General features: G+C 43.1%; 4 protein-coding genes across 20 annotated transcripts in view; 2 read left to right on the plus strand and 2 right to left on the minus strand.

Annotated features, from left to right (window-relative positions):
- Positions 1–490: 490 nt before the first annotated feature.
- Positions 491–56,073, plus strand: gulp1a (GULP PTB domain containing engulfment adaptor 1a). 13 transcript variants are annotated; one of them, XM_040201900.2, is made up of 14 exons: positions 715–935; positions 23,299–23,384; positions 30,205–30,310; positions 33,829–33,909; positions 42,758–42,819; positions 48,552–48,623; positions 51,289–51,387; positions 51,465–51,602; positions 51,771–51,887; positions 52,265–52,351; positions 52,924–53,154; positions 53,349–53,487; positions 53,591–53,685; positions 55,284–56,073. In XM_040201900.2, the coding sequence occupies exons 4-14, from the start codon at positions 33,882–33,884 to the stop codon at positions 55,353–55,355; spliced, it is 1,140 nt and encodes a 379-aa protein (XP_040057834.1). In that variant the 5' UTR covers positions 715–935; positions 23,299–23,384; positions 30,205–30,310; positions 33,829–33,881; the 3' UTR covers positions 55,356–56,073. The 13 variants fall into 13 exon arrangements, with proteins under 13 accessions (XP_077946210.1, XP_040057834.1, XP_077946211.1 ...); XM_078090085.1 differs by lacking the exon at positions 52,924–53,154; XM_040201899.2 differs by lacking the exon at positions 30,205–30,310.
- A 1,337-nt stretch (positions 56,074–57,410) lies between these two features.
- On the minus strand, positions 57,411–89,422 carry col5a2a (collagen, type V, alpha 2a). Its single transcript, XM_040201833.2, has 54 exons — positions 89,152–89,422; positions 75,263–75,487; positions 74,734–74,753; positions 74,601–74,633; positions 74,460–74,492; positions 74,151–74,204; positions 72,815–72,907; positions 72,229–72,300; positions 71,445–71,489; positions 71,301–71,354; positions 71,041–71,094; positions 70,822–70,875; positions 70,638–70,691; positions 70,485–70,538; positions 70,311–70,355; positions 69,992–70,045; positions 69,741–69,785; positions 69,469–69,522; positions 69,125–69,223; positions 68,999–69,043; positions 68,803–68,901; positions 68,628–68,681; positions 68,368–68,475; positions 68,106–68,159; positions 67,850–67,948; positions 67,698–67,751; positions 67,476–67,574; positions 67,328–67,381; positions 66,947–67,000; positions 66,810–66,863; positions 66,652–66,705; positions 66,430–66,474; positions 66,249–66,347; positions 66,001–66,108; positions 65,672–65,725; positions 65,466–65,519; positions 65,163–65,216; positions 64,990–65,043; positions 64,746–64,853; positions 64,482–64,535; positions 64,181–64,234; positions 63,659–63,820; positions 63,464–63,571; positions 63,177–63,284; positions 63,030–63,083; positions 62,842–62,949; positions 62,546–62,599; positions 62,258–62,365; positions 61,209–61,262; positions 60,982–61,089; positions 60,439–60,745; positions 60,068–60,249; positions 59,661–59,903; positions 57,411–58,635 (listed from the first exon to the last, which is right to left on the minus strand). The coding sequence occupies exons 1-54, from the start codon at positions 89,240–89,242 to the stop codon at positions 58,489–58,491; spliced, it is 4,488 nt and encodes a 1,495-aa protein (XP_040057767.1). The 5' UTR covers positions 89,243–89,422; the 3' UTR covers positions 57,411–58,488.
- Positions 89,423–104,311: 14,889 nt separating this feature from the next.
- slc4a3 (solute carrier family 4 member 3) lies at positions 104,312–143,371 on the plus strand. 5 transcript variants are annotated; one of them, XM_040201836.2, is made up of 24 exons: positions 104,312–104,687; positions 109,449–109,765; positions 115,280–115,439; positions 116,403–116,653; positions 116,802–116,983; positions 118,024–118,250; positions 123,790–123,932; positions 124,604–124,784; positions 124,962–125,097; positions 126,960–127,019; positions 128,416–128,599; positions 129,279–129,384; positions 129,787–129,971; positions 130,681–130,900; positions 131,383–131,598; positions 131,686–131,834; positions 131,927–132,121; positions 132,241–132,429; positions 132,722–132,811; positions 132,907–133,073; positions 133,187–133,440; positions 134,912–135,081; positions 136,968–137,141; positions 138,025–143,371. In XM_040201836.2, the coding sequence occupies exons 2-24, from the start codon at positions 109,712–109,714 to the stop codon at positions 138,100–138,102; spliced, it is 3,771 nt and encodes a 1,256-aa protein (XP_040057770.2). In that variant the 5' UTR covers positions 104,312–104,687; positions 109,449–109,711; the 3' UTR covers positions 138,103–143,371. The 5 variants fall into 5 exon arrangements, with proteins under 5 accessions (XP_040057770.2, XP_040057772.2, XP_040057771.2 ...); XM_040201837.2 differs by lacking the exon at positions 104,312–104,687 and adding an exon at positions 108,150–108,270; XM_040201838.2 differs by lacking the exon at positions 126,960–127,019.
- The window catches only part of LOC120834122 (receptor activity-modifying protein 1), a 3,623-nt gene continuing 2,354 nt past the window's right edge, over positions 142,911–144,179 (minus strand). Inside the window, exon 4 of the mRNA XM_040201937.2 lies at positions 142,911–144,179. This exon is cut by the window's right edge and continues 81 nt beyond it. Coding sequence (XP_040057871.1) covers positions 144,008–144,179 — 172 coding nt within the window. The 3' untranslated portion in view covers positions 142,911–144,007.

Below are 144,179 nucleotides of genomic sequence, written 5' to 3' on the forward strand. Positions count from 1 at the left end.
GCACAACTGCAAGGTCAGCAAAACTGTATAATAATCATGATGATGCCTGCATCTATTTGGAGGGGCTCCCCTAGTCAATTTGGTGCTACCTCCCCAAAACCAAACGATTGGACCAGAGCATTTGAAATGTACACTATGCTCGTAACACATTTAGTAAGTTGAACACAATAATTATTCACAACAGCCTCACAGCTCTTTTGGTATTCCGCATCGTTGGGCTGCAATCTGTACCCAGCGGTAAAGACGGTCCTAGCTGGTCCTTCTTCTCAGCTCCTACATCCCTACTTAGGAACCCTGGAAACTTGTGACATGTTTTTCTTAACTTACTACCTGCCTCTTAAATGGTCTATTAATACATTTTGAAGAAGCAAAATCGGTATCAGCAGTCGATAAGCTTAAGGGTTAACGAGAAAACGCTCTCAATTACTGTGCAACAGACTAGCTCCAACTAACACATTCAGCTAATTGGTGTTTGTTGTGCTAAACTGCCACTGTGTTTTCTTTTAGTGAGTTGAGGTGTCTCTCTACATGTATCCATATTTTAATTTTCTAGTTAATGTGTAGCGAGACTCCTCATGTTTTATTCGGACATCATGTCCACTTTATTCACCTTCTCTGAGCTGAGGAACATATTTTTCCACCTCTGTTAATGAGTCCTGTCGTGAAAGGGCAAGCCTTTATTCTAACGTGGGGGCCTCCCCTCCTCCTCCCCCCATGCATTATTCAAGTTGCGACCGTAGAGCTCCGCCGGTTGAGACCGAGCGCTTGTTGACGTCACCAAACTTGCCCGGCGGCGGCTGTGGAGGAGCCGAGGAGGAGATGAGGGAATGAGACCGCTGGATGTGGAGCTCAGACCGCGCAGCGCCGAGCACCGTGGGCTTTTTTTTATTATTATTTTCTACTACGGGACTTTGGACCTGTCTTCTCGTCTCGCTGTAAGTAACGACGGTGTCGTGTTGTTTTTTTGTTTGTTTTTTTAACCCTCCGCGAGGAAGCGGGGCGCCCGCGCGGCGCTCTCGGGAGTTGGCGGTGCAGTTTGCTCGCTGCTCGCTTGTCCTCCGCCGTCGTGAAAGTGGAAGTTGACATCGCGGACTACTGAGCACGCGTCTACCGACTCGTCAAGGAATGCGCCACTCTGTGCGTGTCCGCGTGAAACACACAAAAAACAACACACACACACACACACACACACACACACACACACACACACACACACACACACACACACACACACACACACACACACACACACACACACACACTCCAGACCTAACGGGGAAACTTTGTTGCGCAAGTCGACGTGCAAGGTGGACTCCGAGTTGTGCGCCTCTCTTTCGTGCTCTCTGCACACTTGTCAACCTTTTGTTGTTGTTTTTGTTTCTATAACTATTGGTGACTTGCAGCGCGGGGTCGCGCTCCTCTGACGGCGGGCGGCGCGCAGGGAGCCGCGTGGCGGACATTCGGGCCGACGGCGTCTGCTGGAGGCGTCCTTGTTGGTGGCGATGCAGCCTCCGCGAGGGGGAATGTCGACTTCTCAGGCTGTCTAAAAGAAGAAAAAAAAGAAAAGCTTGCGAGCACATCTGTTTTTAGGGTTTTATTTAATGTAAGACCTTTGCTTTGATTTGTTGTGCTTGTGTGGACTCCGGGCTGTTTAGAGCACTGCTGGATCCGTGGAAATACTAATGATAATAATGGAAATAATGGAGTGACACTTAGCTTCCATCTTCCCGTGGCGTTCATCATTGGCGTTCATCGTTGTTCTCCACAGGGACACGGTGAGGTCTTCTACCAGACAATGGCTTTGTAGACTGAGCCGTTGCTATTAATAACGTCAGTAATGGATATAAGCAACCGTTTGCTTTGGTGATGGATAAGCACCTGACCGTGTAGCACTTCTGTTTTTTTATTTTTAATTTTTTTCCATTCCACGGTTCTCATTTCACGGCTGAGGAGTCACCGGTCTTCGGCTCTCTGTTGTGAAAGAGGTCTTTTGGGAGACTTGTTGAAGGCAATAACCATTGTAACACAAATTCACAATCTGCCCATGTGCCATCACAGGTTGATGGTGCAGCGCCGAAAGAAGCTCTGGATGTTGCGCAGCCGCTGGCAGCAGTAATTGAATTGCTGCTCTCCAAGTGGCTCATGATTTATGCCGTGACCATCAGCGTGAATTAGCCTCCAGCCTACGGCAAATTATAATTCAGGGCAGTGTTTCTTTTTTTCCCTTATTCGGCTTGTTCTTCGTCTTCGTGGTAGCAGAGGAAGGTGATCGTGTCTGCAAGCAGATTTGAAAAAAGGGGATGTGAATGTAATGGAAAAAACACACTCGGATGAGCTGTTGGTCACCAGCACGTCACGAGTGGGGTTGAACTACATCAGCATTCGGGTTTCATTTTCATTCGTGCTGTTGTTTTGTGTTCAGATGCCACCAATCCAGGGGCAGCTAAGGTATAATGCCCCTCCTGATGCGTTTGAGATATATTGTGTACAAAATAGTGATAAAAGTTGGGATTGCTGAAGAAGCTGTAAAATTTCTCGTGGAAAAAATGCTTGCAGTTCACAGTTTTTTGGAGAATATAATGACTGCAAACTGTAGTTTAAGGTTTTAAAGGGTGGATTCGGGATATAATGCCAGGGGTGCATGGAGGTGGATGTATTAGTGGATGACAAACACAAGAGGACAGGATTTAACACAATCACTCACCTGCTGAGCCGAATCACACGTACAGTGACACGTCCGGCCTCGCTCGCTTATCACGTGGCCTTTGCTTTGTGTTCTTTGCTCTGACAGCCTCTGATGTACTGCAGAAACTAGTAGGTTGATTAATCCATCGACATAAATAAGAAATGTAGAGAAGGGGAGAGGAAGCCTATGTTCAATTTTACATAATCGGGACGCTCAGGGAAATGTGCTGATTTGCGTTTAAGTTAAAATCTTTAAAGTTACACATTTTATCTATATTTGTGGACATTTTTTAGAAAAGATATGTAACATGGTTACAAAAGGAATGGGCAGAATTATTGACACTTCTATTATTTATTATGATTTCCCCATTAGTTTACCAGTATGTCTTATGCTGACTCCGGCCTTTACGTCTACATGTGGTCCGCTTGTCTGTAGTCATACCGTTATAACAGTAAAGAACCAGAAACACCTACACGCTATATTGTATATATTGCTAACTGGTTTTAAACACTGTCATTGTCATTTTAACACCATTTTATGCTACTTGTATAATGATCATCACAGTATCCCTTTTTAATAGACTCTCTCTTCATTCTTAAGATATTACCATACTGGAATTTAGTTATGGAAAAAAAATAAGTCTAACTTGAGTATAAACAAAATAACGACAACCAAAACAATAAAAAAAAGTGGTCTCTCAGCCCACACTGTTCCCACAGCGAGGCGGTGGAGTGCGGCTCACGCTTCTAATCATCCCAGCTCTTCAGAAGCCGGCGAGAACACCTTTGTCTGTGTCTGTCTGTGTGTGTGTGTCTGTCTGTGTCTGTGTGCGACATATTAGCCCGATTCGCGCAGAGCAGAAGAGGGTACAGAAGCTATTTTTCTACTTTTGTCTTCCTTCTGCTTAAAAATTCATGTTGTGGGGAAAAAACACTGAACTCTTGGGCCCCGTGCGAGTCTTCTAATGGCACCACGTTGGCTGGAGACGCTCCGACGTAAACCAGCGCAGCGGCCCGCGCCGAGGTCAGGTCACGTGACGGGCCCACGGGGCTTTTTGACTTAGTGTATCTTTTCTTTAAAGCTCTTTCAAATCGATCGCGATCGCAGCAATGGCGCTCACATACCGACCGTCGCGTCCACGGAACGAGCTCATCTCAGCACGCCACTCTACCGTTGACATCACTCAGATGTGTGGCGCTCGCCGCCCGCCGCCACAGTCATTCATTCATTTTAGGGGTAACATCATTTTACCGCACTTTGCGCGTGACTCCTCCCACCTGGTTCTCCCCCGGGTGGCCGGCCGACTGTTAAGTTGAGGAAGCGCCCTGATTAGTTGCGCAGCAGAGCATTTTAAACGTCAATATGGCTGACGATCACGCTCATTTAATTGCGGCAGTCAAAATGGTGAATAAAATCAGATAAACTGTGCAGCTCGACCTCGTCCTCAGTCGGAAGCACATCGGACGGACACCGGTGATTTCAGTCAAGACGATTGATATTGGAGTCTTTCGGGGGGGGGGTGTTGACTCCCTGAAATGTCAAAGGCTTTGTTCCTGATTGAATTAGTCCACTCGGCAACTCCATTAATCATGAGCTCATTCAAATCAGACAGCCGAGGTAAATCTGGGTCTGTGCATACAACCTGCATGTTTTCCATAACTGTGCTTTTTGTTGTTGTTGTCGTCCCTCCCGTCCCTGAATGAGACTGGTCCATGTATCGTCCTTTATGAAGCGCTGTCCCTGCACTGCTCACCGCCCTTTTGAAACACATCGCTTCCACATGCAAAGATTCACTGCCGGTCAACCTGCCCGTTGAGGGCTTTGAGTGTTCGCAGTGTCTTGCTCAAGGACACTCAGGCGCACTCTCTTCGGAGGCCGGGATCAAACCACCGACGCTTACATTCACCGAAGGGCTGCCCCAACTCCTGAGCCGCGCTGCCCCCGTGCTGTTGGGTTGAAAAAGCTTCTTTTGTTGTGCTAATAGATTTTTCCATTTATTTATTTATCTTTTTTTCATGTGATATGTCGTTGTGGAAGAATATTAAGCCGCACAAGAAGGAAAAATTAATGAATACAGCCGAAGTCCTCGGCATTTGAAAAGGTATCAGATGTGTGAGATGGAAACAACACTTCTTCCTTCCTCATAATTAGTTTAAATTTCATTAAACTGTTATTATACGTGGACAGTAGTTTGTTGTTTTATTGGAAGTACTGTTTCAATAAAACACGATACAATGTGCAGTTATAGCTGAATACATTTGCATACTTCTGTTACTTCTATACTTCTTTATTGATCCTTATTTGCCTCGTGGGTCATTAACATTAAAGAACAGCCATACTATACTATGACTTCTTGTTAAAAACAAACATTTCACAAGATTACATTTGAGCACATCAGGAGGTTGTTGGCTGATTCCCGGTGCAACCCCGTGTGCTAATTGCTCACTTGAGCAATAGAAAATTAATTGCCGAATGTAATTGCCTATGATTCTCAGTTAAAAAGGTTTTCCAAGTTATTTAATATATCTTATCTTATATTAGGGCTGCACAAAAATGCAAATGATAAATTCACAAAATCAAGCTTCTAAATGTTAAGTAGTTTCTGCCCTTCTTCGTTCATACAGCAACAAACTGATTATATATGTTCTTTTTTACCATTCGTTGTACAAAACAAGCAATACGATGACATTATCGTGGGCTGTGGCATATTGCATATTTATTTATTTAATAGGCCAAATGAAGTGAAATGTTCTGAGCTCAGTACAGTTCTCTTTATCCGTTCAGAGGAACAAACGGGTGCTGATCTGTAATCACACCGCTGCTCTTAACTCAATAACGGGTTCATGGATTTGTGATAGAATTATGTCCTCTAACATAATGAGACTTTATAAAATATACATCAAACAACATCGAAAAAACCCGAGCCGAGTTCTCTCCTGTGGACACATATTTCATTTATAGCAGTAGAACCCCTCCACCCTTTAAAAAGAAGCCAAAATGAGTCGCAGGTAAATAAATCTGCCAAGTAAGTGAATGAAACAAGGTTTCAGCCCTAATGAAAACTTTCAGGGTGATAAATGAACCTTCATATTGGCCCTGCTCCTTGGATGCCACATGGAAATGGCTTCTCTGTGACAGTAAAATAAATACACATCCCTTACAGTTAGTGCTGCCTTCAGGGCTTGTGCAGGTTCAGCACTCACCGCCTCGCTGCCGTGCAGTTTGACAAGTTGTCGGGACATGATATTTAGGGTCGTGATCTTATACGTCCGCCACACAAACAAGCTGGGATGAGTTTGGGTAAAGCAACGCAAAGCTTCGGTTAGGCAAAACATGCTGAGGAGCGCACTGGATCGCCGTGAGAAGTGCTGACGGCGGAGCAGGTCAGTCAGCGCGCGCCGCTTTCTTACCCCGGTAGCATTAATAATGTGGGCCGCTTATTCGTGCCCATGGCTCTTTGCGATGATTCGACCCGCCGCGTGCGACCTCACAGTCTGTCTATCGTGAGTACAATGTGCTTCCACAAAAGGACGAGGCTAAGCCCGTGGGTCTGTGAGGCGTGTGTGTCTGTGGCCCCGTCGCCCGACCTGCGGGCCTCTACTGTATATTTGAACTGTGCCGAGTGCTTTCTGTCGCTGGAAGGTAAACGGCCTCATTCTAAAGCCTTTCACAGCGAGTTCTACAGACGTCGCAGTCTTGGGTTCACTTGTGTCGCCCTTAACGGTAAACACTCAACAGGACACACAAGGTGAATCATGGATGTCAAATAGGAATTAACTGCATTGAGGTACAACAGCACTTCTATTGCCTGCAGTTTTAATTTGTTTTGCTCTCCTGCGCGCAGCAATATTTTCTCTCTGAGCATATCTGGTAATATTGTTAAGAGCTTGGCCAATAAATCAGCCAGCTCGTATTAACTCATTGCCAGGTGTATGCAGCGATGAGACGCTGGCCTAAAACAATGAGGTGTTCAGCCCCCTTTCTCTCAACACCTCATGTATTTCTAATGCCCATGATATTTCAGATGCAGGGGAGCTCCTGTGAGGTTTATATCGACCGTGGTTTTAAAAGCAACGGGAATATCTCCATGACTACTGAGAAAACTGCTGCCATGCCTAAGTTGTCGGACGGGTTGGGTTGTTGGGAATCCCAAAACCGGAATTCGGACCAATTAAAAGATTTCACTTGTAGCCGGAGCCCTTTGAAGACGTCAGGACGCGGTAGATGACCGTTGGCGAGAGGCGCTTCCGACATTCACAACAATCCGCTGCCCGTCGACATTCGGGAAGAGCAACGCGCCCGGTCAGACGGATTCCTTAAATGGAGGAGGCCGAGGAGAAAGCTCCCGTCAGCCTCATTACATTAATGCTTTCAAACTGCGACTCTGGGCCTCCCCGTGATTAGAGGCGAATCGCGGCGGGCTGATTTGATTTAGTGCGATCTGCATCTCTCGGCTGTGCTGCGTGCTTCCTGCCTCTTCCTGCCCTATCCTGTCCATCTATCCTGCTTATTTATTAGGATTGTTTTATCTTTTCTTATCGCCAAAAAAAACCCACGGCGTGATGCGCGCGTTCTTGCCGTTCATGTGCTTCTCTTCCGGGGTTTAGTTCCACTGTGTATCCTGGAGCATGACTGCTGGTGTCACATTTTAATTGAACAAGAGGAAGTTGTGACTTGTGCATGTTTTTGTGTCATTGACTCGGCTTGCCGCAGAATGTCAATGAGGATTACTTGGCATGGTTTATTGGTGGATACGGTCATACGTGATTAATGAAAGTCTCTCTGCAATCTAATTTTCTGATGAATGTCGCCTCGGCCTTTTTTGTAAGGGGCGAGCTAATGGGATGGGGAGACACGGCTTTGAACAATTAGCGCTTGTAGCTATCAAGGTTTGATCGTGGCGGTAAGACGTGGAGCCACCGCTCGGCTGGTTTTTCATGTTGTTGTTGTTTCGTTTTATCATTCATATCGTCACTTGGCAGCGAGCTCCCTAGACTTCAGAAGACCGTGACCTTTTTAATGTGAGGTGGACACCCGAGAGACCCTGTTTTCTTGTGTACGCTAATGGCCAAAAAGGTCCAAATCCACGAGGCAACTCACGTTGTTCACTCTGGAGCACGCTTGTATTCCTGCAGCTGGGTTCATGCTCCACACCGTGTGGCAGCTTATTTGAGTCATGCGTCCGCCCCACAAACCCCCACACACGCTGTAGTGCAGCATGAGCTTTTCACTCGTAACAAGAAACCCCAAACCGTCCACTTTGATCGAACATTCAATGGAAATTCTGAAATAAAAGCACATCAGACAACAAAGACAACGTCTAGCTGGTCCTTTTGTGCAGACCACCCGGATACCAGGGGTATGCACTTTAGTATGAGAACCGCTACATTTTATTACTTCACAAAGAATTTACAGTACAAGTGCTACAATTTGTTAGTCTTTAGTGGAGGTAGAGTCTGAAGAGGTGTGTCTTTAGTTTGCGGCTGAAGATGTGAAGGCTCTCTGCGGTCCTGGTGTCTTCAGAGAGCTCGTTCCACCATTTCGGAGCAGGACAGCAAAGAGTCGTGATCTAGTCGAGTGTTTTCTCTCAGTGAGGGAGGAGATGCAGATGCAGAGCGGAGTGCGCGGGTTTGACCACGTCCTGGATGTAGACTGGACTTTCTGATGAAAACTTAATGCCTGGCCATTGCTCCGGCGCAGCGGTGCCCAATCGGTTAATTTCAACGCACCGGCCGATCGCGAAGGCCGTGCCAGTAGATTGCCTGCCATTGATAGCGGAGACTAATGCTAACGCTAATTAGCGACCCTTACTTATTGACGGACAGTGAGGTGCCATGCCAAGGTGATGACCAAGAACGTGTGGAATGGTTGTGACGTTTTTTTTTTTATATTGGTTTTGGCCCGATTAACTCTCTTCTCCTCTCGGTTTTCACCCAAGGGAGAAGAAACCTGATGAGACATTTCAACAAAACTGTTAAGTACAACATTTAGATATTGTGTTTTCACATTCACAAATCTGCACGTCTCATTAGTCATAAATGATTGTGAAACTGGGCGTATGACTCTCAGTTCCTGATTTCTCGCCCTGTTGTGTGTTGGAAATGGAGTGTGCGTGTTTTTGTGCGCAGACATCGTTCTTGCCCCTGATCGTAGAAGCATGATGAGCGTCCACACGTGTCTACTTGATACAGCGGCATAAGAAAACAACTTTTTTAAACAAAAGAAAGAAAAAAATCATGGGCATCCGCCCGTGTGAGGCGTAGCCCCGGTTAATTTCAAGAAGTCCTCGTGATGTGAGTGAAAAAAACCGGCTCTTTTTATGGATCTTTTATTTCCTGATGAGTATCATTAATTTCCAGGGGCCGTCTTTTGTCTTTCTTTTTATCCGGTTGAGCAGCCCGACTGCATTAGCCTCCTCCCACTAATAATTGGCAGCAGTTATGTGTGTTTTATTGCTATTGTTTTAGCATTTTAGTGGGGAGGCTGATTTCCCAGTTTGTTCTGAGTACACAGCGTATCTCCTGCTCGCAGGCCTCTGTGGCTATTTATGTGCTGGAGATGTTTTGCCAAGGCTGCAGTCTGTGGAGTAAATACTTATCCTTCTCAAGCGATTATTTATTCACAATCAGCTTGGAGGCGTCCTCCATAAAGATCATTCACATTACAGATAATTCGATTTATCTGGGCTGGATGTGACGGGGGTTCATTGTTGCAGCTTTTAGTGCTACGGGTTGACGACATAAAGCTCTTTAGGACTTAGGCGAACACTCCACTGAGTCGCTTTTCTGACAATACTGCGGTTTGGTTCACAGACCGTTTTGAGGAAGAGGGAGCGGAGCAGCGGCTTCATCGGGTCTCACCGCGGTTTCAAACTGGAATGTTTTGAGCATCCCTCCGGGTGCTATTCTGAACGGTAGTGAGACATTTATTGACCGGACTCCCTGCGTGCTCTTCGTTGACCTTCTCCAGAACCAGAGGGCCATTCATTGACATATCTCTTCTTCGTTGGTGCCTGCTGCAGTGAATCATTCTTTCAATTCTGGTCCTATAATTCATATTTTATCATGAACATAAAGTTTTCTCAGCCGGCTATTCTAAGTGTTCATTTTGGACTTTCAGCTCAATGACATCTCGTGGTTAAGGTGATTCAAAATGTTGAGTTAGTGACTGCTGACATCTCACTCCTCTAACGACAGGATTCACTTAATTTGAGGAGTTTAAAAAAAACGAAGTTTAAAATGACCAATTAAGAATTTAGCAAAGCCTGAGCGCTCAAATATAAACTGACCAACTTTCAACTAAAATGAAATGAATCCCTAACAATCTGGACATGCCCGGACATGCCAAATTAAGAGGAGTAATAATCCTCTATTGCCAAATGAATGTAGGTAAACCGTAAGGTAAAAAGGGACTTCCTGTTTAGCTTGAGAACATTTTACCGTTGTGAGATGCATGTAGTGGTAAAAACATTCTGTAAACCATTGGTCCTTTTTTCTGACTTTTTGTCAGAAACATGATTTAAACCAGTTTCCAAGTGAATCCTTGTTGGTGCAGCAGCGTCTTAACATCCGGGTTGGTTCAGAATTTTGTTTGAATGAATACAAAGCTTCTCAGTTCTGTTTTCTGCGTGAATGCTAAAAATAAAACAGCACAGACCAGACGTTTCTAATAATATAAATAGTGCTTTTTTTTTAATCAGTGGGCCTCAGGTTCAGTCTCCATTGAAACACTCCACGTGCGGCGATGTTCACTTCTCTCGAAAAGAAATGTAGCTTCCCCCTGAATGCCCGCGGCATGTCCGTTGGAGAAGTGTCAAGAAACCGACTGCGGTAGATCGGACCGCGACGGAACAAGGCTGCTCATGAGAATGAAAGAATCTCCCTCGCTGAGGTACTGGAAGCTGAGTTCTAGAATTCTGCATCACCGCCGCTTCTCCACGTAATGTCAAACCCTGCGGGCGGATACAAGGAAGACTGGTGAGGGACCGCAGAGGGAGGGGGGACAATGGCCAATGACCAGCTGAAGCTCATGAGTGGATTTCTCTAATGAGGGGAAGAAAAGTGAAAGGAAACCGCTGCTTGTTAACATTATATAGAATATGAAATATATATAGAACCGAGTATAGATTTATATATATAATTAATAATAATAGTAGTACTTGAAACTGCAAGCAACGAATCATTTTGATTTTGACGTTTCTTTAATTGAAGAGGAGCACACAGCGACCAACTGCTGACGATTCTAGTCCCCTCTTCTTTTAGCTCTGTTGGTCCTTTCAAGGAAATATTGAGCTTCTTAGATGCCAAAGTGCTCCCACACGTCCTCCAGGTCCGTCTGCCCCTGGGAGGTGACCGTCTTTGGAGGCCTTTTTGACTAAAACAAAGAGCTTAAGGAGACCTCAAAGCTCCGCAGGCTGCACGGCGGGTGGATAACTGTCAGCGTGCTCTTCACTACAAACGGCACCGGTTTCACACCGCACTTGAAGAAGTTCTGCAGTGGTTCTGTTTTTCGATGTTGTGCCGTCACATCAAACCGCAGCAGCTTTCAATCTCGCGTCAGCCGTTCCTTTGCTCCTCCGGGCTTGCCAGCTCTGTTGGTGGTTACTTGGAACGCTCGCCGGGGAGCACGGCCAGAAATGAGGCCAGGCAGGAAATCCAGTGTGTAATTGCAGAACTCACAGAAGACCGTGTCAGCTCTCCCTGCTGAAGCCGAGATACAGACCCGGAGGGGGGGCCCGTTCACCCAAGCCTGCCCGGATAGTCCGGTCCGTGTCATTTCAGTGTTACTTCTGAAACGTTCCCCACAGCGCCTTGTAATCGGTGCAATCTGCAGTTTACCAAATGAACATTACGCTGTGTTGAAGAAGGCTTGATAGTGGGGGATTTACTGACAAATCAAGTTAGGAGTTGGTTCATTTTCTGTCTCGCTCCTGTACAATGGGACTTCTTTTTGCTACCATAGGAGGCGCCCCCTGATGGTCATTAAGTGCAATGCAAGTATAACTACCACTACCATATTAGCGTTATAACGGTTTTGACTGCGGTTAGTGCACTTTAAAACTCACAACATTTTTATTATTGAGGGTACCAAAATAAAAGGGGCTGCTCATGTTTTTTTATCAAAAACCTGGCACATTTTTCTCATCGCAGACAATCAAATGTTGAAATAAAATACTCGCAAATACTAACAATACCGTGTTAAAGTACCAGCACAGTATCACCGTCAGAAAATATTTTTACAGGCTGGGCCAGTATTACGGTTCTCTCAACACAAGGGCAATGTAAAGGCCCCTGCATCACGTTGGCCTCATTGGAAGGGCGTTCCTGAGGGGCCAAGGGCCCCGCCCTGGTGCTTTCATTGGCCTTCGCTTCTACCAAGAGGGCACATCAGATTTTTCTTTTTCCAACATGGGGCCACCAAACTACATGAAAATTCAGTTTTGTGGCCCATAAATGAATCAATTTGGCAGATGAAAAAAATTAATGAATCAATTTCTTTTTTCGTCCGATTTGCACTTAAAACTATACATTTCACACCATCATGATTAATGCGTGGTTATTATACTGTTGACGTTCATCCTGGCGGGTGATTTTCGACCCAAGTGTGTAATTAAAAAAAAAAAAGTGTTCCTATGGTTATGGAAAGACATGAATATCTTTGACGATATAGAAGAATGAAACAAATCAATTAGCCCACAGATGACTACTGCAGATTGGACACATTATGAAACATGATGGAGAAAAGACATTTAGAGGGGAAAGGGATGACCAAAAACTGTCTCACATCGGAGACGACTACGAGACGTGCTGAAACTAAACTGACATCCAATGCAGTGCTGTAGTGGTAAAATTAGAGGTGGGTAAACTCTGAATTTTGTGATCATACAGACCTTGACGCGATGCGAAGCAACGCAACACAAAGCGTCGCGACTCTGTAAGGCTGTCCTGCCTATATTGCATTATGTTATCAGTAAAAGTCATATACAATCAATGACAATGAATAAATGTGTTAGTAGTTTGTAGTTTATTAAATTTAAGAAAACAGTAAAGAAAAGTATGTCAACACAACACAACAAGACAATTGCAGATTAAGAACTATCTACATATGGAGTCTCCTTTTTACAGTAGTGCCCAGAGGGCCTCCTTGTCCTCCACGTCAGGTCCTGCCTTGCACAGAGGAGCCATGAACCCCAGAACACGTGTTCTGGGGTTCATGGGGTTCATGGGGTTCATGGCTCCTCCACAATGTGTATGTGTTTACATACCTCCTGGATCCTGATTGGTGTCGCTGCTGCAGCCGCAAGGCACTGATTGGATGGTCACAGACCGTAATACAGCGCAGATGAAAATGATTCAGACTACGGCGTTTATATGTTCAACAATAGGAAACGTAGTCTTAGCTGTTTTAAAATTACACCAAGTTTATTTCGGATTATTCCAACGGAAGAATACAAGGCGCAGGGAACTTTGAGGTGCGTAAACGCCACTTAGAGGTGCGTAAACGCTATTTAGAGGTGCGTAAACGCTATTTCTAAAATTCCAGAGGTGCGTAAACGGCGTCTACGTGCGTTTACCCTCAACTATAGCCCTGATCCAATGTGAGAGTCAATTATGGTGGTGAAAATAGTACTGCGGTCTTTTTTGTACACGTGTGGCACTCTACTAAAAACTAACGAGCTCAGGTATGTAGGTCGTGGATTCTCGACTGTTGTCAGGTGTCGGATCCCGGAAGGGCAAAGTGTTTGACCAAATGAGACGTTTTATGTCAATTCAAAATAAATGGACTCTGGGATCGTACCAGTGGACTCCATCCTGTGTATCATGTGCAACTTAGTCAAACAACAACTGCAGGCAGAGAAGGCTCATGATTGGCGCGTAACTCAGGTTATACCGGAGGGAGATACACCTCAGGAGCTCAAAAGTAATGGACTGAGCTCCTTTAACATCCAATATAGCCAAAAGAATAGCTGCCAAATTATGATTTGATTATTTTTGATTACACACCGGGTAGAGTAATCGGCGCCAGAGGGTAACTAAAGTGCCAACTGTAACAAATGATGCTCCTGCAGCGTTGTGTTTATTTTAATACGAGTCTGTCATCAAAGCCAAAACAGTGCGAGAAAAAATTCCTTTGCCGTGAAAATTAGAAGTAAAGAAATTCGTTTGGTCACACCAGTGTGACCAAAAGACCTCCCTTTGTTGGGAAAACAAAAATATGAGGCAATGGTCACGCTCTGCAGCCTTGCATCAAGTGCAAAGACCCTCTCGTCTGCATCAGCATATTCTTCAATAACTCCGTCACTTTAAGTGGCATTGGAGGCTGATTTAAGACGCCGCGCTGATGTTTGTCCTCGGCTACAGTTTCCAGACATACGTTTGAAATTCTCCTCAATCTTTCCTGCACACGCAAACAACCACCACTCAGACCGCTTGTTGCCTTCGCAAAAGACATTTTTTCGTTTCTTTTTTTCCCTGTCCTTAGCTTGACCTTTTTAAAAACCGATGTCCCTACTTTGTCATTTGTTCTCATCCTGCCCCCCTCCTGGGCTTCGCCCCCTCATTGTGCCTCCTTCATTTGTCACGGGCCTCTCGCTGTCTGAGAGGAACAGACAGTGATGGATGTCATCTCTTTGCCCCGTGTGCCCGTCCACACCTGCCGCCTGGTCAACAACCTCAGAATAGGTGGCCGCTTGGTAACGAACCGGCAGCTCCTTATTGTCCAGCTCAGGCCGTACTAACTGGATGTCCCATAAAGGATGCGCGCATTGTGTATTGTGGCAAAGCAGGGAGGAGGGGCGAGCAGGCCGAGCCCAGGAGGCTGGTCCCCAGGCTCAGATAAGAGGAGGTGATGGAGGGAGTATATCACCCGCTGCAGATTCTGCACCGCTAGACGCGTGACATTGGACACACCTGCAGCCCGTCACATAGTCAGAGGGAGGAGGATATATGCACTGAGCTGAGCAGCAGGGAGGGAACAAGGACAGACGCAGATGGACGGAGCCGAAAACTCAGGGCGGGACGCTGACGCCAGTTAAGAGAGAACTCTGTAATAGAAAGTGAACTTTCTCTTCTCTCCAATCTCCTCTTGTATTCATATTGTGTTCATGAAGTGCAGGAAACTAGAATCTTTAAAGTTGAATATCCAATAAGACCTTTTTTTTTGTTCCTCCGTAATTTATTTTCTTTGTTAAAAGACGAGGTGCATTCTGGGAGAGGTCTCTCTGTGAAGCTACCTGGAAATAACCACTTTGATCTTGGCAGGCCTTTGTCTTCTTGTTTGCACAGTTGCCTTTGTTGTGTTTTAAATCTCTCCGTTTGCTGCTCGCGATAATCATTTGAAACATTTCTGGGCAGCTGATTAACATGTGTGCGGCACAACATTGTTAGGATTCAATGCACCATTTCATAAAACCCTTTTTGTAGCATTACTTTGGATTATTTGGCGTAAGTACATAAATTCCCCTCTGGCATGCAGCGTTGTAGACTTATTTCTGCCATGTTAAATTTAACAAAGCTCGGTGGGATGCTGATTTTTCACCTTTGGCAAAGTCACGAAGTGAGAGCGTACACACTAAACATGTGTGTGTGTGTGTGTGTGTGTGTGTGTGTGTGTGTGTGTGTGTGTGTGTGAAGGAGATCAACCCCCTCCGAACTAAAGGCCTCCAGCAACTTGGTGGACAAAATCACTGAAATCAATGTTCACTTGGCTCGATGGGCAATGCATGCGTACCTTGACCCCGGTTACCCTTTGCACTCAATGTAAAACACTTAACATACAAATAAACAAGAAAATATAAAAACAGGTTTTGGTGGAAGTGTGAACAACCGACCACCAGCTTTTTGAGAAGTACATTTTCCTGAACAATCTTCCCGCAGACGATGGATTGTGGGACATTGAGGAATGTGAATGCTGTTACTGTCCCACATGTCCCACACATGGGAGCAGTTCCTTGTGACTTTTGTGTGGAATAATGTTCAGTTCTGACATATTTAGCGTAGAAATGAGGAGGCTCACCGAGTCCGAAGGTAACCGGGGTTACGTACGAGGCACCTGAGACGTACTCCTGCCTTGATTCAACGGGCACCACATTGCGGAGAAGTGTCTCTGCCGTTTGTCGTTTTCCGTCTCCGAGTGACGAGCATGAATATGAATTAAAGCAGCACTGTAACATGTGAGTTTGACATGTGACCCTGGCGCTTGTATTTTTCTTACAGATGGTTACCTACATGACACAAAGAATGTGAATATTTGTTTGCCGTGAGAAAAAGGCGTAGCTTCGTGGAAGGCTGCGTGCCATTAGAAGCACTAATAGGAGGCCGACCGCCCACTGACGCAACGCTGCCACCATTTATTGACGGTTTGAGAAAATACGACAAAAAGTTATTTTCATATTACTAACCAACGGCAGCTTTGAAGTCAATTTATGTCAGTCCAACACATTCATTCTTCTTTATCTGCCACCCATAGTTTTTATTTTTTTATTTTGGTGTCAGGCGTTCTGCTATGACTGTGATTGACGAGCACACTTAAGCCTCAGCTCACCCAAACGGTCCAGCAGGGAGGTGAGATATGTGCAACGCACACACTATATTTTATTTCTCAGCTTTGAGACCGAAGCCACTGTATACCGTTCTTTACCCACTGTGGCAAGGTTACCTGGAGCGTGATAAATACTGTGTTCGGCAGTGAATTATGTATTCGGACCACCTGCAGCGTGCCAAAGCCTCGCAGCCAAGATATGCACTGTATATGCAAGCAACGACGATACGTTTCCACGCCAGAGATGACTCGTTGAACACCGGAGCAATAATCAGGACTCCTGTTTAAATGCTCCTGTTCGGCCCCCGTTAGAACCGAGGAATCCTGATGAGCTAGAAGACGTCTGGAGATGTGTTGGGTTGGCTCAGTTTCTCTCGAGGCCTTTTGCCCGTCACAGTCACTCTGAAGGCTGACTTTGAAGGATGGCCCCTCGGCAGATTGGTTTGGCCACCGGCCCACTCACGAATTGAACCTTTTTAAGTTGGCTCCAGCTTTGGCTTTTTCTCTGTGTGATTGGAATCCCCCTCCAAGGGGGAATCCGGGGGGCCTTAATGTGTGTGGGGGGGTGGACTTACGCTACTCCCAACGGAGACGTTTAACACACGTCGGTGAGATCTGTGAATCCTCTTTGACAGACCGACTAAGTCCTCTTTTTTTTATATAATGCTGCTGAACGTACAGCAAGTACAAGTCACAGCTGATCCAAAGCGCTACCTGCTATCGGCGGCGGTCAAAGTGGGCTCGTTATTCTGTGTGTGGGGGGGGATTCACGGGGGAAGTTTGACTCGGCTCCACGTTGCAGCACCATGGGCAGATTAGGGAGAAGGAAGCCGCCGCTGGCCACACTCACACACACACAGAATACCCCAAATCAGAACCCATCAAAAGTCCATCTCACAAATTGTGTCCAATGAGATAATGGAAGACATCAAACATTCAATTCAATACACACTGTATCTCATCTATCTAATTTTTATTTTCAGGGACTGTGAAACACTTCAATTTTAGCACACAAATCCCTCACTACTCAATGTGTGAATTCGGTAAGTAAAGTGTATCTATACTGTATATGTTTCACTTGTCACAGACAATGCTTCCAAGGCTCAACGCAGGGTGAAAGGTCACTTTTTACAATAGATGTAGAAGGGTCGGATGAAAACGGCCAACTGGTGTCAATCTAACAAATCCATTGGTAGCAATAAAAATGGAATAGCCAAATTCCCAAATCCGTGGTATTTTAATAGCAAGAGTTCGATTGCCACCCGAATGTCTCCCATTTACAGCCCTCTTTATATTCTAATCCTTCAAAGTTTGGGACAAAAAGCGTGCAGCTTTTTGGCGTGCAGTGCACATTGGTAATGCTGCTTCTTGTGAAAATGCTTTCTGCATGCCGGGGTCCCTAAACAGTCTTGGACAGCTGGGGACACCAAATGTGTGATGACCTTAGTCCCCGTGCTGCAGTGAGACCACGTTTTGAAACATAACATCACCGTGTAAAATAACCTTTCGTGACCTCTGGGACCTTCACAGCGTCCAGGGATAACGTGTCTCTGGCCTCCAGATGGAATATGGCTTTCTTTGGTACAGTGACATTCTGGGGATTTCTGAGGAACGTGCTTTCCATTTCATTGCTGGATTTCTTACTGGAAAATCCTCAACTGCCAAAAGTTGTTGATACCAAATCCAAAGTATGACTTTTTCAGGGGTGTTCTTCCAAGTCTTGGTGTCTTGATTTTTGTGGTGTTTTGGAGAGATCCTCGGGCCATTCTTTCCATTTTCAAGTGCTATCGACATAAATGGTGTCCTCCACTTGCGGAAAGTACTTCTGATACATGTTAGAGCTCCGGTACGACCATCACATTGTTGCATTATGAAAATGTCAACATTTAATCAAACGCCTTCTACAAAACTAAATATTTATCACTGTGCCGTGCTGCTTCTCAGAGGCATCTTGAGATCTCAGCCCTCACATGTTCCATTTTGGCATATGCTGATGACCTGCTATTTTCCCTCCAGGAATCCTGTCCCGTCTTAACAAAAGACAAATGAGGGCCTTGATGAAAAGGCTGCTTATCCTCTGTGTCACGGTGTCCTCGGTGATCCCACTCACTAAAGTGTTTCCTCTCTACTTTCTTGACATACGTATGGAACTGAATTTAGTCATAATAACTCACTCTTGGTTTCTTGGAAGAGATAATAAAGAACGGCTTTCACTCACCTCCAGGTTTAAGCTGTTTTCAAAAAATGTCGGCATTTTCCTCTGAGTGTTTCCACGAAGAACCCATTTTTTCCATGGCCTTGATCAAATCTTTCTTTATTGTGCATAGTACAATACAGCCATCAGCTCTTTAAGGATCGACTCTCTCGGTTTCTCTGGGCCATGCATGGCATTTTTAGGTAAAGCTACTAATCCAGCAAACGTTCCCATCATGCTGAAAGCTTGTTGCAGAAGGGCTCTACACGTGGACGCTTCAAAGTCGAGAGTATTTTCAGGACTCTAGCTGCACCGCCGGGAAGCTGGCATTGATTCGGGCCGGGCCCCTGTGGTGCCGGATCGGCAACCGGGCCCCAGGAGGCCTGGTTAAACACAGCGATTCTGACTAAAACAGCAGTTGAAGGGCTTTCAGTCCAACCGGTCGAAAGCTTTTTTTTTTTTTTTTCAGACACTTGTTCTGGTTCTGTGCTGTGACTGTTTAACCCATAAATGTCCTGGTCTCGAGGACCACATTTTGTGGTGATGACTCTCATTTACCTGGGGACCACGAGTTGGACGTCCCCCCCAAGTGTAACTTATCTTCTCTCAATATCATGGGCCGTAGCATTCTGAATGAAGTCATCCTTTTTGAGAGAGACATCAGTTATGAAATATACTGAAAATAAATTGCATGCTCAGGTGTGTATCTGCTAACTTGGGCAGGACATAACCTGAAGACATATTCCAGACCCCATTGCCTCAGCTGGTGTCTCAAAAGGACAGCCCGAGCCTTTAGTGGTTAGCGCCCACATGGAACACCACATCCTGCGATCCGACCAGAGGAGCAGTCAGGGCTTCTTGTTTAAACCGGCCGGTCCGACTGTCTCAGGTAGAAGGAAGGGGGAGGAAGCGTCGACACCAAGAAGGATGGAGAAAAATAAAAACGCTCTCCTCAGCTATCAAGCATCATACCCAACGGGGGGCAGTGGGGGATACTAGAATTCACTTTTGCACCTTCAAGTGATGTGCACGGGGAGCCGGGCGCAGCACAGCCTGGTAATGTTTTTATCGATAATACGAGTCCCCGGCTTTATTCAGTCCAACGCAGCCCGACTGACGTCCGCGTGGAGCATCGCTCAGTGTTTATGAACTGGGTCAGGTTGTGGCAGTGTGTGTTTCTGAGATATAGTATGTGGACATGATCGCAAACACAGTTACTACCTCTCTCATATTTCTTTCTTTTCCTTTTCTTCTTTTATTCATTAGATGTCCGACTCAATTTTTGTCACCGTATGAGTTGACGTCCAATCCAGGGGGATGGAAATTTAGTTTTCCTCCTGGCGGATTTCATCTTTTTTGGCAGTCGTTCCGGGAGCACTCAACTACTCAACAATTCTTCTGCTGGAATCTGGGAATACAGACGAACAACAAAAGTCATAATATTCAAACCATTCAGTGATTTAAAAAAGCAAAACAAACATGCCTCCGTGTCAGTTTTTCTTTTACAACTATGGAAGTAGCTGTTTGTACATTTTTAATCACGCAACATGATTTTCCGCTCTGTTGCTGAGGTTCCAGAAGAAGTCTTGGAAAGAGCAGGTTGAGAGATCAGTATTACTACAAGGTCCCTTCTGTCTCCTCACATGAACTGCAAATGAGCAAATTTCCATTTCTTGTTGAAGAAAATTCCCAATTTTTGTTTTCTAAGCAATATGATCGACATCACATCTGTTTTGCTCTTTATTCGAATGGTGTCCACATTTTTACTGAACGGACCTTGTGGTTGTTGTTGGAGCATTTGAATGAGAGATGGCCTATCGTACTCTTACATCGCAAATACACAAAATGCATTGAAAGTGGAGACTTTACATCCTACTGCCAAATGGTGAATACTAATTACAACAAGAACAAATGTTTGGCTTGATTTTTTTCATTTTCCAAGTGAGCTGAAGAATTGAGATGAATAAAAATGTAGTTATTTAAACCAAGCATAAGTTTAATGACAAATATTACGTTAACACTATTCTTTCCCCTTCTTTGTTGTTGTTTTTCTTCACAAAATGTTGAACCCCTGCGGTAAATAAATTCAGGAGAAAAAATGTTGTGATGACACAACAAATACATATACAAATACGTTGATATTAGGTCTAAATGACCAACATGATACACACTGTAATAAAGAACATGTTCGTCGTCGTTTCAATGCTGCGAGCGAGCTAATGTACTGTGAAGGATGAGCCTTTAGTCACAAAGCCTCTGCTTTTGATGTTTATTGTGTAATTATTTTTGAGCAGCTCTCTGGTCTCTCGGAGGCCATCTGTGTGCTGATGCGTGTGGAGCTCGTACCCTCTGCAGACAGAACCCTCAGGAAGTGAGACGGGTCGGAGCCGGGCCGCGGCTATCTGTCTCCGCGTGGCTCTTATCTCCCACTTCCAGCGAGGAGCGGATCTGAGCGGCTGCTGCTGCTGCACACATCACGCCGCTCGCTTATCAGGAAACGTCTCCTTTTCACTGACCCACAAGGGAAGGAAAGTGCTCAAGATCTTTTTTCTTTTTATATACAGCGGAGGATTACCGTGGTGGGACGTGGTGCACTGCCGGGACCTCCTCCTCTAAAACACATTCTTCAGTAATAAGTGACTCTCTCCACTCCACCGGGAGCAATGGGAGGAACAGATTTCTGAGTTACATAATCGCTCCCTCTCCTGGACATCTTTCTTAGATTTACTCTATTGGATGCACTAAATGACTATTAACACCTGCTATAATCCTCTGGTTGGATAGTAATCCCACTTTCGGCCACGACTGTCTTTTTGTGGAAGAAGACAGTGTGGTTGAGTCTTGTTGTTCGACGGTGTTCACACTTCCTGAAGGCAGATGAATATACGTTATTTCTGTATCTATTATTACACTCTGTTGCTGGTAGCTTACTGCGAGATGTCACATGACCACATCCAACCCAGGAAGAACTGCTCGATTATCCCTCAGCTCGAGACAGACATTTCATTAGGCCGGCTTTTGTTTTTGTTCAGCTGGAAATGATATAATATGGAAGGAAAGGACTTGACATTCATCCTCAAAAAAATACATAAAGCACAGGCGCTTTCTTTCAGGTTGGATTAACTCTGAAAGAGATTAACTCAACAAAAATACTGGCATCGTACAACTACAGGAGACGCTGAATGTTTTTGAACCCAAAAATATGTTTCACCGATAAGCGTGGCTTGATTTGAAAATGTTATCCTGGCCAGAGTAGTTCTGATAATAAAACACACATCACTGAACGCAGTGCACGCATCTTTTTCCTGAGAACATCTGTTCTCGTTGCCTATCTTAATGAATACACAATGCAGCATTTTCCTGAAAACATTCATAGACTCGTACAAAGCTACAACTTGGCCGACATATCTAAGCAGAGCAGAGAGGCCACGTCGAGTCGAGCGGACAGGATGGAGCATTCGCTTCACCTGCATTAATTCAAAATGTGACACCTCTGCCGGTTTGTTCCCCGGTTCGCCGTTAAAACTATCGGAAAAATTCAACATGTCTTCATTCACTCTCTCGCCGGCTTGACCACAGCTCGCTCCCTCTGTCTCTGCGGGCTGGTGGAGGAAAAACAGCAGTTCTAAATCAATGCCTTTTATAAATCAATCTCTTATTTCCACTTCCCTTCTGTGGGAGACACCTCGATAGTCTTTTTCTAAGTCACTCTTGACAATATTTAATTCATCACAATCAGATGTTTGTTTTACCGATTAGTTTGTTTTATCGATCAGCAATATAACCCTACCTCGTCCCATCATGATGCATGAACACGCTTCATAGAAGCTCTGCATCACTCCTCCAATAATGCGTAAAAAAGGACTTTCTAGCAACGTAACTTATATAAAATGCAACAACGTAACCGCTTTGCATGTGTTTTTATTTGTGCTTCTCCAAGGCCGCATGGCCAACTAGAAAACTCAATGTGCATGTGCAAGAATGGTCTGCAGCGGTCTCTATTAACACAGTGTGTGTACAGCTCTCATTCAGCCCTTAATAACACAGGACCTTCCGCATTCATGCAACGTCGGCCCTCTAACAGCTCTGAATGTCATTTCCTCAGGCTAGATAGCTTCTCAATACCACGAGTCAACACAACGTTGGCCTTCATTTATCAACGGCCACTTCAATCTGGAAAGCAGTGTTTGCTTTTGATGGCTAAATTAACTTTTTCTCAATTCTAAAATGTTGAACCAAGACTGCAGCTCCAATAATGAACATGGAGATGAAGCATTCTCGTGAATCTGGCTGTCTTATGGCTTTGATTTCAGATTTGCCAGAGAAGCATTTCATTGATTTTTATTTTTCTTTTTTTCTGCATTGCGTTTTTGAGAGTGATTGATCAATGTGCGTTTGCTTTCTTCAAACTATTAATAATCACTGACAGCTCACAACTCTCCACAGCTGACACCATGCGCCGAATTCAATAGCTGACTTAAGTTGAAAATGCTTTATAGTATTGGAGAGAGGGCACAGCTCGTGGTGCTTGTGCACCCAGTGGGGAGAGCTGAGTCAGCACCTCCGTCATCAAGCACACGCCAGAGTAATAAGTGTGGTTGAATATATTCTCTGGTACTATTTATTTAGTTCTCTAAAACTTTCATGCAAACCAAATGTGTTTCCTCAGCGTTCTTGTACTTTGTGTTTTCTGATGTGTGTTTTACTCTTTAAACGGTTTAATAGTAGAAAACTGCAAACGAAAGCGGTGAAAAAAAGCTTTACAATGTACCAAAGATATAGAGATTATTCTAAAATGTAATGTGTTCACCGAGGTTGTCTTGTACTACTGTTCCTATGAAAAATTCTCACTTGTCTTTTTTTCCCCCGTCGCCCACAGAGGATGCGCCACTGATGAGCTCCCATCGGCCTGTAGATGAGTAAAGCACAGCGGAGACGACCCAACGTCAACAGGCCGCAGTAACAGTAAGGACACACATCTGCTGCTGCAGAGCCGTCAGAGTTTTCATCATATTACAGTCCTAAAACATATATATATCTATATAATTATAGCGTCATAAAAGCACTGTCACATGAAGCCACGAGTCCTTTTCAGACTTTAATATCTCGCCATGTGTTTGAGCTGTGGCGTATATTGACATGTACTTGCATCGCTTGTTCTGTCAGTCACTATTCATGAATACGGTGCACATAGAAAACCTGTATGACGGGAGGTGCAACGCGTTACTATGACAACAGGCCGACAAAATGAGCTGAAAATGCAATATATAAAGGGAATTAAGGGGATGTTGTTGTTGTTTCCCAGCAAAATCATCATACAAATCACCTTGTCTAGGATTCAGGCGTTGTCTTTACTGAAGCTCACTCACTAGATGAGTAAATGAGTTTCACATGAGTGGGGGCCCTCTGGGTCGGCACCTTGCTCATCATCTAAGAGAGGCCAGTTTGCACGGTAGCAGGGTGTCTTTTTTCATCATGTCGGAGCTTCTGTGGACCCGGTGGCAGTGTCGAGTGCCCCGGCTGCTCCGTATGCGCTCACGGTTTCTCTGTCAGGGAGAGTGAACATGACCTGGAAAGGATTTTTAAAATATGGTGTGGTATTATGACTGCTAATACCAAAGCTGAAGAATGCCCTGTCATGCGGAAGCAGAATTGTAGATTAAAAGTAAATTACAAGCTCAATTCTGGCCCATAAATGGTCCATTGAAATCATTCTCTAAGATTCATGAGTGTTCCATTAGCAAAAGGAGCTTGTTTTTTTATCCTACCCAGAGGCAAACACAAGCGTAGTCATGCACTACACTACTCTATTGCTTCATGTCTTGGTTTGGTTTATTGGTTCAAGATGAATTTTATTTTTTGGGTGTTGAAATTGCCTTGATCTCACCTAGAAGTCCAAAAGTCATAGAGAGTTTTAAAGCTCAATTTCCTGATTAAATGTCAAGATTCTAGATAAGAGGATGAAAAACATTTTAAAAACACTAATTTGGGTTTTTAATTAAAAGTAACAAACCGGGATTATTGGCAGAGTGGCCTGTGTCACACAGAAAAGTAGATCTCTGATGTCTGGAGTCACAGGGTCGAGGCAATCACCGGCATGGACTTTTCCCTAGAATCCTTCTTGTTGGTGTCTTGGAGGCAGTGCAACCCATTTATCATGGCTCTGGATGAAGGTCCATGACTCATCCGTGCGATGGTTATCCAGGCGCTCGGGGGAAGCTGCCATGACCCTGCAGATACGCCAAGCTCGGCCCGACGTTTCGGAGCCAGACCTGTCCATCAGCAAGAGTTTAATGAAGAGGGGGAAAAGAGCCTCGTACCAAGTCAGTGATGCATTACTTTAATAGAATGACACTGTTGACTGCCGACATGAATGTTAAAAACATGGGCCTCCATCTTCATTTTAACTGTCTCTCGGAGTAAAACCCGACCACCTACTAAAAAATAAGTTCTGCATCAAACCATTGAGATGTTATCCCTGGACTCCCTGCTCAGTAGTGATAGAGATATTGGTTTGAGGCCCAATTCTACATCGTTTGTGAGTGAAATAAGACGGTATACATCAACTTGTATCTGCTCGTTAGACACTGAGCTGGAGGCATGATGCGGTTAGCTTAGCTTAGCATAACGACTGGCAGAAAGGGGAAAAGGTTACAACTTGAAAAAACAGTATCTAGTAAGTTAACGAGTTCATGAACAACTTTGTTGTGTGTGCCTCGTGCAGCTGTTGCACAGATGTGGACCATGGTTCTGGTAACTGCACAAACCGGTCAGAGTCAATGTGATAAAGAGACCTGGGAAGCACAGTCAGTGTTTGCCAAAAAAACCCGTCCTCTACGTTTTTCAATTTGATGTCTCACTAACATAATGACGCTAACCAAACTCCTATTTCATGCTGTGAGAGGGTTCAACTAAAGCCATGTTATAGAATTAGAGCTGCTGTAGCATTTACTCGCTGGTGGAAAATGTCAGGAAATAATTAGAGTTTGACATTCCAGTTAAGACACAGGGAATTCTCTGAAAGTGGACACCAAGCGCTATGGCAGTAATTGTACGGCAAGTTCTCTTTGTGGACCCTTCTTCTGGGTTTACTTCCTCTTTTCCTCAACATCATTCTCGATGTCGTTGCTTATTTTAATAGGACTTTGGTGGCAGGTACTTGGGAATTCTTTAGGGACATTTCTTTTCCGAAGCCCGATGAACACCCTTAGATACTGATTGTGATTCAGAGCAAGACGAGCTTCACTCTTAACATACAAGCAGGTATTTTTATCCACTATGTGGAAGAACAGAAATATGTCACGAGTTCAGACTGACATACTTATGAGTCATTTCATATATCAACTGAAGCTATTTTCAGGCTGCGTGCACAACGTTAAACACACACACTCAGGCTTATTCTGATGAACACAGTATGTGAAATGAAGAATGCACTGTTACCATAAAATTGAGTCAAATGAGAGTTTATAAAAGGTTAAACACACATGCTGAGGTTCCTGCTACTGGGGATGTTTCTTTGGCTAATGGACGCAGGGCTGCGCCACTTTTGCTCGCTACGTTAACTACCACGAAGCTTTTGAGGACCTGCGAGAGCGTCAGTTCACACGCACACATCCCAAAGGGGTAAACATCAGAACGGGTTTCACACACAGCATTCAAAAGATATTCCTACACCTACTGATCCTTCCCGTCTAAAGGAAGCAGCAAGGTGCTGCTATATATGGTCATATTCGAGTTGCATATTGCAATTTAAAGAAGAAGAAGAAGGAGGAGGAGACATCCAAACTGTCTTTATTTATCTCTCTCTGCATTTTCACACGTCATGGTTCACGTCAATGCTATTTTAGCACTGGAGATGGTCCTCCAATACAGCATGATGTGCATTTAGTCAACGATTGATTCAATCACAGTTGAATAGATCACTGAGCAGGGTACGCATCACGCACTTACTGGTGATTGACAGGACGCTGCCACGGCGTTGTTAAGGATTGGTCCATGATTTTTGTCTTCCAACTGTCACTCATGGCTGCTGCAAAACGGAGAGGATGACGGCCAAAAGGACAAAATTGAGGCTTTAAAAAATGTACTTAACTGTTAACGTTTTGAGTCCCTCCACCAAATGGTCAAGAAAATAGAAAGTAAATGAAAGGAAAAGACAAGTTTATTTATAGTGGACATTCATCGTTAGTCACTGGCCAGCGGAGATATGTGACAGGATTCACATCTCGTGGCTAATGAATAGTGCCCATACATCATAATGCAGGTCTCTTTTGTGCCTGATTTCACAAAGGAGAGGAATTACCTTTCTCCATATACCTGCAGGACCAACGGTGTAATACACAGAATAAAATGATAAATACCCAAATATAGTCATAACAGTGTAGCATTAGAGCAGACATAACTTGACCTTTTTGCGCTTTCTATAGCTCACTCAGCCTGTGGACACCTTTCTGCTGCCACCATGCACCATGCGTTTTTTGCCAGGCTGGTCTTCTTTTAATTAGCCTCCCGGTGTAGATTCAGCAAAAAAGGCCAGTTCATGACCTATTGAGTACCCCTGTTGGACAGTCTGAAGGAAAATAGATTTGAGTGTGAACTTGAAGGCACTTTGCCTTCCAACACGTAGCTGCTGAACACACATGTATTACAACGAGAACCCAAACGGAGATGTGAACACGTTGCAGGGAAGCTTCAGAGTTTACTTGTAAACAGGAGCAGGCGTGTCGGGTATGAAGAAGCCAGCTTAGTCCATATATAACAAAAGCCCACAGCATCCATGGACGTCCAACTGATGTCAGCCTCCTTTGCATTACAGACTGTGTGGAACATGCAAAGTGCTCCTGAAGTCTCGTTACAAAACTTGATATTGGCGGCAAAATTAAAATGTTAAAATGTATTTTGTTTTTCAAGCGTACCCGGATCTCATCCTTGCCTTAAAAAATTTCAAATCCAGGCCAGAATGCATGTCAGCCAGTGAGATTGTCCGATGTCAGCAGCAGACGGAAGGGATCGCTCTGGTACTGCGCGGTGCTACTTTGTTCTACTAGTTTCATGGAAAACAAATCAAGTGGAGGCTGATAGCTCAATGGGAATCCGCCGAGATGCTTCTCATTGAGATGCACATTCCTGCTCCTCCACCCACTCTGCGCTCCCACACGATCCAAGCGAGGGCTGAAATAATTGGACCCTGAATTTGTGCAAATGTGCAAACCGTAACAGCGGTAAACATTGGTGCTGAAGTAGATGAAAGTGCTTTAAATCGCCTGTGTAATTATTTTGCATAATGTCCAACTGGATCTTTCTCTTTGTACATTTTTGCGGCTGAACATGAAATGTGACAAACAAAGTAAGAATCCGTAGCCTAGTTGCTGAACAAAGTCTGAAAGGATGACTCATTTGGCATTGTTTTCAGCTAGTGACCTAGATGCGTTTGTGTGGTGGTTGTCTGTTGTGCTTCCTTGCTGCTGTTTTGAGCATACACTGTGATATCGGTAACCACATATATATATATATATATATATATATATATATATATATATACACACACAAAGCTGCATTGTCTTCCGTTTTCTTTCCTTTTTCCTCATTCCTTTGTGGTTTTACTAGTTGGTGAGTAGCACTAAGGGCCCCACTTTCCTGTAAAGTGTCAGGGCCAGCCTCTACCCTTACCCCACACCAGCTGTTAACACAAGACGCAAACATGAAATGATACAGGGCGGCGGCGAAAAAGGGAGGCCCAAGAAAAATAAAGTGAACAGAACAGAACAGCCCAAATTCTTTTGACCCTCCCAGTTTTAAACTCTCTCTCGGGCAGGAACCAAAGGTCTGCCGTCCAGCGAAAACACACCACCACCCAAGGTCCCGACGAAGCTGACTGTTTAAACCACAAACCATCTGGAGAACAGGACTGATTTCAGTGACCTTTTGTAAATTGGCTGACAGGTTCTAGTAAACTTGTTCTGCGAGGTGCAACGAGCCACATACACAGAATTCCACAGCGGCTCTTTGACGCGTGCGAAGCCGCATCGATGCTAATGCTGTCATGGATTCATCTGGGTCCGGGGTACGATCCTTATGTCTGGATGAATGTCTCCATTGTTATGAAACTAGCTAAAGGTCAGTATTCAAAATTCCTCTAGCTCCAGCTGTGCATTTCCAACATTTTTATGACGTGTGTCATCTTGATATTGTTTACCTGTTAACCTCCTTTTGGTTATTCTGTGGTGTCTATATTTTGTTTTTTTTTAATCTTCTAAAAGTGCTCCGTGTCCCTTCCTGAAGTGGTTTTCTGCTGAAGCCATTGAGGAAGGACTCTAATGATGACCTGCAACGGTTGGTTCCTGTTTGCTAAAAGCAGTCTGAGTGTGTAGAGGGCTGCAGGAATAAGTTGCTCCTGTTCCCAGTCCCTGTGTTTTTTGGTTAGATGCCTGAAATAAGCTTGTTTTAAACACAGACCTTAACAGATTTTGAAGTTTTGTTTAATGATAGAATTTGTTAATAAAATACCGAGTTCATTTTGAAGCTTTGACGCGTACTACTTTTACTCACAAGTAGTCTGGCAGTTCTTGAGTGTTTTTATAACAGAACTTTGACCGTTTTCACATTGTGTTTTTCATTAAAGTTAATTGTAACCTTTCTGGTTGCCTTAAAACTGCACTAGTCAGCATTGAGTTGTACTTGCTCCAAACTCTTGTGTCACTTCTGGCTCCAAAAGAAGAAGAACAATGTTAAAAACCAAGATGGGGGAGGCAGAAATGCTAAAAAGACGGCTTCAAACCCATTCTCCATAAACCAGTTGATAACGTCACAGTGACGAGGTCCACTTCTTATACACGAGCAAAATTAACAGCACCCGACAGATGATTTGTTATACAGAACATATTGGAAGCCAGGCATGCCATCAAAAAGTGGCAGGTGATAGGATGAACCATCTGTCAATCAAACCAATCGGTAGAAGAGCAGAGACGTATTCTCCATTGAGGAAAGCCTTCGGTGCCGCGCAGCGACCAGCTACAGCAGCATCTATTGTTGTGGCCCCGTCTGTCAGCGGCTTCTCACAGGGTGCTGATTGGTCCGTGCTCCGACTGAGCGGCCATCAACGCGCCATTTGAAGGCCGGCAGAGATTGTTGCGCGATCTGACATCCCGAGAATCCAGCTGTCGGGGAAGGTAACAAGCAAAGGACTGTTATTCGTAGATGTGGCGAAAAACTGCACAGCTCTTTTCATTCTCAATAAGCAGAGTTATTAGTTATTGAGAATCCCTTTCGGCAGTTCAGACCCCCCCGTCCCCCCACTCCTGGCCTCACTTTGAAGGTCTGCCCAGACTCTCTTATTTGATAAAAAAAAGGGACCATCTGTGTGTCAGATTTGAAAGCAGTTTAACCCTGTTTGAGCTTCCCGGACCAACACTCTGGAATTGTGGTGGAAAAAGGAAAGGGTATCGTTCCTGTTACCTAATACCTCGGGGGGCTTTTAAGATTGTCTCTTGCGACTCTTTGCTCCACGATGGCGCGATGATGAATCACATACTCTGGCTGGACCTGCGACCTCCTGCCGGTTGGCTTTCATAGGTCGCCTATACTCTGTATCCCGGCCCATCTAGGTGGAACAGTTCCTTTTGGACGGGGTCTTTCTCTCTCTTTCTCTCCCCTTTTTTTTTTTTGCACATGTAAAACTCCAAACGATTCCTTGCGGACAAACTGGGCGGAGGAAGTCTGGTTTGAATGTCAAGTATCATGTGTCTGGGCAAAAAACGCCTTTCGTTGAGTTTGCAATCCCCATCAGCTCTCCTCGCTGCAGTCCTTCGTGTACCACCATCTGGCCCACAGCTGAAAACCATTAAGACCCGCTGGAACTTCCTCCGCACCATTCCTGCCCAGTTTGAAGACGAGTAAGTAGCTCCAATCTCGGCTCTGTTGTTGTTTGCATGTTTCTCTGCACAGACCTGTGTTCTTTCCTCACCGGCGGTTTGATGAAGAATGTCAGGGCGCCTCATTTGATCTGAAGGGAGTTTAAGCACCAGGCTTTTGGGAGAGCGAGTCTGGCGTTGAGATTAGACACCAAGACACCGCGGGGGATTCAACCAAGGAATTCTGTGTTCCTGAGCTCATGAACAGATCGGAGCTGGGATGTCTAATGTGCCGCGCTTAGCCAAGCAAGATTCCAGAGCCGGCGCTAAGGGCAAAGCGAGGCAAACAAAGGATCTTTGTAGATTGGTGTTTCTTGGGGCATTATGCGGGGACCACGGCGCGCGCGCTCTGCTTCTGGTTCTTCTGACTTTAAAGCACACATGGCTCCGATTAGCGAGCGGCTGAGAGGCATTTTCTGAAAGGCCGGTTTCTTTCTGATTTTCTTTAATAAACCTTCTCAAACGTTCACGTTTGTCAGACTCCTCTGTATTTGGAGCTCCTTTTCACTTGTGAGGGACGACTCCACGGGGTCAAAGTGCGTCTCACCCCTTTCCCAGAAAGAGTCTCCCCGCAGCGGAATTCCAAATGTTTGAGTCACCGGAGGTGGATGTTTGGGCTCTGCACTGGGCTTTTGTTTTTGCTCTTTGGAGGAGGATGTGCCAAGTATGTGAAGTGTTTGCTCATGCTTTCTGACCCTCGTTGCAACCAGTTGAGAAACACATTTTGCACGTCAACATGTTAACGTTTTATATTACAAAGCTAATTTGCGTGATTTGGGTGATTCTCGTGATATTCAGGCTGCGTTGTGTCTTGTTAGGTCTGCTCTTTATTACCACTTTATTGTGGTTTGTGGGCTCATTTCATTCTGTTAATGTTGGAACAAACTGAATAATGGACTCTGTTGGAATACTGTGAACACACTCTTGATTGACCAGACCTAACCTGGTGCTTCCTCTGCAGCTGGCAAACATCGAAGGGAGACGGAGGAAGTTTGCAGCTCCGTGTTAAGTACGTGTGTGCGTGCGTGCGTGATTTGTGTCCGTCTCGGGGGTCGATAGTTCTCTCAAAGGGGGTGCTGTTGATTCACCAGACAGGAAGCTATTAAAGCGGGCAGAACATTGCCGGCTGCCAATCAGAATGAGTGACATCACGGTCAGGTGTCAGAGGCGCTGCATCACACCACAGTGTGTCCCAAACAGACGGGGAGGCAGCGAGCCGTGCTCCGCCGCCAGGCGTTCCTGCAGCGGTGGCCAAAATGAGACCTGGCCAAAAGCTCCCAGACGAACCTCACCTCTGCTTAAAACATGTTTTTCTTCTCACATTGGATGTGAAGAGTCGGTAAGAATCCCTCCAACACTTCTCTCTCTCGCAGGAATTTAACAAAAAATATTCATAATGCCTGTGTAATAAATAAATGACCGCAGCAAGTCAGACTTGTGAATAAGAAACACACGTTTGGGGAGAAGAGGAGATTCTGTTTTGCTACACTGAGGAATGTCCCCGTCTCCACCCTGAAGCTTGTTCCGTTTAACTTTTCTCCTTCGTTGGGGCCTCCGTTGCAGTAAAATATGCCCTTTCTGTGAGAAACCCACATGCATCGTATTCGTTTGCTCAAACTACACTACCCTCAATTATACGCCATATAACATACTGTGCTCTTTTTTTTGTTACACTCTGCAGCCGAGGGGTTTTCTGATCAGCGGTTTGTGGGTTAGCCTCCGGCTCTCTCCAGCAGCAGAACTTACGAGACGAGATATGACTTGGTAACATGACGCCAATCATTTTGCAATGGTCCCTCGCTGCTATTTATTCAGCGCTAATGATCCATTAACCCTCCGTGTTACAGTGATCGATTAGTTCTCACGATTCTCACTTTCTATTTCATCTCAGTCCCAAGGACCATCGTTTGGTAAATGGTTTTTATATAACCGCTTATTTTCTGAATGGCATCATTTGTCGTGCACTTAATTGGTGTTGGGCATCATAAACGCGGCACAGACTCCCTCAGAGATGCATCAAGCAGAGATGCTGGTGCTCTCCTTTTTTACATTCTAATTTACCGACTTATAAAAGTCTCAAACCTTTTTGAGACCTCAAACGTGACCGAGTCGGCTTGTGTCAAAAGTATATTTAGTCCTAACTAGTTAGGGACGCCCCCTTCGTCTTGGTTTATGTGCGCATTCATTTATGTAATACTTCAATCAGATACAAAATAAGACCATTGATTTTAGGCGATTGTTGATCATCTTTTGGTAAACTGGATGAGGTTGTTCTGTTTGTTTTTCTGACAGGTGTAGCAAACTGTGGGGGCCGCAGTCAATGTGAGGGGCGCTAACCACGTGAAGTGACGTATATGTAGAGTTGTAGGTGGGGAGGAGGTCTGCATACGGGGGCCAAAACAAACTTTCATAGAGTAGACCCCTGTTTGTGTCCCACGCTGACACCTGAACTCCAAATTCACTGTGTGACTGTGGGCCGTGGGCAGGGTTTGTTTTCCACTTTTCCACTAAATTAATCTTTCCCCTGATTAATGGAAAAGACCAAATATGGAAAAATTCAATTAATTTTCTAAGGTGCCCAGGCATATCTTAATGTGTGTCCTTGCAGTCCCTTTGGACCACCGGACTCCCGCGGGGGGATCAATGAAGAGGCCTGGAAGCGCTCGACGCGTTGCGTCACATATCTGAAGTAGGGCGCTTTGCATTTGTGAGAGAAGCGATTCCCTCCTTTCTCTCAATGCACTGTGCCAAGTTCTCTGTTGGAGCACATCTGGGCTCTGCATTATTAATTGAATATTAATCAGCAATCACAACTTGGGCTCAAGCGAACAGGCTGTGATGGTGTCGTCTGCACATCAAATCAAGCACTGCCTAAAGTAGCAGCCGACCAGCTGTATGTATTATTTAATATAATGTTCTTTTTTTATATATTGCAGTACATATCCAGCAGACCTGACAGCTTTGTTTGTTACAATGTCCCATAAAGTCACTGTCAAAATAGTGAAATGATTTCAACCTAAATATTGATCAGAATTGACTTTTTTTTTTGACCTGTTGTGATGACTTTACTTCATGGAATTAGATCCAGTCTCTGTGCCTCGTTGCCGTGTGTGTGTGTGTGTGTGTGGGTGCGTGTGCGTAGCCGGATGTGCGTTGGTGATTTCGGTGACCTTGCAGCTTTTTGACAGGATGATAAGCTCCGGTTCTGTTGTAACAGATTAGAAAGTAATGCGCCAGCGGACGGCAGTAAACAATGTTACATTTTACTGAGCCAGACTATTGCATCAAGACGACAGCCACAGATGATGACTGTGATGTGGCCCGGCGGTAAACAACTGTAATGCTGATGGTCCCGAGGTTTAATGGGAACACGTTCTGACAGCTCAACATTACTTCACTCGCAGAGGGTGGGGATTGTTTTGCAGGGGGGAAAAAAAAAAACATTTTCAAGAAGAGAGTCAATGCCATTTTTAACTCCGTTCTCCCTGCTGCTTTTCCAGGTGGAATAAAGGCAGACGCTCCGGAGGAACCTCGGAGACGCACATTTTCCACTATGAACCGCGCCTTCAACAGGAAAAAAGGTGAGCAGGAATAACTCGTGCTTATGTCGCTTATGGAGTTTCTTGACGCCTGATTTAGCTGCAACATGGCCACAGGCTGCACCGACTGATCCAGACGACTGAGGGAGGGGGGACACTGTGGAGTCGGACCAGCACAGACTCCTCTTTGTCGCGGGAAACTTTTTGTTAATTGCAACGACACAATAGGCGTCCTACTTGGCTGTTCAAATGTTGCCGCCATTGTACACGGAATTCTGACCTGTTGCGAGACAGAAATGTAAGTCAGCGGCATTTCTTCCACATAGGCATGTTTCTAATGGGGGTTTCATGTCAGTTAGTACTCACCATTGATTGTAATTCACCAGCAAGAGCCGTCAATAGATCAGGTTGAGTTCAATGTTTCCCAATACAGAAAGTATCTGTCGGAGGCGTTTCCGTTATCCATTTAGTCAAAAAACATCATCAAATGTTTTTTCTTTCTTGAGACCATATCTAATCCGATGTTCTAAGTGTCAAATATTACACTGAATAGAAACATAATTATTTATACGAAGATCACTTGGGCTGCATACCTTCTGTTGGGTTGACTTATAGTGGCCATTCCACACTGTATTTTAATAAATACAGTTTAGATTACTCCTCAGGAGGAGTAAAACCCGCCAGGACAGTTGTGTAATTTCCTCTGTGGCTCTGGAGGAGCATTCCTAAGTGAGGAAACCTGATGATGTCATCTTAAAGTTTAAGCTTTTAACAAAGTCTGCATTACAAATTGGGAGCGTGGGGTTTAAAAGATGCAAACATCAAGGGGGCATTGGGGTCCGATTAAAGATTTCTTCCAGTTGCATCATGGTGAAATTAGGATCTAGTGTTTTTGAAGTTTCACCCATACTTTACACCTACAGTGCGTTTTAGTTTTGACCGTTCTAATATAGCCCATGTGAAAGCTTCTCTTCGCCCCGGTGTAAACTGCCCCGTCCATCAACAATCAGGCAGGACCATGAACCTTTTAGTCTTCAAAGCACCAAAATGAAAAACTAACTCTGCAATGTTTGTAATTCCTGCTGATGCAAACAATTTTATTGGCTGGATCAAAATCACCCACTACTGTACAACTTCAAAAGACTGCTTAAACGACTGTTTGCAATAAAAACAGCCCAAACAGAAGCCCAAACTGCTCATTTCCATAAAACCAATCCAACATGTCCGCCCTGCTGCGCACCCCAGTGAAGAGTCTCCAGGTGAGTCTGCCCGAATGCAGAGGGAGTGACATTTGGCACAACAGATCGATGTGTCCACCACCATCTGCTCCACTCCCTCCGGTGTGAATGGAGCGGCCTGCAGAAGCCTTTGGGGGGTGTTTTGGGTGGGGGGCGCAGGTGGTGCATCAGGCTTTTAATAATGTCGGGGTGTTTTAAATTAATCTCCTATTTAGCTCTCCGTTTCACCAGCGAAGGAGATCGTCCCCTCTCACCTCACATTACGTTTCTCTTTGATGGCGAATGGCTCCTTTCCTCTCAAATGAGCCAGGATCTAATCTCTGGCAATTTCAGCTAATGCAGCGGGCAGAAAGTGTAAAAAGCTAAATTATAAAAATAAAACTAGGCCCAACCGTGCCGGCAGCTCTGGTAGCAGACTGATAACGACGGTCCCAAACAAGGAAAGTACGAAGGACAGTTGGACAGACGGGAAACGGCTCCCTGAATAAATTCTCCCAGAAAGGCCAGCACACATCGTCCAACTCTTTCCAACCGTGACGCGCTGCACACGTCCACGCGTCTGCCAACACAAGCGTGTTGAAGCCTTTTTCGCCAACAGCATGGCAGTCGGTTCCCGACCGCCGCCAGTCGCCGTTATTTCAAAACAGACAGCAACAGAGGCCTGACCCTCGGGCTTCTCCAGCCTGTTTGTTACAGTCAGTTCAGAGCACATGGTGCCAAAAGGTCCGCGACAGATTTTTCCCTCCGTGACAGACAGATAGAAAAGGCTTTTTATTTCAAAGTGAGACCCATGGTGGACCAACACATCCGGAGGCATTCAGGTGTGCGTTTTAGCCGCCGGCGTGAGCGTGCGCGCTCAATGCAACTCAGTATTCCCGGTTCCATGTTGTTAAATGTCACTGAACAAAGGACTACATGATGGGAGTTTTGAATGTTTTTTCTGAATGAGCCGGCCTGTTGCGCCATTTGCGATAAGAAAGAAAAAAAGCAGTTGATGTTGCAATAATTGCTCCTCTGGGTGAATGATAATTTGACTTTGAATCACTTCAGAGTTGATTTTAGATTTGGACCAGCCAGGCAGATTGTTCTTTGCGTCCCTTTGGAGGGACGTGACATTTCCTCTTTCCACTTTCTTCCACCGAGTTTGACTTTAGCTGTGGGCGACACGTTCCCATCAACCGGAAATCTAACGGTCGGGTGGTGCAGCTGACGACCTCACACGTGGACTAAAGTCTCATTCATTCCGTCTCAGCTAACAGTTCTCGCTGATTGCCTTGTGTCGTTGATGCTGATTGCTCTCTGTCATGGTCCTGGCTCTCCTCATTGGTGTCGTTCCCTCCTTCATTTGTAACGTGTGTGTCCACCACGTGTCTGTCTTTGCGAAGGTGTCCAGACTTCCTCTCCTGGTCACGTTGAGCGGGTGATGCCAAAGGGGGGTCCTGATCATGTTTATTGCCCCCTGCTCTGGGACGTGACGTGTCAGGAAAACAGACCTCCCCTAACATTTACCAGCCTCGTTCTAGTTAATGTGCCTTTATGAAGCAGATGTTCTCTACTTATTTATCACATAAGAGTATTGTGGAGGTTTATGCCAATTTATTTTGCACGAGTGGGTGTGCAAAAGACATTGAGGCACAATATTAAGTAGAGGAAGAAAGGAGAGGAGGGGAAATTTGCTTTTATTATACCTGAACACTGCTTATCATCTTATTTGACCCACATTACCTGTAATTGTACATCCGTTCCTTAATGGTTTAAAGCCATGATAATTCTTAAATGCAGGGTAACTGTCAGATTATTCCTTAATTTTTTACACCGTATCCGTCTGGCTCATTGAATCATCTATGATTTAGAAATGACCAAACATCACAGTTAAGTAAAAATAAAACAGCTTTTTCTTTTTTTTAAGAAGGGGTTCAGTTTAACAATATGTACAATGACAATAAAACGTGTATTAGTCGAGAATCCCCTTCAGCAGTTCTGTTTTGGATTCTTTTTTTTTTATTGATCAAACTCATGATTTATTTCTGATTACATAACTTGTGTTGATCCACATCTCAAATCAAAAAACCCTCCCTGTTTTACAGCATCAACTTTACACAGCAGCTGCAGAGCTTTGACTGTAACATTGTGCAGGTATGAAGTCGGTCCGCTGAGCTCCTGAAAGCACGGACTGAATCCAGTGCGGTTCCATCGGAGCTGCACGCGACCGGGTCCATTTCACTGGGGGTCACTGTAATGTGCCGCCTCATATCGGAGCTGATCGACTGCAGTAATACATATTTTGCAAATCTGGCACAGACAGATGGCAGCTGAAGAAGAGCCGTGCTGTGGTTATTACATTAGGAGAGGTTGGCACAGATTCTCTTCCAGCAGGAGAAAACCGGAGCCACGGAGGTGTTTTGGTGGCACATATTTTCTCCAGTTCACTTCTGATTACACACAGTCATGGTGAATCTAACTAATCTGCCGTGTGGCGTTCAACTGCAGCAGCCAAATGAGGGACAGATTCTCCATGTTTATTTTCTCATATTTGCAGTTCTTATTTTCAATCACCTCTTGCTGCTTAAACCCCGGCTGATAAGGGATTTATTTCGGTCCGCTTAGCAAGACAACGTATTATCGCACAAGCAGGAAAAGGCCATGTAATAAATGTAACGGTGCAACCAGATGGCGACTGCCCTTCACGAGAAACCTTTTAAAGGGACTGAGTTCATCATTCAACCAGTAAAGCTTTTTAGCATGCAGATTTGCTAAAGTGCTATTTTGGTTCGATATATGTTCTAGTTCTAATACAAAGGGATCGCATTAAACATTGTAAAGCTCTGCGCCGCAAAGGGATGTGGTGAAGCTCAGGAATAGTGTGGACACAAAACTCTCACAGAACTATAAAGGAGGTCACGTCTTAATCGGGATATTCACATAATTTTCACGCTGGCTTCACAGATGTAATGTATGTCTGATTGGAAGGACACATTTGGGTAACAAGATTGTGGAGCTTTACAGTCATTTTCTGAATGTTTGTTCTGCCCATGCTGGTTTATGACGACACATACAGTAAACCACGATGATTATTTCTAACCTTTGTTTGCAGTTGGAAAGTCTGGAGTTTAATCCTTCTTCTTTCTACAAAATCCACATTTTGAATCATTCTACTCCATGCATTGAATTAGCCGGAGGTCCTTCATCATGCAGTGAGTCAAAAGAAGCAGACTCATCTTCATACGACCTATTTCACAGTACAGATTCATTGGTAATGGTGGACAACGATAAAGCTCTGCTTTGATAACATATTTTTAGGGAATAAAGTGCTCATAAGGGGCGGATTAGTGGAAGTTATTTGTTCTGTATATTTATACTTCCCTTTGTCAGCCACTATTTCTGCATTACAGCGTTGCTGGATTGAATTGCATTGGAAACCCCCAGTGCCGTTCTCTCTAAGGACAGACTCCCCGTGGCAACGTCGTGCATTTCAACCCGTAGTGTCAGACAGCGGTTGACGTATGGAAACCGGGTGGATTTTTAATGTGTTGATGCTTCATCTCAAAGTGACGCCATCCCGCTGAGACTCTGCTGAGATGTGCTGCAGCTTCTTTTGCGAAGTTGTCTTCTGCACGGCAGCCCATTCGCTGTGTGACATTGATTGAGCGATGCGGGGAATCAGGCCGTCGCCTGCCCACTTTGTTGGGGAAAAAAAAGAAGGGCACTTAAAGCGCAGCGCTCGCGCTCTGAGAGCAGCGCTCAGAGGGTGTTGAAGAAGGGGGACCTCAACACTTAACAGTATGAGTTAGAAAGTCCAGCGTAGGCTTTTACTGTTGTTTTCATCAGGGGGAGTAATATGGTGATGGCCTATTAAGGTGCATTTGCATTGTACTTGTTTTTCCCCAATAGTGTTACAGATTGCAAAGTGGGATCACAAGTAACTGGGACAGACGTAACACAATACACAAAAACATTTGGCCTTTCGTTAACCCTTTGGTTAATTTGGAGGATGCCATTCCTTTAGGCAATATCTGCTCTCTGAAAGCTTGCTGTCAGCAGATCTTCAGCACATATTTTATTCTTTCTCCTTATTTTATGGTGAAATATTATCTTTGAAGTTCTTCAAAGATAAAAGATAAGGTAATATACACTACTTTTTCAGAACTGATGTTCCTGGGATGTCTATCTCAACGTCTGTGAAGAGCTTTTGTCTCGGGAACGCCTGGATCCACAGAAGAAGAATACGAGATAAAGGGACATCCAGCTGTTTGTGCTAAAGCTGTACCAGATCAAACCATCATGAAATCTGCCCATTACTAGAGTGATTGCACCATGGTACATATATGCTTTGCACTCACACAATAAATTGTTCACTTAAAAAGAAATAGCACTGAAGGCCACATTTCCAAAGTCATATAAACACAAGCAGCTTTTTGTGTTTATCTGCAGCTGAGGCAGATAAGAGCAGTCTTCACACCAGAGCCTTTTTTTTCATTCACATCGCTAACAAATAATACATTATTGTTAACTAAAGGTACACATTGTGTCTTCTCATTCCAGCTTTTCCCATAGCGATTAACTAATAACCATTTACTGGGTATCTACGGGAAGCATTGCAGGCTCCTGTCCACAGACTTGACAATAGATCAGAGAGCGAGAGATTTTGCAGGGTGGAATTATGTGAGTCTGATGTGTTTGAAACCATGTCATCCATGAAAATAAATCACAAACCACACCGAGGCTATAAAGACAACGAAGCTGTTAAATACACTTCAGGAAGTTACTGTGAACTGTATTATAGTAAAAAGTTATTTACACAATTGGCCTTTGTCGTGTCAAAGTAGTTTCACTCTTTTGCAGACAAATGCGATGCAATTCTACCAAATAACAAAGAACTAAATGCAGGGCTGAGTAGCCAGTCAATACGATCATTTATCGTCTCTCCTTGAGATGAAATCATGATATATAACCAGATCAGAAGCCCAAACAACAAACCGAGGTGAACATTTGATGGCTCAGGGTGGAGGCCTCCTCCCTTCCGCCACACCATCTCCAGCACTGGGAGTCCAGACGTACGCAGCAAACCGACCCTCATTTCACACCCGCCGCATCGAAAATGCTGACTCGCACGTTTTACTACAAGATAAAGGCAGTTTGAACCAGTAAGAGTGTGTGTGTGTGTGTGTGTGTCACACGCGTGAAGGTCCTCTTAACTGGCACCGAGAGGCGACAAAGTCTCGTGGGGAACGCCAGAGCGCCGCGGATAGTTGTCACTTTTTTCACCTGTCATCCAATCCCCCCCCCCCCTTGTGTTTACCCAACACCTGACACCCCCCCCCCCCCACACACGGAGTGACCTTCAGATGCCATCGCGCGCCTCACCTCCCCTACGTGTAACCTTTTGCCGCTCTCGGCGGTGTCTCGCTCGCGCAGTTGCCATTTTGAGCCGGGAAGTGAGAGAATGAAATAACGAGAGCCTCCCTCCCCCTTCCACCCTCCCCCCTCCCTTCATCAGAACAGTGTGTGCTTACGCCTTGGAAAAAAAGAAGTCAGCCTACCTGCCGTGCCGCTTTGTCAGCCCTCCGCGATCTCCTCCGTCTTGGAATTTACCGCTAATAAGCCTCCTGAGCTGCACAAGAAAGGAGGAGACACATCATCCTTCTATCAACTCATGCAGGAGTCCCACGAGGGAATTGATTGCACTTTGGCGGACAGGGTTGCAAGGTGCAGGCGGGGGTAATCTCGTCTCACAGCTGTTACGTAAACTTTAAAGGATTACAGCAGGAGTAGAGGAAAAGGCTCCTTGTGCACAATGCGGTGTCTGAAAAAGTATTATTTGGGGTTTTTTGAGGACTTCCTTGGTTTCCTTGTGAATAATACAGGGAATTAGCTCACATAAGAAATAACAATTAGGAGCTCCAAATGAACACTAATTAGAATTAACTTTGAATTCACCCGGCTTGTTACAGACAGAGTCGTGAGCGTACTCGTTGGGAAGTTGGCTCACAGCGTTTTGCAGCTTGCAAAATCCTGATTAACGCAATCAACCTACAGGAGGTGAGAGCCCTCAAGGTCACAGCGATGCATCTTCTGTCACAGCCGTCAGCACCGGAGCGGCAAGCCGATTACCAAGAGGAAATGAAGGCGCAATCAGCTGATGATTGAGAAATGCTGAAAACCTTTGATGACCTCTGACCCACTGCTCATATTTCGTGTCGGTGTGATCTTTAACGACTTTCCTGCACTAGTACCTCTACTTGTGTGTGTGTGTGTGTGTGTGTGTGTGTGTGTGTGTGTTTGTCACAACTCAGACAAATCCATCACAAAACTTGAGCTATTCCAATCGTATTCTTTTCTTTTTCTTTTTCAGTATTGGATACAAGTACGAATCTCTCGGTTATCTTTACATTCAGGGTCTCTAATAATCCTCAGGCCATTTCGAAAAGCTGTGTGGAAACAACAAAATAAAGTTCTAAGTTCACTACAGGCCGTTTTTTGCTCTGTCGATCAGAAGTTGTTGCGCTCCAGAGATTATAGATCAAGTCACCTTCCTCACCAGCTGTTTACACTGTCTGCGTCTTCCTAGATTGTCCCATAAATGTGCAAATGCTTCTCTTAATATTCAGACAGATATATACCCAAGTAATAGTTCTTGGGAAGAAACAATGTTCCGGTTGAAATACATGGCCAAGCCAACCTTTTTTGGGGAAACACAACCTCTTCTTCTACCGTTTACCGACAAACTGCAGACATGCAGGCATGAATAGCACCACACCACAACTTCTGACCACACATTCACAACACATTCTTCAGCTGAGTCTATTTGCTGTAACTACTTGATGGAAACGCAACATTTGTAAAGTTTGCTTGAAATCACTGGACAGACAAATACACTTTTTTTGGAATATATAATCTTTTTTCCCCCCAAACCTTTGTTAAGTCGCTGCATTGCAACGACCCTACAGAGGTATTATTCCCACTGCCTGTTGATGTGTAGAACAGCGTGACGAGTGCGGCGAGAAAGTGTGTGATGAGGTCATTGCTCCGTAGGGATAAGACACAAACTCCACAGGGTGCCATTTGAATGGCATTGCACTGGTGTGCTCCACAGGGTGCCTTTTAAAGGGCGCCCTGTGGAGCACACCAGTGCAATGCACTCCACCACACCTGCTGGACGAATGAGGGGAGGGGAGAGGAAGCAGCAATCCCCTTTTCCCACTCTCTCCTCTCAATGTGTCCTTGACTATGCCCCCCCTCCTCCTGACATACAGCTGCTGAATCGCCAACACATCAAATTGCACCAGGGCACTAGGGAAGTCTAAATGTACGTGTGGGACTGAAGCGGTTCGTGGAAAAGAAAGCATTGCCCTTATTGAAACTAACGTGGTTGAATAAAGACAGAAAGGATGAAATGCACATGAGTTAAGAGCAGAGGACGCTTTGATCAGGCCCAGTCTTGATCTTTCTCTTTGCCTCATGGGAGCTCCTAATACATATATCTTCTCAAGTTCAGCTCTCATTTGTCTATGATTATAAAGTCGTCTGTGTGGGTGCTTTGTGTATTATAATCTTTGCTCACCCATCTGCCTGCAGAGGGATTGAACCACTTATTTGGATGATGACGTTCTTATTGGACGCCGTAGTTAAGCTATCTGTTTGTGTCATTTCAGATAAGTCATGGATGCACACCCCGGAAGCCCTGGCCAAGCACTACATACCCTACAACGTCAAGGTACGTTCCACCCATCAGACGTTGCAGCGCTCCGTGATCGTTAGCCCAGCAGAGGGTTTTGTGTAGCTGTAAAGCGGCACTGAGAGAGGCTGATGAGTTCAAGAGAACTCACAGTCCTTTTCCATTGGCTCGCCCTCTGTCAGGTCTGTCACACCCACGCCTCTCAGCGCAGGCGTCCCATGGTACATTTCTCCTTAGACAACCAGGTCTTTCCCTGCAGCGAGGACAGCAGCTCACCGTCCGCGTGACAGTCCAGATAATTAGCATGGCACCTGATCGAGGCAACACCCTCTACCCTTTTACATCAGCGTCTGTGAGCATCGGATGTTTTAAAAGTCTATATTTAAAGTATCCTGCAAGACACAGCTTGAAGGAGGGCTCTCTAACCTGGGGAGCCATCTCCTGTCAAACAGAGTTTTCTGCCTCATTTTGCCTTTTGAGTCAGCCGAGATCCCCAGCTTCAGAAATGTCCTGATGGATTGGAGGTGGAGCTCCAAAACCACTGCATCCTCCAAAGAGCCGTAGCTCCTTTACTTCAAAGAAGCAACGGACTTTTCTATGATATCAAAGCGTATTGTCAGTTCCCGTGCTGTCTGCATATCGTCTGTCTTTGCGGATGAGTTGCCTGTCTCGCTGAATTTGCTGAGATCAGGGCACACCACTCATCGCTCACGGGACTGGGAGGGATGATTCAGAGACTAATCTCCCCGCGTTGCAGCATTCAGAATGGTTGAAAATGAGCTCTGTTCGGTAATTAACTGCACAGTATTTCAGCCAATTATATCAGAGAAGGATCTCACAACAAAAGTATATTATTTGACCCATTAAGTCAATAAGGTCATAAAACGGCCGTGCGTTAATTATTTTGATGTGATGGCAGTATTGAATTATCTGCAATGTTGTCTGCTTCTCTTGGACCTGAAGGTTTTCCTCCAGAAAGGAGAAAAATTTGATTTGTGACATGAATCATAGTAGAAAGCCTGGAGCTTCTATTGAGAACACTGAGGTCAGGTCCTCCCTAACCGATGATCTGCAGAGAAGCACATACAGGGCGGCTAGTTATTATAAGTTATTCATGGTATCTGTTTGTTTGACTTTGACTAGGTCCAGGCCCTTAGGAAAATGACAGATATAAAGGATTTAGTATTTGGAAACCACAACTTTGGTTGTAAAAACAAGATCAAGATCCTAATTCTGAGAAATAACAGCATTTCACTACTGATAGTTTTCTCATTTATTCAACAAATATCTTAATCCCAAAAATGATTCAGTTTTGACAACCAACAATCCGGAGATATTTTACAAAAGAAAGAAAACTGATAACGGCATCTGGGCTAAAAAAAACTTAGACAACCAAAGTTCTTCTAGGAAGATTAATTGACAAGTAGTTTCAGCAAAAGATTATACGCTTAATTATACAGGTCCGTAATTAAAAATAATCTAGGAGGTTTCATGTGAAGAATGAGTGTTTTTTGGGGGGGAAATTAAAGCTGAAGTTCTGAAACTCCTTTTTTTAGTGATTAATGGCTGTTATTGATTTCCAAATAAAGACTGAAGGAACAGCTCGATTTTAAATGAAACATTTTGATTAAACTGTTAACTGATGTGGAATGAATTGGATCAGGATTTGGGCAACTTGGACACATTTCTGCAACGTTTATGTGATACATTTATGCCGGAGTTGCAACAATTTGTGAATTGATTCGTCAATTGATGGACGGAAAATCCATTTGCAACTATTTTGAAAACTGACCACTGAGTTTGAGTCAATTCTTTAAATATACAATCATTCCCAGGTCGAATGGGAAGGTTTGGACTAGCTGATGGTTTAATAAAAATGTTGCTGACTTCCTGCTGACCTTTGTGATCAACAAGTGTTATTGGCCGCACCACTGCGGGAGGGGAGAAAACAACGAGGTCTCCAAAGCCTGTGAGACGAGTGAGTCTTAACGTCAAACATACCGCACTGGGGGTGCAGTTTATATCGCACATGACACAGATCCTGCCTGTTCCAGAATTGTGTCAAAGGAATGATGGAACCTTTCGGTCAGGAGGAGCGAGCTGTGCAGACTAAGCGGTGGAACTCTCTGGGGAGCGTTTTCACTCATCACTGTGTCATCTCAATTTGGGTTTTTTTCCAGACCTGCCAGGAGAAGGACGTATTGGAGTTTGCATTTATTATTAGCTTTGCTTTTGCATTTGAGGGTGCACAGTCCCCGTTAAGCGTAACGCGTGAATAGTCGCTGCGGGGAATGAGGGTCGGGGTTCGGTCGTCCTGCAGCCGTCTGCACCAGTTGATGGATGAGCCTCCGAGCTCGGTTTACCTTCCCGGTCACGAGCCCAGAATTCGCTGGTGGGGAACAAGTGATTCCCCCTTCTGTTCCATCTGTCAGTGGCGCTTCCAGACACGGCCTTAAGTATGCGGCGTGCATTAGTCAAACCGGTCTGTATCTATTCTCTTTGTAAATTGACGGTTTGATATTGAAACGTTTTTGTTTTTTTAAAGAAGACATTATCATACATACCTGTCCCGAAATAAAAAGGAAACTATGATGCAGTTGCTGAATCCCTGCTCTGGAACTGGTGAACTCATCAAACTGTCAAGCCAGAAAGTGATGATCAAATACGAATCAATATTCTGTTCATGCATTCAAGTAAAAAATGTGGTTTGCTTCGGCAAAACATAAACCTAAGATTTGTTTAAGAAGCGATTTGGGATGAGACATTGCCAAAGCTGTAACCAGATCTGGATTCACGTTGGATCTTGTCTGACAGTTTGATCGTGAGTTCACGTGATTGTGATTGACGGCAGTGATTTGTTGCTTTGCTTCGGGGTCGGTGGAATCACACACAACCCTTAGGAGCACAAACAGGAGGCAGAAGAACTCTGCCTCCTGTTTGAATGAATGTTTTCCCACATTATTAAGGACAACATCACAAAATATGCTTAATGGTTATTTTTGGATTAAAGTAACTAATTGAACCTGAATATGCACATAAAAATACATACCTGGGTATTACATAAGTAAATACATAATCATTTATACGCAAACTATTATTAAAACATTTTTTTTTCTTATTTCTTTAACGTTAGCCATAACACACACCTTTGCAAAAATCCCGGAAATAATTTCCAATTTCAATAAATGGCCTAAACTGTCAATTGCTTATAGGAATGAGCATCAACCCACGTATAATAATAATAATTTGCCTGCAGGATTAAATGAACATTAGCAAAGCCTAAAACATACACAACCTCCCTTGGACTCTGTTGTCCAAACTACCCGTGGACGCCGGGTTCCAGAGGGAGACATTGTTGTCTTGTCCCTCCCAAGCTTTAAGGGGCCGACACCAGTTCATGAAGTCTGATATTGGAACAAGTACACATTAGGCTCAGGAGGCACTGAAGCGATGTGTGTGACTGGAACAATTACTGCTGCTGCCGGACAGAAAACACCACGTCCGGGCTCCAAGGAGAAGGGCTCCATCTGTTGGAGAACAGCTGACTCACCGCTCCACCCGATCCGTTCATCTTTTTCCATTTGAGTGCATGCATTTCAGCACCATAGCAAGTCATATTTGTGTAACGTGGTCATTTATGTCTGGAGCATGCAAGCACCTGGTATGTACAGGAGGTATTCATACAAATGTCAGTCAAATGATTGGAATGCTCAGGCAGAGGTCCTTATTCCTTATTCCTTAGAGGTCCTTATTCAGGCTTGTAAGATCTGCTATTGTACATCTTATGCCTGAAGGAATTCTACTGGCCTTATAAATCATTAATCAGCAATTATCACAAGGAACACAAAGACAGAGGGGATTACAGGGGATATTAGTGGGAAAAGAAAATAGGAAACACAAATATATGATCATTTGTGTTCAAATGTTTAGAGACTGCTGGTAGGTCCTCCTCCACCTATTTTGGAGGATTTTTTTTGCAGTTGACATTGCATTTCTCAGTATCTACTGTCTTATCTCTCTGTTTCTCGCTGTACTGGTCCAAAGTCTGGGTCTGTGTGTGTGTGTGTGTGTGTGTGTGTGTGTGTGTGTGTGTGTGTGTGTGTGTCAGAATGAAGCACAATGCTGCTCCTCGTACGAAGAGAGAAAAAGAGGCGGTTTGAGGTCTCACTCCGGAAGTTCTAAAGTACCGATAGCAGAACCCTTCACTGATCCTCTGGGTATTTACTTCTGTCTTATCAGTTGCTGAGTGAACACAATCAAAGTCTTTGACATTCAAGGAGAGTCTGGCAGCGTGAACACAAATCCCTGAGGAACAAGTTCACAAAAGAACTGGCTGAGAAAAGGCAGAGCTGGGAGTTCAGATGGAAGTCTTGGCAATCAAACCTCCAAGATCTGGACGGAAAGTTCAGGGTGGAGCTGGCCAAGAATGAAGAGTGGCAAACAAAAGCCAAAATAGTTGGAGGAGGAGAAGGCCGATCCGGGGGACCTTCGTTCTTAAAATGAAGAAGAAAAGGAGAGGCTTCTTGTTTCCCAAGATGATGGCAACAGAAACCCGGGGAGAGGGGGAGGGACTGCTGGCTGTTCATCACAGGTTGCACAACAGTCGGTCCCCCTTCCTCCCCCTTCCCTTCTCCGCTCTCCTTCCGCCAGACCACTCACCCCCCTCAAACAACCAAGTTTTTAGGGTTTAACTGTACCAATGACAGATTTTTTTATTTTTTTTATATAAAGATGCAAAGCCCAAGTACACCACCAATGACATTCAATCACATCTGCATTCCTGTTGCAAAGTCTTATCGAAGGTCCGGAGCAGCGAGCCTCATTTCCAGTTTTTAGACCCTCGCTGGATGGTAAAGTTTAGAATCGGGAAACCCTCAGGGCTCCCAGGGAAACGGAGCGGTGTACATGATGTTTCATGATCTTTGTTAAACATGAACACCCCGATAGTCCACTCCGCATTCAGCCAAATGCTTTTGTCATTGTTGAATACTCAAAATGCACTCTAAACATACACAAATGAAAGAACATGTTGATCTATTTTATTTCCGTTTAAATAATCCTATTGGGGTTTTTGTGACTGTATAAATGAGGTCGCTCTTAGGAAAAAAACTCTTACTCACCATATTATTTGGAATCATCTTTTTACACAACCTGGTTTATTGGGAATGGGTGATGATTGCTAATTCTAAGAAGTGTTCATGTTTACTATTAAAAGCACTTTTTATCAGGGTCAGGACATTTCCAGACATTGTCCTTCATCCCAGTGACCAAGCAGAAAACGTCCTGAAACCGAATGCTCATTTTCAAATACATGGTGTTCCTCTGCAAAGAACAAGCTGTTAGTGCCTTGACTTAATGCTGGAGAACAGAGGAAGATAGGACGGCCTGTAGACGCTGCTCTAGATAATGTCTCAGTAACCTCCCTTCTGATCTCATTAACGTCCCTGTGCTGTGAGTCCAACGTGCAACAATCTAGAAATCAGTGTATGTTTTAAAAGCATTCTACAAATTCTTTTGTATATTATTCTGTGTATATACGGTACTTGCATACATGCACTGTTTTTTGTACTCATGTTAAATACTAAACTGCATATAATTGTCTCAGTACCTTTTTAGTAAAAGAATATTTGTAAATAACCTAATTTCTATTCTTTCTTGGATCCCTTTTATATCCTCTATAATGCACTAAACTCCTACTTCTATGAAGCCTACTGTGTGTACTTGTTGTGTTGCTGTCGTATCACAGTGTGCCTCTTTGGTTCTCTTTGCAGTTCCTCGGAAACACAGAAGTTGAAACCCCAAAAGGCACAGAAGTTGTGAAGGATGCAGTCAGAAAGCTGAAGGTAAAGCCGGTCCTCTGAGTGAGCTGTAGCCTGCAGCACAACGGAGAGCTGTTGACTGACCGGATTGGTCAGGAGAGTCTGAGCCGGAGGGGATGGGAGGGGGGGGGAGAGTGACAGCCACTTCCCTCCCTCATCAGTCACCGAGCAAGGTGCCCTTGTAGTTTTTCAGCTCCCGAGTGTGCATGCCTATAACTGCTGCATGCGCACAGCAGTTTGCTCGTCGCGACCTTCCCGCCGGGCGGATGCAGGGTTCAATAGAAGGGATATTTACCTGGCGGGACAGCTGTCGGTTCCTCAACTTAAGTCCTTCAGCCGGGATATTTTCTATCGATGAATTCCAACACAGTGTTTCCGCTAAGCACTTATTCTCAAGTGTGGGTGTTTTAATGAAGCGCCACGGCCTTTATTTTTGCATAGCTATAACCAATCTGCATATTAATGGGGATAAATTAATAAGTTTCACTCATTTACATACAGGTTTGCTGTAATATTGTTTCCTAATTAATCCATTGATCAAAGCAAGTCATATATTAGTAATTTTTTTATTACTTTATGTAAAGTGAAAGGTGTCACTAACTCACAAAGAATGTTAATTTAAATAGGCAGCTATTTGCTGAAACAGCTCCAGTGGGCATATGATTTAAGTTATTGCATTTAAAACATTTCCAACCTGTATTCATCCAGCCTGATCTCCAAAACCTGTTTGTAAAAATGTACAAGAAAATCTCGAACATACAAATTCGTAGTGATACATACTAAATAAATACGGACTGCAACCGATGACGTCACCCTATTCAAAGTGAATGGGGACCTGCACCCCGTAAACACACTTTGTGAAGTCTAAATAAACGTGTTATGGTTGCATTTTTAACGAGAAATCAATGTTAAATTGTAAGAATACAATACTAACCCTAACCCCCTTCAAAAAATCCAACATGGCGGAGAGACGTTCACTCAAGAATCCAACATGAAAAGAAAAAAAACTCTCTTTTTACTGAATGTCCCAGCGTCTTTGGCTGTCCGTGTGCCATTTGGTGTTTGGCAGGTCGGGTCCATTACTCATCAACAGTAGCCTCGGGTACATCTTTATCTCCACACCTGCTGTCGTCAAAACCTTCCAATATTGCACTGAATGTTGAAGTAAGCTACCATACTTGGGTCACATAAACTCTTGATAGTGATAAAGACCGATACGACAATAACCAGTGAGGTTCACATAAACATAATAGTCCATTTGGATATTGCAAATGAGGCCGTATTCCAAATGTAGCATGTTCACTTTAAGAAAAAGGATTTGTTGGTGTTATTTGGGGTTTTGGATTATCCTTTGGACACGTATACATCGTGTTTGGAATGAGTTTCTATTGTGGTTTTCCCCGCAGTTTTCGACACACAGCCCATTGCCTGTTTGGAGCTAACCCAGCTCTGCACTACTCGCACCAACTAACCAGCAGGTTCATTTCTGGCTGTTTCAGCAGCAGAACACATTTCACCTCACGGAAAGCACCTAGCCAATATACTAATTTTAAGTGTGAAAGGAAAAGCATAGCGCACACTTTTGGTAGCCGGCCCTTTCTTGTTGGTCGCTATAACACGATTTGCATTGCATGCACTCAATCATATGTCATTAGGTATCTAGTAACCCTATGAACTTTAAGGAAATTGTTAAGAAAAGCATTGGTTTTTTTGTTTGTTGCTGCTATTGGTTTTCCTTTCTTTACTATTTCTAATAGAGCTGTCACCACCCACCTAAGACTGGACTCCTTTCCCACAGCTTCTTGGTAATGTGGCTGTGCTCTCTGCCTCTCACTGCCAGGAGTTAAACTTGTGAGGACACTTGTAGGGGAGCACTGTTTTCCCAAACCCCTACCACTGTTGTTAAATTACATTTGATCTTAAAAGCCTGTTTGGAGACCCAGGCTCCATGGTTACTCCCCCAGATACACTGGCAATTAGAACAGGCTTAGTAATCGTTTCCAAAGATCATTCAAGGAGAACGGAGACAGCCCTGCAAGGCATGTCTCAGAGGTTTAGGGTCAAATGCTGTAGTCTCCTCATCAGTTAAGATACGTTCATGTGGGATTTTACTAAAGCAAAACAAATCTGCTCGAAAAACACACCGGCTTTTCTTTTCCCAGTTGCCCAACTTGCAGCCAAAAAATGCTAAAAGCCTAACTCAAGGTCTTACAAAGAGTGCATCCTTTTACTTTAAGCCTTAAAGTGCCATCGTGTTGAGAGACGCTAGCGCTTTTACTAAACAAGGGACCTTGTTGACTTAATTTAGAAAATCAACCTCACCTCCTCTACTAAGCCTTTAATGCAATCTGTAACCAAAAACACCACGTTTCATGGTGGAGGAGTGGTAATCCCACTGTACCCCAGCTGCTCACAAACGGCGTCTAATGAATGCAAATGTCGCTCTGTCGCCTGGAGAATGTGTGCTTAGGTTATTGATTGCAAGCACATGACGTGCATAACTTTCTGAGGTGAGAATGTTGTCTTTTCAGCTTGTTCCGCTTAACCGCATCGGCCAGAGAACACGCCGGTACTGACGTGTACAACAGGCTCCCATAGTTCTATTGCTGTGTATCATTCTTTCTTCCTTGTAAAAATGGATGCATTAGTAATGTGCACTGACCCAATCTTTCCCTTTTGTCGTTGGAAGTTTCAGAGACACATCAAGAAGTCAGAGGGACTGAAGACCCCTAAAGTGGAATTACAGATCTCCATTTATGGCGTGAAGATATTAGATCTCAAGACAAAAGTGAGTCAGCGAGACAGAAGAGATCCGTATACAACGTGACGCCCATAAATAGTGAATGCACCGTCTTTGTTTTCCAGGATGTGCAGCATAACTGTCAGTTGCACCGGATATCCTTCTGTGCGGATGACAAAACTGATAAAAGGATATTTACTTTCATCTGCAAAGACTCGGAGTCCAACAAACACCTCTGCTTTGTGTTTGACAGTGAAAAGTGTGTAAGTGCCTTCAGCTTCCTTGTGTTTACGGTGAAAGAAGAACGCAGAATCACTGAGAATGTTTGACGCTTTGGTAATGTGTTGTGGTTAAAGCACCCGTGATCAATTCCACTGTAAGAGGCACTGAGCTATTCACTGTGAGCGAGTCTTGTTGCTGCCCTCCTGCAGGCAGAGGAGATAACTCTCACAATCGGTCAGGCTTTCGACTTGGCCTACAAGAAGTTCCTGGAGTCTGGAGGCAAAGACGTGGAAACCAGGAAACAGATCGGAACCCTGCAGAAAAGGGTACGACTCGCGCCCACTGGGGTCCTTTAATTCACTTAAAACACTTGATTTTCATATTCATTAATGCAAATCGTATTTCTATTGATTGGTTGGAGTCATGTGGTGTGGACAATTAAGCTGCATTGTGTAAATGTATGTCATTATATGCAAGTGAACGAGCTCTGCTGTAACAGACATGAACTCTAACTCGCCCGGTGGTTTTGTTTGAATGGCTCTAAAAACGACCAACGGAACAACTATTTTAAGACTTGCAAATAGGGCAAGTCTTAATAAATATGATGGACACTATTTTACGAGAGACCACGAGCAGTGAACTAGCAGTAGACCACAGAAACGCTGTCAATCTTGACAGAATTCATGCTTTGCCTTTCATGCAGATTCAAGAGCTGGAAACAGAAAACTCTGAGCTTAAGCAACAGCTTCAAGACCTTGAAGAGCAGCTGATGATATCTCATGTTTCACCAGTGAGGACAAACACACACACACACACCCCGCTTCAGTTTACAGATTGGACAAAATCTACATTCTGCACGTTAAAGGTCTATGTAACTTTTGTTTGAATAAAGTGAAAGTTGCATGAACTAGCATTGAAGCTATTCACAAGGTGAACTGAATTATGTTTCATTGTCTACGAATATAATATTTTATTTATTACTATCACTGTTCCTCCTTAGAAGATTGGGGTGATTCCGATATTAGAAGTTCCTTGAGGTGCATTGTCTGCAGAGAGAATGCAACTTCTCCCTGAAGTCATTTGAGATCCAAATGTTCAGCCACATGTACACAATCACAGCCATCTTTTGATGACGAAAGTTAAGCGATTTTATGCTTCATCTGAAGATGTACTACTTGGTGAAGACTCGGCCTATGCCGCGTCTGGCGCGAAGCAATTACACACCTGATTGGTCTGATTAGCTACGTGACACATTGTGCATGTTATTGAGGGCTTCCTACGAGAGCCCCTCCCTCTCTAGAAGCCTCCATCGATGTCGCCGCTCCTCTCTGGTCACTTTCTCACTGCGATCCCTCTTTTCAGCCGCTGCACATAAACGCGGCGAACGAGGCGTACATGCTGCAGAGGCCCTCGTCTCTCTTCTGGTGCCACAGCATCGCGTCGCTTTCCTGTCTGGAGATCTCCTCTCTCACGCTCACGCCCATGAGCTCGCCGGAGTCCAACTTGTCGAGCGGGCTACTAACTCCTCCGCCTGCCAAACCTGCTCTGCTTCCCCCTAAGCCTCCCGAGGGATGCAGCATCCCGCGGCCTCGCGTACGCTCCTTCCTACTTTCTGCTCTGTGCTTCGTCGCTGTCCCTGCTGCTCTTTCACCTTCTTTCGTTTTTCTTTTTTTTTCCTAATCCTTCCTCTCTTTTTGCTTTTGTACGAAAGACCTAATAATGATCTGTGTGTGAGGGTACAGCAGTGTGACCTTGACTTAACCATATACCCGCGGCTTTACATACAGGCAGGGAGCAACTCCATGAAACCAAAGTCTACGGACGTTTTCGACATGGTTCCCTTCTCCCCTGTGACAGCGCTGGTTCCCACAATGGCCAGTAACGGCTGCCCACCACCACCACCGACCACTTTACCCCCAGACATGAGTGAGTGCCAAGCTTCCAATCGTGAGATTTTAACATCCGTCGCATGATACAAAAGAGGCTTGAATTCCCCGTCCAGTGGTCAATCTGCTGTCTGTGTTTGCAGGTAAAGACCTGTTTGGTGCAGAGCCGTTTGATCCGTTCACCTGCGGCTCTGCTGACTTCCCTCCGGATATTCAGTCCAAGCTGGACGAGATGCAAGTGAGTGAACACCGAGCTTTTTCCAGAACTGCAGGGAGGCGGGTTCAACAGTGCTGTCCCGTCCGTCTTTATTAACTGCATCCGCCCCTTTTTGAAGTTTCAAATTTCCCCATGTTCATGTGGGCAAACATGAATAGTGTTCAAAGAGATGAAGTTTGACATACAGAAAAAACACATTTGGGGGATCACGTCCTATAACTGAGCACGTAAAGGTTCCAAATGAAATCCTCAGCTGATTCCGTAATTAATACCAAATATCATTTGAGGTATCAGGGACATGGAACCAGTTAAACATTCATTTAGAAATGCATTAGCAAAAAGTCATAATGTGTATTACTTCATTCTGTCTCTATGTTCCCTATTCCCATTTCAAGGGAGTGGACAAATTGCAATGGTCTCAGCATTCGGTGACAACGTTTTCATGTTACAATTGATTATTTTACAATACGTCTGGTCTGAGTAATAGATTAGTTTTCTTCGCTTTTGACGCTTAACTGGACATCGTTGTGTGGAACAATGAAAAAGTCACACACCAGCTTTTCATCAGATTCCTTTGTGCTTCTTTTATGTTCTACTGCTCCCAATATTGTCAGAATCAAATCTGTTTGATGAGCAGAAGTCTGAAAACCACTGCGTGAGTTGGTGTCAATAGGTCAAATACAAAAACATTACAAATACAGTCAATGGCGTTCGCACAGCAATCACATTCTTTGTGAGTCCACGTAAAGGTTTGGGATCGCTGTATGATGAGAAAACCTCCGTGACTCAGTGTAATGAACTTATTGCCAGTAGGAGGCAGCGCCGCACTGGCACGTCTGCGGGTTTTTATTTAGTGCACTTAACATTTCCTTCAATGTCTTCCTCTTCTTCACTATTAACAAGTGAATGCATCTCTTGTCCTTTCCACTTGTAGCGTCAGAGATGGTTTGTACTCTTTGCTCTGCTTCGACGTCTGTGTGGTTGTGTCTTTGTCTCGCATGCCTGTGGAGGACGTTGAATGCTCCCACACTCTGCGTGGTGTAATTTATCTCTTCCATTGTCCCCAGAATGTTTCTCTTTGTCCCAGTAGAGATTTAGTACAGGGCCTCAAGCCTCATTGCCTTTAATTAGTAGCTTGTTTTTTTCCTTCGTTAATGAGCTGCTTAAGCCAGACTGAGGCTTATGAGTTCATATGAGTAAAAAAACGTATGTTGATTTTCAGCGAATGATCGCTCCGAAGTTTTCTATAGCTTTTGGAATAGATATCAAACTCTATAAAGTGTTGGTGCTATATTACCATAATTACAAGTACATTTTGAAGAGATAAAAAAATAGCTTAGTTCCGCCGATGCTTCGCTCATTAGCTGCATGCCTCATTGTTTCTGCTGAGATTATGATGCTGCACACATAGCATGTCTAAACGCACGGGGCGACAACAGTCGCCTAATCTCCGTTTCGTGCCGTATTTCATTCCCTTTCACCCTCGGTGGTTTAGAGACATCCCATCGCATGCAATGTGAACATGAATCCGACTTCCTGTTGACGTGTACCCCCACAGAGACCAGTGTCGCTGTGCGTGGGCACTGGATGTCACAGCTGTTCTCTGGCTTGTCTTCCAGGAGGGGTTCAAAATGGGACTGACCTTAGAGGGCACCGTCTTCACTCTGGACCCGCTAGACAGTCGCTGCTGATGCCATGAAGATGCTCTTTGTTGCGTACTTTTAACTCGTTTGTATGAAGAAGTGCCAAAATCCACTCCACTGTTGAGTCAAGATGTCGCGGTTTTCATCTTGAGGTTTATATGCATTTGCATTTAGATTGTTTTTATTTGGAATATTTCAAAGTAGACTCGGACCCATTACAGAAAATAACTATTTTTGTAAAAAAAAAAAGAAGCGAGAGGAGTACTTTGCTTGCACAGGCAATGGGTGATGTAAATAGTTGAATATGTCCAATGTACACTCTGTGACAGAATTTTCATATGAAACGATGTGTGTGTATGCACTATATTGTTGTATTGTTAACACATTCCTGTTTGTATGAGTACAAGCTGGTGGAGAAAATTAATGGCATCTGTATCATTAAACAGCTTTCCCATAACAACTCATTATTTTACTCAACATTAAATAGTTAATCAATCCAGTTTATGTTTTAAGGCTTCGCGATCTTTCAACCATTTTTTTGACATTGAGTTATATTTTTTTGTCCTGTATTTTACAGGTTTGAGTTGCCATTTCAGTATTTACTTTATTTTTTAATTGTTTTTATTTTAGTCTCCTCTTCCCTTGCACCAGAAGTCACTTTTTTTGGACAGCCTCTGTCTATACACAGTGCTTTTCCATTATTTTTGCTTTTGGTTGCATTGACTTTGCTGTTGCTACAGATATTAAAGAAAATCTTACAAGCGCACCTCGTTGATTTCATCTGTGTCACAGTTTTTAATGTTTTAAATTGTTCTCTTTATTCAAGGATTTCCTTAATACTCATTCTGTCAGCATAGTTCTATGGATGCCATTCTCGGTCCATCAGCCCAACACGTTGGTACAGATTAAGAACTCAATGGTCATAACAACGTTCTTCAGGCAGTCATGGTTCCCATTGGATAAAGTGATCCCACCACAACCAGCAGGTCTAATATTCCCTTGTTTAGTCAAGTAGCAATGTTGGCTGGATTGATTGGCACAATATATTGTTCACATATTCTTGTTTCCCAGAGGATGAATGCCATATTTGACCCAATATGAGACCCAATAAGTCCAAAAGTAATAGTATACTCATCAAATGCAGCTTTGCGTTGAGGGATAATCAAGAAGTTCACTGTGCATCTTAAGACAATATTATAATGATGGTGACAAACGTTGCAAACATCACATAACTAATTACTCCCATCAGCCTCGGCTCCACTCTGTGTGCAGTGCTAATAAGCAAATAATGATGCTAATGGTAACCATTAGTGTACACCATCCAATCCTTTGTGATCAGTTCTCATTGGCTAATATTAGCTTGCTAGCACTAAACCAAGATGGCCGACACGGCAAAAAGTATCTGCCATATGAAGATATCAGCACTGTCATTGGAACCATGTAACCATGCTGATGTGTTATAGTTGCCTGCTACTATGGTTCTTAAACTTGTTATAGACACCTTTGTGGTATTTAATGTTGAGTAAATTTCAGTAAGTTAAGTTACTGGAAGTCAACTCTGTAGTTGTCCTACAGTACCAGTCAATGGTTTGGACACACGTTCTCATTCGATTCAATGATCTGGTCTGACATCCTCATCTTTCTTTCCTTCATCCGGATTCTGCCAGTGGGACGTTTGTTTGACACCCCTGCCCTGGGGGCTCATATGATTGTATTATGGGACAAAGGACCAAATGAATTCATCTCAAACAAAGACAGGCCGAAAGAAGTATTTTCAATATTTATTTTCAAGGTTGAAAGGCATCCGCTTGCGGTGTGGAAAGCCTCCTCCTCCTCTTCTTCTTCCTCCTCATCTGTAACTCGAGAGCAAGCAGGCAGTCCAGCCTTGCAAATGTTACAAATCTATAATAAATATACTAAAATATGGTCGCAATAGAATAACTTTATCAATCAACAAGACAGCTTACATAAGAAACAACTGTGGACATTACATTAAACACATACATGCTTTTTTTAAACTACAATTAACTTTAACAAATGAATCTGTGTGCGAAATGACAAGCTTGAAGGACCCAAATATACCTAAATCAATATGACAAGAGCTTTGGGGGGATCAACAAGCAGTTTGTTTAATTTGTTGCATAGCAGGAAATACAAAGCAAACAGGCACTCACACCCACCTTATCCTGGAATACTGATTATAAAAAGGATTTCAAGAGCATACAAGTCCAGGATAGTGAAAATGGGGAACTAGCATGCATAAAATAGAATATTCTCTCTCTACCTACTACCGTGAGATACTGAAACCGAAGAGAAAAAAATCAAAATGAAAGTGTTTACAAATCACCACACACCACTCACGCGACACCTCATTCACATCTCCATCGTTGACGGAAAGATCTTTATTGGAATCCCCACACCTTGCCCCGCACCGTGCAGCCGGGAGGCGTGCACAAGGATCACACTACTTACAAAACAGCACCTGTGAAAGAAGATTTACATGTAGTGTCCCAGTTTTCGGTGACGAGGTAGCTAACACTGAGGAATCGACAGTCTGAATGGGTCTTTAATGTTCCACGTGGTCGGCACAGAGTTGGGAATAACTGGATACAGACATTGGTTCATCGAAACTGTGTAATTCCTACGGTGGGTGAATGCATCGTCGGCTGAATTTGTTTCCTCAATAGCACCACAATGTTGTTGTTTATGCAAAAAATATGTAAACAAAAATGAGCAGACAAGTCTGTAAAAAATACTAGTGGAGGGACAGTTACCAAAACTTCAGTGGGATTTCTCTGGGCCCATAGACAGCAGTTATAATTACAATTTTAGAGCTTTAATATTCATAAATCTTTGGAAATAATGTTTCGGAAAATTAAAAAGAAATAATAATTTGGACCAAACTTCACCGTAGTGAGCCTCGAAATGCGTCACGCTTGGTGTCAAACATACACAAGAAAACAGGAATGATTCTGATTATTACCAATTGTTTTAAGTAAATTCCAAACATTCGTTCTAACTGACAAATCTTTCATGTCTAGAAGTGGGTGGAAAGGCACAATAAATATCTTGCCACAGTGCCAGAATAGTCCTCAGTACTCGTATGTACAATGTGGCTGATCGTGTCAGCTGTCAGTTCAATAGTCTCAGGATTCTCCTCGACCCATCCCCGCTGACAATTCTACAAGAAGCACACAGGCCCGATATCGATGCCGAACTCTTGATCTGGGCCGCCAATGTCCACAGGTGCCATATCCACAATAGGAAGTCTTGCAGTTTTCTGTGTCCTGTACTCAAACACCGTCTTGCCCCAGTTGCCGTTTGCTTGCTGCAAAAGATCAACAAACGAGTTCAGTGCCTGCTGCAAACATAATCTTTCTCTGCATGATGCACAATAGATTCTCAATACAAGCAGTATTTTATTTATGTGTTCTGGATAGTGCCGTGCTTTGAGATACTCTGCATCAATAAACCTCATTAAAAGACCAAAACAACAATGGATTGATTGTCTGTGCATCCAAGGCCCGATATACCTTACACAGAACTGCTGCCGAAACAACTCGCTCTATGGCTGAATAATCCTGCTGAAGCTTTACATTATTTTTTAGCCACTAGGTGGCAGAAAATCAAGCTTTACACACCTCACCTTTTTAACTTTAATAATAATAATTCAGCATGCACGACAACACAATTCTTACTTATTACTTGAACTATGTATATTACTATGTAAAAAAAAATGCACATTTAGAAGCACTGCACTAGAAACAGTCAATGAAACGACAAAATGTGATTATAACATTTTAACGCTCGCCTTAGACGGTTATAGACTAGTGTAGAATAGTTGATCTACAAAATGGATACATGACAAGGTATGAGCCCAATAAGTTGTGAACGATTAACTCACATGACGGACAGGCAGTTTCCACTTGAGCTGATTTACCCTGGTTTGTGCAAAGCAAACCAATGGGCGTTCTGATTCGGTACAACGTGCCGTCAATCACACAGACCTTTGGTCCAGTAAGATGTTTGTCAGTATACTGTGGTTTCGGAATAATAATAATAGCGGGCGGTCCAACAACGTGAAGTAACTGCGCAAAACGTATCCTATCCGCCTTCTTTTAAAACTACACCAGGCATGTTTATTTGTGCCAAACCAGTAGAGGAATCCGTGCCTGAATATCAAAAGCAGGCTTCAAATCCACTCAACAATCAATGGAAACATAACTATTATTGGTTTTGGTCATTTCATGGGATTTGTTGATTACTAGCAATACATAATATTGTGTCCCTGGAGTTAGTAATAAATGAATATGTAAGAAAGAGCAAAGCCACGGTGGATGTGTGAAAACGTACTGCGCAGGTGTCCTCCACCACTGTGTATCTGAAGCGGTTGTTTCCCTCTGCTTTGAGCTCCAGGTCGTTGGAGCCCTTCAGGATTACAGCTTTCTTATAGTTGCCCATCTTCTCATCCTTATAGCCCACAGAGTTCTTGCAGTTGTAGGTGATGGTCTGAGATGCCTCTTTGGAGAGCAGGCGGATGAAAGTCATCTGCACTGTCACAGAGTTGGCCGGTTGATCTTTGTTGCCGTAAGTGAACTAAAGGAGCAAATGGGAAGTCAATGCAGAGCCTCACAAAAATTCACCAATAAAGCTTATTTCACTACATTTAACCAACATTCTGTCAGTTCTGCACACCTTTTCAGCCTCTTTCTGTAGGTGCTAATTTTAAAAAAAAGAAACGTCAAACTGTAGCTGCTCACGTGTGTTCCACGGTTGATGTCGGCTCCGAACCACACAGGTTTGTTCCTTGAGGAGCTCCACCACACTTTGCGAGGTATGGTGGGAGGGTTTGCAGAGATGCACGTCTCTCCGGTATCCATGTTGCAGTGCACTTTGATGGCGTCCTCCACGCTGCCTTGGTTTGGATCCACCCAGTACTCCCCTACACAACAGAGTAATCAGGAACTCTGGACATGTAGCTTTTGACAACACTGTTTATTCATTTTACAGCTGCAACAGCTGCGACAATAAGTCAGTTTCTAGTTTGGTGTCATGCCCCAACAGTATTTCTGTTAAAGAAACACGCTGATGGACCGGATACATATATGCTAAAACATTCACTGACACTCACCACTCTTCTTCATGGGGTAGCACCTCTTCAGGTCGTCACAGGTCCTGGCAGGGTGTTTCTTGCTGCCGTCGGGGCTCTTCATGTTGTTGATCTGGCTGCTGAGGGCCTTCAAGGTGGCCTGGACGCTGGGGTCCACGGCCACTACGGCGGAGGAGTTGCTGCTGGGGAAAGCCTCGTCCTCGTTGAACTCAGGAGGGGGAGGTGGACCGGAGTCGTAATCCGGAGAGCCAAAGAGGTCGTCCATTGCAGCCACGGGACGTCCCGGGGGACCAGGTGGGCCTGCGGGTCCATCTTCTCCTGGAGGACCCTGCGGATTTAGTAGTAATATGGTAATTATGTTTTTCATGTTTTGGTCAGAACTCGACAGGAATATTCGATCATGAACATATAGCAGTCCCTCATTCCTGACTCACACAACATGCGCTGCAATGTTAAACAACTTAAAGTCAGGATGATCCTTCCTAATAGTTCGCTGTGCGTTTGGCTGTTTTTTTTACATGTTCCAACTTGCATGCGATTCAAGTCTGCACAATGAGCAGGCACCTCTGGTCCAATTTCTCCACTGATTCCACGGGTTCCAGGAGGTCCCATGGGTCCAGGCTGTCCAATGTATCCTTCCTTTCCAGGAGGCCCAACAGGTCCAGGAGGCCCCTGAATCATATTTAAATCAAAGATTCCACAATGATTGCTAGCCTGTAAAACTCTTTGTACATGGTAGAATTCAGGAAGGACAGTTTTCCTCCTAAAGTAGAATGAACTATTGTGCTTACCCTCGGTCCACTTGGTCCAACGATTCCTGGATTTCCCTGCTCCCCTGTCGTACCCTAAAAGTGAGAGTGTTTTAATTTACTGGATCGAATAAAATCTCTGAGTTTGCCAGAATCAATGCAGGGTGATGGTTGTTACCCATTGGATGATGGGCAAGCAGGCGTCCTTACATGTTGGTTTCAGTACCATGGAGTCGGAAACTATTCCAACAACGGTCAAATCGCTCTTCTGATTTTGTTTCTAAACTATATTAACATTGTTAAAACATTTATTATATATCTATAGGCAGAGCACCAAATACAATGGTCGGGAAAAGATTTCACCCCACAGTCTATCACTGTTCTCATTCCACTTCGTATTCAGATTTGAAGCAATTTAGGAGAGGCTCCAAAGCAAAAGTTCAGAAGGTTGGATTCATCAAAGTTCTTTCTTCCAAGGTGTCTCAGAATTTTACAACAGGTATGAAACCTAATTGAAATGAGCAACAAAGAAAAAGGATTGTCCTTTATTTTGTCAATATCATTGTATTTCAACTTTTGTTCTTGTTGTCTTTTGTAGACTTGAAGATTTCACATTCAATTATTTATTTGGTTTGACATTAAATAGTTTTTAATAATTTTAAAAGCAAGAAACGTTAACTTGTTAAGGGGTAACTGGAAATGGAATATGATATTTAGGACTGCAAGATGCAACTAAATCCTTCACACTCAATATTTAACATTAAATGGCTGCTGATCTGCTTCACCGGGATTCTGCTGGTGTGATTTTATCATTTTTATCAGCAAACACTCCAACAACTGTAACATGATTGTAATTTAGGTGTTGCTAAATACTGATTGGTTGATTTTATAGAGGATGGATCCTTTTGCTTTTTTTCAAAACTGAGCATTTTTGCTTCTAAAATGCATCCGGAGAAAGAAAAATGGATAAATAAAGTTTTAAAGGAACCGGAAGCCGTGGTATCCACATATGCATTTGGAAAAATGCTAAACAATGGAAGAAGTAGCTGCATAAAGGCATAATCAGATCACTGAACACCAGTGTAACTTACTGGAGGTCCCGGGAGACCCTGCAAACCAGTGAAGCCTCGATGTCCCTTCTGCCCTCTCTCTCCATGATCTCCCAGGTCACCGTTATCTCCTCTTGGTCCTTGGGGTCCCTACGTTAGAGAAATTTTAAGATATTTTCTAATTATTTGTTTTGAAATGGGAACGTTTTTCAGTCTGGTTCTTGGCTCGTTTCAGCCGTAACGTTCACATCAGTGTATCGTTTACACAATTCTACAATGAATCAAGTTTACAATGTTAGTGTACTCTATGACCACAAGTTGGACACTCACCACCAATCCTCTCTTTCCAGCCGAGCCCGGTGGACCAAGAGGTCCTCTTGAGCCCTGCAAATGAGTCACACCATCAGAAGGCCCTGAGGAATAAAAGACCTCACCGCCAGCCCTGAAAACTATGTTTTGGGGTAAAACTTATTTCCAACACATCATTCCCGTCACTTCATATTCATACACGTTCCAACACGCCCTCTGCACTTAAATCTAGCCCCAGAATATAATCATGCATGAATCTGTTTTTTCGCTCCTGTTCTCTGACACAGGCAGAACAGAAACTTGCGGCGTCAACTTACAGCATCTCCTCTCCTTCCAGCATCACCCGGTGAACCAACAGGACCTGGAGTGCCAGGAAGTCCCTGGGGACCAATCAAACCCTCTGGACCAGAATCTCCACGGTCTCCCTGGAAAAGCAACAGCTGTCAGACACTTGTGATGTGTTAAACAACAAACCGGTCACATTTATATTCTGTCCGTCTCTTACTCTCTGTCCTAGAACACCATCTTTGCCTGGTGGGCCATCTGATCCTGAAGGGCCCTAAAGACCAGACAGGAAAAAGTAGGAGAGTTATAAACTTTACAGACACAATGATCTTATCTGAGAACCACAAACAATTGAAGTTCAACTTACATCAGGACCAGGATCACCACGAGGTCCTTTAGCGCCAGGAGAACCAACTGAGCCTGGGGGGCCTTTATCTCCAGATGTTCCTGTGGATCCTTGTTTTCCTGGGGGACCCTAATAAAAAAATCAGGCAACTCACAATGCAGAACAAAAAGGACAGTACCGCAAAAAACACTCTGATCAAAATACATAATAGGTATTCACTGCATAAGCAATGAAATACAACCTACTAATTAAAGACAAATCATTTTCAGGGTTATAATGATTCATGTTAAAATGTGCAAAACACAGACCCCAGGTCCCGGAAGCCCCGGCATCCCACGCTCCCCTCTCTGACCAGGAAGACCAACAATGCCTCTCTGTCCAGTCGTCCCATCTGGTCCTGGAGGACCATCTGGACCCTAAAGCAGAGAACATCCCATATGTAAAACACTGATTGGGTATGTGATAGTACAGTCCAATATGGTGCCATATGTGACCATGGTTACCGTGGGTCCGTCTTCTCCAGAGTCCCCTTTGTCTCCTATGCTGCCAGGTGGTCCTGCTGGTCCTCGCTCTCCTTGTCTTCCGGGGGCTCCATGGTCTCCACGGATACCAGCAGGACCCTCTTTTCCTGGAGGTCCAAGGGGTCCAGGTTCTCCAAGTGGACCCTGGTAAAAATGGAAGTCGTCATGAAGTCGATGCATGCAAACATACTCTCAGACTACTGTACACCTGTTAGCCAAGTAGGGCGAGAACTGCTGAACATTTGTCAAACAGAATTTTGGAATGTGTACGGTTTTAGAAAAGAAAAGCTGCAGCTCATCTACAACCAAGATCCCTTTACAGTAATTGAGAATAAACAGGTACAAACGTCATCCTCACTGTTCCATGTTTTAGAGGGTCCCATCACAAGCTGATTTTATATTACACAATGCCGAAGGTTGCTATAATAAACCGAATGAATAATATGATGTCATATCGTATTACTTTAACTGTTTTTTTTAATGCAAACTTAGAGCAGTACTTACAGTTGGGCCTGGTGGGCCGACTCGTCCTGCAGATCCAGGAAAACCAGTGGGGCCCTGAAAGCAGGACGTTGTACAAGATCCTTTATAACTGATTCACAAGTTTCATGACGGATTACAATATTCCCTTTTTGGAAAAGTGACAAAAAAAATTCTGAAATTGTTATTCAAAAAGACAAATTATTAAACTTTGCCTATTCTAAAATAGAATTTGGACAATCTGGGTTAATGCGCTTCCTGTGCTCATAACATTTATCTAATTTCATCTTTTAGTAGAACTTCTGTAATTATAAAAAGATCTTACTGGTGCACCCTGCGTTCCTCTTCCGCCTTTCAGTCCAGCAACACCATTTGGCCCCTACAAACAAAACAGAGAAACATTTCAATTTCAATCATTTCCACGTTTCTCTGGAGAGAAGAGATACAGTACAGATATGATGCATTGTTTTACAGAAGTTAAAACATCTTAAGTAGATCAATTACAAAGACAACCTGTTATGCCTTTTCCAATATTAAAGAGTACACTGCATGAGTATTTTCACTTTCTATCTTGATATATTTAACTCACAGGAGGTCCGTGAGCACCAGACAGGCCTTGAGGTCCTGGTGATCCAGCATCTCCTTTTTGCCCTGGTTCTCCAGGCTCTCCCTTGACTCCCGGTTGGCCATCAGGACCCTGCACAATTTTGGTAATATTACAAAGGATACATCAAAACAAATTTAATCCATTATTACTTTTACAGCACCATTAAGATTCATACATGTTTCTTAGGAAATAGAATGGAACAACCTGAAAATGAATGACTACTTACAAGAGGACCAGCAAATCCCACAGCACCAATTGGGCCAGGGTCACCTCTTGATCCCTGTTGGAAGATAAAAGAATGTTATATATCGAAGCGCTCCAGCGATTTACACCTATTGAATATCACCAGTAATGACACGTCCTGAATACAAGTAGGAAACACTGGCAAGGTCTACTCACTGGTACTCCTCTGGATCCTGGGGGTCCATGTGGTCCTTTGGGTCCGGGTTCTCCCTGCAAAGATGTTACAAACAACCATTCATTGAGCCTGTGTTTCCCATAAATCCATTTTTTTATGTTTGCAAATGGGCTGCAAGGCAAATACTGTCCACAAAAAGATGCTGTTGGATGCAGCCAAGCGAATATATGACTAACAACATATAAGGCATCCTGGGGACAAATGCTTTCCTGAAACGTGTCATCGCCTTCAATCATTAAGATGAGCATCTTAATGTGTTTTAGGAATAAAAGAAGGACCTGTACCTTCTCGCCACTGGGTCCAGCAGGGCCTAGTGGTCCAACAGGACCTGGGAGTCCCTGTTGACAGAAAACAGATCTCATGGAGTAACTCTGCTCACCACTGTTACCAGAGCGTCATACAGTCAGGTCAACTGACAACTCTCAAATGTAGGATTAAATATTGCAGGTTTCTTTGTCTAACAAGTGTAAATGTAAGATATATTGCTTACTCGTGCTCCATCGTTTCCAGCTGTACCTTCTGATCCTTTCTCCCCAAGTGCTCCCTTTACAAAAGAGTGCAAGAAAAGTGTCAGCAATAAAGTTGACAACATGTCGTATGAATTGATTCATTTAACTCAAACACGGATACAATGGACAACCCAGATTTGGTGATTCAGCTTATGAACTCCTACCAACCTCCAAAAATGACTACTGCACATTTCGCCTTGAACTAACTGGGTGTAATTTCCACCCTCGAAGAAGTAAAACCATTATATATATCCATATGTACAATACAGTATATGTAAGAATTAGTTGCAAATGGAGCTAATTAACTTACCCTGTCACCTTTAGGCCCAGGAGGGCCAGAGATGCCCCTCTCTCCTGGCATTCCCTGAAGACCTGGAGGACCCACGTCACCAAGTGCACCAGGAGGACCAGGACTACCCTTCAGTGACGAACAAACACTAATGTTAGCAGGCTCATTACTTAATAGCATTGAACGTGTACAACCACACATGATTGATTTCATTACTGTGATGCACAGTAACAACATATGTTGTACGTTTTTTGGCCTCTTTACATTACCTTTGGTCCATCTGGACCAGGTGCACCAGGAATACCCTTGGCTCCCTGCAGACCAGTTGTACCCAGCTCTCCTCTCTCGCCAGGAATACCACGTTCTCCCTGGGGAAAATAGAAACATCAGTTTGTACGATTCATCTGTACTCACCCCTTAACAAAATTTGCATGGCGGAAATGCACCTACCCGTGGTCCAAGTGGACCCACAGCACCAAGCTCTCCAGGAATGCCCTAAAGGAAACAAACGGTTATATCATTTATGTTGAGTTGAATGTGAATCCTGATCTAGTGGCTCACTTCTAAAATGTGTGAGGAAATGTGTGAGAACAGAGAGCAACGTCAAAGATAATTGACTTAAAATAAGGCAAGTTGACGCGAAGCAGCTTTTATATCATCTGTTACACTCACTTCGTCACCTGGTTTTCCAGATTCTCCAGGAGGGCCTTGATTTCCAGGCAAACCCTTCGAACACAAGACACATCAAGCATGACGATCTGAGAACCTCTTCAGCACAGACTGGGCTGAGCATTCTCACCTCTCACTACCAACGGAAAATAATTACGCACCTGGAATCCATTTACACCAGGAGGTCCCTGCTCTCCTCTTTCTCCTGCGACACCCTTTGAGAGGACACAGTAATGTCTCAGTGAATTGTGAAAGCAGTGAAAAAATCAAAATGAATTCAACCAAGGAAGAGACTTACAGATGGGCCAGGGGGACCAGCGGGACCAACTTCTCCGTCTTTTCCAGGAGGACCCTTAAGACAAAGAGGCAGTTATCATGTTGTAACATATGGGGGTTAATTGTCTGTGGATAATTAGTTTTTTGGGTAACTAAATCTACAACTGACTAATAACTTCTATGGTAAAGGAGATCATTGTGGATTCAGAGATGGAAAAAACATGCAGTCATGTAGCGAGTACAACATTCTGAAGCCAACAGAACAAAAAGAACATGACATCGATTCACTGTATTTTTCATGCTGATGCAGTGTTTTTTCAACCCTTACTTTTCAGCCCTCCCATTATACGCTGATATATTATATAGAAACAGAAACAACTTTTCATTCATAAACAGTACTCACTCTTTGACCGGACACTCCTGCAGATCCTTGTTCACCTGTCTTTCCAGGGTCCCCCTTTAAGTATGAAAAATATGTTTTGTATTAGAAGCAGAACAGGTGATAACCCTGGACTGACTATTATTTCAAGGTTTGAGTGACTTAGCCTTACATTGAAGCCCTTTGGGCCAGGCGCACCCATGGTTCCTGCGGGGCCCCTGTTCCCGATAGACCCTGAGGGGCCTGGACGACCATCTTCACCTGGAGCTCCCTAAACCAAAAAAACAACAAAAAAACTTTGACTCAATCATATCGTATCATCATACATAGTTCAAATGAACTGAAAGCAAACGGCAATGATATAACTGTGGATGGGTTGAGAACGTTGAAATACCAATGGTCCTGGCTTGCCCTCTGCTCCCTGGACTCCAGGGGTACCAGTGAGACCCTTTGGATTGAGAGGTAAAAATAAAATAATATGAGCAATGCTTAATACAGGGAAACCCAGTGATATCATGGATCCAAACTGGAGCTCTTCGGTGTTACCCTTGCACCTGGTAGACCAGGTTCTCCTGTTCGACCAGGGTCTCCTGCTGCAGCTTTTGGCCCGGGTGGGCCAGATGTTCCACGATCTCCTTGAGCACCCTATAGAAAGAATGATGAGACATTCAGCTAACTGATTGAAACATGGGAATGCCACCCACAGCACAAAACTCTTAAATCATCTGCCAGTAGATAATTGATATTAGGTGTAGTTTGTTTGAAACTTCACTATAATATACAGGTGTAAACAATTACGCACCTTAGGTCCTGGCAACCCATCAGCACCGGGGAATCCCCTGTTACCAGGAGCTCCCTGAAAAAAAGATCAGGTTGGTCATGTTCACATTGTTATTTTGACGTAAAACCGTGAGCATTTCATAATGTAAATACTAAGTTACCAAATATGATGGATTGTGTTTGTATTCATTTTTCTCTATGTCATTCATTGAGATTACCTGCTGTTTTACAGTGCAGCTCTGTGACTAACCAACGCAACTGTAGTACAAAAAATGCAGACTCACTCTCTCTCCAACGGGACCTGGAGGGCCGAGCGAGCCAGAGTCTCCACGTAGTCCTCGCTTTCCTTCTTCCCCCTGAGGTCCGAGCACTCCCTGGGAGCCTGGGGGACCCTGTGAAGTTGACGCAAAAATTCTTACCTATTCTTTTTACTCAAACTGAAAAATATTTCATTGTCTGTAAATGTCTAATGAAAAAATATTAGTATTAATGGCTTTTTTTTTTACTCTTAGAGCATGATTAAACCTCTGTAGTAGAAGCTTACAGGTTCTCCTTTGGGACCAGCTTCTCCTTTAAATCCTCCTACACCAACGTCTCCCTGTAACAATGAAGTACAAAATGTGGGTCTCCGGCACGTCTAACGAAACAGTTCATTCAATATTGGTTTTAAAGATACCATTAATAAAATTGAGAATGTTAAATATGTAAAATCTCTTTACCAGTTGTCCTTTGATACCAGGCTGACCAGTGCTTCCCTGAGGTCCTGGTGGGCCAAGTGGGCCAACATGGCCACCTTGACCTTGAGGGCCAAGATTACCCTGTGAAGAATAAGCCAGGTTAAATGACCTATTAGATTCCTTGTCATAAAATAGTGAATACTTTTCATGAAAAAAAATTCATCTGCACAATACATACCACTGGTCCTTTGCTTCCCGGACCACCGTCTGTACCCAAGGGGCCCTTTGAAGACAACAATTACATCATCAAAGCACTACACGGAGATTGTTCCTCCGTTATGTGTAAGTAAAGTAAGACATTAACCCTGAGGCCAACAGGTCCAGGTCGGCCCAGATGACCGGTCTCTCCTCTCTGTCCCTGTGGGCCTTCTGGGCCTCTGACTCCAGTCTCGCCAGGTTGTCCCTGTTGAAGACAAAGTACGGATGATAGACAAAAATGTGACAATTATACAATTGACAATGTATTGTTAGTTTCATCTAAATACAGTATACAGTTTTCAATAAAAAACAAAAACTTGTAATAAGTAATGTATTAGAAAATAGTGGAAGTGAATGAGACATAAGGTTGAATAACTGATTTGTTATAATTCAATTATCCACTTTAATATACTTTAATATAGCCAAAGGGGGAGTTTTTAGTGAACGTACCTTCATTCCTGGTGTTCCTGGATATCCGGGTGGACCATTCAGACCCAATGGACCCTTTAAACCAACAATAATGGCAATTACACTTAAGTCCTGTGTGAATTCGTACTGAAATGTACAAAAGCGTAGTGAAATTTGCACAGTTTAAGAGGGTGGTGAGTGGTTGCCATTCTTTTCTTACTACTAGATACATGAGCATGTTTCTTAAACTATGTATGAGTTACTGAGGTGTATAAAACATCCGCAATGATTAATCATTGTCAATGCTGACTTACCATTGGACCAGGCTTTCCGATGTTGCCAGGCATACCACGTTTACCCTAAAAGACAAAACCTTATCACTCTGACTTATACATCATAATTATACGCTAATGCAAGGCCATCCATTTGGTTATAGATAGCTACCGCTGAAAATACAATGAATACACATGTCAGTATCGTACAACCCCTTTTTTTAAAATCTGTGATGGAAAGAACAATTTAGGATGACGGTAGCTGATGCTTCTGGTGCATATGTTATCCTTACTGCTACACCGCCAGGTCCAGAGCGTCCTCTCTCCCCTGGCATCCCAGCAGGGCCCTGCAGACAGTGATAAATTACAGCTTCCCTCCATTCAATGCAATGTTATAAGGTTCAGATGGTTATTTACAGAGCAGTGGGTGCAAAGCCCTGCCTCGTTTGAGACAAAAAATTCAGGTGTTTGTGTGCTACAGTCCACCTATGCTGCATTGGGGGGAGGGGGCACCCTCCTTATATAATGGTAGGGGAAACACTGGGCACACATGTCAGACCATTTCAGAATACATAGGATGTTAAAAAAAGCAAGCATCCAAGTATAACTTACCATGGGTCCAGGTCCTCCCAACGGACCAGAAGACCCTGTCGCACCCTAAAAAGCCACAGAAAAAAGTACTCAGTTATTAATACAATTGCCGGATAGCAAGGTCACCGGCTATAGTTGAATGAGGTTACTAAATGACAGATGGACTCAAAATAGATTTTGTTCATTAATTCATACCTTGGATCCAACAGTTCCAGTTTCACCTTTTTGCCCAATTATTCCACCATGGCCCTGTTATGTAGTAAGTAATGCAGAAGACAAATACTTGAAGTGAAAATTAATTTTGAAATAAAAAATACTTTACAATACTTTAAATTCTGGATTACTCACCCTTTGACCCTTCAGTCCAGGAGGCCCAGGTGTTCCTGGAAATCCTCTGGCTCCCTAAAAAATGTAACAATGAATGGCATTGGCATTTATATCAACAGATGGTGCACTAAAGACACATATTTGTTGGTCTTTTCTTGTGTAATTTGAATGAGAGTTGTGCGCAGTTATGTGATGGAGGTGTTACCTGTGATCCAGGAAATCCAGCTTCTCCACTGTTTCCTGCTTTGCCAGGGTCTCCCTGTTTGAGAAAATGACATTAACACATTAGTTTTTTATAAATAAATGAATATTATATTACTATATTATAGAAATCTATTGTGAATGTTGGAAGTGGGTTTCTTCACTTTAACTCAGGCATAAAACTTTGCAGACACAATTTGATTTCATCCTATAGCTGACTTACATCTTCACCTGGTTTCCCCGGTGGGCCTTCAGGTCCCCTTTGCCCATTAGGACCCTGCAAAAGTTACAGTCACATTGTTAACATCCAACAACAACACATCCCTTTGAAATCAGACTCCAATATTAAAACAAGTTCAGGCCAACACAGCACTGATCTGATATTGCTGCTCCATCAAGCAAGCAGCACATTATACCATTCAAATCACACTCAGTTTGGGATTGGTCCCTATGCACAAACTGTGGAGATGAATGATGTCATACCATGTGCCCTGGTTCGCCGACATCACCGTGAGGGCCTTGGGGTCCAGCTTGACCCTTATAAGAGGGAAAAGACATTTCATTCAATGCCATTGGAGTGTTATCAGTGTTTACTGCACAGTGAGTCAAAGCTTGTTGTGGACTTACAGGTGCCCCATTTGGTCCAGGAGGTCCTCTTGCTCCAGCCTCTCCCTAAAATAAGAAAGATGCACAGTCAAATCATAACCAGAAATCTATTCAATCCCATAATGTTTGAAGGTAAATGTAAGTTGCTCAGTGGCCAAAAATTGAAAAAACTGAAACTGATTTACAGTCTCATTAACATGGCAAATGTGGATTCATTTGATGAATGCAGGTTTAGCAGAGAAACTCTTTGATCCCATTAGCAAATGGCTCCGACAAACAACAGTTTTATTTACAGTACAAACAATATTGCGAAATCATTATTATTAAAGAAAAACTCCTAGATAGGTATCTCGATGGATATCGATTTATACCAGTATAAAGGACGTCGAATGCAATCATCAACTAAAGAGGTTGATCGAGGGCTCCGTCCTTGCTCACAGGACTCGGGTTACGATAATGTAACCTATGCTTCGATTTAGACCGGCTCCGCGCTCTATGGTACAGTTTAATGCACGCACTGCCTCAACATAAAATCAACCCAACCCCACTTATCCTGACTGAAGGTCAGTCGCCAGGAATCAATCATAAAAGGTGGAAATAGGTGGTGACAATAAGAAGCTAATATGTTTCGAACATTTATAAATTTGAACATCCTACATCCTAACAACTACCAACTTGCCACTGTTCTCCACCACAGCTACAAGCAGTAAGCAGTATGCAGAATCAGACCTAATTTTAAAAGATACATAGCTGGTCCAGAAATCGACGGATTAGATTAGTTCATATATTGAATACTTCCTCCTACCCTTGAGCCAGTCAACATGGCTTGAGGCCCATTTTTCCCATCCAACACTCCGGCCATCTGGGATCCCAGGCCCTGCAGGCGAAGCACACAAACTCTGCTTTTAAGTTATCTGTGTTTAATCACCAGGTTTTTTCCATTTATCAGTTAAGCGGTTAAATCAGTTAAAAAAGGAAACCATGACATGAACTTTAAACACATGTGGATCAAGTAGAATTAGGAAAGTTTATTAAAATTGCAGCCGTTTGAGTACATGAGGTGAGTGCAATTACATGAAGTCTGAAGTTCTCTTGCGCATGACTGGTCCTCATATTTACAGTATTGTGTGATTGATTAAGAACCCAGCAGACGTTTCTGGTGGATTCTTAGTGTAGACGGAGAAATGGGGGTGTTTGGAATTGGATGTCAGGATGAGAATGGAATAACACATTACGGCGGAGTTTGAGGTTTAATGTTAGTTTCATACTCTGTTTCTAAGGTGTGTGCGCATTATTTTGAGGTAAGTTGTCTTGTGTTTGCTGTGCATGTTGGCACATGCTTGGATGTTATGTGCGTTTACGTCACAGAAAACCCGCAGCGCACAACTCACTCCTGGGTGCGATGGAGGTCCGGGAGGTCCAGGTTCACCAGGCTGACCTGGTATGCCAGGCTCTCCATCATATCCCGGAGGGCCTCGCAGTCCCTAGAGAGTATAGAGAAAAAGAGAGAGAGAGGCGCTGATTCACTAGTTGGAATATAATCTGATAACTATGCTTAATCTGATATTTAATCATTATTTTGTGTCTGAGGAAATCTGTGTTTTCAGATTTTGTTTGGATTTTTTATTCTAGAACTCAAACACTGGCATTGATCAATTAGAAAAAGAGCATGTTATTATTTTCTTTTTTATTCTTTTTCCTTTTGGTTTTCTTTTTAATATAGCTGATTATATAGCAGTTTCATTTGTGTTAGTTTAAAGAACATGGGCTGCAAAGTGAGTACAGGAGGAATACCATTGGTTTTGTTCTAATAAATCACCCTCACCAGGCTGTCCTGGACCGTATTGTAAGTCCTGCAAGAGGGACACATCCATTCATCAACCAGCCACGTTTTTGCTTGGAAAGCACATTATACATCACCGTGGCACATTACAATATATTTTAAATAGTCGCTTGCCCTTGAACCAAAAAATTGATAACTCAAGGATGTTTTATCTTATTCTATTAAAACAGTGTTTTTGACAAGATGTGTTATTATGAGGATTCTTATGAATCCAGCAAAGTGTCACATGTTACGTGTGACTTTGTTTTAAAAGGCTGAATGAGTCCTCGATATATTATATAGAAATCGTGATGTATTCAGAACCGGGAAATATAAATATGTAAGAATAAATATCAATGTATCAGTCTGAATAAAAAAGACGCTATTGAAAGCAAAGTTGTCAGTTTAGACAAGATAACAACATGTAGGCAGCAAATATGCTTTCCAGACATCCTGTTATTGCAAATGTGAGACTCCTTGTGTGCAGCAAGCAGGAAAGCAAACTGTGTTTTTGACGGCAGTGACATTTTTTAAAAGGCCGAAATGTTTCAAAGCTGCTACTGGAATCTAACTTCACGAATAGTATAATAAGAATAGTCTGATCTGTGCCTGCAACTATTAAGAATACAAAATGATTTAAATGTCAATTTAAAATGAATATGTCAACGCTATGAATGGAGCTCAGTATGACCCCACTAAGACGTAAAAGTAAGTAGATTCAGGGTAATCAAACTATGCTCCTTGAGGCTGTGTTGCACCAACACGGTTTAATGTAATCTAAGATTGGTTCCAATAAGAGTTTAGTATATGTGTATGCATTAGCATTTACATTCAAATGAAGTTTGCTAAACTAGATTGCAAGCCAACGCTAGCTTTCATGTGTGGAGATTGTGGATTTGACGTACAGGCCTTCCTTTGTTTCCCCGAGATCCTCTGAATCCTGGAGAGCCGGGAGGCCCCTGTTGCAACAGACAGACAGAACCAATCAAAGTCACGATAATATCGCATTCACAACACAACAACACCGTGTTAAATGGTCGCTTAATGTCACGGGCGACTAGAAGATTTTCCCGATGAGCACATGTCCTGCTGTCCTCTTATGCCATCTAGTGTCAGATCAGGTAGTTGAACATTTACATACATGGTGCCAATTGTAGAAGAGAATATTCTTTCTAAAAGATGGGCGGGGAAGAACAAACGACAAAGGTGCTCACCATGAGTCCAGGACGGCCTCTGATGCCAGTGACCTGCAGGAAATGTAATAAAATATGCTATTATTAAACTGCATTCTGAAAATGCATTTTGTGGCAAATGCTGTACTTCTGTTTAACAAGTTTTTTTTAGCAAACACTCACAAATGGGACATCCCCGGGTTCTCCTTTTGGACCCTAAATGAATAGAAAACACTTCAAACCCATACCTCAGGGTGCTGTTTACATCAGCAAACATATGATGAAGTAGAGACAGTATAACATCACTTTGTCCTACCTTGTAGATCCTGCCTCCACCTGTTATTAGGAAAATACGCAAAAAAAAGATTTGTTTTATTATTATAAAATAATAATAATAATAATAAATAATTGGACTATATGTCTGAAATATGTAGAACAAAATCCTCAGGATGAAAGCGGAGAATGCTGAGGTGGCGATGTAGCAAAGAGAGTCTCATGTCATCTTCATGCTGGTCAGTGAAAGTAGGCAAAGAGGAATGATCAACTAACACCCTGATGGCCCTGATCTCATTCTTTATCTCTAACATCTCTAACTGCAACAACTTGTTGGTGTTCTGACAGACATGAATTTATTTCACAGATAACAAAGAGACAGTCAGAAACAATTAGCTAATTACATTAATATTGACTTGATTCTTTTTCCTGCTATCGTGTCCTTAATTGGGTTTCTTCATGGGTGTGTCATTGCCCTCCAACCACATGCATAAGGCAGCAGATAAATGCCTCCAAAAATCAGTCCACCCTGACACACTCTCTTCAATCCTCCACCGCAGAGAGCAGCTCACCGCCGTAAGAGTCCGTGCCGCCGCTGCTCCCCGAATCAGACTGACAAACCGGGCAGCACTCTCCATCGGGGATCACCATCTTCTCGCAGTTGGTCAGCTCATCGCACTGGATCTCCTCGCAGAGCACCTGACCGTTGTCACACACGCAGAGCCGGCATGGCTCTGGCTTCCAGATGTCCTTGTTGCTGTACACCTGGCCGTCCGCCGTGCAGCTCCCGGCATCTCCTGGGACGCACAGGTGACAGACTCTGTTAGTTTATCTGCTAAAGGTCCTTTAGGGTTTGTACAAAAACATATACAGGTTTCATATATTGTACAGCTAGTCTCAAATTATAAGTCATTTTTGTGAAGATAGAAGATAACAGAGATCGAAATGATCTTTTGATGTTCTTGACCCATTTGGTAAACAGGAAATGCACTTGCTTTTATATCCAGCCTTTATCTCAGCCCGACTCCAGGCATAGCTGTTATGTTATGTTTCTGAGCCTTTCAGCACAGAAAGCGTATTTTGTCTCTCAGGCAATAAGGACTAAAGTGCTACAGAAGCCATGATCTCAGTTTTAAATGCTCAACAGCTGCTCGTACCTTCAGGGAACGATTTATTCAACACAAATCATCAAGAGAATAAGAGAGAGAATTGGCTGATAAATGCATTGCACAGAGTTGTATAATTCCACCATCATAAATACAAAGGTGTGAGTAACATGCCTCTTTGCAGCTGTTGGACATGAGATGATTTCTATTGAAAGCATCAGGACTCGTGTTTAAAAGAGAAACCCTGCAGCTTCCTGTGAAGCAACTCCCCGAAGTCTCATGAACCACTTTTAAAAGTTTACTTTACATTTCAAACTTTCACTTGTAACAACAACACCTATCGGACAGGAACCCTTGAAGTAAAAAATAGCTAAACGCATCTTTCAGAAAACCATTAAATAAGAGATGTGAGCATTGAGGGAGTCTCGAGGTTAATGACGATCATGGGTGAAGACCACCTCTCTCAGGTCTGCAGGGACTTCACCTGTTCCTGATATGAACAGCAGGCGGCAGCTCTGAGCCTCAGACCGCAGGTAAAGTCAGGTAAGGCAGAATCAGAGAGAAGCCCTGGCTACTGTCCGACCTCCATGTCATTCTGTGTTATTCAGAAAAAGGCCAATGCAATCACATCATTCTACCTCACTAAACATCCTGGATGCCTGCAAAAACTACTCAGCAAAGCAATCAAAGAGCAGGAACAATAAGGTCAAAGGCAGGTCTACCTCTCCTCTGATGCATAAGACAACATGTTTTAACATGTCTCCATTACATATTTATATTTGTGTTAGTTAAAATGGGGAATGTTTAGACACTGCAGAGGACAGATGAACAGGAAGATACAAAGAAAGTGTATACAAGTACACTAAGCTTAAAATGCTTAAACACACATATATCAAAGCATGATTTATGTTAAAGCCTGACTAAATACTCGAGACTAAAAGTAAAATACATTATTATAATTTCTTTTAATTATTTATTTTTATAGTTCAATTCATTACCAGTAACAGTAGATATATGATTAACAAAGGCAATATATATCTTTTTTTAATTTAAATTTTTATGAAACACCTACTTCCTAAATAGGATTACTATACATAGATTCAATGATCAGATGTGAAGTAGGATGAAACAAATACAGTAATGGACCCTTGGTGCAAAATACAAGACCGCTAATGTATAGATGGAGGGTGTGACGGGTAAATTGCATCACTGGGATCTGTGAAATATCTTGAATTACAGGAGCTGCAGACTTTGATGCTGTAAAAGGCACCATGTAATCAGACCCTCTTAAGTTCATTACATCGAATCACACAAGTAGGCGTGCAGCTGTGATTTAAGTGTTGCCTCAGACAAAGGAAATAAAAGAAACACACAAAAGTACTGAATAATTTATTTTTCTAGGTTCTGTATTTCTTGTGCAATTTTTCTTCTTTGGTTTATTAATTGTTTTACATTTTTCTGACTCTAAATATATACATTCACTGTAGCAATGTGAGGATTTTGAATAACAAGTGTGTTTGTATACAGTAGTACAGTAGTATAGTAAAAAGGTTGTGCTCTTTCCAAAATGAAAACCAGTACTTCCTGGAACACAGAGTAACTGCATAAGACATTTGGTTTTTCTATTGTTTCCACAGCCTCAACAAATATCTGTTTGGGTCTAATTCTAACTCCAGGGCCTCTCATTGCTCACACATAGAAGTGTCACACCACCAGAGATGTCTGGCCACATGGCCGGAAAGATTTTGATGCATTTCAAGCACTACCTGTTGGAGGGCAGTGGCATATTTACTCAAAATTTGTTTTTTAGAGCGTTCTTTAAAAAAAAAAAAAGAAAGTACACCGCAGGTCTTAAAAAGAGGAGGAGGAGGGGAGCGATGTTCACTTTTTCCCCTCCTCTCAGCTAATTCATTGCAGCTTCCACACTTTTCCACAGACGCCGTAAAAACGCAGCTTAGCTGTGACAGCGGAGAAAAGACATGCTGCCTCCCGACGGCAAAAGGCTTTTTTCCCCCACCAATGGGCCAGAAGGCAGACGGTTTCCTCCTCCCAGGTTTAAAACATGGTCTGGGGCCATTTAACGTGACTCATGTAGGTAGTCTGTGCTCCTCCTTTAGCACAGTTTACCAGACATCGGCCAGATAACAAAAGATTGCAGGAAAGTCATCGCACACATCAAGAAGAATCCTCCTGTTATGCAGTTGGCAAATGTGACCAGACAAGAAAACCTAGATGATTTATGGATTTTCCCCAGCATGCAGTGTTTAGGGAGAATGTATGGCAGCCACAAGTGGAGGGGTTAGAAAATGACCTTGTGGAAACTATGAGTCACATAAAGCTGGAACTCTCATCCCCCCCCCTCCACACACCCATCCCCCCTTGCCCCAAACTGAAACTCTCAGTGAGATAAAGCCCACTGGATGGTCAGTTTATGAAATCGCACCATTCTTGTCCACTGCAGTGAGAGTAGCTGATTGGCCTGATTCCTAGTCCAGATGCAAATGAGTTACAGCTGCTGAAGAGGAAGGGGGGAGGGGGGGCCCTGCTGCAGCTGCTTTTTGTTTTATAACCCCCTCATGTTGGGGCTGAACGTAAATCTTACCTCAGAAAAGTGATCTTTAGCTCCAACCTGCGATTGGTCGGCTGATAAAGCAAAAACACCACCTTTTATGCATTAGCCCAAAGCCTCGAGTGGTAATGGGTCGGATTCACGTCAACTTTAACGTGAATCAGCGCCTGGTGATTACTCCTCAACCCTCTGCTTAGTATTCCGATGCGTGGGGGATTCTCTATATTGAAATCGGAAATGGCGCTGGACTGAAATGGCCTTCGCTTAGAGACGCCACCGCAGCTACGACCAGCTTTTTACCGTCCCACGTCCAGCCTTGGCTCGGAGGAGTGCGGTCCTCCTAAATTACACCTCCCCCTCTCCTCTCTTTATCTAATCGGTAGACTGACTCAGTGCTTTCTGTTGTCACGGGTTACGCATGCAGCTCAGGGTCGGGGACACACTGTAAAGCTACAGAACAACCTACTACGAGCTCAATTAAATCAGCCGTAGAAGGGGACGTGTTACTGCCAGTGTCAGGATCCGTTGTGACACAAAAGGTGTCTTGATGCCGGATGGGAAATACAATTTACAGCACGTACGCATACTCATTATGAACTGAAGGTGTTGTGCGACACACAAGGTGGAGTAACTGCTGTAATTGGAGACAATTAGAGTACGCAATCTGTCAAGAAATGAAAATGCGAACGAATAAATGTTTGAATGTGCTTCAAACACAAAAGGCTGTAAACCTTTTATGCTCAGGCTCTCACCAAGGTCAAGGTCAAAGTTCAACACTGGGGCAATATATCTGTTTGGGAGTGACATGTAGCCTACTTAGAAAACACTCAATGTGAAAAACTCGCCGCACAACAGGGGGTTGTGTATTGAATTGATGTGGATCCTTCCTTCGGTCTCTCTGGGAGTCTTCAAGTTCTATAATGTACATTCGTTCTTTGCGTTTGCTTTTTTTTTCTGCTCTTCTGAACCACAAATGTTGCAGACATGTGACTACGGAGGTTGTTTGGCAAATACTGTAAACTCTGCAGTACTTTATCATAACAAACGTGAAACGTAAACACTTGCTGTTTAAACAGAAAAATGCTTCCTTCCCTCGTGTTCTTCTTCTTAAACCGTGAACCGCTGCAGTGAAACACACCGAGCCTCCAAACGCCTCTCAGTGCGGAGACGTCTGAGTCGGCGGCTACAATGTAGCGCCGCTATCAGCCGCATTATCCAGGAAAACTGGGCGAGGAGCTCGGATTACAAAAGACACAACTGGGAGAAGGACTCCGTGCTACATTAATGCTCTCAATTTCACCTGCACCTGCAACGTCTCGGTAAAGTGTCAAACATGCGGTATTCACATCCTGTGCAGCTCAATCAGCGCGCACTGATCAGGCTAAATAACACACGCTGACTCGAAATGTGAACAATGTGCTGCACCACCTGTCTAACTTTAACCTTGTGAGATGCACCTAATAGACCAAAAATAATGTGCACATTTGCTATAATGTAGATTAAACTACTGAGTCGGTAAATATAGACAAGACTTTGTCAAACATAAAACACGGACGTTTCCTGCCGGTGCTGCTGACAACAAATAGTAGAAGTTTATTTAACTGAAAAAGTATAAACCACAAACAATCACTAGTCCCCCTGTTCAAATTAATATACACGTTGTGTCTGTTAACATTTCTGCCTTTGGTCCGTTCATTTAAAGGTGAAAAAGCAGATGTGCGGTAGAGGAAAATGGCTTACGTCAAACATTCCAGTCGACCTCAGCAGAGCATTAACATATACAAGAGGTCACAGCGCCCCTGTGTTTTACATCAACTGAGCACAGAGCCAGAAGTGCCAGAATAAACTGTGGATTCTGTCGAGAATGCAGAAGTCAGCACAATATGCTCTCATTTTCAAACGAAATAAAGGAAGATAGCTGTGACATATAATGTCCAACTCAAAACATAATCTGCATGCTTATCTATCACTGCACACTTTTTTTTCTAACGTTCAGCCCAAAAAGATAAGCCTGTTTTGAAATCAGTTGAATGAGATGTTGCTCGTATTCAAATCAACATCAGACTAAAGTCAGTGTCCAACTTACTGTTGATTACCCAAAGCCATCTCTCCGAACTGTGAACTACTGTCCATCAAGACTGGAAAACTGCTGACGCTGTGATTGGAAGATTAGCCCGAGTAATGGAACAATCGAATCGCGCCAGAGGATTTTCTTTTCTTTACTTCTGATGGAGGTGCCATGAACCTCAGAGGCTGCCTTCTCATCGCCTCGCCGTGAATTCTGAAAGACGTGCGTGGTGAAACACCGGAGCCTAAATCAGTAAACACAAACTTCTCTCAAGTCGGGTTATCTGACGGTTTCAAATCTTTGAAAGGAACCTCCAGCTCTGTGGGCCGCGCCGCCTGCAACTCCCCTCACAGCACATGTGTTTGCTCTTGCAGGCCACGGTGCTGGCTGCACTCTGCATACGCCAGCAGAGGACTGTCACAGACGATTGCATTAACACGACATCTGGATGAACATTCCCCGGGTGCAGTTTTGTGGCTTTTGTCCATGAACCAACACATCAAGAACGTTGCGGCCATCGGCCACAGTAACTTAAGGTCCAACGCAGAAAACAGTCTTAATACTCATGGAACCGACATGTTAAACCGTTCTTCAGGCTGGAGAAGACTTGGAGGCGTTTCACGAGGAGTCCTATAGTCGTGGTGAAGAGCAGGAGATTGATTGCCTCCACATTTAGTCTGAGCTCAGCGTTGCAGCGGTTTAAGGGATGCTACATCCACTCCTCCGACCAAATGGCTGCCAGAGGGCTCCGCTCAAAATCCCACTTTTCCTTTTGCATTAGCCTGCTCTTTCTCATATCCACGTCAAGCCCTCCAATCTCCCCCTCTCCTCCTCATGCCTATCAAAGCACAAAATCCAACTTTTGGCCCGTTATTCTCCCACACTCGTCTGTTTTTTTCTTTTGGTCCCCTGTTCCTTTTTTCCCCCTTCTTCTTCCATTTTGTTATTCTAAAAGCTCAGAGAAAATGATGCAACCGCTAGACCACGACACCAGTATGCACTGTATCATTTGTGTGCGACCGTAAACATTTACATTTTCAACTTGACTGCAAGAAATGAGGTGACAAGCTTGACAATATTTATGGAAGTTTTTAGTTGGTGCTTTTATGTCTTTTTTGTCCCATAAGCTCTGCAAACAACAGAATGAGTTCCAACTCCCATCAAACAGTCTTTAGAAAAACTCTTTGAAAGGGTAAAAGTAATGTAATATCCTGTACAATCTAGCATTGAATAAAACAACAAAAACGAACAATTGTAAATACATACTTATTTAACTTGAACCTAAGCTCTAAGTTCTAAGTGGTCTTAAAGTATGAATAGAAACGATAGAGAGTAGAATGAACAAAACAATGCTATATTAAAAGTAAATATTCTTTTATCACCGCTGGAAGGTGGAAAGTGGATATAAGTTGATTGTGTTTACAGATATGGAATCTCACAAATAGGTTACAACCCTGAAACTGAAACACACAAAGCCACCGTCATGGAGAGGCTTTTGGAAGCATGGACTGAATCTCGGTTTAGCAAACGTGGAGGCTCAAGATTCCACTGAACATTTTGGCCCAGTATCATCTCTGGAACGGAAACCGTGACTTAATTCCAGGCTTCAGAAACTTTTAGTGCTCGCGCAGTCAACACATTGGTGATCGTTCCATTGTTGAAGTCCGCTGAGCGGAGCGTAACATTTTTCACTGACTGGGAACACACTGGGACCGCCATTAGTTCCCATTAGTCCTTTAGGTTACGAGAAAGTGAGCTATGACTGCTGGCCAGTGGCCAGAGTTAGCTGCAGTTATTACCGGGCCGATAACTATAAAAGAGGGGGCAACACCGTACAGTGACTCGGGCCGAAGCCCCGGGGGACACGGGCAGAATTTATCACTTTCTCTTTATCACTGCATGGAGCCCTTGAAGATTGAGGAAGCCGGCATTTTTTTGTGAATGCTGGAGGCAGACGCAGAGCGAGGGAGGTGATGAGGTCGGAAGGGCACAGTTACTGTCAGCGAGGTCACAGAGGTCAAGCGAAGCAACGGCCACGTGGATCCCGTTTGAAACGGTTGCGATCTGTGAACCTCACTCGAGCCCGGACGCACGTAACGCAACGCGACTTTCAACTAGCGCTAAAGCGATGGGACAGACAGAACAGATCTTCTCTTTAGTCAGTAGGCCGATGGCCGCGAACAGGGTGAAGATTAAACGATGGATCTGCGCATCCCTTCAACTGCAACACGTGCTGCTTCTTACAGGAAGCAAGTTTTAGTAGCTAAGTGGACTGCAGCCATTTGTTTGCTATTCTGCAAACAATTATTGACAACACATTCCACCAGCAGCTGTGTGGTAATTGAGGTGAGTTGTGTAGATTGTCTTCACCTCTGTCTAGTGGGCATTGCGTGCTCCTTGAGGACTTTCATCAAGATTCATATTTTCCATACAATTTCATGTTTTATTAAGGAAATGACGTCGAACTTGAACTGCAGTTTAGTGTATGTGACCCCCACTCCCCCTTCTCTCTTATACGCACACATAAACACACACACACACACACAGTGAGATGTATTTCTATGATGAGATACAAGGGAATATTCCCACCCATGTCCTTGTAAAATAAGATTTGTCCGAGCATCATGAGAACGTTGTTACAATGTCAGCAGTGCCAAGCAGACGATGAGTCCAGATCTGTTGCAGTTTGTATACTGGAACTCCCTTTTCTTACAGTTGCATACTTTATCCAATGTGTCATCAACAGTTGGGTGAGCCTCACGAATTTCTTCCTAAAAGACACACTGAAACCACCGTTTGCAATGCGTGTACATTTTAAACAGTAGACATTTTCTTTAGTGCATCCCATCCATGTCCCGAACAAAGTGAACTGTTTACTTGCTAATAGGTGCAAAGGGAAGGAAGTTAGAAGAACTCAAAGATCCCAAACAAAAATTTTTATCCCCACGTTGACCAGCTGTAGATCTTCTTCTCATCTGGTCATCCAGGTTTTTCTTCCCCTTTAAACCTCTTTTTATAATAGATATGAAGTTATCCACAAATGAAGTACCCATCTTTCCCGTCGTCCTGAATAACACATCAGTGAAAGGCTCAGAAACAAGAGGGGGCAATAGAGTAAATGGATATCAAGACTAGAAGCCTATAACTACCAGCTCGGATTCTTCCCACGTAAATAAACATTCACATTGACAACATTGATTAAGTGAAACCTGAGAGAAAATGTCTAAACCGCCATAATTACTAGCTTGCTGCAGGATGATCTTTCTTTAGAAAAACTCCTGTCACGTCTTTATTCTATAACATTCATGTTTACAAAAGTGTTTGATGTCCTTTATGCAAATATTACTTTAAAGCTGGCAGACTGTAAATTACAAACAGAAAAGATCCAAAGGCTACCTTTCCTAAATGTACTTTGTCCCATTTTAAGCTAGAGCAATAAAAAGCCTGATGTTGCATCAGCTTTACCATTTAACTCCCTCTCCAAAACCCTCGGCCTTTCAGACACTTCTCTGTAGCAGTTTTATCCCCATCAGGGAAAATCGTCTGGTCTGAACAGTGAGTCACCGCCGACAAGCAGACATTTCCACGTCTCGTTGGTCTGGCTCCCTGTGAGAAGCACTTTGTCCGGGGAACACTGGCTGGACATCCAAAGGGCAAGGAACAGCACAGACTCACATTGTGTTAGAGAATGCACCCTTCCCTCCATTGATTGACTTACCATCTCTTGAGTCCGTCATATGAAAAACAGCAAGCATTGCCCACTTTGACGAACGCACAATGATCTAAATCATGGAGTCATTCTTTTATAAATACCTAAAATCTCTTTTTTAGCACTGCCGTTTGCCTTTGGGCTTCCCAGAAACATTTCAAGAAACATCATCTCCTCTGAGTTTTGGCGATGTTCACTATGTGTGTTGGAACTCTACTAAACTTTAATATCTTTCCCATCTGAACACGAGCCCATGGAGATGATCTATCGTTGTGCTACACAAGGCCGTTGAACAACCATTTTTGTGAGGTCAGACACAATCAACATGAAGTCTAATAGACTAGAGCTAGACATGGATGTAGCATCAATCCATAAGTAATATATCTATACAAGTATAGAAGTATTTTTTATCTGAATACTTTTAACCGACTGCCAAAATGTAGCTGCCCCTGCTTCAGCTCCATTACGAGGAGACCACCTGGATGCAGAAACAAGGCCTTTTACCATCAGTCATTTGCCAAGTTGTTAAGAGCCTGGAAGTAACTTCCACCACAGTGTTAACTCTTCTCAGCCATGTATCTCCACTGCTTCGCCCTCTGAAGCCGTAATATACACAACATGGCTACAACTTAGAATTTGGGTCGGACCACAACATGCAATTATGGCCGACGGTCACCATGCTGTGGCCTTCTAGGACGTAGTGCTTCAGAGACTGACAGACTATATTGTCAAAGTTTTGACAATTTACAAAGAGAAGATGACTTCAACAAATAGAGGTGTAACTTGTTTATATGTCATGCAACTTTATATTATATGTCTAAAAGAGATGCATAAATTATTGCTCACCACTGACCATAAGGCATGTAATGTTAATTATGTGATTGGATTATTGTTTTATTTGCACATGACCTCGATCATGTTTACTGACCTTAACATGGGCTTTTCTGTTTACAATGAGTCTTTGCTAACAATAATGCCATCATGAGACTTAAGCATTGCACTTTATATCGAGTCCGAGAGTCTTTTTTCTCCATTGTCGTTACAGGCTTGCTGAAAATGTCGCTTGTCTTCGCTTCGTTGGAAATTCCGCAACCACCCTTTTGCTAAATCATCACCCGGCCAGAATCTCTTCACCACAGAGAATGAGCTTCCCAGAGGAGACACAGCGTCTCATGAGAAGTACAGCAACCTTTGCAACACTTACCAGTGGAGAGAGAAAACATGTTCAGAGGGAGCGGCGTATTAGCCTGAGACCTGCCAACACGCCGAGGATGAGCTCCAGAAGGGCAAACGTCCTCCTGCTCCTACTACAAAAACTACAACCAGCTGTATCAACATTCTCTGTACCGGCAAACTGATCTGTACCAGCAACGGCTTTCTCAAAGGCCATGTTTGCTTTTCTGGCTATTTGGGATGGACAGTGTTATTTTTTCAATGTTAAGAGGGATAACGATTGCCTAAATTAGATGAAAACTAAAAAATATTGTAAAATCAACAATTATTTTATAATCAACTAAAGAGGTACTCCCCAAATGTAGCAATGCTTTTCATGAGGTAAGGAAACCCACAGCAGAGGCATATAACAAAAAAGAATGGTCAAAATGGAAGCAGCAGAGGTTGAGACATCCTATGTCCTTAGTGTGTGCCAAGCTAACCCATGAACCCGCATGTCCCACAATGCAACAGCATATGCGCTTTCTTCATATAAAACATTGATACAACAACACATCACATTTGGATTTAGAGGCCAAGCCAATGTGGTGTGAAGGGTACGAAATGCACATATTTAATTAGAATGAAATGAAGACAATTACAGCTCTGCGTTCTGTGTTTAGACGCCTGTCATCCTCCCACATGGACAAGCTGAGAGGATGACAGGGCGGATTGGTGACTAAGTGCCAATCAAGAGCCGGGAAGACTGTCCGTGAGAGCCATAATTGCATGGCTTTAGGACAAATACGTACTTTAACTTGAACCTGCAGAGGTGTTCAGTGGTGGGATACGGGGGATTAGAGAATCAGCCTGTAAGATCCACATCCACGCTCAAGCCCCTAAAGCGATTAGCCAGTTAACGTCCTCCCCTTCCAACTAAAGGCTCATATGTTTGTTTTATATTTTCCAAATTCTGCCAACGAGACTATTTCATCATCTGGAAGTGATCCCCCCGCCCCAAGCCTCCGTTTAGTGACTGGAATAATGTGTTCATAAGTAGTTCCCATGGAACAGCTCATACAAAAAGCATCGGCATTGAAAATATTTCAGCTTAATCGTCTGTGCATCTCAGCTTCAATCGACAGATGCGACATATCCGCCGACTGTTAAAACTTAGTCTTCCTCAAACTTGTATCTGGGTGAAATGTACAACCCGGTGAGCCCGTCCCCCTTAACTCTGGAAGGAAAGAGGCGTGTAATCAAGTCATTGCTAAAAAATGCAGCATGTGTTTCTAATCAAGTCCATCTGTGGACCTGGTTGAATTCACATGTTTGGACTTTTTTGCTTTGCTGGAAAACAACCCATTTGTTACCATTTCAGTGATGTGGCAACAACAACTGGAACCAATTTGGAAGGCATTGTGACCTCATGTAGGTTTTGATGATTTGGAGAACGGCATTTTAATCTCTCTGCTCTTGCTTTTCTCTCAGAGATGGGGAGGGGGGGGGCATCTTGAGTTGATTTGCATTTTTAGCTGTGACGAGTATCAGAAACCTTTTATGATGAGACAAATGCGACTGTGCTATGAAACTGGTTTCAGAAAGACTTAAGCACCTTACAACAGAGAGCCTGCACACTAAGTGGCGTCTTTGAAGATGGTTTACAGCTATGTGGGCGTCTAGTAGGACTAGTGTTCACACACACACACGCACACACACACACACACACACACACACACACACACATTCATTGGCATGATTCAAACTGTGAGCACAGACTTGTTTTTTTGTAATAGGAGTCAGTGATCTATTGCTGTCTTTTCCTTTTTCCATGTTCACATCCTTAAAGCCATACAGCAAATATTTGTGAACATTTCTGGCTCTTCCCATACAGGTTACAGGTTTAGTACAATGAACGCTTTATACTTTCCCTCTGGTAATCCATGCCGGCGTCACTATTTCCAATTGTGAGCTTAAAGACTGCTCCTTGATCTTGTTGGCCAACTTATGTTCTTCCGTTCGAACATTCTGCACATGTGCTGCCAGACATGACTTTAATTTAATAAAAACGCTTTAACAAAAAAAAAAAAAAACTCCAATCCTCAAACAGCTTTCCAAAAACCTCCTTGTCCTCAACATAGTCTTGCTGACTTCGTTTTACTTTAAAAATAAGGTTGATGGTTTTACAGGGAGAATCAGGCTGCTTGCCATCACGTAGTTTCATCAGCATTAAACCACACTCAATTCGAAGCTGTATTTCTCATATAAAAGACCTAATTTAATGGCGTATCAGGGGTAAGCGTTGGTGTATGCTATGTCGTAGTGGTCTAACATGCTATTCGTTTGGAGGAGAAGAGTCTCATGCTGTTCTCCCTTGTTGGCTGGTAGCATATTCTCCATTATGAAACCTTCCCTTCCATACGAACTAGTCATTGTGTGGAACAGGCCTTGAAACCCCCCTCCTCCCCTTACACCCACACATGTGCATAGTCTCAAAGCGCTGGTGAACCACATTTTCCCCCCGTCTACAAAAACCTTTCCACTGTTTTTATTTGGTCAAAATGCAACCGCCTCACCCACCAGTATTCCATGGAAAAAAACCTGCATGATCACCGTGCTGATTTCGCAGGAGCAAAGAAAAGTCCCTTAGAACTTTTAACACATTTAAGACACACATACGCCAACATAAAACACACTTTTCCCCCTGATGTCAGAACAGCAGAAGCTTGGTGCGGTTGTTTCCTCCTCAACTGAGGTGTTGCCGTAGCAAATAACTTCTATGTATTTTTTTTCCAGCGCTAATAAAATGTTTAACAGTACGAAGCCTCGTGTTGCATTCACCACAGGGTGGCGCTCCATATGGTGCTGTGATGTCACACAGCTATCACTGCTTCATGTGAAACTGAACTTAAGGGGTAAAGGCAAATTCATTTTGGTTAACGACACAATGACAGTAAAACCTAAATCATCCAGAGGGAACTACAGCTTGAAAAAATAAACAACACTGCATAGCCGCACAGTCCACCAGGGGCCCATCCGTTGAACTTTCCAGTGCTCAATGTGGCCCCATGACATCATGTATCAAAACAATACAGTCCCAGTGACGACACGAGCGATCAAACGCTCTGGAGCTGGAGGAGAGGTTTGGGAAAGAGCAGTTCAAGTAAAACAGGAACACTCAGGTGTTCCAGCTGTTGGAAGAGAGCGGCGGCCCTGCAGAACACCGAGTGACTCACAGAATCCGACAGGATCCCCCCCCCCCCCCCCCCCCCCCCACCTTCTCATGTCTCCTCTCATCTGGCCTGAATTAACTCACAGTCTATGTTCTCTCAGAGGCTCTGGTGCTGAAATGCTTTTTGCAGATGTGCAACGCAGTGCTGAAGGGAAGAAGATGGTTGTGGTAACACCTAATGAATGTTCCAGAGAGGAGGAGGAGTGCAAAACCACAAAAGGTGCTCGTTTCCCTCCTGCGCACATTTTCAGTGCCTGGGGGTGACATCACTCGTCATCGCTGACAGATGTTCTCAGGACCGTTTCCTGACACAAAGGGCTTGTTTAGCGATTGCAGACAATCAACATAAGAGCTGCTCTTATATCTTTAAGATCTTCTCTGAGCTAGTTGTTAATGAACGCAATGTTTGTCTCAATCATCCCCAACAGGGAATTATCATATATACATATACACCATATGTGGTCATTTTCAGCAGTATCTCAATAAGGCAGTAGAATAAATGAAGTCATGAACAAGGAGAAAGAGGAAGAAGAAAGAAGGAAAAGTCAAAGCTGATCAGAACATTTAATACAGCACACAATACAGTATGTAGGTGTTCCAATAAACAGCAGAGGGGTTCACTTACCACGGTTCCCATCTTGACATGAAACAATCAAAACTTGACCCACGGAGACTACCAGAAAAAGGAAAGTCCTTATATGCACAGAGCTCATCATGTCTATAAAAAAGACATGAGCCTTCCTTGTGCGAGAAGCGAGGGGAAAAGGGGATGAAAGGAGAAAAAATAAAAATCACTCAGGTTATCACTGCGCGACCATGAGTTCAAGAGTCCCTCTCCTTGTAAGCAGACCCAGCCCAGACTGCGTGAGTGCTTTTTTTTGTGTAGTTACAGCTTTAAATGAGAAGAATGCTGGCCAGCCTAATTTTCCTCCCCCTTTTGTCAGCCCTCTCCAATAACCATCCTCTCACAGGCGTGTTGGGCTGGTGGGAGAACTACACCCAATGTTCACAAGCTCGCATACTTTCCGCTGATTCTTTGGTCTGTCTGGTTATTTCTCAAAGATATTATAGTTTTAACTGTAACTTTAAAAGTCGGAAGGTAAAAGATAAGGAAAAATTGACTGCGTCTTTCTGGATGTGTCCCAGATTTGTGCCTCACTTCAGAAGTGGTTGCTGAGCTAAGATTGTAAAACTTTTTTTTTTATGGCTGTCTCTGTGGCACCGAACAAGACACAAAGTAAGCTCAGAATCCCCGTTTACAGGGCAATTAAAAGTAAGAATAAAGTTTATAACTGTCCAATTTTATGATGGGACATTGTAGTGTACCAGATTTCATGTTGGCTTGTTTGCTTGTTAAATTTCTTTAGTTAACCAGTTGAAAACGCAGGAGAGACGGAAAGCAATCTGAAACCAAGTGTGACAGTCTCCATGGGTGGTCACGACTGTAGGTGGTCATGATGGCGATTCTACAGTGTAAATTTAGCAAAAAATCTGGGGTGAAGACCTCTTGATTTTATGGCGAGGACATGAGACTGCTCTGCTAATACCAGTTTGACATCGGCGACATTACAAATCAATCATTTAGATGAGGTCTAGGCCACAAATGTACTGGTTTTACACAAAAAGCCGTTTTATTGTCAATTTCATGGCCTGTAGTCTGTATTGACCTGCAAGGTAAACACACAAGTGTGAATATACTACTCTCTGAACAAGTTACTTTAGATCTGTAAATATTTTAATTATTTATGTAGTTGTTTTAGGCCAAACCATGTCATCTACTCCAAACCTAGCTATTCAGTTTTTTTGCCTGAACATAACCATGACTGTTTCACGGTAATGACGTGGCAACAAATGTGTGATAATGACCCGTGGAAAAGTCTTGCCATTAAAAGACCTTCCAGAGACATTTTTGACCTTTCTACCTCCTGCTCCCAAGTGACACTACTTGGAATGATGAGCCTTTCCTTTTCCTACCAAAAACACATTAATTAAACTGTTGTAGTTACACAATAACCCTAACACAAACCCTAAACCAATTTAGAAATCTAAAATGTCCTAGATGTTATTATAATTTAATGTATTCTATATTGTAATGTGAACAGAATCCTGAAGTTTTTCGCCCAAGCTTTGCTGTAGCAAATAACCCTGAAGTGTATGACAGGAAGCAGCTGTGTGTCGTATGTTCACGAGGGGCAACATGGGGTGATTGGATGTCCATCGGACAGGGTGTGCGTGTGTGTGTGTGTGTGTGTGTGTGTGTGTGTGTGTGTGTGTGTGTGTGTGTGTGTGGTATCAAGGGGTGGGAGTGGGTGTAAAGAGAAAGGGGAGTTCACCAGACTAGGGGAGAGCTAATGAGAAAGACAGCTGTTTCCTTGTTGGCTCCGCCCACAAACCTCCGAGCAAGACTCACAAGAAGCATCCGTTTCTCTCAGTGGAAACACTGGTGAAAAATGTGTGACATCAGGAGAATGCAAATATTGGAAGTGGCTGCTTGTTCGCCAAAGATTTTGTCATGGGAGAAGAGGTTGCCAAAGGGAGGGAAGGTGCTCCGGGAAATCATTTGTGTTTGTCCCCAATATTTGAACAAACCAGCTTTTGAACAGATCTATGGGTGACTTGGTATGTAATCTGTGTTTGTGTATGACACAACAGAGCACGTGGACTAAGACGAGTGTGCATCGAGGTGAAGGTGGAAAACGTGTCTGATGTGCCTGTTTCTGACACAACAGGCAAAATGAACGTGAATCAGATTCATATGGCCGAGGGTTTGCATGCACAGCGTCGGCCTGAGTCTTGGACGAGCCCCATCTGATAGGCAACGGATCAATCTGCAACTCCTGGTTTCCTTTTACATGGTATGGTAGCAAACATTAGGCTGTCATCACTAACAGTAACACAGAAGAGAGAAGGGTTTATTTCATTCACATATCCGGGGGTTTGGAGATAATTATCGGGCTTTGCTTCCTGCCTTAATGCACCACAAGTCTGGTTTCCTTCTTTCAGTCTAAAATACCCCTCTCCTTTCTTTGGGTCCGACTGAATCCACTCATGATGGCGGACACGTGTCAGGGAATCGGGGGAAGGTTTTGTGACGCTCACACACACAACTTTCAGGACGTAGCAGAAGAATATGAACAGGAAAGATTTGCATTTTTGGGTTGTTTTTTGAACATGCCACTGCTACAGAATGGTGCAGGGATGACGTCTTTTTGAAAGCCGACCCTGTTAGCGCCGCTCCGGTTGACTGAACAAAAACACAATGCTATATTTTCCATCCTTTTTTGGAATATTGAAAAGATGCAACCCACGACCCTATTTCAGGCACCTAACTAAAAACAAATGTGTAAAACACATTGACTTTGAGAAGAGGGAACCAATACACATTATAGTGTGGCAGTGAGCCAGCAGGCACAATGTCACTAGCAGAAGCACCTAGATGGTGCTAAGCTATAACAAACTGTAATAATTGTTACTATAATACTTAGTTTGCTGTAGTATCACTTGACAGCAAAAAGAGGCTCCAGCAGGAAGATACACCAAATTCCGCTGTGGTACAACTGACATCATCCTCAATTTCCTCCAATAGGAGGAGTATTACAAAAACAGCCAATAGGAGGAGTATTCAACTCTGTTTCTGTAACTCCTGGGCATACTTTGCAGATGTGTATCCAAATTGAACCTCTAGATGACCACTATTTGAATCTGGCTTTACTAGAATATTTGTAATGATGATATCACTATTCATGTAGTCCTTTTTTTATAGTTTACATTTTTTTATAGTATAAAAAAAAATCAGCAAGCAATTATGGCGTACGGTGAGGAGGAGGCGCCCCGGTGATGACATCACAGAGCGGTTAGCAGCGTTCTTTCCAATATTGGATCTATTTTTTTTAGGTTGTAGTCAGTTAAACACAAAATCCGCATTACAAAACACCAATCTGATCCTTCCAGAGCCTGGTGCTGTGCTTCGGGCCGGTGTAAACAGGAGTGTTTTCCAGCTCCTGCCGCAGTAAACAGAGCTCGAAGTAGTTTAGATAACATGAAATACATTCTTTTGAATTTTGTGAATAGAAATACATTCGCAGTGTTTGAAATCTTTGTATCTGGGTTTATATTCTAGTTTTTAGCTCTTTAAATATTTCCGGATAATACCTGCGCTTTGTTGCACTGGAAGTGAAGCTCCAGTTAGAGCTGAACATGCAGAAACAGGCACGGGGCCTTGCAAGTTTTCTCCTTAGCAATGTGAGCTGTGACTTCCTACTGTGGAAAAACCTCCGTGCTATCTCCTACTTGTACTTTAACTACCCTCCCTTCACTTCAAACTGAGCCCGAGTCTCAGCCAAGGTTGTCGGGACCCCCCCCCCCTCTGCTTTCCTAGCATGCAGTTTCATGGTCTTGGCTCATCTGCTGAAGTAATCTTGCCCCCCTCCCCCCACGTCACACACACACATACTCCCCAACAGTCAGGCCAGTAAAACAGAGACAAGAACAGGAGACGACATGAAACAGGAAAATCTGATATTCTTAGCAGAAACAAATCCACGTTGAAGGTAGAACATTCCCACAAGAATAAATCTCGTTTTCTTCCCCCCTTTGCTTACATGAGTTGTAAATAGGATCTGGCGAAACCACCATGTGCCTAACATAAGAAATTGTATAATACACTTTTGTACCATCAATCAGCCACTTAAGGACTGACCTGCCCGACTGATTCATGGTACTTATCCTCTATTGTTTTGTGGGATGATGAGTAACTAGGGCTCAACAAAATGATAACATTGTACAAAAGCTGAATTACTACTTTGATTTGAAAGTTTGCTCTGTGTGTCTTTTACTATGAATGTCTGAAGTTTCACACTCAACTTTCAAAAATGTCCGTCCCTTTGTTTTTTTTTCACCTAAATATTTGTTTTCTCCCTCAATATAACACTGTGTTCTCACCGAATTAGCTTCTGTGATCATGTGATGTAAAACCCAACTGGACTTCGAGGAGCTGTTGTTCTTGGCATTAACAACATTACTGACAAGCATGCGTGAAGGAACCTTGGTGACCTATGTGGCCACACGGGACAGCCGCACGCCGCAGTTTGACTTCCTTTACCCCAAAGAGGAATAAATAGTTTCCTCAATCTCCCTGCTGAACGCTTAACTCAAGGGCAAGGTGGAGGAAGAAGAAAACAGGGAGTGACTGAATAAATAACTTTCCTTCACTCTGTCTGCGAATGCAGTGTTTGACTTAATTAAGTCCTGAGGAAAGATGGATCTTAGAGTGATAGAAACTTTAACGGGTAAAATGCTGTATTTTTAAATACTCTATTAACTGACCATAACAGCCATGTTTAGATGGTAGCCATCATCTATTGTTTTATATAAATTATTGAAATGAATTTAAAAAATCATATATCTGCTTTGCAAATGATGGATGAGTAAGGGAATGCATTCACAAGTCCACCGAAAATCAACCCAACACACAATATGAGTGAGCAACACGAAACATTCACATAGCTTTTATGCCAAAGAGAAAGATGCCGTGGGCCCCTTCAGGAGAGGAGACCTCTCAGCAAGTCAAATGTCTCCTGACAGCTGTGGTTCTGATTTTGTAATGGTGATGAATGCACTTAACTAGTTTGTCAAGAGCAAGTCCCAACAAACAGAGCAACCAATAGGAATGCCAAGTGACAAAGGAGAAAACGAACCCATATAACACAACATCATCAGTCACAGTCTCAGACAAGCACCTCCAGGCGAGCAGATCTGGGGAAGGGATTTCCTTAGTGTGGGAGGACTCGCATGGGAAGTGACCAGAGCATCTCATTTATGGCAATAAATGAATGATCTCCAGTGGAAAGACTGAACACAGTTCACAGTGTGCGTCAGTATCTGGGTGTATATCTATGATGTCAATTCATGATGTGTGTAGGCAATGACGAAACCTGCTGTCCATCTACAAAATGGATGGGGATTACCTTTGAACAGACTTGCTAGCAGTCACCTATGATGCGCCGTGCCATTTTTATGACAGCCCAGTATTTCCAAAAATGTCTCATTGGAGAAAACGGCCATTTATCCCCCCCAAAATACTTTATTCCGAAGGCCCATTACTCAAACAATTCTCCATGCAATGGCTAATTATTATGCAACCGGATATCCTCAGACCTTCTAAGTTGCATACTTTCATGATTTCGCCCTCTCTGGTTGTGATTGTCCTTGACGACATGAACTAAAGATTTCTAAAGATCTTACAAAACAGTTTCTCCTCTTCAGTACTTTGTCTCCATGAGCAGAAACCGACAGAGCCAATAAGTGGAATAACGGTTCTCAGGGAGTCGTATCTAACCGCATGCACATTCGGTTTTACATGCTTGTGGGGAAATGATTTGCACCTTGTGGAAAATATGAGGAGAGCTGAGGCCACTGAGCATGAGTCATTGGCCAGCTATCTCTGAGGGGGATGGAAGTCTTGCCTTTGAGTGCCGGACTCGGCCGTTTGTTTACTTTCCAGACAGAGGAGCTGAGAGGCACACGGAGGGGAAAATGGTGGACCAAATATTCTTCCAATTAAAGTGCGTATTATGTCCGGACATTGGAAGAGTTCCCTTAAAGACTCATTTTAGATCAACACAATGTAGGTACAAACGTTATAATTTGGGCAGTCCTCAGTAGTCACTTTATTTTCCAGCTGCGGTTTGCCTCAGTGGATTGAGTTCCCATGAGATCATGGCTAGTCAGATAATCTTAGTGGCTGAGACAAGATGCAAGAGACTGGGGAAAGTATGACCACCTCACAGGAGCTCACCCAACTCTTGAGTGAAAAGTGAGGACAGCGGACAGTCTCCAAGGACCATGCGTCTTACCAGAGGCTGACACTCCCCATTCATGCATTAAAGTAAATTCGGAGGGGAAAGCGCAGCCAACCTCGCCTTCAAAGGAAGACTGGAAGGTTTAGAGATGGACATGAATCTCAAAAGGTCGACATTAATCCGTGGTTTTGCTGCTTGCGTGATGCTACTCAGCTCCAATCAAGCCTTTCCCTCATGGATTCTATTAAAAGATCCTCTCATGGAAGGGGATAATCGATGCAAAAAAAATGACGCTCAAATTCTCAACGTCAATGGATTCATTGAGGCAACACTGTGTGGGACATCACGGAAGGCCTAAGAAAGAAACCCACGAACAGTGACTGAGTTTTTTAACTTCTACTTTTCTACTACTCAAAAAACAATATCTTTGTACGGTAAACCAAAGGATTTAGCTTGAAGGGAAATATTTACTGTTTATTTATGAATAAGTGCATATTATCATGTCAAATGATTCAGAAGATACTGATTCATGCGTTTTTACTATAAAGGTCAATGCTTGGAAATGTAACCCTCTATTTTATTTGTTTCAAATATAGAATTAATAAAAATCCAAAGAGGAATTGTTTGTCATTTTGAAATTGAAAGTATATTATATATATTTGGCAAAACAGTTAGACAGTTATTTGTGTACAGGCATGGATGACATAATCATTTTCATGATTTCCAGACTTTTCTACTAGAGCAACCGTGGGGATGATATTTGTTGAAGTGAAATATCTTCATTACTAACTACATTGCTGTTTTGAGGAGGTCCACACCGTCTACATGTGATGACGTTTGGGATTTCTCCTGTTTTATTTTCTATTTCGCTGCCTCTTGTGTCCCTGGTTCAACTCCCTGATCGTTTCCACCTGTGTCCAATTACCTGCACCTCCCCAGTTTACTTAAACCATGTGTGTCCCTTGTCTCGGTTTGTCTCTTATCTCTACTGTTGGTCCTCCCAGGATTCTGGTGTTACTCCTGCTTGATCTGAGTTATTTCTTTTGGACCCTGGTTCTGCGTTTGGGTCCTACTTCCCTTCAAAACGTGGCACTACATTGTTTTAAGAGAAGATGAAACTTTATTTATCCAGAGGGACGGTGCTGTGCAGCTGCAATACATCCAAAATATCCAAATCCAAAATATATACAATGCCCATATCAGGTTCACATTTAAAGGAAAAGATAACGTTTTAAACTCTGATGGGAAACTTATAACTATATATAACTTCTAAACATTACCATCCTTGCTTTGTCGCTGTGACAGCACATATATTTAGCGTTAAGCTGAAAGCATCTCATTGTACAGCTTCACAGGGCTGCTGGCATGGCTTTATACTTAGTTTTGTTGTAGTAATTATAAGAATGCACATGTTATAATTCAATACATATTACTGTGCTGCTAGTTATGAATGACAAACGGCCCAACATTTGGTCCAGCATTGCATTTTTGTTAGATTTGTGAAAAAGTGTGCTGTGAATAAAATAAACTACACTGGCACATCAACTTTTTCTCATTTTCCGCTTCAGCACTTGAAAATCCTAAATCGCTCCTCCTTTACTTTTCAACCAAAGTATCACAGCCAAGTCCTTTCACTTGGAACAGGACTCAACTTGCATGTTTGTGAGAGCAGAGGAGGCCTAATGTTGGCTCAAAGCACGTTGGACGTCCTCGGGGTTTGCTGTCAAACTATTATGAAACTGGCCACCAGTTTAGACTGTTGGCTTTCTGTGCATCGATGTTTGATGAGAGCGAAAAACGGATTTGACGAGTTGAAGAAATGCTTGAGTCCCTTACTTTTCATCTTAATCTGATGCAGTGTGTCACACCGGCACCAATACGCGTCGTTCATGCAGCGAGAGTTTAAAACAATGAAAGGTGGCAGTTGCGACAACTGTATTGCTGCCATTTTTTTAGATGCCTCTGTTGGAAAAACGCAGAATGGCCGATTATTGAACATATAGATCAAAAGCAATAACTGTTTTCAGTTTTTCGGTTTTTACAAAAATGTAGTGCAAAATCAGGTAAGGAAAGAAACTTTCTCCACCCGCGTATGAGGTCAACTATCACTGCAGTTTGACCTCGACTCTCAACCACCAGAACTGGTTTTACACAATCATCCATTCCATTTCATCTCTGCAACATGAGCGATTTAAACCTTTTGCCTCCATTTTAGACCATATGTGCAGAACCCCATTGCAATTAGGAGTATTTGCCATAATAGCAGAAGAGGTTTTCATCCAAGCCCCGGTGACCACAAGCTGGGGAGCAATTCTGCATACCGCGGCACAAACCGTCTAGTCTTCGTGGAGCTTGGGTAATAAAGCTGTCTCTCCTTACAATGCACTGCAGACGAGGTCAAATGAACTTTATAGTCCCCGAAATGGGACTTAGTGAAATTCTCAGTTATAAAAATAACACCACAGGCTACAACTTTGCTGTTGCCAGTTGTATGGAACGAGATACGCAGTAAACTCATATATACGCATTTCTGGTCGTCAAAGAAAAAGGAGGGGTCTATGAACCATGGGTGCGTTATTAACTGAGAAGCGTTTGAGAACTTTCTAGCCGGCAACAGCAGGATAATCACTGGCTGTTAAACAAATGCAAGTACTCTGGTGATGTCACACTTTTAGGATGTGAGCCTTTTCTTTCCACTGCCGGGTCGGCGGGGGGTGTTTCATGGTCCTAATATTTCCACTGGCTTCCACACATGGGTAAACACTACTGTGGGTCTGCTGAGTGGGGGTCTCCTTCGTCATTTTTCACTCTGAGTCAAGAGGAAAGAAGATGTTGGATTCCTTTACGAGAAAGAGACATCATTTGCTAAATCTATAAAAGAATTTCTCAACTTTACTTTGACAAAAACGCCGCGTATGGAAAAGGCAGCATCTGATCCTTTTGCTATCAAGAAGAAAAACAGACATGTGACCTTGACACCACCTCTTAGCCTCAGCCCACATCATACAGTTATCACCTCAACCTCCACTCCTCTAAAAACACTGTTTGCCTTCTCTGCAACATGCCTGCCGCATGTCTGTGCAGACTCCCCTTAATGTATACAAAAGCCTGCAGGCACAAGGACTCGCCTTTGCCTTAGAGCTGAGTGATGGAGAGGGAAAGCTAACCTGCGGCAGGTAATGTTACAAATAGCTGATTGCTGAGTAATGACAGCCCTTCAAAAAAGTTATTTATTCAACCATGTCGGCCTGTAGTTGGTTCACGCAAGAGTGTTTGCTTGCCCCGCTGCCGCCTGCAGATATCTGTGTGTGTATCTGTGTGTGTGTGTGTGTGTGTGTGTGTGTGTGTGTGTTTGTCTCCAATCATCTTTGAGGCTGTAAGACATTGATGCTTCCTCCCAATAATTCAGAGTACACCTTCCTCATCTTGTCCTGACTTGTAAAACTACAAAGCAGGAGCGAGGAGCTCAACCAGATGTTTTATCTTGTATAAGATGAATCAGACTTACAGCTTTAAATATAAATCTTTCCTCTCCATTTGAATTATGTCTCTTCAAATTAAGTAAAATTATTTTTGGTTTAATTCCAGATTTTAACACAGAGGTTTTAATAAGATCTTTGTGCTTGAAGGCATATTATTTAAAGTCACGGTACATTTTTAACACAACTGTTTTTTTCCGTATAATAACGATTAGTATCACCCTGTGAGCTAATTGTGACTGATATGAATCCTGATGGAATGAGTTTGAGCCACATTCTTCAGTTTTCAGCCACAAGTTTATCCATACATACAAACCACAACACATGTAAACATGTACCGAAATACCCACATTAATCTGCACGTGTATGTAAATGCATGTACTGCAGATGTAGAGTGTCTGCAGATAGAGGTCATCCATTTTGCATGCACAAATGCAGCATGCATACCCCACAATTCATTGTGATTGAAGGACAGAAGAATCAGTATGTATAGTTCAGAATCTTCAATATCCCCCCTATGGCACGATAATCAGATCAGACTCATTGTGCAGCCGATCATTTTTGACAGCCCCGCAATTGTGTTAGTTCTCATGGTGATTTTTTAATCTGTGTAAAATAATGGATATCAACAATATTTCCATATTGTAGAAAGGTGAAACCATAACATGTAGTCTAGAGTCGAACTAGTCAGAGTAAGCATCATACAAATTCGAGCAAAGAATACTAATACTAGTATTTGTGACACTGTCATGCATTTAGATCCAACACTTTTTCCAAAATGAAAGATACAAAAAGGGAAAATAAAAGGTGTGAAAGGCGAGAAATGACTTGTTGCTACGGAGACTTCTCGCATCTTGCTACTTTTTGGCCTTTTACTTTTTTTTAGGAGAACTGTGTTTGCACCCAATAGAGCGGGGAGTTTATTTTTTTTGAAAATAACTCAAGGAAGTACTTTATCGTCAATAATGTCACAGTTCAAGGGTGTTAATGCGGTTACCAGTCACATTATGAATAGTAAATAAATAGCTGCGTACGTGTGACAAACAGCAGCATCACTTTTGTTAGCCTAGCACCACTAGTTGCAGATCGACAATTAATCATTGTGGTTTTTTGTTTGTTTTTTTGTCTCGGGGCGCTTGGTGCTGTTTGTCTTTTTACTCTTCCTCAGAGACCATTTGAAAACACAACGACTGCCTGCACAGGTTTTCTTGTGTTAAAAAGCACAAATGCAGATCATATTTCACCTCACTGTTTTTTTGTTGTTGTTTTTATTAATTCCATTTAATCCTGCGTGGTGAGATTTCTTTTTTAATTCTCATGTGCAGTGCAGGACGCAGCGGTGAGGAAGGAGGATTCCCCCTCCTGTCCAACATGAATGGTCAACACAAACCTCATCTGATGTGTTCTCCACATCAGCCTGGAATGGATGAGCTCACTGTCCTTGTTTTCCTGCAGATGCAGGGATGTGAGCGGTGATTCACTATCACAGTGGGTGACGGTACGAAAAGAAAAGCAAGCAGTAGCAGGACCGGGTTAGTGCGTGAAGAATGCTGCATGTGGAGGATGTAGTTGAAACTCAATTTTAGGAGCGGCGCATGCGCTATTCAGCGTCATATGTCTCTCGCTCTGTTGCACAATGTGTTCCAGCGGCCCACCCCCAGAAGGATTTTATATAAATACATTTCCACAAAAATCCTCGTGAAAAGTGCCCTGTCTGTCTTGATTATTATTATCATGACGGTATGCAGTGTTCTAGGAGTCGACCATTTCCAGCGCCTGGTGGCTGCTGGAACGGCTTGTAATTCAACACCTTGTTTAGCCTCGTTTAACCTGAGCACATACGTGAGTCCGTGCCACACCAGCTTGGTACGTTGGGAGGAGCGAGGTGTTTGACGATGCTCACACGGCTGCTCTCTGGTGTGTTGAAGCAGACAATAGCCCTGTATGCTTCCATCCCAATAAAAACTGTCAGAATGCTGCAGGCGCCTTGATGTACGGCTCACATGTGGGGCAGAAGCACTTTAAAGCAGCAGTCAGCGTCAGTGCCCCCCTCAATTTGGGTTCCCTCTTAAGGTACACTGAGGTCAGCAAATGTTTGGGTGAACAATTGAAGGGATCATATCAATTTTGGCATTCAGTTTTTGCCAAAAGAGTCAGTTTAAACAATAGACCCCAAAAACGCAAAACCAAGCGGCAGAGGTTTTTCAAAATATAATATATTCTATTCTATTGATACAACAGCAGACAAAAAAATCCATTCAAAAAGATTGTTGAAAAAAAAATCACAAAAAGCCAGAAATAAGTTTAATTTAACGGCTGATGATTGTTGATTCATGGAAGCGGATTATGCTGTCGGATTCATTTTTCCCAGTGTTTGTGTTGGTGATCTTGGTCTAAAACAGTTCTCATTTCTTTTTTCAATTGAGGATGTTATTGTTGAAACAAGAATTAAGACGGCTTACATGCATTGTTTTACAACGTCTTGGAAACTCCCCAGGGGGTAAATTAGGAGTTTTCCCGTGGCTCTCAGACTAGTTTCACTGACAAATACGGTGTCTGATTCAACAGAGCACGCAGTTGTCCTGCTGTTGGACTGAGAACGCCTCTGGGTCTTTGTGAGAGCAGAGGCAACCCAGATGTTGTTGGCTGCGTCGTGTTTCAGCTCTTCTACCATTCTACTCCCCTCTACTGCTCAGAGGGAGCCTGTTCTCCGCCGGATGTGTCCTCATTCAAACAGATCTTTTCAGTAGTTTGATTTGTACACTCTCACTACTTTTATCTTAAAAGACCTCAAAGAAGCACAAGTTATACGTCACAAAGTTGTTGGGACTGTCCCGTTAAGATGGCTCCTGAGGGTCACACTTTTCCCTCGTGGCGATTTAGCTGAAGAGAAAAAACAATAGGGAACAAATAGTGTACAACTCAACAAAAACATCACTGATACCTGCATACCTTCTCATTACGGAAGAATCCAGGGGATTGAACACTGCACACGCCTTGGTAATGCAAAATAATTGTGATCCAAGCCTTCGGTGCTGCGATCCCCAAACAGCTGCAGCGACACACACACACACACACAGCGGTAGAGGAGCAGGCTGTGACTTGTTATTAGACAGGAAATCTGTTGGCAAAATAAATCAATAGAATACCAAAGGAAGCAGCGAGGTACGAGAGGGAGGAACTCTCTGGTTCATCCGAGAGGTGACCACGAGAGAAGTCGTTTCATTACTTTGTGATTCAAAGAGGTATTTTTCCCTTTGGTCGACACGTTTTTTGAAAACTATCTGACAATTTGTTCGGATGTTATTTGGCAAGGGGTGTTTTTTCTTTGCACGTTGTACAAAAAGAATTTGAAATGCTCCAGAACTGAATTTGGTGATTAGTCTCGTTGGACTTGGTACAAAGAAAAATCCGTTCTTAACGCAAAATAATGTTATAAAAAAAAACACAGATAAACAGAGCTGTCTGGGAATTTATTTTCAGAAGAAGGAAGGTGTTTGAAGAGAGTGATATAAATGACTGACGGTCCCGCTGTGTTATTTCTCTCTTCCCAAGACCTGTAATCACTCGACTAACCGCTTCACCCCCTCGGCCTCGAGCGCCGAGCCTCAGGTGCTGAGCTAAATGAAACATCCTGCAAAGGCCCCTGAGGAAGCGCGTCTGAGGTCACCGTAGGAAGCGAGTGATTGCCTATACGCTGGTTCATCAACCTCAAGAGGGCTCCACCGCTACTTCACGTGGGTTCAGAATTTTATACTGCTGACTGAACTGCAGATCCCCAGTAATAAGTGCTGATCTCCATCTTGAGCGCTGGCCCTGTGCTTTTCCCTATTTGACTCTATCACAATACCCAGATGGTGTTCATTGTTTTGGTTATTGGTGGAAGATGTGGGTGATCCTCCCACTGTGAGAGGTCCACCTTGAAGATTTAAACATCTTTTGAAATGCAAACATTTGTTACCGTTATAAAGTCTTGTGTATAATCTGTCTATCTGGAAAGCAATACTATGAGGCAACTGCTTGCCAAAATCATCAAGAAATGAAGAAAGAAATGCTTTACCATCAATTTTGATCAAATCCAACATAACATTATCTATGTTCTATTCGTACTAAAGGGCATATGATTATTCCTTTCGTTACAATAGCATCACAAGCTTTTAAACAAGCTTTTAGTTTCTGAGATCATACAGAAGTAACTATGTACTCCTGAAATGTATTTCTGTTTTTGAAGTTATGTCTCCCTCTTTTGGAGTGGATCCGTATTGCATACTGCCACATCTCCAGGTCCATGCACGTATTTACAGATAGTCTTCCCTTCAATAGGTGTACTTTCATTTGAAAATGTATATTTGTATAGTAGCCTGGATTATTTTAAAAGAAATGAATTGTTGCAATAACTGGCGGCACGGTATTGTAGTGGTTAGACCTGTCGCCTCACAGCAAGAAAGTCTGGCTTCCTCCCGCAGTCCAAAGACATGCGCTGGGGATCAGGTTGATTGGTAACTCTAAATTGTGTGCGGATGTGAGTGTGGATGGTTGTTTGTCTCTGTGTTAGCCCTGCCATTGGCTGGCGACCAATCCAGGTGTACCCCGCCTCTCGCCGAAGGATTGACTCTGATCTGCCACTAAAGATCCTCCATTAACTTCCATATGACCCCCTGAATTAAACTCCATACCTTTCCCTCACTCTCTGTTGGTTGACTCAACTAACTGACTCTTTCAGATCAGTTTTCCCATAACGTATGTGAGCAGATTATTTTGTTGCTAAAAAAAGCATTAAAATTGTTCCCTACCGATATCCGACTCCCCTAGGGGCTCCTTCCGGCAGGCAAACCAGTCAAACTATCAGATCTTGGGAAACGCTTCAGCCTCTGTGTCATCGTCAGCCCCTCACACTCAGGCATTCGCTCGCAGCCAGTCTGCAAATTCCACCAGCCTTTCCATTGTCCCACACACATATTCAACATACTTATAATTTGTGATTTGAAATGAATTATGCTGGCAACACAAAGAAGTGGGCAGGTGGACAGATATTTACAGGATGAAGAGGAGCGACACACAGTGGCCTTTAGTAGAGTTCTCAAAGTCATTTCCTGCTTGTCCTGGCAGACGATCCAGCTTTGTGTGTCTGAATAACTCGTTACTGCCGCACAGTGGACACTTGTCCAAAGCCTCTATAATAAAACTGTGATACTGTGTGGGATTAAGTGTTTCCCCCCCTTAAAACGGTGGGCTGCACATAGTTCATAGTGTTGTCATAGTGAGTCTTGTCGTTTGTTTTGCGTTCACACCTCATGTATTTTCACGTTTTCAAAATTCAACCATTTTTCTTCAATTGAAAAAAAGAGGAAAAGAAAATGCATTATTTTTACAGAGACATTTCTATTTGCCGTCACCTAAAAATGCGGATTTCATTTTATTTTGCGCGTGCTTACACTCTACACCAGCCTATACCAGAATAAAACGGACCGCCTGTGTTGGGTGTGCGTCTATCTGCCCACTCATCACTGTATTCACAGGTTCTCCCGCGAGGCTGGAGTTCATGTACTACCTGGTGTACTTCTACCATTACGAGGATGGCAGCCTACTTAGTCCACTCCATACCGCCCTCACGAGACCGAACACAAACCGTTAAGAGCGGCACGCTGCTTGTCCATCCTCCGCTGACTCCAGATGGGCAGGTTGTCCTCTAGAGTCACGTGGTCACGCAGGAGCATCCTTTGCAGAAACCGCCAAGGCTGCGAGGCGCTTTCTTCACTCCGTGGGTGGTCACGCAGTGGGCCGCTCTCGCCGTCGCGGCATCTCTCCGCGCCTCTTTGTTTAGGTTTCGCTCCCCTCACCTCTCCTCCTCCACGCCGCCGGACTGCGCTCGGAAATCGCAGGTAAGGCGATGCGCGCGGCGGGTGTCGATCGCCGAAATGTGCGACTGCGTTGACTCGCGAGTCTTCAACCGCGCACTGGCATCAACACGACGCAAAGAAGGCGCACATGCCGCGCGAGCACATGGATTCATTATTATTCACATTATTTTTTTCGGGTGTTGCATGGAGTGAGATGTGCAATCTATGTCGGACCAGTGCGTTTTCTCTGCAGGTGCACGGATCCCTGCGCGTGCACCGCCGCGCTCGTTGTGCGCGGCCCCGGAGGCGGTGGCTGGCTGGTGTAGTGTGTTTACACTCGTGCAACAGAAAGTGCAAAGGCGCCTGGCTTGAAAAAGAATGCGGATGATAATAATAATAATAATAATACTAATACTGATGATGCAATGTAAAATGCTTTGCAGGTCACATGAGCCTTTGGGGAATAGCCTGAGATTGAAGTGCAGACAGCAGGCGGAGCTGGATGGAGCTCACACAGTAATGACTCAGCAATATCCTCCATGAGGAGTAAACTAATGGAAGAGAAAGAGAGTGCAAAAGATGCTGGCTGTTTAGTTCCGGTGGGAACCAGATCGCTTGTTGTAACTTGAGACCTTATTAGCACAAAATGTTTTATAAATAAGGAGTTTCAGGATGAAGTGAGAGTATCGATTAATGTATCACTTATGTGCGAGCAAGAAGAAGAAGAAGCTGTGAGTGGGATTTCGTGAGCTGTGTGAACCGCTCTGCCAGGCAGGGTTCTCGTTGTAGCAAAGTGAAACACATACTCTCACCATCACACACAGGTTTTAATTGTAGTCAGCACTGAGATTTATGTCCACAACCGAACATATAATGACGTGATTTGTATTTCCTCCCCATGGCGCTGCTATCTTAGAAAATAATCCATAGTTCGCCTAAGACTTTAGAACGGGCACGAGACTTGGTGAGCAGCCACAGACGCCCTCCTGTGTTTTCGGTTCCAGAAATGATGATGTTAACGGCTGATTCCCAGTCTCATGCTGCGCTGGTTGCTCATAGTGATGCCTGCTTGAAAAAAAAAAATTGTGTAAACGTCCTCGTAAAAGCCTTGAATCATTTTCAAATACACACTCATTGTAGTTTATTACCAACTCTTACAACTCATGCAAACAACCAAGGACGCATTCTGCTAAAGGTCACCAGTTAACATGGAAACACCTGTTGCTCTGAAACGGTTTGGATGCAGTGGGAAATCTGCAGAGCTTCAGTCCCCTGTAACATCGATTCAGACGACCGGACAACAATCATTCTGATGCTGCTGGCCGTTTTGATTAAATGTTCAATGCTTTATAACTTTCATAGCAAAAGGCCATTCGGGAGTGAAACGGTCAGGAGTTATGCAAAGATTCTTGTTTATTGCTTTGAGGCCATACTTTGTGTTTGGCCTTGAAACTCCACCGCTGCACTTAACTTCAACATCGGTGTCAAAGTCTGAAGCCTCTTTAAAACTATTAAAAGAGCCACAGTCTCTCAGAGTTTACTCACTTGTCTCTAAATATAGATTTTCACAAAAAAGAGTCTGTCTGCAGTGGCTTGATTTGGCCCAGAGTTAGGGGAGTGGTTGTTACCTGGCAAAGACCTGTTAATGAGGACTCTGCTGGCGGTCTCTGTCCAGGCTCGACATGATTGCATTGTGCTCGCACAGATGGCATTTTTGGCAGTGCTGCCCGCTTGTTGATTAAAGCCGTGCACGTATTAAAGGCTACATTAAGTATTGAGCGGTGTTACCTATGCTGCTGCACCCCGACACGTGTTGGTCCAACACGCCCACTGTGGTCTGCAGTGACGTGTGATCCCTCTGCAGCGAATGTGAAGCCCTGTCCATGTTTGTCCTCGTGTACTGTGAAAGTCGGCAAGATGTCTCCGCGCTGATGCCAAGAGTCAGTCTGGTATACTTCTTGATGAGCACCATGATAATTCCCAGTGAACAAGGAAAGGTGTTGAATGATAATTGTGTGTATGAAGTGTCATTGCTTTGAAGTGCTATTTGTATTTTGCGACATGTTATTGACATGTGGGATTGCTCCCCCCATCATGTCTGAAGCATGAAAGGGGCCGGCGGTTCCGTACAGCAGTGATGTGGACATTCTGCACCAACCTTTGTGTGGAAAACGGAGCTGATCTGTGAGGGGAAATGAGTTTCCCTCGTAGGCTGGCTGGGCTCCCACTTAGTGACGGGGAGAAGCTCAGACCTCCAGAGGGTGCTCGGAGTAGGGCCGCTGCTCCTTTGTGTTGAAATGCCTCCTGGACACCTCCCTTTAAAGAGATTGGATATCTCGTCTGGACTGGTAACACCTCCGGCTCCACCAGCGAGAGACTATATCACTGGGGAGAAGGACCGGGCAGCTGAAAGCTAATGGATCACGGGCTGATGGTTTATTAATGAACTCTTTGGAGTATTACTCCAGACTTTCAAAGAAATGCTGCGCAACAGTAGACACATTATTATAGATACAACAAATGTAGCTGTTTAGAGAAAGTAAAGCAGTAAGCTGATGAGTGATTGCAATGTTCACTAATATTTATGACTCCTTGAGTTTATTCAGTCGTTGACCTCAGCAGGAGGCCGCAGAAGACTTCAGCATCTTAGCTTTCCTTCCAAGTTCCGTGGCAACAATAGCATTTGACCCTTTTCTTCAGATCAAATGTGATGCAGTAGAATTATGATTGCAGTTATTTGTTCGCAGTTTCAGTCACTTCAAGTCAAGACCCTCTTAATACTTTATTCTTGATTTTTGCAGTCGAATGAACAGAAGATGAAGCTTCTGTTCGTTGGCAGCAGTGGTATTATTGTGAGACGCAAACTTGATTAAGTACAAATGAGTCACTTAAGCCAATAAATTTGGTGAAACAATTATTCAATTGATGATTCAAAAATAGAATCAATAAAAAAAGAGCTTTGAGTAGTGGTCGACAAAAGATGCCATTGCTTAGGGACTTGTCTCATGTCTGACTATAGACATATATTTCTGGCTAAACTGCATTCAACTGTCATAAAAACAAGAAATAACAAACAGGAATGAATTGTGGGGTAATATATATATTTTATTTTATATATATATATATATATATATATATATATATATTGCATATCTATTCATTTAGCTGTCGTGTTGCTGGCTGGGTGAGATCCATCATCGGGTGATGAGTGTTCCGCCCTCTCGTCCATTCGACAGAGCGCATTCCTTCCCTGCCCTGAAATGTGTGGCAGGCTATTTTAAGGGAGTCACCCTCATCATTTGTATTGTAGCGCTCTCATTCACCAGAGGTTTTTGTTTCCCTCTTCTTCTTGTGTCTGTTGGTATTCCTCAACCCCCGGGCCCCCCACGACACACTATCAATGTCAGTCACTCATGTATGTCAGCGTCGCCTTCACACATTCAAAGGGCGAGCCGTGCACGGCTCTCCGATTACACAGCTGGCATGAAGGGGGCGGGACCTTTCGTATGACTGGAGCAGCGAGTCAGGTGGCGGTGGGCAGGAGCTCGGGGGGCCCGAGGTCGCTGCGCACTCTGCCAGCGGGGCCGTTGAGGATGACACCCGGGCCCCTCAGACACGGTAGAAGGTAGGGGGGTACATGTGTAGCGGCCTTCTTTTGGGCCGAACGCAAAACAGCATATTCATCTCATGCTTTTCGTTGTTCGCCGCCTTCTGGGAGCCGCGAGCCAGTTGTGAATGTGTCAGAGGGAGCAAGTGAGTCCGCTAAATAAAATGGTGGTGACCGCGACTCCAAACAGGGTTTGTGTCACTTGTTATTTGTAGGCCATATTCCCTATTCTCTATATATTCAGGAATGGCTCTCTATTCGTATGACAGAGGGGCATGAACTTTGCGAGCACTGCAAATCGATTCGGCAGACGAACGCTGAGTGACTAGACGCTGACTCACAGGCAATTCACGGCATGTTTACAAGGATTAGAAGCACCTGCTTTTTGCTCCAAGTGATAACCAAAATAATCAGCTGCGTCTATTTGGGCATCATCTGCATAATTAAGCGGTGCCAAGGTGCCCTCTGGTGTTTGTTTATCTGTGTGTGTGTGTGTGTGTGTGTGTGTAGCCTGCAGTTCAGTGTTTGAAACCACTGCGGAGTATTTACTGCTGCAAAGTATTGATGCAAGTTGGGTGAAATTATTAAATTGCAGAGGAGTAGAATGAAACCAAATCAGCTGTTGCCAAAGTAAAGAGTCCATTGAGTGTTTTACGGTCACGTATCTGTGCTTCGTACTGTAACTTCTGCAAAAAAAGAAAAATACATTTATTTTCTCTCATTTGCTGCTTGCACACTCGTGCAATCCAACAGCGAGGTTTAGTTGTTGTCAAACAAAGAGAAATGTTGTACACTTATTGTATTTTCATAAGCATGGCATAATAACAACAAGGACCGTGACTGTCTACTTCCCGGGGAGTTTTCCTTGTGATTCCAGACCGTTTTACATAATGATAAATTGATTAATGATATGAATCTCTGGACTGGTTGTAGCAGTGGTACACATCAGTCTTGTACCTTGATAGAAGCTGTGGTCTGTTTTACAAAGGACATGAATTGATAATTGCCCTTTTCTATTTTTTTCTGATTCTGCTATATTATTTAAAGCATTTTGACGACAGTTATATAACTGTTCCCTTCAAACATTTACTTTGTGTATTTCTCAGCATGTGTTGATTATATACAGTGCAACACATGCTCATATATCCCTGATATCTGACTGGAAACCTTTCTCTGTCCTGTGCGCTCCCTTGCAGGTTATGCCACCCCAAAGGCTTGCTGGGTCCCCGGCCGTGAAAGAGAAGGGCTGATCCCTATCCTCCCCCCAGGCTCCCGCTGCTCTGCCCCCATCTGCCCTCTCTGGCTTATTCCCCTCTCCCAACACCACTGACCCCCCACCCGACCCCCCCCACACAAACGGCCTCGCCTGGCATCACCTGTAAGACTGTCCGTCCTGACACATCGGCCTCTTTCTTTAGTTAAACCGCAGCCACACTAGCATTTCCTCCCGCCGGGCCCCATGGCTACAGGAGGTCATGCCCCAGAGATAGATGTGTTGGACAACCTGCAACAGGTAAGAATTACTGATACAAGTGAATTAAAGCCACTGGGCATTACTTTCATGTCCGGTATTATGAAGCGTGACACTTTGTTCGATTTGGAACGATAAACATGTGAAATAGTTCTTTTGCAGCGGCCCTCTCAGCTAACCGCTTCCAGTTTGATCTGAATTACTCTAATTAGACCCGGGAGCTCTCCCAAGCAACCCAGTGAGTAAGAACAGTGCCACGGTCCCTTTGGAAGAATTACACGAGGATATCTGTCCCTGCCACGTCCATGTCTGTTTTTTAACCACAGATTGAAAGCCAGAATGCCACTAACTTAACTTTGCTAGCCTAACAACTGGACACGGGGAAAGTATCCAGCTATGTTCAGTAGGTATTCTCATCACATTTGTATATTCCAAAATGTCCAATTTATTCAACAAAAACACAAGGGTATAATACAATTGTATTCTTTGAGCATACAGACAAACACAATTAGCCATATGGACGGATTACCTTATTCAAAAAAAGAAGAAAAAAAATGTATCTTTTTGATGGGCAGAACTTGTTGATGTGTAAGCACAGAATGTTACGCAGGGTTAATAGTTTGTTTTGGAAATTGACTGAAGATTGGGGAAATGGATATGCAAATGCAGACAGCTGAGAACAGCTGGCTCACTGAGTTACTCTCAGTAAAATAATCCTTCACAACCAAAGGCCTGTAGGGAAATTAGTGTTGGCAGTCTATTTCTTAGCTGCGTAATCTTGAACATTAGGTTCAAATTCTCACAAATCTGCTGCCAAATAGCTTGTTTACAGTAGACCAGATACACAACATGTTTCCTGTTTCCCCAACTAAGTATGTTTCCAGCTGGATCTAATATATTTGTGAAAGAGGCATATGTATGTAACTGTTCTCTAACCCTCAGACCAGGCCTGCCAAGCAAATGTGTACTCTATATCATCAATGTCAAACAAAGGCTCTCAGCTACATGGCATTTTTTATATTGTTACAATGCAATGTTCTATACAATGGAGCTTGGGCTCAACTCCAAACTCCTCCAGATCTGACCTCCTCATCCTGTATTGAAGGCTGAGCCCAACTACTCTACGAAGGAAGCTTATTTTTGGTTTGGAACCCACCAAGAGCTGACCCTTCATAAAAACCATACAGTATAAAACTATACCTGTATCAAAATACAAGTGTAATACTGTTATAGTGTCGGTGCTGAACAAAAAAAAAAGAAAATGGTGAATTGATTGAGTCTTGTATCGTGATTGAAGGAAGTGCTCAACTGCTTCAAGACTGAATGTCCAGTGTCTCCCATGAGGATGTTCTAATGCTCAAAACGCTCCCTAGCTATTAGCCTTTGTTCTCGGGGAGAAAACGCTCTGCCAACAAAGTAGGTGTCATTACCCACAGTGGGGACAATGTCGTCGACCGTATGTACAGCCCATTGTGACACTGGTTCGAAGGAAATGAAAGCCCCTTCAATTCCTTACCCTTAATTACTTGGGAGCTCTCTCCTTACAACCCCCCACACGTTATATCTATAGAAGGACAGAACAGCTTACTGTATTTAGAAGCCTAACCTCATATACTGTAGCTGATCGATAGCTTATTATTATTTTTCTTTGGTGTGTGTGTGTGTGCAGTGAAATTAAAGCAAATTTCTGTGGCCCAGCTGAGTGCGGGTTGCCACAGAAACATCCCCAGCTGTTGCCAGCTTACGTCAGATGCAGTTTTGCAACATGATCTTCTCTTAATTCTTATCATCAAATGGTGAAGATTGTGGAAATTCTGCTGTGACTGGACCACATTTAAGGAAAAGTTGCAAACAATCCCATTCGTCAAGGCAGACATTTAGAAATAATGGCTCATAAACGTCCGCTGTGCAGTGAAAATGAAAGAAACACTGATGCTGATATTTGTGTTAGTTGGGATTTGTTTGGCTAGAAGGAGTACCATCTCTTTTAATCACTGATGCTGGAAGAAGAGATGATTGGCGTGGGAAGTATAAACACTGCTAAATAAATACGAGCACAAAGCAACAGAAAACGGCATAATCAGCAGAGGCAAACAGACTGATTGCATATTTCCACCCGACTGGATTTTTAAACATTTTAAAACTGACTCGGTAGCACTGCGTGATCCTTCTAAAATTGACAATGTAAATGCAAATGTGAAGTGATGCCATCACATAGTGTAACATACAAGAGCCCAGAGGCGTCACCTTGCTCAGCATGAAGAAAGAGATAACTCCCTTTGATTAAATTAGGTCGGTCCACATCCAGCTGACACAGATTCAATTGTGTCGTTCTGGTCACATGATGAATGCATGTCATTTCTAGATTTGCTCTCCAATAACACGTGGTGCACAGAGCTTTGTGAGAGTAAACCAATGTGCTATATGTTAAGGATGTAAAATTAAAAGGCTGAAAGTTTGCATCAACCTTCAGTAGAGCTGAAACTGTTAAATGTAGTGATTGAGCGTTGAAGGTAGAATGTTGCCACCGTTATTGTAGAGCTGGGAAAAAATATTTACACAATAGTTCACCTGGAACAATGTACACAACAACATGATGTTTCGCAAGGAATTATGGTCTTTGACAACACAAAGGTTGTTAATTGTTCTCGGCTTGAATAGAGTTTTTACCGGGGGAAATTTAAAGGGAAATGTGTGGGGTATTTCCTATCGATGTATGACTAGTACAGAAGTGGTCCCTCTCAATCCCAGAAGTGCGTGTTGGGGTCTGTATCTGCAGAGTAAACAGCCGTCAGGGGGAGCGATTGTTCTGTTGTTTTATTTCATGGCTGCACAGTCCTATGAGTAAATACCCAGTGCTCTGTCATGGAATATACAATATTTCCAGCGTGAATCTTTAAAAAATAAAAAAGGTTTTTAAGGATTTTGACCATCAGCAAGTCTGATGGCAGCTTTAATGGAAACTTAATCCAACAGTCCCGTTTAGTTTGACCCATCCAGCACATCTCCGGCTCCACATGGATAAACCCTCTCACTGCTTAAACAACGTCACCAGCAGCACATCCACTCCAGACATGAATAACCCCAAATAGCCCAAATAGGCCGTCACCACAGAAGCTTTTCCTGATCATTACTGTGGGAGCATGCCATTTGGACAAAAAGGGTAAACACCCTCCTCCATATTATTCAGCAGCTGATGAATATTTTAATGCCGCTCTCTGGCTCAACATTCCATCAAATATGAAATATTGATGCGGCAGTAGATGTTGGCCAGTTGGCTCATGAGAAAAGGTTAGTCGGTTAGTTGACTGAACAGTGATCCTCTGCTCGATGTGCAGGCTCTGCTCCTCAGGAACATTGGCCAAGTGGCCAAACCAGCCCCGGAATTGTCGAGGTTTTAACTCATGGAACGTTGTGTTTGATGAGACGGATGAGAGCTTTTATCCAGCATTTTTATTTTTTTAAATCTCCATCTCCATAATTGGCAACACAGCTGACGGTAAATAGGTTATAATCCTTTTGTGCTCCAGCGGGTTTATACCAAGCGGGGAAGGACACACTTGACTGCTCTCTTCTTTTGTTTTATTTTCTACAATTGATCATGGAATGTATGGATTACAATATATCAGAAATTGTGCAAAGGGATGAGCCTAATGCATTGTTTTGTCAGAACAATAGTGCATAACCTAAAGATAAAGACAAACAAAAACAAGTACTCATGTTTTTGTCACTTGTGCTTTAAAATGACAGTTAATGATTAATCAATTAATACCATTTTTACAAATATGTTTTGCTGAAGAAAAAACATAAACAGGGTGTTTTTAAAACGACTAATTTAATAATATTATAATGTGTATCTTGATTCTCTTATTCATATTTAAATACAGAATATATATAAAACATATTTCTATAGCAAAACCCAGTCTTGTCTCTTCTAAGTTGTGGCATATCTTCAACATGGGGGAATTACCTTAATACATTGGTATTAAGATTTAGAGCACTAGACACTATTGCCAGCTGGTGTAAAATAAAAAATAAAAACGTCCTTTTGATCTGACAGGCTATGAGGGAGGTGTGAGTGGAGTCCATCTGAGACCGGCCTGCGTCCCCTGATCCCCACCCGTCTCTTGAGAGACGCACTGATATATTTTATTAGATTTAATTTAAATCGATCTTATTACCAACCTGCTCTTGTTGAAAGGACAGCTACCCTTCCACCGTGGTTTCCAGTTGCTTTTGGTGACTTTCTCACCAGACAGAATGACTGGTCCATCTGTGTCAGTGTGGCTGCAAACACTGGGATGAACTTAACGTCTCTGATTGCCATTCTGTCCCACTGTCGATTTTTAAATGTGCTGCCTTTCAAATCTCAGTCTGGCATCCAAATCTGCCTCGCGTGGTGCCTCCAGCATCCGCATGGGTTGCTCTCCTGCTGTGTCCCTCCACCTACAACTGACTTCAGAGACAACATGAAAGAGTTTTGTGCCGAGGGTGATTCCGGGAAAACGCAGGTTCAGAGGAAAATCCCTTTGCTGTAGTATCTGTATTATTCCACATGCAGTACATCAGTATTACACTGATGCAGTGCTTGAAAGGTTGCAGGGATATAGAGCACCTAAAGTTGTGAGCAAAACTGAGCACGCTTTCAACTGAAAACGATGCTTTTACCCCTCACTGAAGTTAAAATCCTCCCTTTTTATAGTCTGCCTGACTTCTGCCTCAGCCTTGTGCAGATGGCCATCTCAGATCCTTTAACATACCTCGTCCCTTCATCCCACTGGTAATTAGGGAGTAATGGAGACTTGGCCCAGAGAAATCGGAGAGCCCCGAGCAGTAGCCGCAGGGCCTGCCGCTCCAATCTGAGGCGGAGGAAGCAGCCCGTCCCAAAGATTTGACCTATCAGAGGCACCAAGCGGCTCTGGGAGGACACTCCCTCCAGTGTCTCAAGGGGCTGTCTAGTGCATTAGTTCTGCTGCTTAGCACTATGTTGTATTGATTTGATGTCCTCACAAGCAGTGGAAGGTGTACACACACCGTAAGCTTATTGTGCTGTAACATAAATATAAGTGCACTACTCTTGTGACAAATGCACAGCAAGAACAGGGTTCTGGGTCGGCTGCGGTTGGTCCTTGGATCGATTTGGTGCGGTAACAGCAACAGATTGTGTTGGCAGAGTGTTTTTTTAGTAGACCGTAGAATTGGCGATGGAGGTCTCTTACATTTATTGGTTCTAGGTTCATCCTGAATAGAACTTCTACCACACATCAATCGCAGTATAAAAACTAGTAGTATAAAAACTGCACTTCACTTCCTCCACTGCTGTGTCATAGACTTGCAAAGACTTGCAGCGACGTGATGAAGTGGTGGAGAAATTGTTTTAGACATTAAGAATTTGTTGCTAATCAGGAAACATACAACTGGGTAATGAAACTGGGATGTGTTTTCTTTATGCTTAGCGGGGGACTTTGGAAATGGATATTTGGATGGATATATGTATACGTGTTTATTCCCATTCATGAAGAATTATGCCGACTTCTGTTTTCATCATTCATTCAGGAAGGTGATGACGGATCAGCAGAGGAACTGGAGGGAGAAGAGGAGGAGGAAAACTGGGAGAAAGCCTTGTCTGTGGAGCGCTTTGGAGACATAATCAGTGATTCTGCTTCCACCACTGGAGACAGGATGGGCCGCCACTACACCGAGAAAGACTTTGAAAGTAAGCAGAGCTCCAGCTTGCAATTACTTAATATACATTATATCTACAAGAACAAAATAGCCACTGTCTGTGGACTGAAATCCACCACTGTGTTACAATATTTTTGCCACAGGCTTTGAAATATTATAAAGATATTCAAGGTCCTGTGAGAAAGATTCCTCTCCTCAGTGGTGATTCCCCAGACTTTTTCTCTTCAGAAGTAACCGGGAGGTTAACTTAAGTTTATTTTAGGCAAAATGTGTCCTGACTGCCATTTAATGTGGTAACACCATTTATATTCCAGTCAGTATGTATTGTATTAACTTTAGCAACCTGTTATCCCTCATCTTCAGGACAGCTGATGACCAATGCTTTGGTTTTTACAAAATACACACAACTGTTCAAACACTGACATTCCCTTCAGGCTCAGCTCTACACGTAGATTGGAGATTACAAGTGGACGTGGCCATTGCGACATCACCAATTTGTTACCGTTTTGAGGCCTCTACTGTGGCTGTTGGCCTTAAAATATTTTGTTTGTGTTGTGTCTTTCAAGTGCTCAATAGGGAATTGGGGAGAGAGGGCGAGGAGGAGGGCGATCATCACCTCTAAGAATAGCATATTCTTACTTTGCACATTTTACCCAGTGGAATCAAATCATTAGGAAATTATCATGTGGTTCTATAATCCACATTTTTGTCTTGTTTGGAATATGTATAGTGAGCCAATGCGTTATGGCTGAGATTCCTAAATTCCACTAAAATAATTTGGTTCTGTGATTTCGAAAAAATGTTTATAGGCTAAGGAGCATTCGAAGGTACCTAAAGCTCAGAATAATAACCTCCCACCAAATATGCTGCTGTCCTCTTGAGGAAAGATCATTACTTGCTATTTCCAACATCAATATATTTTCATATCCAAATGTTCATGCAAAATTAATTGACTACACACCTCTGATTAATTTTTCAATGTGGTTTAACACAGATCACAGACACACTTTTCACCATACGCACCACCCCCTATCCACCCACCTGCCCCTGCCCCAGCGACTACGCAAGAGGGTGCACAGCATGGACAGAAGGCGCAAGAAGAAACGAAAGAAAAAAAAGACCTCTCTGCCCCCTTCCGACGTTACACCCACAATCCACGAGGTAGACGAGGAAGCGGCCGAGTCTGAGACCGACGGACAGGGAGTGGCTGCCACACCCACGGAGCTACCTGACACCCAACCACAGGTAAAATAGGACTGAGGAACCGTGGGGCTTCCAGGGTAGAGGAGGAAAGATGCATCCATACATTTAATGCAACTTCGTCCCTGATATATATGCATGAACACAAGTTTGCAGGTTCCTCCCCTCTCACTAATCTTCCTCTTCCTCTCAGTTTAGTTTGGGGAGCCAAGAGGACTTGGAGGAACCGCTTTCCCACGCCGCCTTCCACACGGAAAACGAAGAGCATCCATTGTCCAGGAAAACCTCACCCATTCAGATAAAGAAGGAGGCTCGTGATGGGGGAAATGCAGTTTTTGGACCGAATGAGCAAGTGCATGGAGAGGCTGGCAATAGGTAGGCTAGGACAACTTGTGCCACCTCCCAGGCCAAATGTAATGTTGATTTGGTTAAAAGAGGGGATTTGAAACACCCTTTGAAACAATTTTGTGAATGAATCTTCATTTCACACAAAATTTAGTGGATTGTGCTTGGTTTTCCTCTCAGGTCCATTTTACTAGGGACTGTGTACTGGTGATGTTTGATGGAACATACACTAAACATAAGAAGAGGGTGTTGCTCTGGTTCACTGTAGTTTAAAAAACCTTGAAGGCTGGTTTACTTTTGACTTGTTCAGCAGTACTATGGACTATTCTCTTAATTAAACACCCACCTGCCAGCTAGACAGTCATTTCTATTTTGTATGCCATTGCATAAGAAAGGATGCCAGGCTTCATTGGAGATGATTCAGTTATTATTCTGAGGACTTATTGTTGCATCTAATATATCTGTGAATCCCTTTCTAAAAATAACAGGCACAATAATTGGTAAGAAGCAGCTCAACAGAATAGAGCAGACAAGAGCACTCTTTTGGCATGCATAGGCTCAGATTTACACACATGAATTTAACATTGGCATTACATTAAATATTTCAGTAGTTCTTAAGGCTGATGGTTAGATAACGGCTTCGTCTGGGTCCTAGTTATTGGAAGACCAACTGGCAATGCATGACATCGGAAAACATTGTTTGTTTATTTTTCTGTGGGTATAGCATAATGTATGGATCTTGCTATTAGGTGGTCAGGGGCCCCATGGTGATTCGGGTATTAGTATCCGCTAATATCAGGTTGGATAAAAGCACAGAAACCCCATCGAGCCTGTGCCATGCACGATTGTGTGGCTGTGCATGAGCTAGCACAACTGAGGGTGACTCAGAGGTTTGCTGAGGAGACACAGTCCTACTGTTGTGTTGTGAAGCCCTCTACTGGTGAGAAGACCGCAATGCAGCCAAGGCGCACAACCCATCATTTCGCCAGCAGCTACGTATATGTTTAGAGTAAATCACAAAATGAGAAAAACATTTGGAGGTCTTCAATCTGCCTTTTGCTTTTGGTCAGTGTGCCCCAAGGATCGGATCCCGTAATCTCTACCGCAAACCGCACCTGGCTCCGTAGGAAGCCCGTCCATCATCGTCTGGTGGGCGCCCAGCGGAGCAATTATGACCTGCGGGAGCGGATCTGCATCGGCAGCATGACTGCCCTGGAGACGGCGGTCTACCAGCAGGTGCCCACTGATGATGCAGAGGCCCAGATGCTGGCCAGCGCCGACCTGGATGACATGAAAAGTAAGGGAGATGTATGCCAGGTTACAAGTATTCTACGTCTCAAGCCACGATGGATGGCACTAAATAAAAGGACTGTTGCTATGGTTATCGAACCATAACAGAAAAGTCATAGACCTGGTCGAACCAAATATTATTTATACCAGTGTACTAAAATATTACCCACTACTCTACCAAAACTTTTCATATTGTAACTATTTTTTTCTCGCAGTCATGACATGGCCGGGTTTCTTCTGTTTCCAGCCCAATAAAACACTACTTTGAAATGATGTCGTTACTGTAGACAAGTAAAGGCTTTGGAGCAGGGAAATGGTAAATTAGTCCCTCTCTTTCAAAAGTAAAATCTGAGATCTACCTATTTCATGTCAACAATATCAAAGGGATCTTTGTAATTATTGCCTCTTTAAAATATTGGTCGGACTGGAAAGCACGTTGTGAAATGTTCTGCTCTGTTGCCGCTAAAAAGTATTCTTATTGCGGCCTTTAACTTGTCTCCGGTGTGGGCGTCCCACACATAATGTCTCATGAAGCCCACCCCACACACTCCTGGCCCCCACGCACATGTTTAAAAGTAGGATTCTATCTGGGTTACACAAGTTACACTTTCTACTCATGATTTCTGTATATGATTATCTCATTTTCGGTTTAACGATAAAGATGAAAATTTAATTTTCATTCATGTGGATGTATGAATTGCAGTTATTAGTTAGGATTGTTTCATAAGAGTCAATGGATAAAATGCATCAAAACTCTGCATTACCACTCATTGTAATGGGAGGCCCGCTGCAGTGAAGATTTGCACATGTATTGCTATTTGTTGAAGACTTTTTCTCTCCTCAAGGTATCTTATAACTTCAGACTAGATGCCATAGTTGCTGATCCGCCAGGGCACAGATATGGAGAGTTGAAGAAACAAACCTTAGGTGCTGTGCCGGCTGCAAAATCTGACTTTTGTGAGGCTGACTGAGTCTACAGCAGCTGACTTTAGACCATGCTTAGAACCCTGCATCATATGTTTATCCTTGTGCATTTAGAAACTATAAAATGCACCACATATGTCATGTATCCAGGGCAGCCTCCCTCTTCCAGCGTACAGGCCATTAATTAACAAAGGATGCAGTCGATTCCCCTTCAGCAGCGACCCTGCCCAAGGCCTTTTCTGCTTTACCAGAGCAGAGTAGTCATTGACTGTTTAGAAACCGGAATCCAGATGACCCGCAATCACTCCAAACCAGCCATCGGATTTGCAGGGAGTGGTGCTTCACATTGACCAGCCATGTGTATCGCTGCTGATTGGCGGTAATCTTCAGCTGCACTCCGAGTTAAGGTTTTAAGTCAAAGTGCGATCATTGTTATAGTCTGACTAAAGCTGAAGAAGTAGCTGAATTAATTCTTTCTGACTTCATAATCATGTTGTCATAGTTGAGTCTCTGGCGTCATGTCAAGCTCATCTCAAAGATATTTTTAACTGAGACAAACGTCATTACCTCTATTGTAATGAGTTGGGGATAGTTTAAAAAAAAACTTGATCTTTGCATCGCAACGTTCTTGACTTGCGAGATGTAATTATTCTTCATGGCACAATTCATTTGGGATCAAAACATAATTTGTCTCTCGACAGTAATGATTGTACACATTTTTTATATCTCAATCTGAAATTTTCCACAAATTATTCAACCATTTTGTCAAGTGGCATTCACAAACACACACACACACACACACACACACACAACATTCAAGAACGTCAAGCACATTTTAGTGAGGGTCCTTTAAATCTCATGCTGAGCCACCTGTTGTAGACAAGCCAGACCACAACACCTCGGGGAAGCTCGGTTTCCATGGAGACCCAGGGGTGGGAATGGTGGAGCTTGCTGTGATAATTGGCACCATGATGAGGGTGATACGTATTATATTCTTCCTTTAAGTTCAAAATTAAGTGCATTTTGGTGTAAAGGTGTGCGTTTTCATTTGAATGAGATATGGGTGGAGAAGGCAGCCTTGACCCTCATGCACGTCACATGGTTGGAAAGTGATGGCGGCCCTATGGAAAACGAAGGGCATAAACTCTTCTGCTCGGATCCATTTTATGTTGGATTTCCAAAAGCCACCGAGATCAATAAGCCGGGGACATCGTTAAAAAAGGGCGGCACTCCCTCCCAGCTGACGGGCAGCTCTCACAAAGTAGACCATCCCTTATCAATAGCCCTTATTGGAGCTGTAGAAGGTGAACGTTGCAACCATTGATGCATCGCTCTGATTGTGGACGCAAACCTGAAGGTGTAGCTCCAACTGCACAAAAAGCGTGACTTTGAGGATCTTGGGATTTGTTGCTCTGGACTAAAGGGTGATTATTCTCACGGACACACTGTCTGAAACTGAACGTTTTTTTGTTCTCGTTTCCTAGCTTCGTAGAGCTAGTTTCTTTTCAGAAGTTGGACTACCTGAATGCAAGAAAGTCTTTTATTTGCTGCCTACGGCCAAAGTCCTTTAAAAAACACACAAACAAATATTGGAGCTGGTTCTGAAAGTTGTAGGTTATTTTGCACAACCAGGGCAATACAACAGAGGTGGGCTAGTGTTCCCTGCAAAGACTCCAGCTCATCAGAGCAGCGACCCAGGGCGAGCAACGGCGCTCGGGTTGTGGAAGCCCTGGATGATCAGTGCGTCCGCTCGGAGAGAGGAGGATAGGAGGAGGTACCGACCGTCGAGATGACAGACCTTGGGGGACAAGAGAACCAGGTGGATGGGACCGCTGATAACAACCACGGCACTGACCACCATGGACCCGAACGTCGCTGCAGTGTCCAGAAAGGCTTGGGCAGCCCAAAGCGGAACCAACAGGAGCACCACAGCTCCTTGTGCAACGTGGAAGGGGACTTTGAAGAGTTTGTTTTGGATTTTGATGACTATGACTTGCTCGAGTCAATCCACAGTCAGCTGGGGTCATCACCCGAGCATACGCGTAAGTCGTGTGTAGAGAGAGACACCTATAATTACATCAGGCTTCCCATGAAGGGTGTTGTGATGCAATAGTTCCCCCGGGAAATTCCCATGGATGATTCTATTTTTAAATGAACCATCAATTCATCGATGAATGATCTGTTGATTGTGTGCATGCTTAATAGCTCATTCAACACACAGAGCAGAGTTGCCCACAGTATTGAGCGAATTGACAGGGCGCTCCACTGTTGCTCTTTCCTCCTTTCCCATTGATCCAGTGGCACCCATTTGGCTCTGGGGTAAACCACAGCTAGAGCGGAAAGAGATTTCATTGACCAAAAATGTGTGGTTGCACTGACGATTTTTTGCAACGGGTGCAAACACATGCAAAGGGTGATCTGCCTGCAATACCTCCCCACAGGCTTACAAATTGGCTAGAGTCCAATTTTATAACCAGGACACGTACATGAGCCAGATAGTTTCAGCACCCTATGTGATACTTTTTATTTAGCCTTTTAGATGTGGGCAATAATGCAACTTTAATTCAATGCAAATGGATGAAAAAAAATGTTATGCTTATTTGAAAAGAAAAGCTTATTAGATTGAGGCACCTGGGCCGAGACACACCCCTCCATCTTCAGGGTTGACATTTTGAAACACTACCAAGAATTTTGGAACTGCCTAACATTGATTTGTGAAAGATACGATTGGGAGCGTTGCCACTTGATCCATACAGAGATGGGACGAAAGCGAGATGACTCACTCAATAACTGCTTGAATATATGATTTAGTTTGGGGCAGGTTTATGAATAACCACACCTGCCCAACAGGTTATGGGGGCCAATCTGTACTGGCCAACCTGCAACAATAGTCATTGATGAAACATCGGAACAAAATATGCAAACCTGCAACAAACTGTGCATATTAGCACAATTATCAGGCATGAGAACTGAGACAAGGAGGGCCGAGCGAGTTTTGAGTGTGAGGGATTACAGAGAGAACAGAAGCTGCAGGTGGACTATTGCACAAAATGTTTGACACGGAAGCTGCATATGGAGTTTACATTTCTTGGTCATGTGTCAGATCTACGTAATGTCAGACGGGTCGGATGTAGCTTCTGTTAAGTCAAGTTTTGCCTAACAAGTTGCTCTTGATAACAGACATTTATGATGTTTTTTATAAACCTTCACCACTAATTAAGGTGAACAAATCAAACTGTTTTCCACAGTCCCCATGAATGATGTAACTGGCTGAAAACACTGCTAAATACAAAGTTGGATTTGTCGGGAATAATACATTTTGGCTGCTGATCTAATCTATTGAAAGTAGTTGATACAACCGGAAAGTGTCAATAGATTGACGCATTGTGTATTGATTTGCTCACGCTCCTTTTAGATGTGTATGTGTTTGGTATTTTAAGAGTTCCTTAAGATCAAGGGCCTTAGTCCAGGTAAGATACTAGTTCAAGAGGAACAAAATGTCCTTCACGCTGAAGCTTCTCCGCCATTTGGTGAGAGCACTTGGTACAACGACAGATTTTTGTGTTTCCCTCGCAAGACTACAAAAGGAAATACGGCTTAACTTCATCTTGATTTCCATTTCTCTCGACTCCCCTGGCATGACACAGCAGTATGGAACAAACTTCTGCAGTTTTATGAGCACACACACAAACACTCATATATACTTGTGCCCCTTCCCCTTCCACTATAGTCAGCTCACATAGAAAACCAAAGAAGACAGTGTTTATTTTGTGAGAAAATATGTCCAACCAGTCTTAGTGGTCAACAGCAGTTCCAGACTGAATGCAAATGCAAATCTCTCAACTGTTGCCGACAAGATGGAAAATCAAGCTAAACACTGTTTTGAAAAATAGTGGGTAGAAAAGTCATTTGAAGGTAAATCGTGCAGAACTACTGGTTCTGCACGATCTACTGGTACCATTTCAAATTTGTGTCTTAAATCAAACATAAATGTCACCAAATATATTACCATTTATCTAATAAAAACACACACACATTCCGCCTCAAAATAATTAATGACAATCACAATTCTTCGACCATGAACTTTACCACTCTATCAACACACTTCCACACAGGTTTTCTTCATTTCTTTATCCAAATGGTCTCACAAGCTTTCCACTCTCTTACATGGAAAATGATAACCTCACTGTATTGAAAATATATCATCATTATGCTGAATAAATCAAAAAGGATTAGTGGCTGAAGGAAATTGAAAATGAAATGACTCTTTTTGAACTGAAAATGTCTGGAGGCAAAACTCTGTGACAGTTTCCCATGGCTTACGTTCTGTAGATTCTCCCTCACCCGAGGGGCTCGCTGCCTATCTGTTACTTTATGGTACTACGCCAACTGGAAACTAAAACAGACATTCAAATTAGAATTCTGATTTTCCAGCCTTGAGCGTATTTTCAGTCAGAAAGCACGTTGTATTGGATTCACAGTTGTAGAAAAATAGCATCTTAAGCCGCTGCTTTCAGATGCACGTAGTTGTGTTGGTTTCTAAATTAGTCCCCCAGAAAATCATTACGAATTAGCAATCTTGACCTTTTACAATTTGATTTCCAATGCTTGCGGCTATTCAGGTCACAGATTTGAAGACAACCCCGGGGTGAGACGCCACCTGGTGAAGAAGTCATCGCGGTGTCTGGTGACCCGATCGAACAGTTCCACACCACTAAGCAGCCTGAAAAAGAAGAAGAGAGCAGCGGAAAAGAAAACCCATGAGGTTTGCAGCATATTGTTTACCTCCAACAACATTAATATGCACACTGACAGATGGATGAGCACTTTGTAGCAGTATTCATTTCTTGACCGATTGGAGGCAATCGGACTGCCTACAAATGCACAATGGATTCATGATATGAAAATATTGGTTAGTTCTTTTTGTTGAGTGGGACTCTATCGATGGTTCTTGGAGTGCGGTCTTAGTTTGAGCACATTCTTCATCATTGACCTGATGAGACTTGAATAGAAAGTTGCTCCTTGTGTTCCACCCCAGTTTAAACCGCAAAAATGTCCCAAAAGCACAAATCCTATAAGTATTCTATTGCATTGCTGTAAGAAAACTTTGAAACAATACGTTGAAATGTGAGTGAATGTCTCAAACCATTTGGTTTTCCTCTCACTCCAAACCACTCTCAGACGGATCCAAACCACGCAGTTGCTGTGTCATTGGATTTGCTGTCTTTGCAGTTATTTTCCTATCAGTTCAATGTATTTTTTCTGTTGAAAAAACGTAGGAACGAGCAAACTGTGGCTTTGCTGGTGTTTTTTTTAAAAACGTTTTTACTTGGAATCATATGTATTCTCAACGTGCTACCCTTATTGAACTTTTACGTAAAAGGTCCGATATCAAGAGCTTTAATTGCGTGTATATCTCTACTACTTGATCTACAGCTGTTTGTGGAGCTGAATGAGCTGATTGTGGACAAGGACCATGATATGCGTTGGAAGGAGCGGGCCCGCTGGATCAAGTTTGAGGAGGACGTGGAGGAGGAGACGGACCGCTGGGGTAAACCCCACGTGGCCTCCCTCTCCTTCCGCAGCTTGCTGGAGCTTCGCCGCACCATAACGCACGGTAAAGGCCTCCTGCAGTCTTGTGGTTTAACTATTTCCATATCCGGCTGAAATAGAATCATGACAAACAAAAATAAACCCTTTTCTCCTGGAAAAGTGTTTAGCAAAGCGCCGGATGGACAATAAACCACCAGGTCAGTCCTTTTATCCCGTCCTGTGCTTTCCTTCTAAAATGTAGGTGCCGTCCTTCTGGACCTGGAGCAGAACACTCTGCCCGGCATCGTCCATCTTGTGGTGGAGACGATGATCATTTCTGACCAGATCCGAGCTGAGGACCGACCCGGTGTCCTCCGGGCTCTGCTTCTCAAGCACAGGTCAGCAACCTCTGCGACGCGAGCTTTAGTATTTACTTACTTACTTCTCTTTGTCAAGTGAGTTTAACTTTGTCAAGTCTGTTTAACTGTCTGACTCTCTTTGACTCAAACTCCGACTGAATGGAAAGTGCAATCATGAACGGAAATCAATCACACTCATTCTATGTTTTCAAAAGCAACTAGTTTGCAGATAAATGGTGCATAAGTACTCATACTTTTCTTTCACCATTTCAAATTAGTGTCTTAAATCAAACGTAAATATCACAAAATATAATTTAACTATAGAATTACACACATGGTGCCTCCAAAATAATGAATGATAATCACAATTCTTCGACCGTGTCCTTTACCACTCTATCAACACAGTTTTCTTTAATTTCCTTATCCAGCATTTTTCTGAAAGAACACTTTATAAAATTAGTATTAATAATGAATGCCTGCCTCCTCCTGTCCTTATGTGGACGCATTCATTTAGACTAAAAGAGAACTCTTTTACGTGTTTTTATAAGTTGCCACAAAGGCCTGAGCTGGAACACTGTTTCTGTTTTGTGGCGTTTGTTGCCATGGCCTTAGATCTTGATTTCATTCCGTTTAATCGATAGTACTGTATCAACAAAACTGCCGGTGTACAGCAGTGTGGACACAGTTTTGTTGAGATTTTGAGCAGAGATTGAAGGCATGGCAGCAGGAAGAATGAAATCCAAACCCTCCTCATTAATCATTATGCTGCAGTGTAGGTTGTTACTGAAAGGCAAACTCGGGGTAACTGAACAGGGAATTTCCAAATTGTGACATTCAACACTTGGCTCATCTCTGATGTACTTCCCCGGGCTGACTGTGTTGCGCTGTAGCTGCACTATATATCGTCAGGCATGGACTTTCAAATCAATAATTAAATAAATTAAGACTAATTCTTCATGGTGTGAGTAATAATAGCCCTTAAGATCTTTGCTTTTCGAGTCAAACTTGATTCCATTTGAGCAAAAATGTCTTTAAACCGTGGATTTCAACTATCAGAAAGTACGAAGGAAGCATTTCGGGTGAACCTATTCTGAGGTTTACTGTTTCTCGTCATCAGGGTCACTTGGTTTATTTTCCCTTTGTGGGTTTTTGGTTCTTTGTGGTTTCTGCATAATCAGGTTTTTCTTTCTTTCCATCGCAGCCAGTCTGCCGACGTTGGTATCAAATTCAATGATGTTGTATGAAATGATTGGTTCTGATGTTTTGTGTAGATTATGTGAGATTGTGTTCATCACAGCACACCACAGGGACCCGGACAACTAGAAGAGCTCAAAAGTACCCCGAGCCTTTGAAAAGTACAGATGCTGTCTTCATGCTTGCTCCTTCCCCAGTTGGTATCTTGTATCATTTCATGGATCCCTGTGAATGCTGCGGCGCATAGAGTGGTCAATGCAAAACAAATATTTATTACAGTGCAATTTGGCTTTTGGTCGATTACCGTTACGGAACATATTGCTCGGACGTTAAAGGTTCTGAGCTTGTTACTTAAGTGCTCCCCTGACTTTTTGGTCTGGTAACATTTTTAAGGGAAATGTATCAACAGCTTGGCTGCCATAAAAAGGGATAAGGTTTGTTCATGGTGCCCAGAATTCAAATCCTTTTTCTAATTTTCAAAAGAGTTTGGTAGGACATTCCCTGGCTTTCTATCCGGAGCTACATTCATACTCTCAAAAGCAAAGCCATGGACACATGTGATAAAACATAAGGTTCATTATTATAGGCTTCCCTAATTTTGCTCAATTTCAAACCCTAAATGAGAGGATTTACAATGAATATAAAGCCAAGAATAAACTTTCACTCATTATAAGTATCTCATCTTGTCCTTATGTCTTTGTATACAGCTCTCATAAGGCACTGGTCCAGTGTCCTCTGTCTGCCGGTCCCTCTGTTAAGCCAGAATGGTACAGACGGGCTTCGATGAGTAGCATCATTCTTGCATGGACAATGGTGTGATGACACTTCAAAAGTTTGGAATAGACCAGTAGATTAATGTGAAGAATTCAAGATTACCGTCATTGTGTTGATCCAAACTAACCTGCACGGGTTTGATATTTCACACACAAAGCGACACAGCAGATGCCCAAAAAGTGAGATGGCCAGGGGACATCCTTAGCAGCAGGACATTGTGTGTTCATTCCATCTTTCACAGCCATCAGACATAAAGGTCCAGCATGTCCCTGGCTGCTTCCACAGGGTTCACGAGGTGGAAAGAAACACATTGAAATACTGCTGAAATCTAGCTCATCGCTTACTCAGACCACTTAAAGATCCTCTGGAAACTACTTCAGTACAATTCCCTTCCGTGTCACACCTCGTTCCTTTGTCCGATCCGGGCGCCTTCTTATTGGACCATGTGGAACTGATGATGTGATGTGAGTAATGGCCTGAGCAGGAAGCCGTGTTTAACCCTTGTAATCCGGGCTAGTTTGACACACTAAGAGTTCTCCGTAAGAGACAGAGAAACGTGCTACACACATTAGTCTCAGGCTATTTTATTAACCTTCGAAGGTCAGTTTCCCTTTTTTTATGAAGCCTTGTGTCAACCTCAAACTTCCTCATGAGAGCATTCTGATTAGCTTGAATTGTTGAGTGGTTTGGATTCGGATCATGCGGTTAACTTATATTGTATTATATTATATTGTATATTTCTAAGCTGCATTAAAACAGCATGTCAAATGAACTTGTTGTAGTATAACAAATGCACTTTAATGTTATAATTAGATTATTCTTAAAATAGAGAGATAACATGTAAATTCACATTCCTTTGAAGGTTCACAAATATACAGAGCCTTTCAGCGTGGGAGCCTGACCAAATTATTTTGATTAATAGCAGCTGATGTTTAAAAAGTTTTTTTAAAGCTTGAGTGGACCTTGTCTTAAGGGACTAGTGCGTAGAATGTAGTGCCATCTTTTCCAAGCGTAAATTATCCAAAGGTCCTCTTTGGAGCCAGAGTTTGGTTTTGCCGTTGGAAGTTACTGATGCAACACAGCACACTATGTAGACATGAAGGGCTCATTCTAAGCCCACAGTAAAACAACCATTCTTTGTTTCAGGTGAGTATACACTGAAAATATAGTTGTGAATGTAATATGTTCTCAGCACCATCGATCAATTTACTTGATTGATCGAACGAAGTGCTGCGGGCAAAGGTTTGCATGCCAATATCACAAAAACTAATACCATGACGCCGTAATCTTTACTTAACATCAGCGTGTTAACACTGTCACCATTTAAACGCCCATGTTGTTATTCAGCCGACGTCTTGACGTCATCTCTCCCTTTGTCTCCTGTCACAGCCACCCGAGTGATCTGAAACATCGTTTTCTCCGCCACCACTCGTCCAGCAGTCTTCATGGCAGCTTCAATCTCAACAATGTCCAGGAAACCAGTTTGCCACTGGTGGCTGAGGAGCCGGCGGAGCACCAAGATGGCAAAGGGGGGGTGTACGACCCAAAACAAGACGTGTTTGTCAGCCTGTTTGTAAGTTTTCCTGTGTGTGTGTGTGTGTTTGAGATGCTGGTGGCAATGACACGTCAGATACGTGTAACAGTGAAGGCGATGAGCACAGCACGAACACCAGTACACGCGGTTTATTAGTTTGGACAAGAATCCACTCAGACAATTGAGATCAGCTGTCTGAATGGACAGAGACACGAGCCACATTGAGCTTTTTTGTGGAAGTTTATGGTTTGCATTTAGTTCTAAGTATCAGAAGTAAGCGTTATTACACTAAATTCCTGATGTGAACCCTGTGGCTCTCGCGCCCCCATCCCCGACCCCCCACACAGGGTCAGAGGTCACAGGTAGTGCTTAAAGTCAGGTGGAGCAAGCCCGTCTGTGCCACATGTGTAGAATTATGTTCTTAGTCAGCTCACAGGTGCTTCTAGTTAAAGCTTCTTGATGCATTAACTGTGAAAACACAATGTTCTCTGTGGCTTAAAATGTTGGCAAATTTAAAACAGCCTATTAAAAACATTTTGTTCAAACATAAATAAGCAGTCATCCACTTGGGCGGTTTTAAGTGAATTAATCCAGCAGAATATTATTTTGCACACATACAGAAACATACGGAAATTGCAGTTCACACAATAAGTACACACTGTTGGTCCCGTGCTGCGTCATGGTGTCACATCACACGCTGTTCTATTTCTCCTCCAAGAAAAATCTCCACCCACTGCCCCCTGAGAGCCATCCGGCTGCGGCCAGATCGATGAAACTCCTCGCCAAGATTCCCAAAGATGCCGAAGCTGTCATTGTTTTAGTTGGTAAGCTCCGCGGGATTTGACCAAACAGATTAGTCAAATGAATAATGTCTATCACGTTTTTAGAAACTACTTCTACTTGTCACAAATTCCCCATTGAACGGAAATGAAATGATTGAATTGCATCAGTACGACACGATAATCATGTCATTTTCAAAGTTCCGTCAGTGGTTTGTAGTGTTACGCGACTCCTGTGGCCCTTCAGGACCTCCACACATCCTCCTGCAAAGCTGAAGGAGGTCTTGTTTTTCTTTAACAGCAGATGAGCACTGAACATGATGTCAGTGCAGAGGAGATTCATGCTGACACATTTTAGAACAAACTGCGTGTTGAATAATAACCGAAGCACAATCACTGATGTGCTTACCAAAAAACTTTTAACGATGTGTCGTTGTTGCCTGTCAGGCTCTGTGGACTTCCTGGAGCAGCCCGCCATGGCCTTTGTCCGGCTGAACGAGGCGGTCCTTCTGGAGTCTGTGCTGGAGGTCCCCGTCCCTGTTCGCTTTATTTTCGTCCTGCTTGGTCCAAGTCAGTCCAACTTGGACTATCATGAGATTGGACGCTCCTTCTCCACGCTCATGTCTGACAAGGTAGATGTAAAAGCTGGAAGATGTGAACATCTCTAGTGGCATTTCGAGGTCTTTCATTTTAAAAGGTTTAATCCTTTTGGTTGGGGGAAATGTTTCAGTTCAAGAACTCTTCAAGGAGTAAAAAAGTATTCTAATTTTAGAGGTTCAACATTCGCTCCTACAATAAAACTGTAATAAACTGTGTCGCCAATTTACAGACATTCATACGACAAAAAGGCTGCCATTGTAGCAGATTGAAACCAGACTTCTTGATCCCATGACCATTACAGCCAAAAAGCATGTGTTCTATAAAATTAGGCTTTCAATCTGGAGCCCTGGCTGCAACATTTATACCAGATTGAGACATTTTCTCACGTTCATCCTACCAGCCGAATGAATGCTTGTTCCTGGTTCCAGGTGGGGCTTTTGCTGCTGTATTACACCATCAACATCTGTGTTTCTGCATCATTGGCATATAAAAAAAACTTACGTCACAGTAAAAAATCACAACTCAAATTTAGTAAACAGAAAATAATTTTAATTTAAAAATAAAAGAAGATGACCCGCAGAGCAAATGTTTGTAGGTGGCAATGTTTTCACTACTAGAATGTGGACCCATGGAAAAGCTGCTGTTTATCCCCCTTAAAGTAATGAATGAAACCACCATTTGGATATCTTTCTGTCAAACAAAAATGATGCTGTGGTGACATGTAATTGTATGTTGTTGCAGAACTTCCATGAGGTGGCCTATTTTGCAGATGACAGACAGGACCTCCTGAACGGTATCAATGAATTCTTGGACTGCAGCATCGTCATTCCACCCTCGGACGTGGAGGGTAAAGACCTCCTGAAGACTGTGGCTGACTTCCAGAAGCAGATGCTGCGCAAGAGGAAGGAAAGAGAAGTCAAGAAGCATCACTCCTCGTGTGGAATGGAGCTCAACAACAAAGGTGCTCTGTCAAAAGCTTCTTTTCCAAGCCAAATAACCGTCAATAGTCAATAACTAGGTTAGCATGAGGACGCTCTCCTTCGGTGCAAACACAGATCAGTCTACAAATCAAATGAACACAGAAACTGAGAAAAACTGTTTTCAGTCTTTGGGTAGTTGTAGTATTTCCAAATTCTGCAGAAGTTAAAAGACCATAACTAGTGTAATTACCCCGTCCAATATGATTCATGTACTAAAGCAACCATCTAGCTGTTCAGTTGCATCAGTAATGTACTGCAAGCATTTGATCTATAATTGTGAATAATAACATAACCACTGAGATATATTATAGATTATAGACACAACATTCTCATTCTTCCTGAAGCCTATTTACACTGTCCTGCTACTTTTCTTAAAGTAGCAGGACAGTGTTTGCTTAATTATTGTGATGATGATGATCGGTAGCAGTTCCTTTTGTAACGGAGGCTCAAACAAACCCTCCAGAGGTGATTCCAGAGGAGGAGGAGGAGGGGGACCAGGAGGTGGACCCATTAAAGCGCTCAGGGGTCCCTTTCGGAGGCCTGATCCACGACATCCGCCGCCGTTACCCGCTGTATGTCAGCGACCTGAAGGATGCCGTAGACATGCAGTGCATCGCTGCCGTAATCTTCATCTATTTTGCTGCACTGTCGCCCACTATTACCTTCGGAGGCCTGCTGGGTAAAGTGAAACCAAGAAATATTGATTCCGCATCACTTTGTTACATGTGCTCAAAGGGGTCTGTTGTCTGGCTGATTTCGCATACAGGGGAAAAGACACAGGGTATGATGGGAGTGACTGAGCTCATCGTGTCAACGGCAACTCTTGGCGTCATATTCTCGCTTCTTGGTGGTCAGCCTCTCCTCATCATAGGCTTCTCAGGACCCTTACTGGTGTTTGAAGAAGCCTACTACAAGGTGCGGGGGGGAAAACAACATGTTTTTCTCAGTCATAATTTCCATTTTGTTTTCCCTGAACATGTGACTAACGTGTCTGTCTTTTCACTCAGTTTTGTGAGGCCCAAAACATTGAGTATCTAACCGGTCGTGTGTGGATCGGTTTCTGGCTCATCTTCATCGTGCTGCTGATCGTGGCAGCAGAGGGCAGCTTCCTCGTTCGCTACATCTCACCGTTTACACAGGAGATTTTTGCTTTCCTCATCTCCCTTATCTTCATCTATGAGACTTTCTCAAAACTCTTCAAGGTAACAAAACCAGAAATCATGCAAGTCTTATTAGGTTGACTCCTTTGTTTGTCACATCTGCAAAAATCCAATGCAAACAAACGGCAGAGGATAAACTTAGATTATCTTCTTGTTTTCAGGTCTTTAAGGAGCATCCTCTGCTGGCAATTTATCCCGTTGATTTAACTGGGACTGGGAATCAGGAAGTTGATGCCCCAATCTACAACCAGCCCAACACGGCTCTTCTGTCTCTGGTTCTCATGATAGGCACTTTCTTTGTTGCTTTCTTCCTCAGAAAGTTCCGAAACAGTCGTTTCTTGGGTGGCAAGGTAATCAAACCCAACCCTAACTATGCATGTCAGGATTCTCGTGGGCCTTCAAAGACACAAAGTGATGTTCAAAATGTTTAACGTGGAGTACATACATCGGCTGCTCTGTTACATGCAGCGTGCATTGCAAGCGAGCAATTGGGCAGTTTGAGGAAAATAGTGAAGTTCTCACTTCATCACATTTCTCCACGAAAGGAAATGTGTTGGACAGATGCATCTGATGTGTATGTGATAAGATGTGTGCTGGGTTTTGCCTGGATTTGATCGATGTTGGGTTTCTCAATATTCTTAGGCCAGAAGAATCATCGGTGACTTTGGAATCCCCATCTCAATTTTGGTTTCAGTTTTGGTGGATTACTCCGTGTCTGACACTTACACACAGGTAACTTTCATTTAATTACAGCAACAGTTGAAGTGCATCTTCAGTAGATTTCCAACAAATTACAATTTAACTTTTTCTTTGTTGCTTACTTCTAGAAACTCAATGTGCCGTCTGGCTTCTCGGTCACCTCCCCCGATAAGAGAGGCTGGTTGATCAGTCCTTTTGGTGACAAGAAACCTTTCCCCACCTGGATGATGGGCGCATCTGTTGTACCTGCCATTCTTGTCTTCATCCTGATTTTCATGGAAACCCAGATCACTTCGTACGTACAGTATGATCATCCATAGTAGTACTTTCCGGCTGTAGGATCTGTGTAGGAATGTATACTTTTCTTCTTCTTTTTTTTTTTTTAAACTTTCTCCTCCAATCCATCAGGTTAATAGTCTCGAAGAAGGAGCGTCGTCTCGTTAAAGGCTCAGGCTTCCACCTGGACCTTCTTCTCATCGTCATTTTGGGTTCCATCTGTCCTCTTTTTGGCCTGCCATGGCTCACCGCGGCCACCGTGCGCTCCGTCACTCACGTCAACGCCCTCACCGTCATGAGCAAAGCCACGGCGCCGGGTGAAAAGCCCGTGATCCAGGAGGTGAAAGAACAGAGGATGACCGGCCTTCTCGTGGCCGTCCTTGTCGGTGAGAGGAAAGGGGAGAGTGGGAGTGTGGGATGCTGATTTTTTTCCTGAGTTTTCAGAATCTTGTTTGTTTTGGTAATACTCATTTTAGCCACAAGAGGTCAAAGTGCATGTCCACCATATTTTAAATTCCACATTAGACACGCTGTCTGCACCTTTTAGAATGCTTGGATAAGTAGCAGTGCACTTTAGATTCCTGTGGTTGACATGTTTAATACAACTACAAACACAGAAAAACAATGACCCTGCCAAAAATGTTTCATCACCTGCCAAGAAAGAAATGTCGCTTTTAACTTTTAACTAAAGTTCAGAGGTACCGTAATTAGCTCCACGCCGTAGTTCTAGAGACACAAACTAGTGAGAATGCTTACTGTGACAAGCCTACTCTGCTATTGTTAATGTAGACGCTTGTACAGTTCCAGCGTTAGCAGTAGCTTGTACTTATTGTAAGTCCTTTTGGATAGCATCAGCTAAATGTAAAAATGTAAAACATTTCAAATGAACACAGTGGAGTTAAAAGGTCCCCGTAATCACTGTTATTTTCCAACATGCTATTCTGAAAAACTCGAAAGGCAAAGGAGCAGATGTAACCAAAGATGATTGGGTTAGCAAACGGGTAATTGGTTGTTGGAATGCTCCCCTCGAGTACCATATCACATTTAGTATTATTATACATTTAAAACTTGTTAAGTTAATTATGAAAGTCTTTTATTAAAAAGAAATTATCTCTCTCATTAAGTGTCGATAAAAACATTTGTTTATCCACCCACAACCTGCTGGCGGAATCTGAACTAGTGACCACTTGCAGAGAAATTATTTTCGTTTTATTTTTTCCTTTGATGTTTTTTTTCACATCATTATTACAGAACTGGAATCTCCGGTCAATTATTTGTCTCAAAAGGAAACATAAGCTCAAGAGATACAGAGGGCCACTTGTGTAGCCCCTGCATGCCTAGACATTCACAAAGTACAGTATGTACCACGATTTGACATCTGTTTACAAATTGTCCTCAAAATGAACCGAAACATACATTTTTCAAATGGAAATGCAAAGCTCACAATGGAGACTGATCTAGAAAAATTGTTCTCATCCGATAGTTAGCAGTACTTCTCCAGCAGGATATCTCGTTTTAAGGCAGGGTTCCCAAAGTAGTCCTGCGCATTAATTCTTCCAGTTCCAGATCCCGTCTAGAACCATAATCACTCATCATAGTTGAGCCTTTGTTTGATTGAAATGCTGCTTGAGATTTGGAATAAGACTTTTTGGATTAGCCAAAAGCGCTTCAACCGAGGGAGCTTAACCGTGAATGTGTTTTGAATCAGCAGCGCTGACAGCCTGTTTGTCATGAGGGCTGCTCTCCTGTTGAATGAATAATTCTCTCCACCGTTGCAAATTATTTTTCACTTGTGTTTCAAAGAACCTTAAGACTCTTGTTTGAAACATCAACACTGAAGCCATTTCCACCCGTCAGGTATGTCCATCGTGATGACGGACGTGCTCCGCCTCATCCCTCTGGCTGTGCTCTTTGGCATCTTCCTGTACATGGGGGTCACCTCCCTGACGGGCATCCAACTGTATGAACGCATGACCCTCATGGTCACGCCCGCCAAGCACCACCCTGACCACATATACGTAACCAAGGTAACCCACGCAATACCCATGTTGTCCAGTGCCCCCCGTCTTCTGCTATTAGTGGTAATGTGGAGAAGCCAAACCCGTCAGCCGAGTGGAGGCAGACGTGATTCTGTCCTCTGGGTTTTCAAGAGCCGCGTTGATAGAGAGACCTGATCATTCAGCGTCCTTTGACAGCTACGCCGCATTTGGACTCTGCCACATCCAGCAAATCTTTAATTTCTTTTAACCAACAGAGAGTTACAGGCAGAGGAGGGATTTCATCTACTTCCAAGATGCATGGAGAAGGGAAAATGTTGCTGGATTTTTGACTCCAAACAGAATTACCTCAACAGTTGAGGATAAACACAGTTGGGTTTCTGGCTGCGAGCATCACACCGTTGGATTCAGCTTCTCCATCTGACCATCCGTAATGGAAGAATGCAATTATTATGTCTACCGCTTTACTACCCTCAGATGGTAACAGTGATGTCAGTGTTTTTATCGTCTTTACCATTGAGACAATTTCAGGACGAACCTGCACACATAGCAGAGATGCCCAGCAGAGAGTCCTTTAGCTACTAGTCTGAGAAAGACCTTTACCACCAAGAGACTCGACGGCATTACGAAAGACACAATGGCACAAAGACACACAAATCAACTACACAGACACCAATTAGCAGCAAGATGAACATGTCTACAAATGGATAGAAGGCAGCTATAAGGAACTCCACAATGAGTACATGGTCCACAAAAAAGCTCAGCATGACTGCAAAGGTCTACAATGACCACAAACCAACCGCAAAGACACAACATTACCACAACTAGAGCCCATTGTGCAGGTAATCTTTGAGGGTTTACTCACCGTTTAAGACAGCAGTTGAATTCCCAAGAGAAGTACACTTCTTTCTGTTCCTTCCTTCACTTTATAGAGGCAATTACAAGATTCTCAATCCTCACATGCTTCCAATACAAGTGATTGTGGCAATATCTGCTGTTCCTGCTCTGTGGAAAAATGAATTTTAATGTTTATTGGAGGGTAATAGGATAATTATTTTGGTTATAAAATGCCTACGTTGTATTTCCACAGCCACAAATGTCCTTGTTGAGATGCAGTGGAGAGAAATAGAAATAGAAACAGTGCAACTTTACCCATTTGGCTTGTCAGTCTCAATTTGCCTCGTATTAACTTCAGATATTTTTTTTTTTACAGAATAGGAACAGTACATTTTGCCTGCCATCACTTTTATTAGTATAACCTTTATGCCAAGGTGAGGGCGGGTAAAAATGCACGGAAACCCTCATGCAGACTACATTTTTATTTTGTGGCAGTGATGTATGGTATGAAACCCTAACGCTCACATATGTGTTCAAGCGTTGGTGCTTTACCTCTTTAAGTGTTACTTTACAATTGCAATCCCATAAAAGTGTGTGACACGCTTTAAGGTACTTTAGGTATAATATCAACAGATCTTGTTTTGTGCATTCACACTAAATTAATGACTTGATTCAATACCAAATAAATGCTGTGTTACTACAATTCCACATGAAAAGAAACATTTGGTCTGTGGCGATGAAAGTTTACTAAGAAATCCATGCTAATGATGACGCATGCCTCTACCGACATAGTTTTTCCTCGACAATACCACTATTGCCATCAAAATTATGGATTTTGGTCCGGATTTTACTTGAAAACCAAATTTGGTGACATTTGAAAAACAGGAAACGTTTTAACAGAAACTTCGGGTTCACATTTCAGACAACCATTTAAATGCATGATTGTCCACCAGATGGAGCCCAAAACCTAAGATAGTCTTAAAGCAAGGGACTAGTTTGGGATGCAGTGTGCCTGCCGGGCATCTCTCTGTGCACGACTCCACACTAGTCTGTTTGTCCTCTACCCCTTTAACCTCCAGGTGAAGACATGGCGGATGAACATGTTCACCATAATCCAGCTGGCATGCATCGTGGCTCTGTGGGTGGTGAAGTCTACGGAAGCCTCCCTGGCGTTCCCCTTTGTCCTCATCATGACGGTGCCGCTTCGACGCCTCATCCTCTCCAGGATTTTCGAGGAACGCGAGCTGCAGGCGGTAGGTTGTGTAGCAGAGACACCTCAGGAATGTTTGAATCTTTGCCACCATAATCGGAGCCCACATAGCCGCAGGATACTTATTTTACAGAGAATTCAATACATGGATGTTTTAAAATCTATTAAATGAAGTCAAACAAAGAAACCACAAATTATTTTCTCCTTTATTATCACGAACAGCTTTCTCCTGCAAATATTTTCAGATGAAATGCCACAAAAAGATTCACAGTCTAACCTAAAGCCGGGCTCCGTGTTTTCTTGGTTTCATTCCCTCAACCCGTACATGTCAACACTGTCAGATTAAAGCCTTCCATTTCCAACATGTGGACTTTTTAAGTTTATACAGTTTTGTTCTTAACGTGACCACCATCCGTGTTGTGTTCATCCAAAGGTCAAATAAAACCCAATGCACAGTAGAATCAAACTATGGAGGAGCTTGGAAATAATTTAAAGCTTAAAAAGTACCACAATTAGACGTACAGACCTTTTAGATACATAGTTTCTTTTTAGTTTCACTTCATTTCCTTTTTAAGGTGACCTTTTTACAAACAATTTGGTCAGAGCCAGGCTAGTCGTCCACTTCTTTTTATGCTAAGCTAGGTTAGCCGCTTGCTAGCTGCAACTTCATATTTCTGTTGTGTATCAATCTTTTCATCATATATTTTCATCAAAAATGTTCTAAAATGTTTTATTTCAAGCCATTTTGTCTGAAAGCAGCCCAAGATTCGCCATTCACATGGTTTCAGGCCAATGGTTGAATACACAGCTAGACAACAAGACCAGTTTGTTTGAACAATAACCAAAGAAAAAAACAAAGTACCCTGATTTAAGCTTCTGAACAGGCCATGAATGAAAATGATGAAGAGTATTCTTCTTTCTCACAGCTGGATTGTGACGAGGATTCTCCCAACTTCGATGAAGATGGACGAGACGAGTACAACGAGATTCACATGCTTGTGTGAATATGAAATTGGACCAGCTCTGACCAATCAGATCAAGCCTCTCTGGGAACCTCAGTGTCTGCGTAGTGGTGACAAAGCCAGATGGTGTTTGTAAAATATACAAAAGCTACAGCTGGGTGTTTGTCTCTTACCTTGTCCTTTCTAAAAGAGCGCACATAATGTTAGATCTGCGTGCTTGTGGTGGTGGAACAGTGCAAGTTTAGCAAAGAAATGTAACTTACATCAAAACTTTTCATCCTGTCGATCCCTTTAATTACTCTGCAGGTTATGGGAATAAGTGCAATGAGGATGAAGATGTTGGGCTAAAACAGACTGGATCACTTCAACTTGCTTTTGTGCAGAAAGCGAGAGAAAGGCTTCATTTGCTTTTATTTCATTACCATCCAGGCTGCGGATTTTCATCAAAATGCGTAAAGATGTTCTGAAACTAAATCTCTGAGCCGTGAATTCCACAGCCTGTGTAGTTTAGCTGCCTCTTCCCTTTATACTACTGCCATTGCCTATAGGTTGCAATGATGTGCAAACAAAAAGTTAAGTAGTCCTTTCCCTTTTTGTACAGACCTTCAGTAATGAGCACTTTGAGTAAAAGTTCACTCTAGTTGTTGCCAACTGAGCTCCTCCTCTCTAAATGTAGTCTTCCCTTGAAGCCAGATTCTCCACAGAGACTGTGCAAGCCTCTTCAAGGGGTGTTTCTGTACATTGTTAGGTGTTTTATGCTCAACATACCGGTCCACTGACCTCTTTACGGTGACCTTGGATGTATAAGTAAATAGATAAAATGATCTCAACCTTATTTTTCTACTCTGTAGTATTTATTTTGTGACCTTTGTACTTATTGCCATGCCAGATTCCCAGTGATGTTTAGACTTCCAATAGCTCAAAAATGCTATAAGAATTATTATAATATTTTAAGTAGAGTGAGAGACACTTTCAGCCATTATTCTTTCGTCTTCTCAGTAATATTTCCACTTCGCTGTGCATTTTTTAGGGACGTCATGAATAATATAGTAAGAGACTTGGCTGGAACGGCATACACACTGAGCTTTAGTGTTGGGAGGACATATGAGTAATGCATAGCACAGTAAGATCGTGAGTCTGGAACCCCGATGTACCGTCTGTGGTTCTTTTGAAAAACCAGGAGATTTACTTTTCACCTCCCACACAGTGAGCCCACCATAGAGATCAAATGACCATTCAGTCCTGAGACACAATCACAGACCTTACACTGCCGCACAGGAACACCAGCTGTAGAGAACTAAAATAAGTCGTCATGAGAGACTTAACAAGTCGCGGACAGATTTGTGTGACGTTCTTATTTATGAAGATGCGGAAGACATTTATGTGATTTTGGCTTAAGGGCCAGGGAGTTAGACTCCACTCAGCAACTTTCCAGTCCAAATATTTCATTTCAAAGCATTCTACTTATGGTGTATTAGGTGTTAGACGGTAATCACAAGGAGGCTTTTGCACACTGTCACTACTTTCTGAGTTCAATATTTTGTGTATAAATATGTGATTTTCTTACAGTATGCACGCCCCTTCTAGCTTCTAACCCTGCAGCTTTCATATTTCTGCTCTTTCACCTCTACATTGTATCAGCTTCAATAGTAAATTCATTTTAGGTAGAATCAGGAAAAAGACAATGTGTGGCAGCTGAAGAATAGAAAACAAAAACATGTTTTTTTTGTTTTTACCGGATAATTATTATTACTTTTGCATGTATACAATCACCTACTGAAAACTCTAAAGTGCTTAAAAGTGAAGCACACTTTCATTCATACCTTCTAAAAGTTCAAGGTCATCTGAGTAATATAGTAGTTTAGTTTTTTTTGTACGTAACCAGATTAGTATTTTTTGATTTGATTAATTTCTTGATTTAAAACGTCCTACATTGTGAGCCATACAAGAATCTGTCTCAGGGGAAACTGACCTTCGATCTGTAAATATTGCTTCCGAGCCTTTAGTTTGTTGTCTTTTGTGTGTACATAGAGCGGTCTAGGCCATCCGTCACTTGCGATGTAAAATTACAGGCTTTTTGTGTTATACATTGGATAAAATCAAGAGAATAATGTGTATACTTCAGCAATGTGGCATGGAATTATGCAGAAAATGAATCCTGTGTTGTTCATGTGAAGCATACACCTGCTGTGGTCTTAATTCTGCAGCTGCCCTAGTTAATGAATGACAGGATGTGGTTTAGGACGCTTTAGGAGAGTTATTTAAAATACACTTTATGGATCTTTCCACCACGTGTTATATTAAAGAGTTTACAAAGACTAGAAGAGCAAACTGAGAGCAAAAAACGTACAATACGTTTACTCCATTATACTCGGCCCCACTGACGTTATTGAATGTAAATGTTTGGCATCTTTAGGCAAATGACCGATGTGTGTCAGATTGAGCTTATTCCAGTATGCGTAGGTCCAACAACAGCTACTGAGGGAAGGAAGAAGACATTAGCAGTTGAGCACACAGGAGATGTTGTGTGCCAGATACCAGCAAGGCACACTGAGGCAAAATTACATTTAGCAAACTTAAAATAATTTAAGAAAACAATCCCCCTATATTCAATCTATGGTTTTATCTCTACCTTATTTTGTATTGTTTGTCAAACAATCATTTTAACAGAGATTCATACATTCTTTTCCAAAAGCGCTTTCCCCGTTGTTACATTTGAATGCACATTACCACCATACTCCATTTTTCAATAAAAAATTGAAAAATGTGATACAGTTGGCATGTCTCACTTCACACTCCCGAAAGGCAAACGGAAAAAGACGCACACATTTAAAAGCATTGCTTCCTCCCCAGCGCTACCAGTGGGGGAAAAATGGTTCCTTTAAGGCCACATTATTTAAATGTCTTATAACCAAAACACCATATATTTATTTTTCTTGATGTGTATTTTATTACAATCACACAAGATGCAATGTTATGACAAACTAGTATGTACCGATTGAATGCAGCAGTGCATATTTTGTACAGGCAGATGCAGTATTTATACGAGATTGTAAAGATAAATGTGACTTTTTATTGAATGATGAACTGTAGCCACGTTTCCAAATTCCTTGAACAAAATGCAGAGGACATGAACTGCGTGTATGGAAGCTGCAGCCCAGTTAGCTGGCAGCGCGGCTTCCTCTTCACTCCATCTCAGAAGTCAAGCTCTGTGTTTTGGCTCTTTTATCCCCCTTTTGATGTCGACTCCAGCTGAAAGCAGAACAGGCCAACATAATTGACCTGGAGTATCATCTGTTAAGAAGATTTTAATTGTGACCGTAATAGCTGGACTTGTCTATTTCTTGTTAAAGACCGTTGGCCAACGTGTATTGGCAAGCAGTTTGATATAGTCAAGGCTTCAGGCTGCTGAAACTAGCTGAGTTGTGTTATTGATTGACTGCCATATGTGACCAGAACAGGCTAGTATTCACACAAAAGTGCAAAACAATCTGGATCTGGATCTGTTTGAATCTGCCTCTGACTTTTGTCCCACGTAGGTGGTATCGGCCATTTGAGTCCAGTGGAACTCTGTTATTAGGTGAGCTTTTTGAAGAGTCATTGTCCTTAGTTGTCTGACGATACAGAACTGCTGGGCTGCTGCAGGCTCCCACGTGCTCTTGCAGAACCGGTGTGTCTGACACAGCCAGTGAACTATTCTTAGCAAAACATCCTCTCGTTGTTTAGACAAAATGAAAAAGGGGAATTGTGGGTATTTTTAAAGGTAACGAAAAAGCGTGGTGCTGCCACTCTCTCCCGTCTGGGTGCTAGATGTCGAAAACACGCAGAAAGGAAAAGAAAAAACTTTTTTTTGACACTCAAAAAGTTCTGCCATGTCAATGTTCTGAGTTCACCACATTTAGTTGCCTTATACCACCGTGGTAGCACGGCAGACCACCCACCCAAATCTAAGACCTGGCCCTGTTATTTATAAACCTCTTTTAATTCCAACAGCTTTGGTTCGAGTAAAGGCGTCTGTCAATCTTGGATTTCTATCATATGGAATAGTGTGTTAGTTTTAACCATTTTAGCTATAAATCTAATATCTGTGCAACTTGATCCACTCTAATATGTAAGGTTGTTCACAGTGGCATACGACACAGTTCATACTGCAGGAATGCCATTCATTTTTCTTTAATTGCACTGCATACCAAGGGATTAGTTACTTTTGCAGGTTTAGTTTTTAATTTTGTTTGTTATGTTTTGTTGATGTTGTGGGTTATGAATTAAATTCTAATCCTTGTGTACTCTTTTTTTTTTTTTTTTTTTTTTTTTTTTTATTATTCAGTGGAATGCGCTCTTTGACTTGAAGGTTAAACTAGACGGTTTTATTTCACTGTTGTGTCATGTTTGTTCATTTAGGAACACATACGATTTTTACAACCAATTAAAGCCATATTGAATAAGAGCTGCAATTTCCCAAACCTTAAAAGCACAGAGAGCAACACGGCCATTCCATTGGTTTGTTACATGCACAACTATTGGATGCCTTCTTGTTTACTTCATGGTTCTGCCGGGCTGTGCAGACGGAGTGCACTCAAAAATCAATTTTACATTTTCAGTGAGATTGACGCTAGGATTGATTTCAAGTTTTCAGAAAGGTGATTGTAGGTTATTTTGAAAGCATCGCTAACTGGAGCTTTGCATTGTTTTGATGACCCACAGCTCTAGACAATAAATCTTGGTGTATACCCGTCTGTAAAATGCAGTATGTTTGCGTTTGTAACACAGGATGAAACCTGGTATGTGTGGCTACTTAAATACAAGGTCCATCTCTCTATACAACGAGGTGTTCAATCAACTGTAAAACATTATTTTTTCTCTGGAATAAAAGTTTATTGTGTTTCAAATAAAACATTTTATGGTCAGCGTGAAAAAAAAATGATATCTGCAATACAGATTAGTGAAGTATAAAGTTGGTGTCAAACAGTGAATGTCAAACATCACGGTTTCCTTTTCCTCTGCTCACTGAAGGAGCCAGATGGGTGGACTCGAACATCCATGAAAGAATAATCAGTTACAGAAAGTTCAGACATTCACAGTATGTGGTAGTAAGTTGTACGTTATGTTCTATGTTATATTTCCAGGCACAGTGTCTGTGACACCGGTCATTTTTAATGACTAAAGACACAAACGGCCCAACTCGTCCCAAGCAAAGGTTTGATCACAACCTCTTATGAGCAGGTTAGTAGATGGAGTTCAATACATGAATGTTAATTCAAAAAACTACTTGGTTAAGTTTAGAAATAAATCATATTTTAACATGTTGTTACATACTGTTTGTAGTATTTCTTTAGAGCGTCGTAGAGTCTGTGACCTCCCAGCAGAGACACCTTGATAAGTTACTGGTGTGTGTGTGTGTTACCTCAACTATAGAGATGCAGACGTTGGAGAAGTCGATGCAAAAGTCTTGTGTGTGTATGCCATGAATTCTGTGCCTAAGATGCCTTGTGGCATAACTTGTGTGTGAGTCATCTTAACTATACAATTCAGAGGATGGGATGCAGACCTCAAAGCAGCAACTTGACGCATGACATGTATGTGTTTCATCTCTGCTACCACTCGCAAGTAATACTTGATACTAAATGTCCTGTAAAAACAAAATAGGGAGTGTGCTCATGAGAAGTAGGCCTATAACAATCACTTTCAACCAATACATTTATGACACCCATCCATCCATCAATCAATCCACAACGTTTGATTTAAAGGTGTATTTCGACCCCATCCTCCCAATGCTCTTCATACTGTGGGAACTCTTTTCATTGTTACTACAGCCAGTAGAGGCAACCCTGCACATGCAACGCCGCCGCGGTGAAAGTTTTAATGACCCACTGTCAAAATGGCCACGACTCTGAGAATAAGTTACATGGAGAAAAATACTGTTTGTTCCTTTTGTCAGCTCAGAACATCAGAGACTGAGAGCGCCTTGTGCGTTGGAGGTAGTGAGATTAGCACAGAGAACTGGTAGGAGGAGTGTGGCAATGATAACCGGTGCAATCAATAGAATGAGAGTGGTGAGCGGGGGGTCTTGGACCTGACCACACAGTCTAAAGTAAGTCTTGTGGACCTCCAAAAAGACT

Source organism: Gasterosteus aculeatus, chromosome 16 (genome assembly GCF_964276395.1).
Source record: "Gasterosteus aculeatus chromosome 16, fGasAcu3.hap1.1, whole genome shotgun sequence".
Taxonomy (NCBI): Eukaryota; Metazoa; Chordata; class Actinopteri; order Perciformes; family Gasterosteidae; genus Gasterosteus; species Gasterosteus aculeatus.

Coding starts and splice junctions, on each gene's coding strand:
- gulp1a (XM_040201897.2), top strand. CDS start 28,448: ATGCTAATGCTGTCATGGATTCATCTGGGTCCGGGGTACGATCCTTAT. Junction 52,352..52,923: donor TGATATCTCATGTTTCACCA/GTGAGGACAAAC, acceptor CCCTCTTTTCAG/CCGCTGCACATAAACGCGGC. Junction 53,488..53,590: donor CACTTTACCCCCAGACATGA/GTGAGTGCCAAG, acceptor CTGTGTTTGCAG/GTAAAGACCTGTTTGGTGCA.
- col5a2a (XM_040201833.2), bottom strand. CDS start 89,242: ATGATGAGCTCTGTGCATATAAGGACTTTCCTTTTTCTGGTAGTCTCC. Junction 67,575..67,697: donor AGGGCAAGCCAGGACCATTG/GTATTTCAACGT, acceptor TTTTTGGTTTAG/GGAGCTCCAGGTGAAGATGG. Junction 62,950..63,029: donor ATGGTGTTCTAGGACAGAGA/GTAAGAGACGGA, acceptor TTGCTTTTCCAG/GGAGACCGTGGAGATTCTGG.
- slc4a3 (XM_040201836.2), top strand. CDS start 109,712: ATGGCTACAGGAGGTCATGCCCCAGAGATAGATGTGTTGGACAACCTG. Junction 125,098..126,959: donor GCTCTGCTTCTCAAGCACAG/GTCAGCAACCTC, acceptor CTTTGTATACAG/CTCTCATAAGGCACTGGTCC. Junction 133,441..134,911: donor TCTCGTGGCCGTCCTTGTCG/GTGAGAGGAAAG, acceptor TCCACCCGTCAG/GTATGTCCATCGTGATGACG.